This window comes from Juglans regia, chromosome 14 (genome assembly GCF_001411555.2).
Source record: "Juglans regia cultivar Chandler chromosome 14, Walnut 2.0, whole genome shotgun sequence".
In the NCBI taxonomy this organism is placed as follows: domain Eukaryota; kingdom Viridiplantae; phylum Streptophyta; class Magnoliopsida; order Fagales; family Juglandaceae; genus Juglans; species Juglans regia.
The window spans coordinates 27,148,005-27,291,930 of NC_049914.1; the positions used below are offsets into that span (position 1 = coordinate 27,148,005).

At 36.3% G+C, this 143,926-nt stretch overlaps 10 protein-coding genes, 1 long non-coding RNA gene and 1 other non-coding gene across 19 annotated transcripts; 2 read left to right on the plus strand and 10 right to left on the minus strand.

Annotated features, from left to right (window-relative positions):
• Positions 1–21,829: 21,829 nt before the first annotated feature.
• On the minus strand, positions 21,830–24,850 carry LOC108982623 (ankyrin repeat-containing protein NPR4-like). Of its 2 annotated transcripts, XM_035685472.1 has the most exons (3): positions 24,667–24,678; positions 23,999–24,584; positions 21,830–22,310 (listed from the first exon to the last, which is right to left on the minus strand). In XM_035685472.1, exons 2-3 carry the CDS (start codon positions 24,281–24,283, stop codon positions 21,879–21,881), a joined length of 717 nt encoding a protein of 238 aa, XP_035541365.1. In that variant the 5' UTR covers positions 24,284–24,584; positions 24,667–24,678; the 3' UTR covers positions 21,830–21,878. The 2 variants fall into 2 exon arrangements, with proteins under 2 accessions (XP_035541365.1, XP_035541364.1); XM_035685471.1 differs by having other exon boundaries at positions 23,999–24,850.
• Positions 24,851–28,223: 3,373 nt separating this feature from the next.
• On the minus strand, positions 28,224–28,566 carry LOC108983639. The gene is made up of 3 exons (XR_001994904.2): positions 28,524–28,566; positions 28,359–28,427; positions 28,224–28,246 (listed from the first exon to the last, which is right to left on the minus strand). It is a non-coding gene; the product is annotated as an uncharacterized LOC108983639 (long non-coding RNA).
• A 1,981-nt stretch (positions 28,567–30,547) lies between these two features.
• LOC118344585 (ankyrin repeat-containing protein BDA1-like) lies at positions 30,548–32,346 on the minus strand. Its single transcript, XM_035685627.1, has 2 exons — positions 31,747–32,346; positions 30,548–31,366 (listed from the first exon to the last, which is right to left on the minus strand). The coding sequence occupies exons 1-2, from the start codon at positions 32,344–32,346 to the stop codon at positions 30,548–30,550; spliced, it is 1,419 nt and encodes a 472-aa protein (XP_035541520.1).
• Positions 32,347–41,043: 8,697 nt separating this feature from the next.
• LOC109017097 (protein FAR1-RELATED SEQUENCE 2-like) lies at positions 41,044–45,928 on the minus strand. 3 transcript variants are annotated; one of them, XM_018999432.2, is made up of 10 exons: positions 45,808–45,927; positions 43,270–44,574; positions 42,426–43,182; positions 42,275–42,331; positions 42,110–42,178; positions 41,932–41,997; positions 41,778–41,846; positions 41,624–41,689; positions 41,456–41,530; positions 41,044–41,377 (listed from the first exon to the last, which is right to left on the minus strand). In XM_018999432.2, exons 2-10 carry the CDS (start codon positions 44,529–44,531, stop codon positions 41,291–41,293), a joined length of 2,508 nt encoding a protein of 835 aa, XP_018854977.2. In that variant the 5' UTR covers positions 44,532–44,574; positions 45,808–45,927; the 3' UTR covers positions 41,044–41,290. The 3 variants fall into 3 exon arrangements, with proteins under 3 accessions (XP_018854977.2, XP_018854966.2, XP_018854956.2); XM_018999421.2 differs by having other exon boundaries at positions 42,110–42,172; positions 42,426–44,574; positions 45,808–45,928; XM_018999411.2 differs by having other exon boundaries at positions 42,426–44,574.
• A 739-nt stretch (positions 45,929–46,667) lies between these two features.
• Positions 46,668–52,351, minus strand: LOC109017138 (protein FAR-RED IMPAIRED RESPONSE 1-like). Of its 2 annotated transcripts, none has more exons than XM_018999457.2 (8): positions 52,152–52,351; positions 48,438–50,592; positions 48,260–48,316; positions 47,910–47,978; positions 47,742–47,810; positions 47,585–47,653; positions 47,434–47,481; positions 46,668–47,339 (listed from the first exon to the last, which is right to left on the minus strand). In XM_018999457.2, the coding sequence occupies exons 2-8, from the start codon at positions 50,499–50,501 to the stop codon at positions 47,283–47,285; spliced, it is 2,433 nt and encodes an 810-aa protein (XP_018855002.1). In that variant the 5' UTR covers positions 50,502–50,592; positions 52,152–52,351; the 3' UTR covers positions 46,668–47,282. The 2 variants fall into 2 exon arrangements, with proteins under 2 accessions (XP_018855002.1, XP_018854995.1); XM_018999450.2 differs by having other exon boundaries at positions 46,668–47,345; positions 52,152–52,349.
• A 499-nt stretch (positions 52,352–52,850) lies between these two features.
• LOC109017157 (protein FAR-RED ELONGATED HYPOCOTYL 3-like) lies at positions 52,851–61,750 on the minus strand. 4 transcript variants are annotated; one of them, XM_018999474.2, is made up of 10 exons: positions 61,517–61,750; positions 57,349–57,526; positions 54,461–56,675; positions 54,297–54,353; positions 54,007–54,075; positions 53,814–53,882; positions 53,664–53,732; positions 53,523–53,573; positions 53,357–53,436; positions 52,851–53,239 (listed from the first exon to the last, which is right to left on the minus strand). In XM_018999474.2, exons 3-9 carry the CDS (start codon positions 56,630–56,632, stop codon positions 53,380–53,382), a joined length of 2,544 nt encoding a protein of 847 aa, XP_018855019.1. In that variant the 5' UTR covers positions 56,633–56,675; positions 57,349–57,526; positions 61,517–61,750; the 3' UTR covers positions 52,851–53,239; positions 53,357–53,379. The 4 variants fall into 4 exon arrangements, with proteins under 4 accessions (XP_018855019.1, XP_018855026.1, XP_018855032.1 ...); XM_018999481.2 differs by having other exon boundaries at positions 57,368–57,526; positions 61,244–61,750; XM_018999487.2 differs by having other exon boundaries at positions 54,461–56,650; positions 61,244–61,750.
• Positions 61,751–65,054: 3,304 nt separating this feature from the next.
• On the plus strand, positions 65,055–81,032 carry LOC109017182 (probable protein S-acyltransferase 19). The gene is made up of 9 exons (XM_018999498.2): positions 65,055–65,485; positions 66,885–66,998; positions 74,275–74,688; positions 76,982–77,050; positions 77,161–77,232; positions 77,314–77,442; positions 77,542–77,622; positions 77,867–78,067; positions 79,655–81,032. The coding sequence occupies exons 1-9, from the start codon at positions 65,441–65,443 to the stop codon at positions 80,735–80,737; spliced, it is 2,208 nt and encodes a 735-aa protein (XP_018855043.1). The 5' UTR covers positions 65,055–65,440; the 3' UTR covers positions 80,738–81,032.
• LOC118344502 lies at positions 70,063–71,222 on the plus strand. Its single transcript, XM_035685291.1, has 2 exons — positions 70,063–70,918; positions 71,155–71,222. Exons 1-2 carry the CDS (start codon positions 70,063–70,065, stop codon positions 71,190–71,192), a joined length of 894 nt encoding a protein of 297 aa, XP_035541184.1. The 3' UTR covers positions 71,193–71,222.
• Positions 81,033–83,794: 2,762 nt separating the features above from the next.
• On the minus strand, positions 83,795–84,370 carry LOC108996246. Its single transcript, XM_018972011.1, has 2 exons — positions 84,308–84,370; positions 83,795–84,176 (listed from the first exon to the last, which is right to left on the minus strand). Exons 1-2 carry the CDS (start codon positions 84,361–84,363, stop codon positions 83,915–83,917), a joined length of 318 nt encoding a protein of 105 aa, XP_018827556.1. The 5' UTR covers positions 84,364–84,370; the 3' UTR covers positions 83,795–83,914.
• An 8,441-nt stretch (positions 84,371–92,811) lies between these two features.
• LOC108996118 (wall-associated receptor kinase-like 22) lies at positions 92,812–96,148 on the minus strand. Its single transcript, XM_018971888.2, has 3 exons — positions 95,871–96,148; positions 94,806–94,940; positions 92,812–94,088 (listed from the first exon to the last, which is right to left on the minus strand). The coding sequence occupies exons 1-3, from the start codon at positions 96,079–96,081 to the stop codon at positions 92,899–92,901; spliced, it is 1,536 nt and encodes a 511-aa protein (XP_018827433.2). The 5' UTR covers positions 96,082–96,148; the 3' UTR covers positions 92,812–92,898.
• A 34,876-nt stretch (positions 96,149–131,024) lies between these two features.
• LOC118344602 lies at positions 131,025–131,128 on the minus strand. Its single transcript, XR_004798382.1, has one exon. It is a non-coding gene; the product is annotated as a U6 spliceosomal RNA (small nuclear RNA).
• Positions 131,129–136,898: 5,770 nt separating this feature from the next.
• Positions 136,899–140,657, minus strand: LOC108999649 (wall-associated receptor kinase-like 22). The gene is made up of 2 exons (XM_035685628.1): positions 139,808–140,657; positions 136,899–138,089 (listed from the first exon to the last, which is right to left on the minus strand). The coding sequence occupies exons 1-2, from the start codon at positions 140,655–140,657 to the stop codon at positions 136,903–136,905; spliced, it is 2,037 nt and encodes a 678-aa protein (XP_035541521.1). The 3' UTR covers positions 136,899–136,902.
• Positions 140,658–143,926: the final 3,269 nt, after the last annotated feature.

Here is a 143,926-nt window from a genome sequence, read left to right on the forward strand (position 1 = left end):
AAAAATATATATATCACGTACTTCAAGAGTAAGATTTTTCCTTTGGTCCGCTGCAATTCTTTCAGATTCTTCTATAGCTTGGTCCATCATCATAAAATATATAAATAAAAGAACCCTTTCATGTTGAGTATAATCTTCTGATCATGTTTTGAAAAAACAAAGAAAATAAGAACTGATCTTATGATCTATATATGTATCTTTAATTACTATCAAATGTGCATCCATATATTATTATATTATATATTGATTGATATATTGATAATGTGTTTTTATTGATCTATGTTTTTATTATATCATGAATATTGTGTTTATAATATTTTTTTTCTTTGTATTATATATGCAGTCTACTTCCGACACCGTTTGTGTCCCATTTTAAATCCATGTCTCGACGACTTAAGCTCATATTGAGAAAAAACTAATTCCATTATATCAAAAGGCGCCTAGTTATTGTCATCGATCGATTAATCTCCAAAATATTGTACCAAAAGGTGACATACTACAACAGAAACGGCTTTGTGGCCCTTGAAATCGTCGTGAAAATATCAAAAATCTCCGCAAATAAGTAATTCCTTACAAATCTAATTGCCACAAAATGGACGCAACTAAGGCCTCTTTTAGATTGAAAGATGAGATGATTTGAGATGATTTGTAAATAGTATTGAGATTTGTGAGTTGGGATGAGTTGAAATGATTTTTAAAAATTTTGTGTGTTTGGATTGAAAGTGAGATGAGATGGTTTTAAGTTGTTTGAGAGGAGATAGATGTGGGTCTCACAAATGATTGCATAGTATTTATGATAATTTTTTTTTATTTATAATATATTTATAAATAAGTAATAATAATTTTTTAAAAGTATATACCCAACTTTTTTTATAATATAATTCATAATAATATTATAAGATGACAATATTTTTATAAAATCAAATTATATAAAAAAATATTGTTAACTCAAAATTCTTATATCAATTTTTTATAAAATCTTGAGTTCATAATAAAAAAATGTTAATATTTTTATCTAACTTTAATTTGATTTTATATCAAATTTTTATTTAACAAAATCGGCACCGTAATCACGCAAAGAGCCTTTCTCTTCCATCTGGATATGAGTTTTCTCTTTTATCTGTAAAAGCAAAATCAGACTAAAAAGTGTAAAGTATGACACCCCTTTTGTCGTTAGTAAACTCATGTGAAAACATCTCTAAAAATGAAGTAATTGTTGGTTGGATTGAAAATGACTTTACAATACGAGATGATTTAAGATTCTCTCAATCCAAACCAGATTATAATCTCTATAATGAGGAAAGATGAACAAAATAGTGGATGAGAAGGGATGATATGGATAAAGTTTTGAATCCAGCAATTGAAGATAGTGATTAATAAAACCTTGATGTAAATATTGAATTAAGCAAACATACAGTCATATGGACAGGTCTTTAATTTACATTTATGCTCAATGTCAATTAAATTAAGTTGCATTGTAGTAAATTAATACATTTACACTCCACTGAAATTAATTAAAGTGTCTCAAAAGGTTTATGACGCGCGGCAAAACTAGCTAGCCAGGGTCAGTCGCAAATAGCTACCTTATTTGCAGCGCATTCCATCGTCACAAATGTGTCTTGGAAAAAAATTGTAGTGCATTTTTGGTTGCTTGAATTCTGTCACAAATGTTTGTGGTGAACTGGGAAAAATCAGGATTGAGTATTTCTTTGTTATGGTAATTAATGGTAATTTCCAGCAATGTTTCATATCAATTTATATATTTTGAAATTGATGATAACAAAACACATGACTTAGTAACATTCTAATGTTCAATAATTAATGTTGGATCAATTGATCAATAGTTAGGTTCTAACATTCTATATCCATGTGGCCACTTACCAATCACGTGCATATAAATTGGACAAAATGTATGTACATGTACATGAGCAGTGATGTCAAGTTAGTTTAATTATATATTTAGATGCTAAGCACATATATATAACACATATGCGCGCGCGCACACACATACATATATATATATATGCACGGATCCCATATGAAAATACATGCTCAACTTCATTGTATCAATGTACTGCTAACTAGACAACATACCATGTACAAGACTCCATAAAGTCATGTTAAAATATATAAGACATCATGATAAGTGTTCTTCAGTTATGAATATTACAAGACTCCATAAATTTTTCCAGTGAATATTATCATTTGATCTGCTTCGTTTTGAAGCGGATCAAAACGATGTGTATAAAAAAAACACGTCTTCTAAACAATGTATATAAAAAAGGACGGAACTTGGAATTCACTCGACATGATCCCTAGCTCATGAGTGAAATTAGGTCTAACCAAATTATGGGGAAAATTGGGCAACTGGCATTAATACAAAGTTGTTAAATGGGATACTCTAATGCAGCGATAAAGTGGACACAAAGTAAATTGTCTGTCGCAATAGGATGAAATTCTAGAGACGGAGTGGAATCGCGCGCCGCTTAACATATCAAAGTTGGCAATTAGTTTATTTTCAGCAACATGTATATGCCGCAAATAAAGAAAAAAATCTCCTTAATTGAAATTAACAATATTTACAGTACAATATCTAACCAATATTTCCTTCTACATTTGCGACGTTTCTAAGTACTTCTCCGCCAAAAATATATTTTAGCGGCAATTTATATGCGATGTTGGAAAAGAATTGGCCGCAAAGGTCTTTTCTATTAATGTAGTGACAATAGTAAAAAGGCATGACTCGATCTGATCTATCATTTTAAATAAATCTGGGAGACTTTATTTGATCAGGATCAGATTAATATGCATGCATGGATGAAAATGGTGCAGATGTTTGAAGTTTCTTTAGCTAGCAATTAACGGTCTTTTAATTTCTTTTCCAAACAAGCTGTACGTACGCAAATATAAGTAGTACTACTACATGATGAGGATGAGTTAGTGATCATGATCAATATCATGGAGTTGATTTTCAAATATGGTTATAAAGGGAGCCCATGGCAGCAAGAAAAGGCAATCAAATCAAGTTAATGGAACTACTGTTCTATGAAATTTGATTGAATTGATCTTTAATTGGAGTCTTCGTCAACGTCTATTCTCTTCATTATTTATATTAGTACCCTTAATTCCGACTTTCTCGATCATGAATGTTTTAATTATGCTCAAGTACCAAACTTTTAATTTGTGAATTATTAATTTTGTTTGTTACGAGGAATAGTCAATCCATGCATTTCATGATTCATTTTAATGTTTTTTATTATTCCTCATGAATCCTAACAAATGATATAATTATCTGCAGAGATATTACTAATAATTTATTAACATGGATATTCCGCACACGTCAACATTTTTGTCATAATTTTGGTTACTAGTATCAAAATCACACATATGACCCAAATTCAAAAAGCTCTTTTCAGCTCGCATGCCGTGTCACTGAGCTGCATGGTGGTCCACATTTTGTACTCAAAACCGGGCGTTTTTCCCTCCAAAATTAAGTTATTTTTTTCTTTTATTGTAATATCTCACTTTTTGTACTCAAAATGGTCGCTTTTAAAGATGATACTTATTCTGATATGATTCAAATTTTTTGCGAGAATCTCATTTTATTACGTATTTTATTTGTTGGAAATAATTGAGATTTTTCCTTTTCAGAAAAAATTTTCAAAATCTCGATTTTCCTTAGCTACTTGAGTTCGACTGGTGGGTTTCAAAATCAATTTTTGATTTTTATGAATAAACCATATTCTCAAAGTTTTCTCTCTGTGTTACGTCTTTTCTCAATCTCAATCCTTAACTTTTGTTGATTATATAAACTAGCCGTGAGAATAATCCTTATTTTTTTTCTATGATCTTGATCTTCTTTCAAAAATAAATTGGTGATTTCTCTAGAGTTTGTTGTCAATAAAGTTTCTCAAGTATCAAGCTCAAAGTGTGTGTGTCGTGTCTATATACACATATATATATATATATATATATATAAGATCTTCACTTAGAAACGATATTTATGTCTATCTCCACAAGAACAACGATAAGGGGGAGGAAGAGAAGTTTCTCAATCTTCTCAATCCAAATTGAGCAAAGTGATGGGCGCCTCTCCATGTAAGAGCAATCCTGAACTTTCATGCGCCCCACTTCAAAATGAATGTGGACGTACTACTATCGGCAACGACAAAGACAAGTTCATTGAAGTCAAGAAAGATATTGGACTTACGGTTCCATGCATGGTTTCATTACATGAGGATTTTGGGGAGTGTGTAAGGTCCTTTGGCTTTGAACAATAATTGGAGAGTTGCATTTTTTAGATTCCTAGATAACTTAAAAGATGGACTCTATGAACTTCACCACAGATGCCGGCCCTAGTTTTTAGAGAGAGGCTCCTCCTTCTCTCTAGAAACCTTCAAATCAAAAACATCATAGGGGGAGCTCCCTCACATCTCTAATCTCCCTCCATCTTCCCTCCTTCATCTTCTCTCTAGTTTTTCTCCTTTTCTTTTTCTTTTTTTGGGTGTTTTTCAGGGCAAAGTATGGAGGAAGGCTAATATGCTGCTCTTCGGTGTCCAGCGACCACCACGGGCTTGTTAGGGACCTTGGTCAAGTCCCTAAACATTATGATCTCCACGCCTAGGATCTCTTTGAGATGACCGAAAACCCGTTCCTCTCTTGCTTGATTCTTGAACAATGGTGGCCAAGATGACCAATTTGGTATGGTGAGGTTAGGTGTTTAGACTTGAATTGGTGTATGGGATGATGGAAAGGTTGATGAAGTGTATTGACAACAATGGATGAAAGAGGTGCACGGCAATGGAGGACAATTAGGGTTGGCGCCACTTAGGGTTTAGGTTTAGGGTTTGGAAGATGGGTGATTGAGGCTAGGGTTGTGGTATGGTCGGCTAGGGTTGGACGAGTTGGGCTAGTGAGAGATTTTAGGAAAGTTTCCTAAAATCTTGGGAAGTCAAAGGTGATGTGTATGGCCGGCTATGGGGATTTGATTGGGTCAACTAGGGTTCCTAAATTATAGGAACACTAATATGGCAAGTGGAGTGGGCGGCCAGGGCAAATCCAAATAAGGCAAGTGGTAGCCGAATAGGACTTTGCACCAAGTAGGAAAATGTGTTTCGACTAGGGTAAAATGGATGAAGCAAAACAATTATGGAAAGTTGACAAACACTATGATTGGTCGACTTCTAGGGTTTGTTGGATTTGGAAGAGAAAAAATGTGATGAACACCAAGAACACAATGAACAACACTCAAGAACAAAAGCAAAAATACTTAAGAACTTGAATGATCAAATGAACAAAGATTCATAACTCAACACTTGATTTAAGAATTGCACAAGAATTGAATAAACCTCATATATTGATAAACACATCTTGGATTCACGAATTGCACCAAGTTGCAAGAATAAGATAAATGAATTATACTTATTCAATGAATTGCAATGTGTAATCCTTTCTTTGGGATTCACGAATTTCACCCAAAAAATCCAAGTGCAAAGGCACCGTTTATGATCTCTCTAACAATAATCCTCCCTCTAGGGTATTTGCCAAAAGATTCTAAAGCAATGGAAGGATGTCCTATTTATAAGCAATACAAGTTGGAAACCCCCAATAGGTCTCTTGGAAATAATTAACTAATTAAATTAAATAAATAAACATGATAGTGGCATGGACCAAGCTTGGCCATGGCATGCATGGGCCCATGGTGGGCTAAGATGGTGCATGGTGGTCTTCGGGTTGGTCCATGGCTAAGTGGTGCGGCATAGCTTGCTGATGGTGAGCCATGTTAGTGAGCTGCATGGCCCAGGCTGGTGACCTAGGCGCTGAATCTGCATGGCCCAAGCTGGTGGCTTGGGCTTTGAGGCTGCAAGGCTTGGGTTGGAGACATACGCTGGATGGCATGCCTGGTGGGCATGTCACTGGCCTAGCCTGCAAGGCACGGGTTGGAGCCTTGCGCTGGATGGCATGCCTATGAGGCATGCCACTAACCTCGCTGGCGTGCGGCAGGTGGGCTGGCAGTGGTGTGTTGTGCGTGGGTGCGCGCGCGCGCGCACTGAGGCTGTGCGGCGCATGGGCGTGGGCACAAGGATGTGCATGGGCCTGCGCAATGGGGCGGTCATGAGCGCACGGCGCATGCCTACACGCATTGCCACGAGTATGGGCGCAAGGCTCATGACTTCGCCCATGGGCAGGCGCCCACTAACCTCGCTGGCCCGCATGCTGGGCGCTCCGTGTGTGCCATCGCACAAGCCAAGGCATGCATGCATGCTGGGCACCTCGTGCGTGTCACCCCACGAGCCAAGGCATGCTTGTGGGCTAGCCAAGGTGCATGTCTCAACCATAACTAGGGCATGTGCGGCATCTTTAGAGGCAACTCAACGTGGGGGTCTAACAGGACTCCCCAAGGCGTTGATCCTTCAGATGGGCGAAAAATTTCTCTAAACGGAGCGGCACTTGAGACACACGCATGGCCCAAAGAGAGCACGTGTATCCCACACGTCACCACTCAGATCGCCATTCGGCTGCTACGCACGACCTTTCTAGGTCCACGGTCACTGGGGACTTTAGATCTGACTATCCGCCATACTTCCAGGGTGGCGCGCGGCCCTCACGCGCCATCACAGCCGCTATTTTCTGCATTTTTTTCATCCAAAGTTGAAAATGCAAATCTATATCTTTCCAAGATGTAATCCATTATTTTCTCATATATTTTTAATTTCTGTAATGTCTTTTATTTTTTAGAAAAATCAAAAATCAAAAAACACAGTCTCTTGGATTTGTCCGAAGAGTGTTTCCTCAACTTCATCTTAGACAAAGAGTAAGGTTTGGTGCACCCTACTCTGACGGAATAGGGGCTTGGTTAACTCTGTCTTGGACAGAGTTCTGAGCATGTCTCTCAAACTTTAAGTCTAGAGATGTTTACAACTTGGACTAGACCATGTCAATCACAGTGTGGACTGGGGAGTTATTATTGTTTGAAGTTGGCTTATAATGTATGTTTCATATCAAGTTGTAATATCCATTATTAATGAGTGCAGTATATTTTTTATTAAAAAAAAAAAAATGGACTCTATGTGACACTGGCTTTATCTTTGGCGAGATTGCACAGAGGACAGATCAATGCTATAATTCGTAGTGTACGAATTAGTGTATGCATGATGCAGAGGTCTTCTTTTTTGATTAATAATTTTAATTTGTCTCTCTAGGTTTTGTTGTCGGTTTAGCATCAATTCAATTAATGGCAGTACTACTGTTCTAAGAAATTTGGAGAACTCTTCATCAACTTCTATTGATCTCTTCATTAATTATTACCCTTATAAATCCCGAGTACTTCCTCAATCATGAATGTTTTAATTATGCTAAAGTGTCAAATTCACTTTGTGAATTATTACTATTTTTTGTTATGAGTGGGATATTAGCTACAAGAAAATTGAGCATTTATGACAAGGTATTCGCAATGAGAGTGACTAGTTTTTGTGATGTGAATAGACTCATTTTAACAGTAAATAACTGACCACAAATAAACAATTTTCTTGTAATGAGATTAGTCGATAGATATAATGGATTAATGCAGAAGATCACTAGTTCTGATCGAGGATTAATAGTCAATCCATTAAATGATTCATTTGGTTGCTTTATTTTGGCTGAGATAATAAACTGCGGATATATTATTAATATTTGATTAACGATTATTTTTTATGTGCATATATATATATATATATATATTGCCCGTCAAGTGACCTAGCTATAGCTATGCGTTGATTTGGATTTCATAAAGGTATATAATTAGCGAGTAATTCTACATACAATCATGAAGTACGTAAACGTCGCGTAATCACTTTGAAAAATAGTGAGGTCTACTATTAAAAAATTAATTTTTTTATGTGTATCCCGTATTTCATTCACTTTTTTCAAAGCGATTATACGGTGGTTGCACAATTCACGGTTACAAATATATTTTCTCATAATTAGTAAAGGAGAAAGAAAATTTGACTTTAACCAAAGACACGCATATAAAACAGGAAAATTTGATTCGTTTGGGACTAGTGATCAGATCAATATATGAAATAAAAGATATTATACTCCTTTTCTTTGTTTGAGAGTTGAAGTACGTACATGCAGCATGAGATCGAGATCAATGGTTTGGAAGTTTTTACATGACCAAATACAATTAAGTACTAGCTAGGAGGAAATAGCCATTAATCCTTCCATCTTGTTCCAGAATCCGAGCGCTGAGGAGGGGTGGGGGAACCGCCAGCTCCACCACCCAATGGCATGGGATGGCACTGCAGATGATCCTTCTTAATAAGTAAAATTAAAAATTCAATTAATTAATGTCATCATGTGGGTCAAAAGTGGGTGGGTATCACTTCAACTAATCCATCCGTCACTGGCTTATCATGTACGAGGTCACTGATCATGACGAGGAGGATGGCCGGACATACAATTTCATGGTTTCACATTACAATTATAGTCGTCGGCTTCATCATAGGATTTTAATTGGGAGTGTGTGTAATTCCTAGACATAATAGTAGTACCTATTCGCAAAACTTTTGAAGAAAGTTTTCTCACTAGTGACGAAAATTACTTTTTAGGGACCAAAATTTTCATTCTATAAAGTTTTGATTTCGTCCCTAAAAGTGTTTTTGAGACAATTTCATTTCTAACTCGTTTTTCAGGCGAAATTTATCATTTTCATTCAAAAATGTTCGAATGGATTTCTTTTAGATGAAAAAATTCCATCCCTAATAGTGTTCAAATGGATATTTTTTTTTTTTTTGTCCCTAGTAATCGTTCAAACGCCACAATTTACAATTTGAATGGATTTTTGTTTTGAAGAATTAGTTGCAAATTGTCAGTTCTGTCGATTTAAAAAGGTCGCAAATAACCACTTGCAGCCAAACTAAAAGAGTTTATTGTTCGTCGCAAAACCTTTCTGGTTTCAATTATGAGTCGGGCTACTTTGCCGCTCAGAGTAGCCCGCTCAAGTCACGCTCTTCACATTTTAGTTTTTTCTTTTTTCATTTTTCTTTTCATATTTTTTTAATATATTTAAATATTTTAAAAAAATAAAAAAAATATTTCAATACACTTAAAATCACTTCCTTAATCACTAAATAAAAAAAAACTAAAAATAAATTTTGGCAAGCGGTCAAAATGAGTGGTATAATTGAGAGGGCAAAGTAGTTTTTTCCTTCAATTATTGTTCTCAGAAAACTATTTTCCAGCAAAATGATCTCGCAGCAAATAATATTATGTAAAATAATATATATTTATATATATAACCATTTGTTGCCTTCACCTAGCTGCAAATAGTCATAAAATCAGGAAAAATTAACATAAAATCTTCATTACAAATTCTTAATATATCATAACAAATTAATTTACAGCCATGTTTACATAAAAATTATTAAGTGACAAGTCAAGAACATAAATGAGTTTTACAAATAAAATGAATATTTTCATCAAGCATAACACAACCCATTAATTACGTAAGCCTTAAAACATGCGGAAAATACAAAATAATGAAAGGGGCACGTATTTGTTTGAATTGATCTATTCAAACAAATACTTGATTATCTCTGAAAGCTGAATGTGGGGAAAAGACAGGAAGAAAGAGATCAAATTAACTTTTTGTTTAACAAGAGACTCAGTCGTAGCGTACTGAAGAAAGCGTCGTGCATCATGTTAACGTGTTGCAGCGCATTCCATTTATGCTCAATGTCAATTAAATTAAGTTGCATTAATGTAGTAAATTAATACATTTACACTCCACTGAAATTAATTAAAGTGTCTCAAAAGGTTTATGACGCGCGGCAAAACTAGCTTGGGTCAGTCGCAAATAGCTTCCTTATTAGCAGCGCATTCCATCGTCACAAATGTGTCTTGGGAAAAAATTGTAGTGCGTTTTTGGTTGCTTGAATTATGTCACAAATGTTTGTAGTGAACTGGGAAAAATCATTTGAAAAAGGCATGATTCGATCTGATCTATCATTTTAAAGAAATATGGGAGACTTTATTTGATCAGGATCAGATTAATATGCATGCATGGATGAAAATGGTGCAGATGTTTGAAGTTTCTTTAGCTAGCAATTAACGGACTTTTCTTCTCCAAACAAAGTGTACGCAAATATAAGTAGTACTAGTACTACATGATGAGGATGAGTTAGCGATGATCAATATCATGGAGCTGATTTTCAAACATTAATTTATTGTGGTCATGATCAGAATCAAGTTAATGGAAGTACTGTTCTAATAAGAAATTTGATTGAATTGATCTTTAATTAGAGTCTTCGTAAACGTCTATTCCCTTCATTATATTACCCTTAATTCCGACTTCCTCGATCATGAATGTTTTAATTATGCTCAAGTACCAAACTTTGTGAATTATTAATATTGTTTGTTACGAGGAATAGTCAATCCATGCATTTCATGATTCATTTGAATGTTTTTTTATTATTCCTCATGAATCCTGGGAAATGATATAATTATCTGCAAAGATATTACTAATAATTGATTAACGCGGATATTACGCAAGCATCAACATTTTTACCATAACTTTGGTTATGAATATCGAAATCACACATATAATGACCCCAATTCAAAAAGTCCGTTTCAGCTCGCATATTGTGTCACCAAGCTGCGTGGTGATCCACATTTCGAACTCAAAACCGGCCATTTTTCCCTCCGAAATTAAGTTATTTTTTTCTTTTATGGTAATATTTCACTATCACTTTTAGAGAGGATCCTTATTCTGATTTTATTCATATTTTTTGTGAGAATCTTATTTTATTACGTATTTTATTTTTAGGAAATAATTGAGATTTTTCTTTTTCAGAAAAAAAAAATTCAAAATCTCGATTTTCCTTAGCTACTTGAGTCCGATTGGTGGGTTTCAAAATCAATTTTTGCTTTTATGAATAAACCATATATATTCTCAAAGTTTTCTCTTTCTGTTACGTCTTTTCTTAGTCTTAGTCTTAACTTTTGTGGATTATATAAACTAGCCGTCAAAATAATCCTTATTCTTTTTATATGATCTTGATCTTCTTTGAAAAATAAATTGGTGATTTCTCTAGAGTTTGTTGTCAATATATAAAGTTTCTCAAGTATCAAGTTCATAGTGTGTATGTGTGTGTGTCGTGTCTATATATATATATATATATATATATATATACACACATATATCTATATATATATAAGATCTTCACTTAGAAACGATATTTATGTCGATCTCCACAAGAACAACGATAAGGCCATCTTCTCAATCCAAACGTCTGAGCCTTATTCTTCTCTTTCTTTTGGACAAATAAATAAAAATCGTTAATAATGGCCATCTTCTTTTCCTAATACCTTTTCTAATTAACAGCTAGCGATGTGTGAATTTTCATATAATGTAGGTTGTGCAATATTATAGAGCACTTAAAAAAATATTAATGATATGGTTATCATGTAAACTCCGCAATACCATGATTAGAAACTCAGCTCCAAAGCTTTGATGCGCGCCTCTCCATATGGGACCAATCCTGAACTTTGTGGCGCCCCACTTCAAAATGAATGTGGCCGTACTACTATCGGCAACGACAAAGACAAGTACATTGAAGTCAAAAAAGATACAGGACTTACGGTTCAATGCATGGTTTCATTACATGAGGATTTTGGGGAGTGTGTGTGGTCCTTTGGTTTTGAACAATTATTGGAGAGTTGCATATCTTGGATTCGTAGATAACTTAAAAGATGGACTCTATAAACTTCACCAGAGATGCCGGCCCTAGTTTTTAGATAGAGAGGCTCCTCCTTCTCTCTAGAAACCTTCACATCATAAACATCACAGGGGGAGCTCCCTCCCTTCTCTAATCTCCCTCCCTCTTCCCTCCTTCCTCTCCTCTCTAGTTTTTCTCCTTTTCTTTTTCTTTTTTTGGACATTTTTAAGGCAAAGTATGGTGGAAGGCTGATCTATGCTACTCTCCGGCGTCCGGCAACCACCACGCCATCACAGTGTTGTTTTCTATATTTTTTTCATCTAAAGTTGAAAATGTAGATTTATATCTTTTTAAGAAATAATTCGTTATTTTCTCATATATTTTTAATTTCTGTAATGTCTTTTATTTTTTAGAAAAATCAAAAATAAAAAAACACAATCTCTTGGACTTTTGTCCCAAGAGTGTTTCCTCAACTCCGTCTTAGACGGAGAGTGAGGTTTGGTGCACCCTACTCCGACGGAGTAGGGGTTTGGTTAACTCTATCTTGGATAGAATTCTATTGTCTCTCAAACTTTAGGGGTGAGTTTGGATCTCAAACTCATCTCATCTCATAATTACAACTTTCTCAAATTCTCACGCAAAATACAATAAACAATTTAACTTTTTCAAATCTCAAAATAATAATAATATTAAAAAATAATATTCTAACAATATTTTATTCAACTCTCAACTCAACTCAGTTCAACATCCAAACGCAACCAATCTGGAGAGGTTTATAACTTGTACTAGACCATGTCAGTCACAGTGTGGACTGGGGAGCTATTATTGTTTGAAGTTGGCATGTAATATATGTTTTAGGTCAAGTTGTAATGTCCGTTATTAATTAATACAATATGTTTTATATATATATAATAATAAAATAAAATAAAAAAAGAAAAAAGCAGAAGAAGAAGAAGAAAAAGAAGAAGAAGAAGAAAGAAAGAAAGATAGTTTCTATGTGACCCTGACTTTATCTTTGGCGAGATTGCACTGAGGACAAATCAATGCTATAATTCGTAGTGTACGAATTAGTGTATGCATGATGCAGAGGTCTTCTTCTTTAATTAATAATTTTAATTTGGCTCTCTAGGTTTTGTTGTCGATTTAGCATCAATTCAATTAATGGCAGTACTACTGTTCTAAGAAATTTGGAGAACTCTTCATCAACTTCTATTGATCTCTTCATTAATTATTACCGTTATAAATGCCGAGTACTTCCTCAATCATGAATGTTTTAATTATGCTAAGTGTCGAATTCACTTTGTGAATTATTACTATTGTTTGTTATGAGTGGGATATTAGCTATAAGAAAATTGAGCATTTATGACAAGCTATTCGAAATGAGAGTGACTAGTTTTTGTGATGTGAATAGACTCATTTTAACAGCAAATAACTGACCACAAATAAACAGTTTTTTTGTAATAAGATTAGTCAATAGATATAATGGATTAATGCAGAAGATCACCAGTTCCAATCGAGGATTAATAGTCAATCCATTAAATGATTCATTTGGTTGCTTTATTTTTGCTGAGATAATAAACTGCGGATATATTATTAATATTTGATTAACGATTATTTTTTATGTACATATATATATATATATATATATATTGCCGTCAAGTGACCTAGCTATAGCTATGCGTTGATTTGGATTTTATAAAGGTATATAATTAGCGAGTAATTCTACGTACAATCGTGAAGTGCGTAAACGTCGCGTAATCGCTTTAAAAAGAGTGGGGTCTACTATTAAAAAATTAATTTTTTCATGTGGGTCCCATATTTCATTCACTTTTTTCAAAGCGATTACACGGTGGTTGCACAATTCACGGTTACAAATATATTTTCTCATAATTAGTAAAGGAGAAAGAAAATTTTACTTTAACCAAAGACACGCATATAAAACAGGAAAATTTGATTCGTTTGGGACTAGTGATCAGATCAATATATGAAATAAAAGATATTATACTCCTTTTCTTTGTTTGAGAGTTGAAGTACGTACATGCAGCATGAGATCGAGATCAATGGTTTGGAAGTTTTTACATGACCAAATACAATTAAGTACTAGCTAGGAGGAAATAGCCATTAATCCTTCCATCTTGTTCCAGAATCCGAGCGCTGAGGAGGGGTGGGGGAACCGCCAGCTCCACCACCCAATGGCATGGGATGGCACTGCAGATGATCCTTCTTAATAAGTAAAATTAAAAATTCAATTAATTAATGTCATCATGTGGGTCCAAAGTGGGTGGGTATCACTTCAACTAATCCATCCGTCACTGGCTTATCATGTACGAGGTCACTGATCATGACGAGGAGGATGGCCGGACATACAATTTCATGGTTTCACATTACTATTATAGTCGTCGGCTTGGCTTCATCATAGGATTTTAATTGTGAGTGTGTGTAATTCCTAGACATAATAGTAATACCTATTCGCAAAACTTTTGAAGAAAGTTTTCTCACTAGTGACGAAAATTACTTTTTAGGGACCAAAATTTTCATTCTATAAAGTTTGGATTTCGTCCCTAAAAGTGTTTTGAGACAATTTCATTTCTAACTCGTTTCAAAAAGTTTTTTCGGGCAAAATTTATCATTTTCATTCAAAAATGTTCGAATGGATTTCTTTTAGATGAAAAAATTCCATCCCTAATAGCGTTCAAATGGATTTTTTTTTTTTTTTTTTTTTGTCCCTAATAATCATTCAAACACCACAATTTACAATTTGAATGGATTTTTGTTTTGAAGAATTAGTTGCAAATTGCCAGTTCTGCCGATTTTTTTTTATTTTTTTATTTTTTTTTTTTTATTTTTTTTATTTTTTTTTTTTTTAAGAAGAGCCGGTAGCCACACACATAGCAGCCCCGTCCCAATTTTATTAAAAAAACCCTCACTTATGGCGGAGGAATACCGTGGTTACATCAATACACTTGTGGGATTACAAGATAATCACTAGGAACTAACCCAAACCAAGTGTCAAAACCAACCAAGAAAACCAAAAAACAACTTCTAAGAAGCCTAAGGAAAAGAAACACCAAGACCAAGAAGAACCCAGCACCTGCAAAACAGAGACTCAAACAACACAAAATAAACCTCAAAGAAAATAGGAAAAACGTACCAGAAACTACGAGATACGCAAATAAGGAATGCCAATTTTGTCCAAACGGAGAAGACCACGAAGCTGGCTGGGAAGAGCATCATTAAAAGACCAATCACAGTTTAATCCCTCAGCTCCCCGTTTAGCTAAGTAGTCAGCCACCGCATTACCTTCACGAAAGACATGAGTCAAACGGTACTCCAGACAGCCCAAAAGACCCTGCAACTCCTCCCAGAAATCTTCTAAGTACCAGATGTTACAAGTACCCTTAGTAACCCAGCTGACAATCAGTTGAGAATCCACTTCAATATCCACCCTCCGAAAACCTAACTGGTAGCACCTCCTGACCCCTTCCAGCAAGCTTCTCAGCTCAGCAAAATTATTAGACCCCTGACCCAAGAAGACCGAGTAAGCAGCCTGCAGATTACCAAAAGAATCCCGAATAACCCCCCCAGCACCAGCCGGCCCAGGATTCCCTAAGCTACTACCATCAGAGTTTAGCTTCATCCAGCCCTGAGACGGTCTAAACCACCTCACCACACGAACCTGTTTAGGCTTCTGAGGTAAAACCGGGATATCCAATCTCTGCAAAATAGCGACATCATGGGAAGAAATCCTTGACACTCTCATAACTAAGGAAATAATCTGACGAATCCATATCTTGATAACATGCCAAACCGTCTGAACCGAGTCCACTCTATCCTCAAACCGAGCTTTACAACGTCTATCCCAAATTTTCCAAGAGACAATAGAAGGGAGAATACCGAAGATAATCTTAAGTTGAGAAGACTTACCAGCACGGCGGAACCAAAAATTAATTTGTTCCTTCCACGTAAGGAAGACACCCATATGAACACCTAATTGATTTGCCGCCAGACGCCAGATTTGTCTAGCGAAATCCCCATTACAAAGAACGTGGTTTAAATCTTCCATATGACCCCTGGCACAACAATTACATTTAGAAACAAAGGGAATGCCAATATTCTTGATCTTATCATCCACACTCAGACAATTATGTAAGGCCTTCCACATCATAACCGAAATTTTCTTGGGAAGGTTAGGATGCCAAATCCAATGGGCCCAAGGTAACGAAGGAGCTCTGACACGGATACAATCCCAAGCACTCTTAGTAGAGAAATTACCATTTTTATCATTCACCCATATAAGGACATCTTGACCATCCTTCCTCGTGGCTAAAAAATGGTACAACTCCAAGGCTTTTTGTTGACCCACAGCTCTTTCCAGGAGAGGAATATCCCACCCATTGTCAATCCGACAATCTTTGATTTTAAGCGAAGGTCTCTCAATAACTGGATAAAGAGCACTAATAGGACCCCCATCCAACCAATTATCATGCCAGAAAGAAACATTACCCTCTTTCACCAACCACTTAGATTGATTAAGGACCTCCGGAATACAACGCACAATAGCTTTCCAAAAAAGAGTACCCTTGTTAGGACTCAAAAGGGATAAATGAATACCTTTGACATACTTACCTTTAAAAAAATCAGCCCATAAGGACTGACCCCTCAGAAGGTGCCAAGCAAATTTCATATGAAGAGCCCTCTGAACATCCCCAAAATCCCGAATACCCAAGCCACCTTCCTCAGTAGGATAACAGATATTTTTCCAGGCCACCCACTTCCGTTTACCTCTCCCATCAGAGTTTCCCCAGAAAAAGGAACTCATAATCCTATTCAAAACCTTAAACACCCCATTAGGAACAGGTAAAACCGCTAGAAGGTGTGTGGCCATGCTCGACAAAACATGGCGTAAAAGAATCACACGACCACCAGCTGAAAGCAATTTCATCTTCCACCCAGCAATCTTCTTACTAACTTTCCCAATCAATTCACCAAAATCACAGACCTTCAGACGACCCACCACAATAGGAACCCCCAAATATTTAAAAGGGAAAGACCCTTCAGAGAAACCAGTCAAGTGAAGAAGGGAGGACTTTCTGTGAGCAGGGATCTTATTAGAGAAAAAGATAGCACTCTTACTTTTGTTAAGGATCTGACCCGTCCAAAGCTCGTAAAGATGTAAAACCTCCATCAAACCTCTCATGGATTTCTTCCCCCCATTAGAGAAAATAACAATATCATCCGCATACATAAGATGAGAGATAGGGGGGGTACCTCTAGCTTGATTAAACCGACCAATTTTACCAATATCAAAAGCTTTCTTCAACATGCGAGATAAGACCTCTTGCATAATGACAAAGAGATAGGGCGAAAGCGGATCACCTTGCCTCAAACCACGCTCACCTTTAAAAAATCCCATAGAAGTACCATTCATCATAATAGAGTACCAGGGAGAAGAGATGCATAACTTAATCAGGGCGCAGAACTGAGGAGAAAAACCAAAAGCAACCAAAACATGAATGAGAGAATTCCAATTCACTCTATCATAAGCCTTAGACATATCCAACTTGACCAAAACATTACCCCCATTAGTCTTTTTATTAATCGAATGTACCATTTCCTGGGTGATACTAATATTCTCAAATATACTACGACCCGGGATAAAGGCCCCCTGTTCATTAGAAATCATCTTAGAAAGCAACTTCGTCAGACGACCCACAATGATCTTCGCACAAATCTTATAAACCACAGAACACAGACTAATAGGCCTAAACTTATCAAATCCATTAGGCGAATCAACCTTAGGAATTAACACAATAAAAGACGCCGTGTAATAACGGGGAAGCAAATGTTTTTGAAAAAACTCAGAAACAGCTTCCATTAAATCCTCTTTAATAATATCCCAGCAACATCTGAAGAAACCAGAGCTAAAACCGTCCGGACCAGGACTACTATCAATAGGGATGCTAAACAGAGCTTCCTTAATATCATCAAAAGACGGAGTACGACATAACATCAAATTATCCTCCTCACTAATCACCGGGGAAATCAGATCCCCTAAGATGGGACAATCACAATCACTACTCTCACTCAAGAACTGCTGAAAATAAACCACGGCAGCCTTATGAATATCAAGAGGATTATTAAGAAACGTACCGTCCGGAAGATGCATGTCATTGATCCTTTTACTATTCTTGGCATTCAAATAAGCATGGAAGAATTTGGAATTTTGGTCACCATCTTGAAGCCAACTTTTCTTAGCCATATGAGAAAGTCTAGTGTCTTCACGACCCTTCCAAGTTGAGAGCTCTAGATTTGCATCCATAAGATCATGATCATCCGCAGAAGAAAAAGAATTTTGAAGACTATTCTCCAAGCTCTCAATACGAAGTTCTAACTCATGAATAATCACATTAGTCCTCCCAAAGATACGCAGATTCCACTCCCTAAGAGCCACCTTCAGCCGTTTGAGCTTAAAAGAAAGCTTAAGCAGCCCATAGCCAACTCCAGGTTGAATCCATATCCCTTTGACAAAGCTCAAAAAATCAACATGATCAGTCCACATAAATTGAAAACGAAAAGGTCTAGGCCCATACCTGAATGGGTCATCACCAGTTTGAATCACTAAAGGAGAGTGATCCGACGTAGTACGAGGCAAAACCTGAGAGAAAACGTTAGGAAAACAATTAAGAAAAATAGAATCAATAAAACATCTATCTAACCTTGCCCAACTCCGAGCCAAGCCTCTTTGTCCATTGCACCACGTCATCAGCGCACCTTTCGAACACATGTCCAGCAAACCACAAGATTGAATGCAAAGATTAAAATCTTCCATAGCATTAAAAGGCCGAGGATGACCTCCCCTTCTTTCAGAATCATCTTTAATGATATTGAAGTCGCCACAAAGAAGCCACGGAAGATTTCCATTTCTGAGAGCTATAAGGTCTTCCCAAAGTTTTTTACGCTCGACTGGGTTGCATTTAGCATAGACAATAGTAAGAATGAAGGCGAACCCCTTCTCTTCAACTTTCACTGAAACAAATTGATTCGAACCTGCCAGCCATTGGACCGAGATCATGGAATTCCACAACAACCAAATTTTCCCATTTTGGCTTTCATTAGTGACAAAAAATTCACAATGAAAGTTTGCTAGAAAAGTCGGAATTTTATCTTCCATCAAGAAAGGCTCAGCCAAAGCAATAATATTAGGCCTGAACTTTTTTATCAAATTTTTTAACCTCAATTTAGAAGAGCGCACTCCTCTTATATTCCAAAAAAGAATAGGACTAATCATAAATTCAGTTTATTAGGACGGATAATAGCCCTTGTAGAATTTCTTTTCAGGAACTTACCAACAAATTTGGTCGTTCCTTCCGAATCGGTGCAATAATCTTTTCGTGAATCCTCTTTCAGATTATCTCGCTCACCTTCATAATCGGAATGAATTTCATCAGCCTGCACATTTTCCCCCGCAACCTCACAGCCTTGAGATGACACAGCAGCAACATCACCCTCATTTGCCAAAAGGTTCAACTCTTCATCCAAGCTAGCCCCATCCACATCTAAGTCCGTGACCATCACCAAAGAAGGCACCTTAGGCCCCTTGTGACCCGAAGCTTCCAAGCCCAGATGCACAACACACGGCACCATGGCCAATTCACTCTGTCGGTTATTACCCATAGGCCCATTGAAGGAATTCGGTTCACCTTTATCCAAAGCAGATGGATGGTTTTGTGGGATAACCTCCCTCAGCCCCAACGAATTCACAGCAAGGCCCAAACCGAGCTCCTCTTCCGAATGATTCTTCTCTGCAACTGCCTCATTACACTCGACCAATTTCTCAGCCCCTTCCTCATCTAGTAGTTGGACCACATCTTCCTGTTTCTCATTCACGATCTCCTGCTGAACCGAATTTTTTGCATCAGCCATATCAACCCTTTCCTCCGAAGGCTTTGACACTTGCTTAACCCACTTCAATTCACTCTTAGCTATCTTCTTCTTATCATCTCCCTTGCGGCATGTGCGAGAATTGTGTCCCTGGCATTTACACAAAGAGCAGTAAGCAGGCAGCGTCTCATACACTATCTCTTGCCGCCTACTTTTGGGTACCCCTGGTTTGCCTATCCAGAATGAAGAGATCGGAGTCTTAGACGAGTCAACCTCGACACAAACTCTCGCCCCATCTGTGCGAGTCGCGCAAATCGTAGAATTATCACATCTGATGAGACGTCCTATAGGAGCTGTGAGCATTTTTAAGACTGAAGGTTGAAAGAAATTGGGTGGAAGTCCGGGTAAAAATACCCATACAGGTACACACGGTGGTTCATGGTTTTCATCAAATTCAGGCGTCCATGCGAATGGTCTGTAGAAGACACCGTTTACCTCACATGATTCTCTGGATAAGGCCTTGTTGAAGTCCATTTCGTTAGCCATCCGCACGAATACATTACGAGGACGCTGCATAGCAGACACCATGGGCATACTAGACAGCCCCCAACGTGTTCGAATGAAGGATCTAACCGCATCTAAGGAGGGTCGCTGCCTGATGAATTTCATAACAATGGAATAACGGAAAGGCTGAGCCAATTTTGCAATCTCCTCCGTAGAGAACGAAAACACCAGTTCACCATCGATAATCTTTGGCTGACGGAACGAAACCTCCATCTCTGGTAAAGGTTGTGGCGCTGCTGAGATTAAATCTGCAAAGGACCGAGCCGGGGCTGCCATGGGCGGCAAGCCAGAGGCCGCCATGCAGCCAACGTAGAAGGAGACCACGCAAAACCAAAAACGCAAAACCCTAGCAGAGCGTTTTACGTATAAGGAAAGTTTTTATAGTAGCATTGCTCATTTGAATTAAGATTACCTTAATTTATCTCATAGTGAGGAGTTTGTTCATTTTTTTCTCAATGAATTTGTGATGTGCTCAATTAACCAAACACGTAACGGAATAACTTGGGGGTAATTGAGAAATTCTGAATCTTCTTTATTATTAACATAGATGGCCTTACAAACTTACAAAAGAGATTTAGAGAAAGTCAAACACTATGTAACTATTTAAAAGACGCATAATATATATATATATATATATATATATATATATATATTATCAAAGTAGCTAGCCAACACCTTCAGTTTGCATTTGGATTAATTCACTATATATCTCTCATAATTAATTATTATAAGGAGCTTTGCTACTAGATGATTGTGAGAAGATTTCTACCAACAACATTTTTCAAAATATTTTCTCTCGTTGTTTCTGTTAGGGTATCAAAGATCATATATACACCATTAATATATCGTTTACAAGTCTTCACTTCCATGATTAAGAAAAATCATCGGTCGTGGTCAACATTTTGTATGTAGTTTTATCATATAAAATATCCAATATTTCAATCAAATTAAAGATTACAAATTAATAATATCTTCGAGTAGTAATTAAATATCTAGCTAGCTTGTAATTATTAAAGTCTTCAGTGCACTAATCTTATAATTAATATATGGCGTAAATAATAAATCTCAAACAATGAAACAACTTTTGCTTTTAAAAACGTGTCGACAAATTGGGTTTTCAGGGTATTATTTCATCCGATTCCCAGAAGAAATAGACAATACGTACCGAAATCCATACAATAGCATACATCCGACACAATACTCATTAGAGTAGAGCCAACAGAATTTAACAAACAGTAAATGCAACCATTTCTTGCAGCAAACTGCTTCACATATGTATAGAACAAAGATACGCATCTGGCATGCATCTAAAATCATTTCAACTATATACTTATACGACAAATTTTCTTTTAGACGTTGATGGCATCGTTTGCTGGACGCTTGGTAATAATAACCAGCGCTTGAATTTGAAGAACAACTTCCCCATCCAAAGTAATAGGCGGATTATGTGAATCGCACCAGCAACCATAAACACTACAGACCAAATGGGTATATAGCGTGGCCGTTGAAAATAGGTCGTCGGGTTCACCAAATTCACTGCCCTGAAATAGGTCAATGCCATATGAAAAACTTGTTTCTCAGAGGAAATCCACTAATTACCACAAGTAGAACGCTTAGAGCTACAACAAAAGAGGTGGTGTTGAAATACAAGAATAATTCGTAATAATAATCAGTATAACCATCGGAGTTCTGGGCTAGAAATATTGATGTGCCTGCTGCAATATCACCATTTTTTTAATCTTGCTGCCAAACACCACCTGGTGGGTTGATCCCAGATTGGAAAGTCATAGTTGCAATCACAGTGGCCACCAACATCAATGTGCCACGTGTCTCATCGATCCAATTGCTCTGACTCTGCAAATGTTTAACCCATCGACACAAATAAAAGTATCTCCACCATTTCCTAAACCTCGATAGATCAGCCGGCTGTTCTTCAATAATGGGTCGAGCTGATTGTGCTTCCTCATCATTTAATGCTGGAAGTAGAGGAGAGTTTAGATCCTTGGATCTTCTAACACCTGCTGCTTTTGGAATGTCTTGGATTTGAATACATTTGAAATCTCTATGACAAGTCTCTGAGACATCCAAAGCTGTCATGTTGCCAATCCTATTTTTGGCATTGGCCTTTCTTTTTAATTCTGGTATCGAAAGCAAGTATTTTATGGTCTGCACAAGTACAACAAGCAATCACCATCGTTTCATTCAATTAATACAAAAATTCGCGGGCAAAAACGTAAAAAAGAAAATCAATTCAAAGATACAGAATGCTTTTTCGTGGGCTTATTTACTCATGTTTTGCATGATCAGTGTATACAAGAGGCACAACAAACGATGCATCGTCTATTTTTAGGTGGTAAGAAACGGCATGTTTTGTCACTTATAAAGTGCAATATTTTCACTCAACAACTAATGTTGGACTTAACACTCGTGACTATCTTTATGACCTATCCATTTTATGTAAGTGATTCCTATTAATTCCCAATATGGGACTGGCCCGGAGTGCTACAAGTGGAGATACCAACCAACGGTCATTACCTGCATGCATCTCGATCGAGTAGATGCTGCAGCCTGAAAAGTTGGATCTGTCTGGTGCTGTTGAAGCAAAATAAAACCTACAACCAAACCGTATCCGAAAAAGAGTAGGCTCGTGTCTGAAATCAATTGGGAGAATCCGCACCGAAGCTGCCACTAATATCCTTACAATTGCATGGATAGTAGAAAGGAAGACCATCCGTCTATATTGCAGAAAATTAGAGACCAAAACCAAGGGTCGTGATCTCGAGACTGGTTTACACATTGAACTAGACGGAAAAAAAAAACAAAAAAAAAAAATGATAAGAACGAGAGTTAACCGAAAGAGGTTAGCCCAACTAGTTGGCCCAAGCAGTCAAGGCCTTAGTTTTGAGATATCACTTCATTTAAAGTTTAAGGTTCAACATCTCATAAATGTAAATAATTCTTTAGGATCACAGTAACCTTCCGTGAAAAATCAGTGATTTAACTAGTTTTGTGTAAGGAAATTTTTGAGAGTACGGTATATGGAACCATGATTTAATCTGCAGGGATGGATCTGAAAGGCTCTACATTAGAGAGGTTCCCGACTTGAAAAAAAAAAAAAAAAAGAAACGAGAGACATGGATTAAGGATTGGCTAACCCTAGGAATCTGGCTATGCTCCGATATCATGTAGAAAATCAAAGAGCAAGACAAAAGTGGAGGCAAATTTGCACGAGGGGAATTTAATTAAGATGTTCGACTAAGTCAAGCCTTCGTAGTTTAGAACAATTAATCAAGTCTTCGTAGTTTCATCCACCGCCACAGGAAATTTCTGATCTCTTGCTCGTATTTCATGACAAAATGCATCTTTATGGAAAATCACTAGCCATTTGCTAAAATAAACAAAAAGAAAGAGAATTTAAGGGCAACACAATTATTATCATATATTCTAAGACATTTTCTTTCTGTCTTCTTAAGTACATCACTCAAACATAAAATAATTCTCATAATTTTAAATCTTTAATTTTTTTATCTAATCATTTCAACTTTTCCTAACTCTCACATAATAATACTTTTTCAAAATTTAAAACAAAAATTATATTAAAAATTTATATTTAAATAATTTTTAAATTTTATAATATTTTTATTTATCTTTTTATTTATTATTTCTCAAATTTTAATAAAATATCTTACTTCAAATTATTTCAATAAGATATTCTAAGCTTAGATAAGTATCCAAATGGCTAAAAAAATAATAAAATAAAAAAAAAAGTATCCAAACGACTTCAAGTAGAAAGTCGATATGAATCAACGGTCAACAAAAAGATGTAACGGATCTAGAGATTGTTAACGTACTACCTTCGTTTGCCCGAGCATCACAGCTAAATGCAATATGGAATTACCATCATTGTCTTTGGAGTTGACGAAATCTTTATCATTTACGGATTCCACCAATAATTTCAGAGCGTCCAAACAATTATACCGAACACACAAATGTAAAACATTGTCTCCATACAGATTCACCCGAGAGATTGAGCCTGGATGGGCAATAAGCAATTCTTTTATCACCTCTACGTGTCCTCTCATTGCGGCTAAGTGGAGAGGAATTCTCTCCTCTTGATCAGAAACTAAGCACATATCCATATTGGCTAGCAACAATGCTTTCACAACCTGGGTGTGGCCCCCTGCACAGGCCTAGTGAAGGGCAGTTCGGTCTGATGAGTCCACTTTTTCCACAAGTTGTGGTTTTCTTTTGAGAAGAGCATTAGTAAATTGGAGGTGGCCAAGCAAAGCTGCAATGTGTAAGGGGGTTTCGGTGAAGGATGTAAGTGAGATTTTGTGAAGAATGAGCCTATCCCTTTGCAACAAAGTGTCCAAGGTGCTTACAGACCCATCAAGTGAGGCTTCATAGAGAGCTACTGTATAATCTTCATGATTACCATGACTTGTATCCATCATAGAAAGTTTCAGCTGGTATTAAAATGTTAGAATTGAAGAAACTTTCACCAAAGAGATTATGGACTTACCAGAGATCGGTGCTTCCCTTCCCCTTTGTAAACTAGTAGAAAAATATATAACCTTCAGAGCGACCAAATCAGGGCGGTGTATTGGGGAAGAAAATGAATGGAAAGAATCGTGCGCGATGACGATGATGATGCTCTACAGAGCTGGCTAGGTGCTGGTAGTGATTCTTGGATGATAATTGGCCACTCTTGCTCAGCACAAATATACAGACAAAGGTTAGAGAACATTGAATATAATTTGTTGAGTTACAAATTGTAAGGTCTGTGCCAAAACCACCGACATTAATTAAAGTGTGTACCTACAGTATTAAAGTATTTTTTTTATATTTCTTGAAATACCTTTTTTGTATTTTAAAAAAAGTAAAAAATAAATAATAATAGAATTACTATCCTACTATCATCTATTTATTATTTTTTTATATTTAATTTTTTTTAAAATTTTTTATTTTACTTAATGATTAAAATAGTAAGTATTAATAAAGTTATCTATTTTTTTAATTTTTTTTAATGATTAAGAATATTAAAAAAAATTTAAAATAAAATAATAATAAAAATTTAAAATATACTTAAATAGTAAATAAGTAGTAATCGAATAGTACGTATCACTATTTCTTTTATTTAGAGATTGAGAAAATATTATTTACTAATATTATAATTTTTTTTTAAATAATATTTAAAAATATTAAAAAAAAAAAAAAAAGGCCGAACTCCCTGCCTAAAGGGGCATCACAATAATTCTCGATGAGGTGTACTTCGGTGAAGTGTTTCACGTGGGCTGTGTACGAAGTTTACTACTCATCATTTTTATATATTATATATTATATTTTTTATTTTTTCAAAATTTTTCTTTCAAAGAAAGATCAGTTTAATTTTTTTAAAATTAATTAAATTTTTATCTCATCATTTATACATAATATATTTGATAAAAAATAATAATAATAAATAATATAAGATATGCAGTATGCAAAGATAATGAGAAATTCTTCTATGATAACGAGGTATTTTTGTATCTCGGAAGGCCATTTGCCTTGTCTCTGAATCTCTAACATACATTATACAACCTCTGATGGTGCATGTGACGGTGGTTCCCGCACGTCCAAAAAATCCGTGTTATAATTTAAATATTTAATTGAATTGAATTCAGTTGAATTGAAATGATAAAATATTATTATATATTATTATTATTATTTAAAATTTTAAAAAAATTAAATTATTTATTATATTTTATATTAAAATTTAAAAAATTTATAATAATAAATTAAGATGAATTTAATTTTCAAACAATCCTAATAACCCTTAAGATGTGAGATGGGCACGCCCCGCACGTCCAAAAACAAACGGGCACAGCTTTTCGTAAGATGTGAGTCTAATCGGTCTAAATTAATGTGAAATAATATTCAAAATCGTTCACGCGTTGTACAAGTAAATATGTTACCCTGTCGTTTTTAAATATATATATATATATATATATATATATATATGTTACTCTGTCTTATACATAGATAACGTGGAAATCAATGTGGATCCCAATTTATTGTCTCTTTCGGAAAGAGAATGAATGATGATCCTCATGACTTGGTTCTATTCTGTTTTTTTTTTTTTAATATTGATTTTTTTTTTTTTGAGTAATTCTACATACAACCGTGAAATGCGTAATCGCCGGATAATCGCTTTGAAAAAGAGTGGAGTCCACTATTAAAAAATTAATTTTTTTCATATAGGTCCCATGTTTTTTTTTTTTTTTTAAAGCGATTACGCAGCGATTACGTAATTCACGGTTGTAAATATCTTTTCTCTTTTTTTTTTCACTCAAACGTCATTTCTTGCTTTAATGAATAGATAAGTGCAATGAATGAATAGATAAGTGCTCTATCTGTCCCCATATAGTGTTAGTGCATGCCATGCTATCTTTCCAATTGTCGAGAAAGCTGGCTTATCATGTAGATGCTTTGGTGCATTATTGAGAAACTGTACGTGATGAGCCAATAGACTGTTCCTGCATCTAAGGAGTATATTCCTCGTGAATAAAATCCATTTGTAAGTGGAAATCCACAATCCCAATTTAAAAGCATACCATATCTTGTAGATTGTCATGAATGTCAAAACACCCGTGTATGGCTGGTGCTTTGTAACTAGGCTGACCGTGCAACTGCAAAAACCCAATTCAAGAAATACTGCTTATTAGCATTTAATAAATTAAACAAAATTGCTTTAAATGACGAAACTGATTATTAACCACAACCAGTCCTTGCATGCTCTGTTGAGTGCCATATTGACCAAGACGCGCCGCTACCGAATGCAGCTGTCCTTGAGGAAATGAAGACAATTTGTCAAAATTATATGCGTTCTTTCTCCTGAAAATTAGGCTAAGTTATCAACATTGAAGAACAGCATACCATCCCCTGTATACACTGTTGATTGCCATAAAAATCATCACGTAGAGGAGAACTCGAGTTCAACTGTCCCTGTGTAAAGTATGAAATGCACTTGGTATTAACTATCATCAATTAGATGATTCAAAACAACTATCCCGACTAGATGATATTGAAAAGGCAGTGGTTCTATACAATACAACACCTAGAAGGGGTGAATAGGTACAGTTCAAAATTACTGGTCTAATAAAATATATTGACAAGTAAGTAATTAAAAGATGAAACAAATTACACAAATAATCAACACAGAGATTTGGTCACGAAGTAAAAACTCATTTGAAGAACGTCTTTAAATTCTAAAATCATTCCGGGTGTAAGACACCACCTAAAATCTACCATAGAAAATATTTGTTACAACCAATATAAAGACACTCACAAAACTTTTGTAATTCCTAAACATGACTGGCAACATCACGAGTGACCCACTCGATTTGTACACGCATGTAGTGCTGGAACTCTGACCTTTCTATAGCTTCCCACGAGAACCTCTCGATCTCTACATTAACAGCAACTCCGGAAACCTTCCAGCCAATGAACATGTCCACTCCAATGGACTCAACGGTATTTTATATTGAGTGTGATATGGTGGAGGTATAATTTCCAAGAGATATTCAACTTTGAATGTGTTGAGAAAACTCTCTCAAGTGCTCTTGGAAAGAGGTTATGTTTTTGCTCTGATTTCTCCACCCAAAGGAAAGACCAAAAGGTCTCCTTTTATATAAACAAGGAAAGAGGCACTCAAACCTAAGAGAATTAGGTTTTCAGAATATTGACTCGAGCAAAGTGTCGAGCCTAGTCAAGCGAACTCTCTGACTTGAATGTAGCTCGAGCGAAGTGTTAAACCATGTCGAGCGGAACTCTCTGACTTAAAGTTCGCTCTAGCGAAGTGTTGAGCTGAGTCAAGTGAACTTTCTGATTTGAATGTAGTTCGAGCGAAGTGTCAAGCTATGTCGAACGAACTCTTTGACTTGAGTTGGCCCTCCCTTTTTCACTTTGACACACTTCACAGTTGTTACAACATAATTTTACACAGGTTTTCACAAAAATATACCAATCAACTAATTTTTCCCTCAACAGATGTCATACCAGAGCATGTATACTTTTTTGGGCATCGAAATATCCATCAATGTAGGAGCTCTAGAACTCAGTTCCTACAAAAATGCAACAAGTCCACTTGATAAACATCAATATTTATGACAACTCAAATATTTCCTATAACAAAATCATTTTTAAATTACTTAGGCGATACATTATATTTCATACCACCCCTTGCTCCTCCTGTTGAGGTATGTAACAATTATCCAGGTTGTGTGGTCTTGAGTTCATCTGCTCCTACATATGTAAAACCCATAATAAATTGATACCATTATAACCATTATCATGCAACTTAAAATAACATATTCTTCTGAATATGGAAATGGGACAAACCATCTGCTGGCAGCTCTCTTGCATCCCAATCGTTATTCCTTCTGGCTTGGACTGTCCTTACAATAAACATAGGACCTCCTTTAGGGTGCCTCACTACAAATAGCTTACGACAACTTATAACACCTCTATGTTATTCATCAAGCCCAAGCTAACCTTTCTTTTTTTTCTTTTTTTTAGATAACTTGGCCATGCTGCTGTTATGATTCTCTTCATCAACATCAAGAAAACGATGAATTGCCATTGTGTTGGGCTCTGAAACACTCCTAACAGAGTTGTTTGCGCCCACACAATGTTTCAATACTTCTTCTAATGCTTGGAATGCTATATCGTATGTTTCTTCAGATAAAGACCCTTCTTCAACCAATCTAGTGGCACGTTTACACAGATGATTGGAACGTTGTACTCTGTAGTGAAGCCCATTAGATATTTGCCCATGTTCTACTCCCAACCAGTGCGCTTTTTGTATTTTATTTGCAAGCACCTGTGTGCCAAACGCCTTGGGCCGCATGCACCGATCGGGCTGGCTCGCTACTGCACCTTGCGCTGTTGGGCCACATGCCCAGATGCATGGGCTGACTGTGTCCCAGCCCGTTTTCCACAATATTAAAAAGGTATCTTATTGTGTTTCAGCCCATTTTTCACAATAGACCTTAAAAAGGTACGTATATTATTGTATTGTGTTCCCGACCTCTACCCTCTTAGATCAATTCAAGTGTTCTATACCACCAAGCCGAATATCTAATTTGACTTGTAATGCAGACCCAAAATATTATAATCATAAGCAATAGTTTATAAATTGTTTATAAAGTTTGATTAATTTCTTTCTTTCCAAAATGATTCATAACTTCCAAAAATAAATCCGGACGAATTCTTAATAATAAATATAATATATGTTATTATGAAAATATTTCCAACGTATTAAACTTAAGAACGAATGAATAGACAAGTGCTCTATCTGTCCCCATCCGGTGTTAGTGCATGTGCATGCCATCTTTCCAACTACCGAGAAACCTGCTTGTTATGTAGATGCATGCTTTGGTGCATTATTGAGAAACAGTGAGGAGCTATTTGACTGTTCATGTAGATAAGGAGTCTATTCCTCGTGAATAAAATCCATTTGGAAGTGAAAATCCACAATCTCAATTTAAAAGCACACCATATCATCTTGCAGATCATCTTGAATGTTAAATTAAACACCCATGTATGGCTGGTGCTTTGTAACTAAGCTGGCCATGAAACTGTAAAGACCCAATTCAAGAAATACTACTTATTAGCATTCAAGAAATTAAACAAAATTCCTTTAAATGAAGAAACTGATTAATAACCACAACCAGTCCTTGCATGCTCTGTTGGGTGCCATATTGACCAAGATGTGTCACTACTGAATGCAGCTGTCCCTGAGGAAATGAAGACAATTTGTCAAAATTATATGCGTTCTTTCTCCTGAAAATTAGACAAAGTTATCATGTAATGGATTGTTCTTCAATAATGGATTGTTCTTCCGCATCATGTAATGCTGATAGTAGAGGAGAATTTGGATGCTTGGATATTCTAACACCTGTGGCCTTTAGAATATTTTGTATTTCAAGACATTTTAAATCTCTATGACAAGTACTCTATGCAGAGACATCCAAAGCTAGCTGTCATGTTGCCAGTCTTATTTTTGGCATTGGCCTTTCTTTTTAATTCTAGTATCGAGAATAAGTATTATGTTCCCAAAAGCACGCACTAGTACTTTGATGATGTTATTACGTCCCGGCCAACATGTTGAAAAATGATTTTACACACATGTTTATACAATTACCTGCATGGACTTATATTATAATATTATATCGATCAAATATATATTAATTAAAAATATTGTGCTCAGAATTAATAATTAAAAACCATATCTTGCATTAACCAACTAATTCACATGATCATAGACAACAAGGGAATTGCACCATCCGACAAATGAACTCATGATCGATCATTTCAACTTAATTCCATACAATTTCTGATCTTAAAAGTTAACCACAATATCGTTAATTTGTTGGCGGCCTCATTGTCAAACAGAGTATGCACTTGAGTAAATACTTCACCATCAAAACGAACAGGCGATATATGAGAACCAAACCAGCAATCAGAAGCACTACAATCCAAATCCCAAATATTAATAAAAGGGAAGTCCCGCCGATTTTTTCTAAAACAGCACCCGAGGTCACCAAAAGCGTAGCACAAAAATAGGTGAATAGCATGAACGTGACTGCAATAAGCATGGCTAAAGTCAAAAGCCATACAAAAAGTTTGCTTCTCTTAGGAATTCCAATGGTGGCCAAAAGTACGACGCTCAGAGCTGCAACAAGAGAGGTGGTGTTGAAATACAAAAGGGCTTTGTAACCATCTGGGTCGATATCAGATAACACCGCAGAGCCCGTCGTACAATTCCGATTATTATATTTTCCATCATTTTGCCAAACACCACCTGGAGGGTTGATCCCAGTTTGGAAAGTAACGGTTGCAATTACAGTGGCCACCAACATCAATGTGCCACGTGCCTCCACAATCATATCTGATGGGTGACGCTTAAAATGCTTAAACCATCCGCACAAACAAAAGTATGCCCACAATTTCTTAAACCAGCTTGATTGAGCAGCTGGTTCACGCTGTGTTGTTGGTAGTAGATTAGGAGAATTTAGATCCTTGGATCTTCGAACACCAGCTGCCATTAGCATGTCTTGGATTTTGAGAGATTTAAAATCTCTATGGCCTAACTCTAAGACATCCAAAGCGTTGTTACCAATCCTATTTATGGCATTGGCCTCTCCTTTGATTTTTAATACTGAAAGCAAGTATTTTATTGCCTGCACAAAATAAATATATCAGTAGTACCGTTTCTTCCAATTACTGCAAAAAGTCTAATTAACAGCACTGCATAAGCAACTCCCGATTTGTGGTAAAAAGGGGACAACAGTGAGCCAAAACGGGACAAAACCCGGTTTGTGGTAAAGAATGAGTTTAGGAAAAAGTTTGACAGCCTTATCCATGCGATCACTAAAAGCCTGGGGCTATGATAAAATACCTTTCCTGAAGCCAAAGGTTAATAATTCTGGACTTGTACAATTAATAAATTTACTTCCTCAATTTATGCATATACATGATGATGTATAGTTATGGAAAATAACTAGCTAGCCGTTTGCTAAAGCAAATAAAAGAGTAAATCTAGAGATCATTGTTAACCTACCTCCGTTTGCCCGAGCATCACAGCTAAATGCAATATGGAGTTACCATCATTGTCTTTGGAGTTGAGGGAATATCCATTGTCATCAGCAGATTCCACTAGCACTTTTAGAGCATCCAAACAGTTATATTTAACACACAAGTGCAAAACACTAGCTCCATCGAGATCCTCCAAGATCGAGTTCGGTTTGGAATTAAGCAACTTTTCTATTACCTCTATGTGTCCTCTCATCACGGCTAAGTGGAGAGGAATTCTCCCATCTTGATCACGAGCCAGGCAAACATCTGTATCTGCTTGCAGCAATTCTCTCACAATCTCGGCGTGGCCCTCCGCGGAAGCTAAGTGAAGGGCAGTTCGACCCCTCGAGTCCTTCCGGGCGGCGAGATTAGGTTTCTTCCTGAGTACAGCTGCAGTGAATTCTAGGTGACCATGCAGAACTGCTATATGTAAGGGCGTGTCGGTGAAGGACGTCAATGAAATTTTGTTAAGAATGAGAGCGTCCCTTTGCATCAACGAGATCATAGTGCTTTCACACCCTTTATGTGAAGCTTCATAGAGTGCAGCTACGTTATCTTCTTCAATATCATGATTACTTTTGTCCATCGTGAGGCAGGGTATCGAAGAAAACGAAGGGAAAAAATCCTTATGACGATGGTGCTCTTCGATTACAGGCCATGCATGCTTGCTGCTGAGCACAAATAAATAAGAAGAGATAGGTTTAGAATGTGTTAACTATATCGATCATTACTCATTTTCTTAACCTTGAGTTGCTGACTAGTTAGCCAATCTGTTACTATATTATGGATTTTGTTAATCAAAATAAATGTTCCCAAAAGCATGCACTAGTTTGATGTTATTACGTCCCGGCCAACATGTTGAAAATCATTCAAATACACACATGCATGTTTATACAATTACCTGCATGGACTTAATTATAATATTATATCCATCAAATAAATAATTAAAAATATTGTGCTCAGAATTAATAATTAAAAACCCTATCTTGCAACCACCTAATTCACATGATCATAGACAACAAATTATATCCGTCGACAGATGAACACAAGATCGATCATTTCAACTTAATTCCATACAATTTCTCTTAAAAGTTAACTGCAATATCGTTAATTTGTTGGACTCATTGTCATGACTTGAGTAACAACTTCACCATCAAAACGAACAGGCGATACATGAGAACCACACCAGCAATCAGAAGCACTGTGTGTCAGTGTTGATAGTTCGGGATAAAAATAATAATAAATAAACTCTTGATGGTTTAAAGAGTGAAAAACATAATTTTGAACTTCATTTTTCATTCTGGGATAGTACTTGGTACACCATACTGTCAATTCTGGACTACATTCCGTTCTGAACTGTTTTACTGACCATGTTGTAATTTTCTTTAGTTTAGATAAAAATTTTATAAATTTTAAATATAGATGTTATTCATTATATAATTTTAAAATCTAAAAGGGATTTATATAATTTAAACTTTTTTGTAACTTTAAACATATATGTCTCCTCATTTTTTTGTAAATCTTATTATTTTTAATAATTTCTCAGCTTTCTATGTTTTCTTCTTTTTTTTTGGTCCCAACTTAAGTTTGTGATGTTTTTTTTTTTTAATTTTATCTTTTGACACCAATATGTCTACCTTTTTTTTAATAGTTTTAATGTATATTCATTTTAGAAATCTTCAATTCTTCCATATATACACACACAAATACATATATGATACACACTTACATATACATGTATTTCTTTTATTAATTATTAGTTTACATATATTATGTATAGCTAATCCCGAAACAGTATACCGAAATGCACTAATACTAAAAATATTTCATTCCAGTACTTAAATAGAAACGATCACTAAAACGAAATTTAAGACATTTGTGAAAAGTGCATGTATTTATCCTCTTTCTTAAAGATCCTCCCACATTTTTCCAGCTATCCAAGCTACAACATTTACACCATAGGTTCATATATAGTTAATACCCAATTTAGTTGGAAATGGTCTTGGTGTGCCACAATACTGCAGCCGGTTATTTTTGGTTGAAATTCATGAGCACAAAAAGTTGCTTAGAGGTATATATATTTTATGAAGAATTAATTTGTTTGTAATCTCTTTTAGAATCGTTTTCATGGCAAGTAAGATGGGATTCCGATAGAGCTCCTAGCGTTAAGTTTCATGCATTGAATATTCAAAGTCTTTCACGCTTTGTCCCAATGTGTTTTTCATGCTACGATGAGAGTTCATACAAAATTATAACAATAAAAACAGTGTGCGTGCATGTTGTGTGCATATAAAGTACAGACAAGCTGATTTGGCAACAAATGAAATTAAATGAATAAAGGGGCATCACAATAATTCTCGATGAGGTGGCCTTCAGTGAAGTGTTTCACGTGGGCTTTAGTGTGTACGAGGTTTAATTATACATCATTTTAATGAGAAATTCTATTTGCAGTCCCCAAATGGGGACTGCATGTGCAAGCCCTTCATTAAATGAAACAAAGTATTATTTTGAGAAGGATATTATTGTAATTTAAAAATTTTTAAAGACAAAATTGACTATGCTTGCACATACAGTCCCCATTTAATAGCATTGCTCCATTTTAATACATCACGTATCATATTTTTTTATTATTTTTTATTTTTTTAAATCTTTTTTAAAATAAATTTAGTTTTTTTTTTTTAATTTTTTCAATTCATCATCTATATATAACATATTTAATAAGTAAAAAAATAAAAAATAATATATAATATATAGTGTATAAAGATAATGAGTAAAACTTTTCTTTAAGAAAGCAACAGTAAAAAAGTTATCTTTTACCTCGAAAGTCCATTTGCCTTGTCTCTGAATCTCTAACATACATGATACAGCCTAGGGGTGGGCTCCGACTCCGACGGAGTCGGAGTTGTCATTTCCGACCTCCGACTCCGACAAAAGTCAGAGCCAAAGTTCCCCTCCGACTCCGACTCCGAACATAGTCGGAGTCCGATTCCGATCGGAGGTCGGAGCTCCGACCTCCGATCGGAACTCCGACAGGAGTTCGGAGGGAGTTCCGAACGGAGGTCGGAGCTCCGACTCCGAATTAAATTTCCGAACTCAATTTCAGATTTTTTTTTTATTATTATTTAAATTTTGTTGTTCAATTTCGTTTCAGATAGTGGGCAACATATATATTTTTTTAAAAGTGAACCATCTACAAATATTTGGTTTATTCAAGAGTTTTCAATAATTTAAATATTCGTTCTGATTTTGTTACTGAACTTTGATTATATCTTTAATTTGTTTTATGTCCGCCTGAAATTTAGCATTAGAAGTGCTTATGACTTATGAGTTGAAAATTACACAAATTTAAAATTTTATAGAAAAGAATGATGGTACGAATTTGTATAATTCGATTAATTTCAGTTGGATAATAAATTATAAACTTTTGAGAGAGGATGGATAAGTACTAATAGAAATTATAGAATAAAGAGTACTTATCCCACGTCTTTGCTCGGGATATAAGTACATAAATATAACTATATAAATAGTTTAAAAAGTAAATAACATGTATGATGCAGCCATAAGTTATAACAGTCTCATTTATAACGTAATAACAATATGACTCAGTCTTGAAATATAACTACATAAAAATTAAACACGGGTTTCACTCAAACCCCAATGTTCCATTGGTCACGCCTGAAATGAAGATAGAAAGTAGCAATCAATAGATGAAAAAAAAATTGATAATAAAAAATTATATACGGTAAAAGAATAATTTGATTCTTACCAAGAAAGGAGGTTCTCTCAACTCCATCCCAACTCTCAAGTAGCGTCCGTTCCAAACTCTCAATCATCGGTAATTATGTTAGGGTTCACAATTAGATCTATAAAATCATAAAAAGTAGAAGTTAAAAACATTAAAAATAATTAAATCATCATTTAAAAGCATATAAACTTACCCGATTCAAGCCTATAGCTCTCGGCATCAACGCCAACGGTATCTAGTCCAATTGGCGTTTCACTTATCCAATTCTGTGTGCAAACGAGGGCCTCCACGGTTGACGGTGACAATGAACTCCGATAAGCATCCAACACGCGACCTCCAGTGCTAAATGCCGACTCTGAGGCAACCGTAGTGACAGGAATGGCTAGCACATCTCGGGCCACACGGGAAAGGACTGGATACTTGGTGGAATTAACTTTCCACCAAGTTAATAACTGAAATACATCACTAGGTGCCTCGACAGCTTCCATAAAATATCGTTCAACCTCAGATGTACAATGCATAATATTCCTTGTTGACATGAGTTGATGATACTGCCGTATGACACGATTGCCTCTAACCCCTACAGATGGGTCAGTATCACCTGAGAAACTGTCGATCCTGTCGGCCTCGAATGTGAGGAGCTACCAACTGCGGATGAAGGCTGAGCACTAGTACTGTAGTGATGATATAAGTCATCAACATCACTTTTTAGCAATCTAATAAACTCTCCAGCCTTCACTGCCCCGAGGACGGAATTTACCCAAAATTCTAGAACGGCCAACTTAACTCGGGGGTCAAGGATCACAGCCACAAATAGCAATCTATTTATCTTCTCAATATTCCCCCAATATTTATCATATTTGATCTTCATCCTCGTAGCCATATCAGATAACAATCCAGCAGAGTCAGTACAACTATTTTCCAACTGGAAGTGAAGCTCTGAGAGCTCACTGAAAAATGAGTTCGCAGTCGTATATTTGGATCCAGATAGTCGCATGGTTATCTCATAAAAAGTTCTTAAAAATTCAACAAAATAACTCACACTGGTCCAATCATGTGCGTCTGGCGCACCGAGCCCCTGTCCTGCTGGCTCCAACAAAGCATACCTCAGGCCCCCATCCTCGACCTCCATCCGCCCGAATGCTTTTTAGTACTTCTGTGCCACATCCAACATCATGTATGTAGAATTCCATCGAGTCATCAACATCAATTTTTAGCAATCTAATAAACTGTCCAGCCTTCACTGCCCCGAGGACGGAATTTACCCAAAATTCTAGAACGGCCAACTTAACTCGGGGGTCAAGGATCACAGCCACAAATAGCAATCTATTTATCTTCTCAATATTCCCCCAATATTTATCATATTTGATCTTCATCCTCGTAGCCATATCAGATAACAATCCAGCAGAGTCAGTACAACTATTTTCCAACTGGAAGTGAAGCTCCGAGAGCTCACTGAAAAATGAGTTCGCAGTCGTATATTTGGATCCAGATAGTCGCATGGTTATCTCATAAAAAGTTCTTAAAAATTCAACAAAATAACTCACACTGGTCCAATCATGTGCGTCTGGCGCACCGAGCCCCTGTCCTGCTGGCTCCAACAAAGCATACCTCAGGCCCCCATCCTCGACCTCCATCCGCCCGAATGCTTTTTAGTACTTCTGTGCCACATCCAACATCATGTATGTAGAATTCCATCGAGTCGGAACGTCCAAGCACAACATACTAGAACATTCAATCTTCAAATATTCTGCTATTGCCTTAAACTTGGCAAGCCTTTGAGGGGAACCCCTCACATATCGTACAATGTTGCGGACACGGGTTATGGAATCATGAACCTCTTTTAATCCCTCAACAACTATGAGGTTAATGATATGAGCACAGCATCGAACGTGAATAAACTCGTGGGCCCGAATGACATCATCTCTCACCGTCGTGTTCCGCTTAAACCAATCAATTGCTGTTTCATTCGCACTGGCATTGTCAACTGTAATACACAGCACTTTTCGAATTCCCCAGTCCTTTAAACAATCATCCATCTTCGCCCCAATGGATGCACCTTTATGATCCACAATTTCTTTAAAACCAATAATTTTTTTATGCAAAATCCACTCACTGTCAATGTAGTGTGCTGTGATACACATGTAGCAGACGTTCTGTATGGAAGTCCATGTGTCAGTCGTAAAAGACACTCTCTGGCCAGTGGTAATAAACATCTTCCTCATCTCCTCCTTGTCCTTCGCATGCCTCTTCATACAATCTCGCATCACTGTATACCGTGATGGAATGGGAAATCGTGGCTCAACAAAATTTAGAAACTTTCGAAAGCCTCTTTTCTCGACTGTGGTAAATGGCATCTCATCAGTAATTATCATCTCTACAAGCATGTCCCTCAACATCTTCTCACTGTATTGAGGGATGACCAATTTCTTAGTCTGTGTACCATCAGTGGCTGTAGAAGTTTGGTAACTGAGGTTGGTCTGATCAGTGGCTTGCAATCCCTTCGCTATCTTATATCGTTGGCAACCATTTAGATGTGCTATTAACACACTGGTACCTTGCTTTTTCGAATGGCATCCACAAAGTGATCCACAGTAATGACATCTTGCCACTGGGTTCGCAATTTCACCAGGAATTTTGGTGAAATGCTCCCATGTCCACGACCTCTTTTTAGAAGGTCGTGGTGGTTGATCTTGCTCAATGGGCATCTCCTCCTCCTCGTTGAACATATCTTCATCCTCTATATCAACTGGGAGTGGGAGTCGACTACTCGCACAAGATGTAGCTGCTCTAGATGTAGCTGCCCTAGATGTGGCTCTAGGGGTGGAAGTACCCACCGGTGTAGGAGTTGTAGCATTGGCATCCGCCACATCCCCTTGTGGACGATCATCTCCACTATGTCTAGGATCCATATCACAATCAATGAAGCTAAAAAAATTAAATTAGAAGCAAAAAATTAGTTTAAAAATAAACTAGGCTATTATATTATACAATAGGACATGTATTATTGTATCATAATATATTATTGTATCGATGTATTATTACACTGAGGTTCGGTTGATGTGCGCTTGACTCAGACGAACCCATCCAGATGGGTTCGCTCGACGTGCGCTCGAGCAGAAGCCATACAGAGAGGTTCGCTCGACGTGCGCTCGAGCAGAACCCATCCAGAAAGGTTCGCTCGATGTGCGCTCGAAGTGGCGCTCGAGCAGAACTCATACAGAGAGGTTCGCTCGATGTGCGCTCGAGCAGAATCCAGAGAGGTTCGCGCTCGACGTGGAGCTCAGCAGAATCCATCCAGAGAGGTTCGCTCGACGTGGCTGCTCGAGCAGAATCCATACAGAGAGGTTCGCTCGACCTGCGCTCGACGTCGCGCTTGAGCAGAATCCATACAGAGAGTTTCGCTCGACGTGAGCGCTCGAGAGGTTCGCTCGATGAGCGCTTGACGTAGCTTCCAGAGAGGTTCGCTTGACGTCCGCTCGACATATCGCTCGAGCCAATGTTCAATACAACGTGCGCTCGACTTGCGCTCGACACCTCGCTCGAGCGCAAGTCTTCAAAACAATGTAAAATTCATGTTTTTGAGCGCCGTGTTGGGGACTATATTGAATATTCAATACACAAGAATCACAAGAATCACAACTGCTGGCTCCAATTCATAAGAGACGTGCTTGAATTAAATTTAGGGCTCATAAATTTAGGGCTCACCGTAGGTGGAAGCTTTCCAGAGGAGCAACGAGGGATGGCGGCAGGGAGGAGCAACGACGAACGGCGGCACGCTAGCAAGAAAGACACAAGACGTGAGGACGGCTTCACAGTTCACTGGTTCAGTCACTGGGACGGGAGACTCGAGAGAGAAGTGAAGGAGGAAGAAGAAGTGAAGAAAGAAGAAGAAGAAGTGAAGAAGGAACGACCGACGACGTATGAAGAAGCTCCTTCAAGAAGGAACTTCCGAAACGACGCCGTTCCATATTAAGTGGAACGGTGTCGTTCAATAATTTTTTTTTAAACCCAGCTCCAAAACGACGTCGTTTTACAGCTGGGTTTAAAAAAAATTCGGAGTCGGAGTCGGAGCTCCGACTCCGACTCCGAATAATTATTCGGATCTACTCCGAATTCCGACTCCGAATTCCGACAACTCCGACTCCGTCGGAGTCGGCATCGGAGCGGAGGTCGGACGGAGTCGGAATTCTCGAAATTTTGCACACCCCTAATACAGCCTCTGATGGTGCATGTGGCAGTGGCCCCCGCACGTCCAAAGAGCCTCTGTCATATTTATTTTAAGAGTTATGTTACACATAAGTTTTATATTTTATACATTATTTAAAAATATATATAATTTTATTATTTTATCCTCATGTTTTCATATTTCATATTTCATGAAATACGTGAGTAAAAGAATAAATTTATATATTTTTAAGTGGTGTACATGAGTGTGAGGTTTATGTATAGAATTTTTCTTATTTTAATACCCCTTGTCCCAAAAAAAAAAAAAAAGATTTTAAAATTTATTGTAAAATGAAATACATACTCCCTTGTATCTGTCTCTCAGCTCTTGTTTAGATTTAAAACACACTTCAACTCATTTTAATTCATTTTATTATTATAATTTTTTTAAAATTTTTATATAAAATATAATAAATAATTTAATTTTTTTAAATCTCAAAATAATAATAATATTAAAAATAATATTTTAATAATATTTTATTCAACTCATCTTTGAATCCAAACATCACCTTAGACTTCGTTTGTTTTAATATTGAGATTTTGTTTGTTTTAATATTGAGATTAAAGTTAAAAGTTAAAATATTATTTTTATTTTAAAATTTAAAAAAATTAAATTATTTATTTTATTTTGTGTAAAAATTTAAAAAAATTATAATGATTAGATAGGATGAGAGTAAATGAGTTGAGAAGAAAAGATATGCATTGATTCAGTAGTAATGAATTATTGTTTTCCAATTACCTCAAAATGTCACAACTGTATGAATGCAAAAGTAGAGACTATTAATCATATTCTTTGTGAAGGAGACAGACTCGACAAATTTGGAGATGAGTTGAACGAGACCTTAGTATGTCTTCATCCACTCTTTTTCTTTTTCTTATTATTATTACTTAAATCTAACAACTAACTTTTAAGTGATTTCAAGCTTCGTTTGGATCCCAAACTCATCTCAACTCATTATTACAACTTTTTCAAATCCCAATACAAAATATAATAAACAATTCAACTTTTTCAAATCTCAAAATAATAATAATATTAAAAAATAATATTCTAACAATATTTTATCACCTCAACTCAACTCAACTCAACTTACTTCAACATCCAAACACTCAATCTTCAAAATTCAAATTTCTTGTATAGAATGGTAATCAAATTTTCTCAGATTATTACCCAAAAAACAAAAAAAAAAAGTTGGGTATGGTCGAAATACCCGTTTTCTTCCGACATAGCTCTCGGGTCAACTAATCGGTTAATCGGCCGAACGGCCAACAAAATTGTACTGGGTCGGGTCGGGTCGGGTCAGAGTTTCTGGGTCGGATTAACAGTCCAATATATTCTTTTCGGGATAGAAGATTTTATGGAATACAAGACATAAACGTTATATACCTTACACATACATAAAGCTTCTACTCAAAGAAAAATATATATACATTAAGCTTCTAACAACTAAAAAGCATCCAGGGAAGACAGATAAAAACAATTAACTATATATATTAAACTTGAGAACGAATGAATAGACAAGTGCTCTATCTGTCCCCATCTAGTTAGTGCATGGGCATGCTATCTTTCCAACTGCCGAGAAAGCTGCTTATTATGTAGATGCTTTGGTGCATTATTGAGAAACTGTGAGGAGCCAATTGAATGTTCCTGCATATAAGGAGTATATTCCTCGTGAATAAAATCCATTTGTAAGTGGAAATCCACAATCCCAATTTAAAAGCATACCATATCTTGCAGATTGTCCTGAATGTCAAAACACCCATGTATGGCTGGTGCTTTGTAACTAAGCTGACCGTGCAACTGCAAAAACCCAATTCAAGAAATAGTGCTTATTAGCATTTAATAAATTAAACAAAATTGCTTTAAATGACGAAACTGATTATTAACCACAACCAGTCCTTGCATGCTCTGTTGAGTGCCATATTGACCAAGACGTGCCGCTACCGAATGCAGCTGTCCCTGAGGAAATGAAGACAATTTGCCAAAATTATATGCGTTCTTTCTCCTGAAAATTAGGCTAAGTTATCAACATTGAAGAACAGCATACCATCCCCTGTATACACTGTTGATTGCCATAAAAATCATCACGTAGAGGAGAACTCGAGTTCAACTGTCCCTGTGTAAAGTATGAAATGCACTTGGTATTAACTATCATCAATTAGATGATTCAAAACAACTATCCCGACTAGATGATATCATACCAGAGCATGTATACTTTGTTGAGCATCGAAATATCCATCAAGTGTAGGAGCTCTAGAACTCAGTTCCTACAAAAATGTAACAAGCCCACTTGATAAACATCAATATTTATGACAACTCAAATATTTCCTATAACAAAATCATTTTTAAATTACTTAGGTGATACATGATATTTCATACCACCCCTTGCACCTCCTGTTGAGGTATGTAACAATTATCCAGGTTGTGTGGTCTTGAGTTCATCTGCTCCTACATATGTAAAACCCATAATAAATTGATACCAATATGACCATTATCATGCAACTTAAAATAACATATTCTTCTGAATATGAAAATGGGACAAACCATCTGCTGGCAGCTCTCTTGCAACCCAATCGTTATTCCTTCTGGCTTGGACTGTCCCTACAATACACATAGGACCTACTTTAGGGTGCCTCACTACACAGCTTACAACAACTTATGACACCTGCATGTTATTCATCAAGCCCAAACTAACCTTTCTTTTTTTATAGCTTTTCTTTTTTTTAGATAACTTGGCCATGCTGCTGTTATGATTCTCTTCATCAACATCAAGAAAACGATGAATTGCCATTGTGTTGGGCTCTGAAACACTCCTGACAGAGTTGTTTGCGCCCACACAGTGTTTCAGTACTTCTTCTAATGCTTGGAATGCTATATGGTATGTTTCTTCAGATAAAGACCCTTCTTCAACCAATCTAGTGGCACGTTTACACAGATGATTGAAACGTTGAACCCTGTAGTGAAGCCCATTAGATATTTGACTACTAGTTTGCCGGACCTTTGCATCCTTGGTCCAGCGCTTCAAAATATATTTGGATGGGATGTTGGTAACACCAGACCTTTGAAGAACAAGAAGTGCATGTCTACATAGAAAGCCCCTGTATTCAAATGAACGACATAAACAACATATATCCACCTCTGCTTCATTCCAAGCAACAATGAAATTTCTGTGTTCTTCAAAATCATCCACTCGAAATATCATAGTTCCTTCATCTTCACTTTCCTTTTGCAGACGACAAGAAACTACTCCTAAAACCTCAGCCTCAAATTTCTTAAATATAGCGTCAGTATAAACTCTCAACATTTGTTTCTCAAAAGTTGAGAGGGATCTTAAAGTGGGTTGTTTGTCATGTTTTTCAAAATCAGCTTCAATTTCCATTTCGTATCTGTCTTCCAGAAATGTTTTATACTGCTCCACAAACTCCTTGAATGTTGTCTCCTGACATATGTACCTGTCAAAGAACGAGGTTATGCTTTCAGATCTTTCGGTTGTAGAAAGTCCCGCTAAAAATGAATTTTGCAAGTAAGTTGGGACCCACTTATTACGATCTTCATACAACGAGTGGAACCATTCATCCTTCTTCAGTTCAAATTTATCTACCATTTTCCACCATCTTTTTTCAAAATGTTCATCCGTCCAAGACTGGTAAATGCATTTATTGAACTTTTCCATAAACTTTTCATTCTCATTTAGGATAGTGCCCAAATTTTCAGGAATCCTCGTCAATATATGCCATAGACAAAAGGAATGGCGTGAGTCAGGGAATGCATCTGCAACAGCTTCTTTCAAGAACTTGTCATGATCAGTGATTATTACTGTTGGAGCTTGGCTACCTACTGCTTTGAGCCATGTCCGCATTAACCAAACATAAGTTGGTGTATTCATCTCACCAATCAATGCGCATCCCAGCAAAATGTACTGGAAGTGATGGTTAACTCCAATAATAGGAACAAAAGGAACTTTATATTTGTTTCTAACATAAAATGTATCAAAGAAGACTACATCACAGAAACTGCTGTAATCATGCCTACCCTTTGAATCAACCCAGAACACACTTCTCAAACGCTTTTCATGGTCCAAGTCTATTGCATAAAAGAAGTTGGGATTGGCATCCTGCATATGCATGAAAATATCAAGCATCACTTGTACATCTCCCTCATCTAAAGCCAACTGCAAACCCTTTTTTTGACAAGCAACAACATCAGATTGCTTGTTATGCCCCCTGACAGAATTATAAAAGTCATAGTGACAAATCTCATGGTTATGCTCCTTGATAAAACTATGCACAATCCATTTTCCATCAGCCATCCTCTTGATATGCATGCCTGCCTTGCAATCTGTCTTTATACATGGCCGTGCTTGCACAGTGGTACTAGAGGCACGCTTGCTTCCAAACCTTGAACATGCAATTTTTATATCAATAAACTTTCCTGATTTTTTTGAGCGTCGACTGGCTTTTATGGTGATGCCAAATCCCACAGACCTAGCATATTCCCTGTAGAAAGAATATGCAGCCTCCTTTGACTCAAATTCTAATCCACTATGGGGTTCATTATTGGCCCCTTTATTAACAGCAGTCATCCCAACAGAGTTAAAATCATCCTCATTACAAAAACTGATAGCACTTCCACTAGCAATCAGCCCATGGACTTCCTCAACGTGTTCACTCGGTGTACGAGAATTTACATCATGTTCCTCAACTTGCACTCCAACTGCACCATCCACATCATCGATATATGCATTTGATCCAATGCCTAATTTCTCCTGTTTGCACGATGGCAGTTCAAGATCTATCTCCATGACATATTGTTACTCAATCAAAAATGTCATTTTGAAAAAATACCTGAAAGGATAAAAAAACATGTATTAGTTTGCAGTCAAATGATGATTGAAAAACTTCTGTCATCTAATTTTGAGGAATAATCTTGTACCAAATGATATCTAGAATAGTAGCAATGAAAAGAGCAAGATCTGCATTGGTATGACTCCCATATCTTGAATCAAAAGAAAAGATAAGAAAAACTAGAAACGTTTAAGCCTTGCTAGCAGATCTAAACAGAATTTATGACATGCAAAAGATAAAAATTTTTAGGTTTGAGTGCTAGGCCAAAAGTAAAACTTTTCCACCCAAATTCTAAAACAGCATCAGAATATATAAGACGAGTAGCCACAATTGCCTAGGTCAACTAACACCTTGCTTCCACTATAAGAGGTCCAGTGCGAATCAAAAGAGCCAAATCAGTCGGTTGCTACTTAAAAAACAAGTTTTTGAAACCATGTTAAAGCATCCATCAAGAAATCTTCAACCGGTAGGTGAAAAGAAAAAGTGGGGCACTTCACTTCCTTGGCCATAGAATAGTTGATGGCCTACGATCCCACATTTTTGTTCCATTTGTTTTCCTTCCAATGCACTCTCCTTAACTCTCCAGTCTCTACTAAATCAACATCACCATCTAATGTAAAAATCTAGGCCTGGTACATGGAGTCCAAGTACAAATTAAGCTTTAAAACCATATTGAAGCTTTAAAGCCAACAATTGAGCTCATTGGTGGTGAGGCTCAACTAGTACGTATACTCATAACCAAGCCCACACCACAACATGCAGAGCTCTCTAATGCTAGAACAGATAATAGAGTGTCCTCCAATTTTCTTTTTTGAAGTAATTATAAACATCGCACTCTCCTGCCCTTGATTCTTGCTAACATCTATATAGATTTGAAATGATAATTCATGAAACAACATAAATTGAGGACTGTATCAACAATATCACATCCATATATACAAACATAGAACCTGCAATCAAGAGCCCAATTCCTAACAAAGAACATTACGAAAATGTTGAAGAAGATTCATTGTACCCAGAATCTACAAGTAAAATCAATATAGATATATATATATAAGAAGCCAAAAAGCACTTAAAGAGAAATCTGAAAGCAAAAATAAAAGAATCTGTAAAGACTTCGAACTGCACTTCACGCTCTCTTTTCTTTTCCAGCATTTCTAAATATCTAAACACACAGAACAACGAGTCCAAAGACAAGGAAAATAATCAAATTCAAAGAATTCGATACTTCACCTGCTCAAACGTTAGCACGAGATTCTTCGAAATGAGAGAGCGAGGATAGTAATCCCAAGTCTGAATCAAAGATGAGACTCTCTTTTTTTCTTTTCTAGTTTTTGCCTTTTGGGCAAGTTTACGGAGAGTCCTTGTGAAGTGTTTGTTTATTTAGATTACGAAGAGTCGGGTCGGGTTTATTTAGATACTGTTAGCGGGTCAAAACTACTTCACGATTTCTAATATCTTTACAAAACCATTGACCAAACAACCGACAAGTGGTACAATTTTCTTTTTCTTTTTTTTTTTCTCTCAAAGATACTTAAAAAAGAAATGAGAATTTTATAATAACAATAAAATAATTTTTAATTAATAATAAAATAATTTAAATTAAGATTTTATTAAATTTTGAGAAACGAGATTAAAAAAGTTGAATAAAAAATATTATAAAATTAAAATATTATTTAAATAAAAAATTTTAAAATTATTTTTATTTTAAGATTTGAAAAAATTAATTTTTTTTTTTAATTTTGTTTGCAAATTTGAAATAGTTGTAATAATTAAGTAATAATTAGATGAAAATGTTAAATAATTAAAATTAAAAAGTATTTATGTTTGAATAATATTTAGAAATAAAATTATTTGAGATGTGATGAAATGAATTGAATTATGTTTTCCAAACAACCCTTTACTCTTATCTTTAGAAAAGCGAATCGACTGTTGTTGTATGTATTTTCTTTGTAAAATAAAAGGATCACAATCCTTGAAGTTCATATTTAAGAATTCGATTTTGGCATCAATCCCATATGTGTTTAGTAAATCCTGCTGATTATAAATCCCAACAAATGGATCCCCTAAAAGAGCTATTTACAAATGATTTCTTTTGGAGAATCTCAGAAACTCCATTATTATTTTTTTTTTTTCAAAAATCATGTCACCTTCTATATAAAACATACACATCTAGCAGAACATATCTAACCCACAATATGCATCAATTCCCAGCATAATGATACAAAGACCATTTACAGAGGAAGTCTCTTGCAATGATTCCATGAGCAATAATGTACAAGAAAAATTGCATTCTTTATATTGACTCCGACTCCGACTCCGAGGCAGGACATATTTCACACCTCACCAGTCAGATTCAGAAGCATGTTTCTTCTCAAACAGCATCTATCTTCAATTCCTTGTGCTTACAAGCACTTGATACCCTTCAAGAGATGCATACATTATATCCAGACCACTGCTTCCCTCTAATTGTGTTGCCATAACAGCTATAATGATCATACATAAAATGTGAATATTTTGTCCTGAAAAGTAAGGCATTTCGCTTCTTTTGGTTATGAATCTTCTTCCAGAAGGGAAGCTGCCACATTGAGAGATTCTGAAATCACTTCCCCCCCTCACCTTACCAATTACCCAGCAAAACATGGGTATAAATTTAGCAACCTCAGTGAGGCAACTACCATTACAGATGCCATGAACATGTTTCTTCCTCATGCATGCCTTGAAGCACTGTTGTGCAACTGGGAGGATCTCAAATCAGGTTCATCCTGCAACTATGGTTGCAAACACAACTGAGTAAAACCATGCATGAAAAAGTGCAATTCAACATGTCAATGTGACCACGATATGTTGCACACAAACCTGAAGGCTATAACTGAAATTTGTTGGTGGTCGAAAATCCAATTGTCCCTGTGTGAATAAAAGCATAATTGATGAAGTTAAATCATACGAATGAAATTTACATAACTGAAAATCTCTACAAACCAAGTATGTGATCATAAAAATACCATACCAGCCCATGAATGCTTTGTTGAGCGCCAAAAAAACCATCATGGCTGGGTGCTAACGAATTCAATTGTCCCTACAACCAAATAATTTCACAACATAAAGACAAAACAACAGCTACATATAGATAAGTATATCACAATCTTGACTTCAGCATGAATTACCAGGCCCTGCATGCTATGTTGATTAACATAGTATCCATCATGGGGTGGCTCCATCAAGTTCAACTGCACCTGCAATCAGGCACCATTTACAAGTACGATACTTCATGTCGCTATTTTTTATAAAAATTGGCAAAAGCTCAGTCCAATAAAATTGGCCCAAGATAATACCAGTCCTTGAACATTCTGTTGAGCACCATAGTATCCACTAAGGGTCATTCCATCTGAGCTTAGACCATCCTACAAGCACAAGCCCAAGATAAACGATTAGTGAAACATAGTGCAGATATATGCAGAACGTCTAGTTTCACAAGCAACAAAAAAGTTGCCCAATTTTTTTCACAACTGTTCAGTTACAAATATGTATTTAGTATCATTTTTATATAATCCTAGGTGTTCTCAATACAAAGTGGGGTTGCATTTGATGAACATTGTAATGAATTATAAAATTCCTAATATGATCCTACACAGTTTCCTAAGCATTGCAATCAGATCATTACAAGAATGAAGATTAGACAAACCATTGGTTGCAAGCTTTCTTGTGCCTCAACAACTATAGCATCTGGCTCTGAGGGAACCTAATATATAAAGGCATTCCTTAATCAATTGAAACAAAAACAAAACAAAAGAAAAAAATACATGTAGTGACTGAGATAGAAAAAAAGCATAGGCAAATGAAACATCAATTAGAGGACTAACCTTTCTTTTCTTATATGTATTCTTCCTCTTACTTGTTTTAGCCCTCAGACTTCTTTGATTCTCCTCTTCTTCACGAAGACCATGAGCATTGCTACTAGTTTCTGCAGCATTGATAGTAGAGTTGTTCACATTCACACAATTTTTCAGAGCTTCCACTAGTGTCCGAAAAGCAATACTATAACTCTCTTCGGATAATGATCCTTCTTCACTCAATTCAATGGCTTGTTTACATAAATCATTGTAACGCTGTACCCTAGTCTGCATCCTTTCTGTTCCTTCAACCTTTGATTGCCTGCTCTTAGCATCTTTTGTCCACCTCTTCAAAATATAATTAGGCGGGATGCTTGAAAGACCACAGATTTGGAGAACAATCATTGCATGCCTACAAAGGAAACCTCTGTATTCAAACAAGCGACAGAAACAAGAAACCTCTAACTTTATTTCATTCCATGTTACCATAAAATATTCACCCTTTTCACAATCTTGAACTCTAAATGTAGTAGTTGTTCCATCGTCACTTTCTTTTTTAGGATGGCAACCAACTACGCCTAAAACCTCAACTTGAAACTTCTTGAATATTGCATGCGTGTAAACTGTTGACAATTGTTTTTCCCAAGGTGAAGGAGACCTTAATGCAGGCTGTTTATGACATGTATCAAAATCTGCTATTGCTTCCTCTTCATACCTATTTTGTAGAATTATCCCATATTGTTTCACAAACTCTTTCAGAGTTATTTTCTTATGAATGTATTTGTCGAAAAAAGAGTTCATACTTTCAGAGCGCTGAGGTGTAGACATTCCAGCTAAAAATGTATCACCCATATAAGTAGGGACCCACTTTTTTCGATCTTCATACAAGGACCGTATCCATTCATTATCTTGAAGTTCAAACCTAGTGACCATTTTCCACCATCTCATGTCAAACTGTTCATCTGTCCATGACTTGAGAATGCACTTATTAAATTTTGGCAGAAAATTTTCATGCTGTTTGATCACATGAGCCAGGCTTTCAGGGATTTTTTCCAATACATGCCAGAGAGAAAAGCAATGGCGTGTATTCACGAAGACTTCCTCAATGGCTGCCTTCAAGGCATTGTCTTGATCAGTGATTAGCACTTTGGGAGCTTGCCCACCCATTGCTCGGAGCCATGTCTTCATTAACCAAACAAATGTCGTTTTACTCTCATCTGCAACCAATGCACATCCAAGCAACATGGATTGAGAGTGATGATTCACTCCAACAAAAGGAGCAAATGGAAACTTATCATTGCTTTTGATATACGAAGTATCAAAAGAAACAACATCGTTAAAACTGATGTAATCATGCCTACTTTTGGCATCAACCCAAAAAAGATTTCTCAATTGCTGCTCCTCGTTAAGATCCATCGCATAGAAGAAGTTAGGATTTTCCTTTTGGATACGCTTAAAAAACTCAAGCATAACTTGTGCATCTCCCTCATCCAAAGTCAAGTGCTGGCCTTTATCCAACGGATAACTTATGTCACTCTGAAGAAACCCAATATTTTGATATCCGCCAGATTGTCTAGACATCTCAACATACATCTTTCTTGTTCGTTCGCTAACAGCATGTAAAATGTCAATATTATTCTTCTCAGCTAACTTTACATTTCTATGAATCCGAAAATGATATGCTAGAGCAGGTAAAAGTTCATGATTATGCTCCTTTAGAAATTCATGAATGATCCACTTCCCATCTGGTCTTCTCTTCACATGCATGCTGGCTTTGCAGTCTGTTTTTTTCACACTTGGTCGCCGACTACTCCCACTATCTGATTCCGGAGTGACTCCATATCTAGAACACGCAAATTTGGCATCAATAAACTCTTTTGATTTCTTCGATCGCCGACTGTTTTTAATCGAAGTGGTGAATCCCATAGATTTAGCATATTCTTGATAGAATGAGTATGCTGCCTCATGCGATTCAAATTCGATGCCATTCCGTGGCTCAAAATCTGTATCTCCTTCAAATGCTATAACATCGCTTTTAGAAGAACTAACAGCCCCACCATCTCTATTATGGACTTCATCCACAAAACCACTCATGTTTCACTTGCTCTAACACCATGCACATTGTCTTGACAGTCCAAATAGTATGAACTGCATTTTGAATACTGCTTGCCCTTAAGGTTACAACCTAAATATGAAAACAAAATCCTATTTCAGAAAATACAATTAAATCATAGAAATTTAAAACAAAAGGCACATGAACAAAATCATCAAAACATCTTTGGACCTTCTCCTCATCAAATTCTGAAGATCTAAAAACCAAGCCATATGAAATGAAATTTAGGCTACCCACCATGTAAAGATAATCTTTTCAGCAAACATTACTCATATCGATATCTCAACATGAACTTAACTCAATCAAACCTAAATGGGGCTAGCAACTCATAGAGATATATCATATGGGAATCATACAACAATGACTCCCAACAGGTCAAGTATTTTTTTTATATACATGTGATCAAAGATTTGATTAGAAAACACAAAAGGTGTGCCAATGTACATAGAACGTATACAAGACGAGCACTTAACTAGAAATAGAGAAAGAGACAAAACAATCATGAAAACTCATCCTATTAAAATATATAGAAGCTTTCCAAAGTAAGAGAGTGATTAAAGAGAAAGTTTTAAGCTCCTAGGTTTTTATGGAAGTCTTACAAGCCAAGTATTTAAGTAATTAGACGTCAAGGAAATACTTTATGATGGCGTGAATCCTCACCAAGGCAGGGCCTTCTAGGCCAACCCCTAGGAATATTCTAAATGCATCATGAGATAACAATGCATACATTCATTGAAGAAGAAAATGATTCATTTTTTATGAAACCTTTTATCATGTGAGCTTCATTTGATGCCTGAAGCCAAAGTACTGATAGAACATGTCTAGGTGGTTCATAAGACTGCCACAAGTAATTCTTATTAGTGAAACTGTTTCTGCTACAAAGTAATATTGAAATTGTATGAATATCAACCATCCATGTTTCTGGACACTATATGGAAACCAATGTGGTACCCACTACCCACCCGCATGCACCACCCAAATGATGGTCAACAACAAACATTTTCATATTGAAGGAAGTGTGGGAACCAAAGTTGTAGAGGAAATGCTCCATCATTATAGCGTACAACAGGTAAAATCATATCCAAGAAGAAATACATTGTCCGCAACAGTAATAAAAGTCATTGCATGGTAGTTTTTGTATTATTCATGTTATTTAGAGCGTTCAAGTTTCTAACGAAACTGAATAACTCGAGGCAACAACTACCCACTAAATATTTCTAGCTCTTCTACAACCTAGGCTAAGTCGGCTTGTTTCCCAAGAAAGCCAACGAAATGGGAAGAAATTCTAATCCTTAATGCTTCGACGCTCATTCTTGAGAAACACTACGTTAAAATCAGCCAACAAGTACGAATAGGCTAGACCATAACTAAGCTCTCAAAAGCTCACTCGAGGTTCCACTTCCCTCAGGTTCAGAGATAAAAATTCATAAAATTCAATAACCCCATTCTGTCCCACACTTTCTCAAAAATTAAGAAAAGGAAAAACAGGTTAAATATTATTTTTACATACAAAAAGCGGAATATCATGCTGATAATATTAAAAACAACAACATTCAAACAAATTACGGTAAAAAAAAAAAAAAACAATTGAAGAAAAATTTCAATTTAAGAGAGACAGAGTAGGAAGATACCTCGAGAGTGGAAGTTTACGCCGGTGGAAAAGAGCGTTCAGAGAAGGCTTTAGGGCTTGGGGATAATCACACAAATAGGAAGCGAACAGACCTTTAGGGCTCTTTTTTTTCCTCTTCTGGGAAGGGAGAAAAAGGTACTAATTTTTCGCATTTTAATTTCCCGGTGCGTTGGCGATGGCGATGAAGAGGAATTTCGTCTTCCCATCCTCGCACGTGCGTGGGTGTGCCGCGCTTGCATCATGCACGGCGTTCGGCGAGCGTGATTATATTTGGGTTATGAGCTAATTCAATATAAATTAATCTTGTAATAGATCTATTTTCTGTATTCAATATTCATTGTATTTTTATTTTTTTTTAAATGATAACTTATAATTTTTTAGACTCTATTTTATATAAACAATGGTTTCAAAAGATAAAACTTATTTTTAATAAAGAGACATGCTTACATTAATTAATTATCAAATGGATCGTAAAAGGATAAATAATTATCAAATGCTTACATTATATAAATAATGGTTTCAAAGGATAAAACTTTTTTTCTTAATATCTTTTTACTATACATTAATCACTATTCACCTTCACGCTGTGATAACTTTTTTTTTTCTTTCTTCTCCGTAGAGTATAGGATGTGGGAATGAACAGCGGCGAGATTTTGAAATGTCCTGTAAATATATATATATATATATAAACTAATAAAAAGGGTAAACAGAAGTGGTACATTCAACAAAGTGAACTAATTTTCAACATTCTTGCAACTGCCAACACTTGTGGGCTACAAAATACAAAGATGGCATATTAGCCAATGATAATGAACTAGTTAAGTTGTACCGATTTCGACTGCTGCTCCTATCACAGATACAATAATAATACAAGAAACTTTACAAGAGATACAACCCCCCCTACCTCGAATCTGTTCCAACTCTCAGGGAATAATCAAAAGAGACGGTGAACATATAACAGCCTACTCAATCTTATCTTATTTTACAGACAACAAAGGAAGAGGCTACATCGTGATCCTTCCAGTTCCATCCACCAGGCATGATAGATTTTTCAGTTCTTCACAGAGACAATTAGCTTCTAGGTCTCACCTACAAAATAATGCACTCTAGTTTATAACTAAGGAAGTTATGGGATTCCAGTGAATAATTACTTTTCTCTTTCCTTTTGGGGACCAAAATATAATATTCATCTCAAATGTGAACTACCTTTATGATGAGAAACGTGTTTCTCAGGCATGTCTGGATGCATCATCATGCAACTGTGCAGCCCTCACATTGGGATCATCCTGCCATGAGGAATAAAACTCCAATGTAAGTCATTTAGTATTTATAGCATGATTCTGCAGAATTATAGAACACCAAGCAAACTTACTCGAATGCCATAAGTGAAACCAGTTGGAGTTCGGAAAAAATCCATCTGTCCCTGCAAACACAAAACCCCAATTGGTAAAAGAACGCCATTTGAACAAGATCATAGACTGAGAATTCAGGCTAGCATCATAGGTCGCCATACCAGCCCATGCATGCTTTGTGGAGCACTGTAATAACCATCGTGGCTTGGTGCTATTGAGTTCAATTGCCCCTACAAATGGGAAACCTAGATTTCAACATTAACATCTATGGTACACTATCACTAGCAAATTCATTTATGTATTAAATGTACCAGCCCCTGAATGGTCTGTTGATTCCCATAGTAATTATCACGTGTTGGTGCCATTAAGTTCAGTTGTACCTGCATAATAATAACAATAGCAATAATACTAATAAAAATAAATCAAGTATAAAATCAGCAATTCTCTCAATTGAAAAAGAAAAACTTCATAATTGTATGACACATGATGGAACGTGCATCATACCATTCCTTGCATCCCCTGTTGTGTGCTGTAGTAGCTATCAAGGGTTACTGCTCTTGAGCTTACTTTGTCCTACAAAAATCCTTGATTTTAGTTTTCTTTTTTTCAATGGCACTCTATAGCATAATCAACTCGGTAGCATCAAGACAAATTTTTGTTAACCCCACCGTGCACAATTGAACCACATATAAAGGTCATTATTTCAAGTTTGATACAATTTAATGTACCACTTTAATGTATCTAATCTAAAAGTCTTTCTTAACAGGCTAAATTATTTATAAGAAGGGACAAACCATTTGCTGCAAGCTTTCTTGTGCCCCAACAGTCATAACATCAGATTCAGAGTTCACCTACAATATATAAATAGGTTATATTTGACATATAGCACATGGATAAGGACATAAGCAAGCCAGTCTGTCAATGTTGTTTTTTATTTATTTATTTTTGATAAGCAAACCTTTCTTTTCTTCGTTGGATTCTTTTTTTTATTTGTCTTCCCCGTGCTTCTACTTTGGTTGTCTTCTTCAATGCAGAGTAGACCATGTGTGTCTGATGTGCCAGCTTCTGTGAGGCTCTTACTAGAATTATTCATATTCACACAGGTTCCAAAAGCTTCATCTAGTGCACCCATTGCATAACTAAAACTGTCCAGAGAAAGAGATCCCTCTTCACTCAGTTTCATTGCGCGTTGACATAAATCATTGTATCGTTGTACCCTAGATTGTACTAGTCCCAATTCTTCTCCCGACAAATGCTTGCTCTTTGCATCTTTTGTCCACCGTTTCAAAATATATTGGGATGGGATGGCAGAAAGGCCACAAATTTGAAGAACAATCATTGCATGTCTACAAAGATAACCTTTGTACTCATATAACCCACATATACAGGAAATTTCAGATTTCATTTCATTATATATAACAAAAAAGTCTTGACTCCTTTCAAATTCTTGAACTCGGAAAGTAATGACTGTATTATCATCTTGGCTTTCTCTTTTAGGATGACAAGCAACTACTCCTAGAAGCTCAGCCTGAAATTTCTTGAACACTGCATGTGTGTACACCCCTGAAACACTCTTCTCCAAAGGTGAAGGAGATTTTAATGCAGGCTGTTTGTTCCACGTGTCAGAATCTGCTTTGGCTTCCTCTTCATACCGATCTTGTAGAATTGATTCATACTGTTTCACAAATTCTTGAACAGTGGTCTTCTTATGCACATACTTATCAAAATAGGAATTAACACTTTCTGATCGCTGAACTGTACACAACCCAGCCAAACACACATCTTTCATGTATGTTGGCACCCATAATTTACGATCTTCATATAGTGACTGCATCCATTCATCCTCTTTGAGTTCAAATCTATCAAGAAATTTCCACCACCTTTTTTCAAACTCTTCATTTGTCCATGACTTGAAGATGCATTTTTCAAGTTTTGCCATAAAATTTTCATGCTGTTTGATTACATGACCAAAATTTTCAGAAACCTTCCCCAATATATGCCACAAACAAAAGCAATGACGAGCATCAGGAAAGACCTCCAAAACAGCTGATTTAATGGCTTTGTCATGGTCAGCAATTATTACTTTCGGAGCTTGCCCACCCATTGCTTTCAGCCACATCCGCATTAACCAAGAAAATGTTGCCACACTTTCATCTGATATCAAGGCACATCCAAGCAACATAAACTGATAGTGTTGATTCACCCCAACAAATAAAGCGAGAGGCATCTTATATTTGTTTCTAATGTAAGTAGTATCAAATGACACTACATCACTAAAAGTGTTATAGTCATGCCTACTTTTGGCATCAACCCAGAACAAATTTTTCAGCCGCTGATCTTCTCCCAGATCTACTGTGTAAAAGAAGTTAGAATTCATACTTTGCATCTGTGCAAAAAAATCAAGTAAAATCTTAGCATCTCCTGCCTCTAGTGCCGAATTCCGACCTTTATCGAATGGGTTTTTGGGGTCATTCTTGAGACCAACCACATTTTTGTATTCGGCAAATTGTCTAGCCATTGCAGCATACATCTTCCTTGTTTGTTCACTCACAGCCTGAGCTGGTAATAGCTCATGGTTATGCTCCTTGACGAAACTATGTATAACCCATTTTCCATCTGCCCTTCTCTTCACATGCATACTTGCTTTGCAGTCTGTCTTTGCACATGACCGTCGACCAGTCACATTTTCTGAATCTTGCTTGTTCTGTCTGGCACGTGGTCTATTGAAGGATTTGTCATACTCTCGCTTGGTCCCATATCGAGAACAAGCAAATTTGGCATCAATAAATTCTCTTGAAGTCTTAGAACGCCGGCTGTTTTGTATTGCAGTGTTGAATCCCATAGACCGAGCATATTCTTGATAGAATGAATAAGCTTCTCCATGAGATTCAAATTCCATACCAGAAAGAGGCTCAAGATTCGTATCCTCTTTAAACACTACCATATCCACTGTGGGAGAATTCAAATCCCCACCATCTTCAACACGTACGTCCATTCCAACATCAACCATATTTTCACCTTCTACATCTCCATTATGCAGTTTCTCATCACCATTCAAGATGTTATCGATTGCATTTGGTTCATCTTCCTTATCATGGTCGCCAGAAGGGAGTCTAAGATCTATGTCCATGATGAGAATAAATCACGCCTGGCAAATGACCATCCAATGTTACCTGATGAGGGGAGAGACAAACTAAAATCATGCAATTAACATTGATGAGAATTACACCAGTGGTTAATTAAATGAAAGAATCTACTTTTCTTGATACATGCTTGACCTTCAAATAATCATGATAACAACGGGCCCCAAGATAATAATGAAAGTAAAAAAAGAGTCTGTAAACTGCTTTTAAACACAGTTAATCAAAATATACCAAAAATGCCTAGCATGTTCTAACAAAGTGCATGCCACTCTTAACTCGTTATTTGAAAATATTAAAGGCAGCTAACTCCAGTTAAGTGCACTAAGGGCATATGAATTCTCACTGAGATGTGATTAACATTGATCAATATTATCCAACAGTCTTTAGCTGCAATAGTTGTGCACACAAGGTGAGTGCAGATTTGGGACTATGATTCAAGTCTTCAACTACTAGGCTCATAGCACTCAAGATTTTCTTGTAACAGCAGTTCAATCTGATCCAATCACCAGACAAGCAGAGCCAATCAAGGATATAATATGTTTTTATGTACTTAAAATAACTCACTACTGGAGAAAAGGAAATATGCATCCTTTGACTACATTCTTCATATGAAATAACTGTTTTCATCTAGATATATACATAAAGGGCGCACACCCACACACACATATGTTTTAAAACACAGTTACAGAAAATATCTGGAGACCTTCAAACACTCTTAAAACCTTGAATCTGGCAAAGTTTGTCCCTTCTTGGTCCGGCTCACATTCTGCTCATGCTCACATTCTGAAACCTGCTTTGTGCTTCTAAACTGTGTCAATAGCTTTAGGTTCATTTGCTGAAAGGAACTTTGATATCCCAGTCAAAATTTAAAAGTCTTCATTCTGCAGCAAGAAAGTATTAACCAAAATTAGAAGAACAATGATGCATCCGAAATGCAGCAAAATTTAATAACGAAAAATGTTGCCTATAAATAATTTTAATGCTTTCAAATCCATCGTCAAAACCAGAAAGGAACTGCACTCTTCAATTTCCACGTCTGCATTAGCATTCTCAAGGTGGGTTGCATGACCTTCAAACTATTGCCATTGAAATAGGGAAAAAGAAGATTCTGCAGAAAATATTGCTTTCATCTTTGCAAGGCATGAACTTCCAAAATTTTATATATGGTTGCTTTGATATTTGATTTAACTGAAGGAGAGTCACTAGGTTCTGCTAAAATTTTTGTACAGCTTTAGAGAAAGACAACTTTTCCACGTTTATTTATAAAGATTAGAAGTGTATCACCAAGCAAGCAACAATTGCTCTTAATCTGTACAACCAATGTGGAAAAGGAATGTCCAATACTAATATATGATCGTTTTAAATAAGGGTAATGCCCACAAATTCTACAACGACCTATTTACTCAAATTTTTTGCCAAATAAACCAGATAACTGACAAACAGCATCACATATTACATGAGTGATCGCCTCCATGACGCCTATATGTTCATCTCAGTAGGATCTATGTTCATAAGATATTACAAGATTTTTATATGATGGCTTCAGACCACCTAAAAAGACAACACCAACGCATGGCATGTAGTTATGAGAATGCCAATATGTATCAATAACAAATCTGCGTATGTGATACCCCATATCAAGTGATAATTGTAAGTGGTGTATGGGATCCCACATTACTTGGAAATGAGAAGTTCTTGCTCTTTATAATAGTTACAATGAGACTCCAATTGTATAATTGATTAGTCCTTTTGGAGTATAGGCCCAGATGTTGCTTGGGCCTCTCTTGGGGTGTTATAAATGGTATCAAAACCTATCTCAACCAAAAAAGTGAGACTTGAGCTGTACCACCTACGAGGGACAGGCTCGACGAGAACGTCAGGAATTTAAGGAGGGGAGATTGTGATACACCATATTGAGTGATAAGGATAACTGGTGTATGAAATCCCACATTACTTGAGAATGAGAAGTTCTTACTCTTTATAATAGTTTCAATAGAGCTCCAATTGTATCATTGGCTAGTCTTGTTGGAGTATAGGCCCAGATGTGGCTTAGGCCTCCTTTGGGCATTACAGTGTAATATCAATGCTATGAAATATATACAGGTGGTTCAAAAATGTATGATAGATGTTGCCCATGGAAACAAATATGACATAAATCCATGAAATATCATTTCTTTGAAACATATTCACATTTGAAGTACGATCAAAACTACATGTGCTCAATTAAATTTAACATTCAAATCAACAGTTGCAAAATCCGATAAGAAACTGTAAGTAAGGCCTTTTAAGAAAATGCTCCAAACCTTCAAATTAAAGACCAGATTTCAATCAAAGAATTTCAATAGTCGCTCAAAAGAATCTTAACAACAATGGCCTAAACAGATAACCATATAGTGTTACTATCCCCATAATCTTTAAAAGCGTTGTTAGATCCACATCATCAGCAATCACCACTGATTTACTACACAAGTTTGTTGTAGCTTCCCACCTCCTTCCTATTGCCTCTTTTAGTGAAAAGCTCCCTTAGTTGGGACAATCATGAATAGCCCAAATAATAAAATCCCACTCTATCCGGGATACAATTGTTATAAAGGTCTGAGAAGAGGACAGTGCACTAGGAAATTAAAACACGGGAATTTTTTTCTCCACCAAACTACATGGAAATGATCTTTTAAAATCACTTTTAATTTAAAAATGAAGAAAAAAATGCATTCCTTCTATATAAAAATTTAATCGCACACAACAAATTTGGTATAAACAGCTTTAATATTGAGCTATCAACATCAAGCTACTCAGAATAAACTGCAGTTCAAAACATCAGTAAGCATTCAACTCTCTGATCAACACTCAGACTCCGCAAACTATAAGGTCGAGAAAAAAATTTTACATAGAAATTAAAAACTCTGTTACAAATTTACAGTGGAGAAATGATTCGATATCATCTGAAATGCAGGAGACAGAAATATAACATAAAAGCTTAACCATGAGCAAAATGTGCATAGCTTAGAGCATATAATATAATATATAAGTTCAACATGCGACGCTCCAAGAGAAAACCCAAGCCACATCTGGGCCATACTCCAAAAGGACTAGTCAATGGTACAATCAAAGTCCATTGAAATCATTATAAAGAGTAAGAACTTCTCCCTCCCAAGCAATGTGAGATTGTATACACCCTTACACTTATCAGTCAGTACGGGGTATCACAGAACACCTGGTCAACGATGTTGTTCCATCATATTAGTGCCCTGATTTAGAAATTAAGTATCTGACATGACAGTAAACAGGTACATAATTAAATCGAACAGAGCATATACCTCTTCCATTTCACTAACCTATTCTTTTTAACATTAAAAAAACTTGAAGTTGGCAAAATAATCTAATTCAGAACCCTCCATTTTTAATCAAGGAGTTCATCAACTAATTTCTTACTCTGCAGGTAATAGAATAAAGGCTTGTTGGATGCAAGTGTATTGAGTTTATCAACATATATTTACTCGTCACAATGATAAGCATGCATGCATGGATTAATATGGGTAGACATAAGTACCAAATGGTAAAACATCATATAAGGAAACTAACTCGTGAGGAACCAGATTAATAATAATACATACCAGCCAGAACTTACCTTAATCTTGTTGGAACCAATAAGGTACAATAATGTTCATAAAAGTATTGATACCATAATCGAATACTATTCATATGTTTTAATAAGTAAAATGAAATTATATTAAAACAAGTAAATAGATGTGGCTCAAGTACACATGAAACAAACGAGAACACCTATTTATATATATATGTATATATATTTTTAGTAAGAAAGAATTTTATTCATCGAATGAAATAGGTGAAACCCATGCACATAGAAAGTATACAAAAGAAAACACCTAATTACATTCTATAAAGAAGAAAACAAAAACAAAAAATCATGAGCTAAAGCCCCAATAAGCGCTATAACAGAAAAAAATTGAAATAAAGAGAACGCAGAATTTCCAAATTTCCTCCATTGTGCGCTCCTTATTGTTAAAGCATCGCTCGTTCCTTTCCCGCCAAATACACCACATATTTATATTACTAACGTAAATTCAAAATATTGTCATTAGACAATTTCCAATTCAACAAGGATATAACTTTTTTTTTTTTTAAAAGCAAAGTTCACAAGGACATAACTGCCAACTAACACCTTATATGCTTCACAGTTTAGTCGCATACACATTAAGAGCCAAAGTTGCAAACATATTGACATTGGTTGGCCTTTCACCCCGAGTCATAAGGCATCCCCATATTTTGCCACATACGTGGGTTTCTCCAGTCTGACAAAGTTGGAGAAACACCAGATACCTCGCAATTGCTAAACAGGCGAAGGCCCGAACTCAGCACAAGTTTTCACTATTGGTTTCATATAGCAATTCAAAAACTGATCCCGTCCTTTCGCACACATTCTCGGAATGAATACAGACCAGCAGTCAAATTTATGCAAAGCAATATAATACCACAGTGAACATATAAGAAAATGAGCACAATTAAACTAATTACAGTAAGAAATAATTGAATTTGAGATTTATCAAACAAAAATTGAGAGAGAAAGAGAGCTCAACTCGTCAAGTATGAAGTATGGCATCTGAGGAAAAAAAGCTGGGAAGCAGGGGCGCGCGTGTGGGGAAGAGCGTTTTTATTGAAAAGGGGGAAATGTTTTAGGGTTTGGGTCACGCACGCTGAGCGAGTAGCAAGTCAAATTAGGGAATGGGTTTTGTCTGTTGGAACTTGGGTCTAACTGTACGTCACTCACCGCTTTCCCCCCAAAACATACTCCCAACAAAAACACAACTGAGAAATGAAAACAAGATCTTCTCACAGTAATTGAAGAGTACCTCTCTGGGTAATAATAACTCTCCGCACGAAGAAGATGAAGATGAAGATTCAGCAAGACGAAGATGGGTTTGAGTGCAAAAGAGAGTACAGAAAAAAATTTCTCACGCGACGGGGTGGAGCGAGTGGACCAAACCGAAGCAAGCAAGCTCCCCCAAAATCAAAAGGCTCCCTCTTTCTTTCATTCTCTTTTGGGAATATAAGATTCTAGGGTTTCAATCTGAGTCTCACATCCCCCACTCGCTGTTTTCGTGTTTTCGTCTCACACGCATCGCGCGTGCCAGCTCACACTTTCTTACGTCCGTATATGTGACTGAGTACGTGAATTCGGAAGTCCCAATGAACTTTGTTGGTTGATGGAATACAACTCGTCTAGAAGAAAAAAAATATCACTTTAAAATTGTTTTTGAGTTACTTGATTTGTAATTCGGTATATAAATATATCGTTTATATCATTTAAATGATTAAATTTAATTTATAAAATTAAAATTTTAAAATTTAAAATTTATTTTTTAAATTAAATTATATCATATATATAAATATTTTAATTGAGTGTGTTCTACACACCCACTTAAAAATATAATTTTTTTTAAATAAAATGGTGATTTTTTTATTAATTTAGCACAAAGTTTAAAATCGTGATAAATGATACTAATTTAAAGAAAAATATTTATTATTTGATGATTTATTTATTATTTTTTTTACAACAGGGTTAGAACATGAAAATTTGATTGTTAAATATTCTTTGTGAGAAATACATGTCATCGTCCTATAAAACCATTGATCAATGATTGTGTTTCCAAATAAATATATGGATGATTAACATATTGAAAATAACTGATTTTTGTGTTAAAAGGGGGCATTCCCATTTTTTGTGACATGGTGAGGCGAATCATTATGGTGTTAAATTGAGATGCAAGTGCGTGCAATGTCTTGGGCGATATCAAGTTATTACTTGCTTTTCGTTGTTATCCACATGTGACAACCCTAAATTAGTCCTAAGTTTGATGATTGATGAAAATTTTCGCCTTAGAGGTGTTCATCTTTTTATTTTATTTTTTATTTTTTATACTCGAAGTTATATTTGGTAATTAAAAGAAAAAATTGGACTTAACGTTGATTTTCTAAATTTATAACATCTCATTTTTTATTCTTATAAAGTTTTAATACACAGCTTAATTGGTATTTTCAAATCAAGAAGTTTGCTCCTAGGCGACCCTTTTTTTTTTTTCCAATCATGTGCTATTTTCATTATCATCCTCATATGAGAAAATAATAAAATGTTAAAATTAGGATGGTGTAAAAATCCGATTATTTGACATCGATTCCGCATTGTCAGAGTTTTCAGTATCTATCAAGTCGGAGTCAGACTTGATTCCTTATTGACTCGACTTCAATTTTGACTCAAACATCTAATTTGATACTCTGAGTCCGCTCCAAAATTAGCCTTCAACTTATACCTCTGACTTTAAAATCATTATAAATAAGTTATAAAAATATATATTATGTATATGGTGATTATATATACTCATATTAAAAGTATGTAACTTATATAGTTATATTGAATACTCAACTAATATGTGATAATTATTAATACTAATATTTAATAGACTAATAATCTAGTATATGTACACACTATGCATCATAGTATCACTATCATACATATTACATAAGTTAGAGTAGATGAAAGTTGACTAGCTAATAGTGAGTCATGAAAAAAGATGGTGTGTAATTATACATATAGAGCAATTTTTAATAGTATTTCTTAATAGTTATAATTTATAAATTACACATAACACAATACTAATAAATTAGTAATTGTTAATTATCAATAATTCAATACTAACAATTAAACTTAATGTTTAAAACAACTACAAAAATGTGTTTTTTAACTTGGGTTTAAACAAAATGGCCTACTGTATATTTAAATTTCTTTCTTATTTTCAGATTTACATTACATATGAAATATTTTTAGTTATATTTTTTATTTTTGTATATTTAAAATCGATTTTTTTAATATTTGTAGTAAACTTGAAACTTGAAAGACTGCAAAAAAAAAAAAAAAAGATTTATTAATATATAAAGTCTTATTTAAAAATTGACTAAATATGGAGCCCAACGTAATTTAAAAATGTGGGCTAAAAATTTGTGAAAAAAAAAAATAATCAAAATCTGACTCTACATTGACTCTGATCTGTTTTAACGAAATCAGATCTGATTCTAGGTAAGCTGGATTCGGAATTGGAGCTCATATTTAAACTTCGATTAAAGTTGAAGTCGAAGTCAAAGTCAGAGTCGGATTTTCTGGATACTGACTTCGACAAAATTGGTGCTCAACCCTAGTTAAAATCTCTATGGAATTGGGATCAAAGGAAATATAGGTGGTCCTATTACCTTCAATGATTCCATCTCCTTCAGCTTGGTTTCCATGTTGAGAACCCAACAAGGCCACACAAAGGATGTCGAGTTGAGGCAATCATCTCTTGTTTTGGGACTCTACGCAAGTTGGTCGGCCAATCATCAAAAACAATTTCTAGCATAAACTTGTTGGGTATCATCCCTCCACAACACTTTTCGAGTGTCTTTCTTCGCAATCTCTTCTCCATTTTGCTTTCTTGTGTAGATATTGATGTGCATGCATGCATGCATGCATATGCTATCTCTGTTCCATTTGTATTTGCTATTTGCTCGAGAAATGAAGGAAAAAATGACTGCAGACCAAAACCACGAAGCAAAAGAACAAACAGTAAAGAAAATTCCCAACACAAAACCCAAAAAAGGAAATTCCATTGGCCCTTTTCTGCTGTATGGACAACAAATAAAGAGAATAACAGCGATGGTCATAGCTTTAATTGCTTATATATAGCCTAAAGACCAAAAAACAGGACCACAAGAGAAGATAGCAACTTTAATTAATGGCACCTTCTTTTTCACCAAAAAAGCATACATGAATAATGCTCGACAGTCTACACACAACACATGACCATCATCTTGCCACTCATTACTTCATCGCATCTGTTAAAGTAAATTGGATTGAGATGATAAAATAATATTTTTTAATATTATTATTATTTTAAAATTTAAAAAAATTAAATTATTTATTATATTTTATATTAAAATTTAAAAAAATTATAATAATAAATTAAAATAAATTAAGATGAATTTAAAGTCAAATTCACCCAAACTCACCTGTATTTACCCTGGTCTGTCAAAGTTGTCAGCGTATAAACGCTTTTGTGTTCCTCTCTCACTTTTTTAATCTGAATTTTTTTTAAAAAAATATTTTAAAATAAAAATAAATTTATAAATTAACATAATTTAATATAATATATCAAATTATAAAATTTAATATAATTTATAAATTTATTTTTATATAATCGATATTTTTCTTTTTTTTTCAACTCAATATTTGGACTGGTTTAACTCCTCCAACGGTAACTGGGTTTTCATTTTCCGTCGAATTTTGTTTTCTTTACGTTACTATCTTTTACTAAAAAATTATTTTTTTCCCGTCTTTCCGCTTCTATCGTCAGTCACCTGGGCCCTCTCCCTGTCTCTCTCTCTCTGGACTGATTGATCTTCTTCCATGACATTATTCTTCCACAGTCCACTTCAAATTTGTTTTATGAGACCGATGGAGTAATGGCTACCATAATATAAAAATTGATGATCATTTTTGTTGGGTTTTCTTGAAGAAAAAATATGCGTATCAGTCGGAAGCCGCTGCACACTCAACGCTGAGTGAACAAAAAAAAAAAAAAAGAGGTTACCCGTGAGGTGTGCTGCGGCGTTTTGTGCTCATCTTCTCTCTCTATCTTTCAAAACTTTATTCTTTCCTTTTTGTGCTGATGTCTCTAGCTGGGTAGGCGTTTAGTGCTTTGGTTCCTTCGTAGGGTGGGTGTTTTTGGGTCTAAATTGGGGCAGTTATGGTGAGAAAACACGGATGGCAACTACCTGCTCACACCTTTCAGGTATCCGCATTTAGCAACTCTGTTTAAATGACTTAGCGTGCTTATTTCTTCGTATCACTCTTCTTTTCTCGATTAGGGTTTGTTGAACCACTAGTTTATTGATGTGGATTTTTCCCCGAAATGCCAGATAATAGAATATACTCAATTTTTCGGCATGTGGGTTTGACTTTTTTCGCGTGTTTTTTAGTGCTGAAATAATGTGAATGGTGCATTTCTTTGCCAGCATTGTTCTCTGATATTCTGCGGTATGTACTTTGTGGTTTCGTGGCAAGCTTTCTAGATCAATTACAAGCTATTTTATTCCCCAGAGTGAAGGAAGTAAACTATAATCTGGAGAACCTTTCTGTTACTGTTTTTTGTTTCTTTTTGGGTTTATCGTTTAGTCCTGGGTAGACTTGGTCCGTTGTGTGTATTTTTTCAATTGTTTGTTATCCACTGTTCACTATTTCTTGTCAGCCAATTTCTATTTCTGCTCTCCGAGAGGTAATTTACCTTTAGGAAAATGCTTTTAGGATATAAAGTAAGATAACGAAGGATAAGTATATCTTTTCTTTTTTTTTAAAAAAACATTTAATCTTAATCAATTCCCCAAATGTGCCGAAGCCTATAGTATCAGATACAGCTCTAAAATTTCATGTGGTATTGAGAGCACCATTGGGCTAGAAGCTGGGTAGAGGATGTCAATTGGCGGCTTTAGCCATTAGGTCTGCCTATTTCCTAGAACAGGGTCAAGCTAGCACCTTTAGGCATGTGTAACGCCCCAATGATAATGATAAGGGTAGTTGGTGTATTGGACCCCACATTCCGAAGTTCTTATTCTTTATAAGGTTCCAATGGGACTCCAATTGTATCATTGACTAGTCTTTTTGAAGTATAGGCCATGTAGTTTGGACCTTCCATTAAGGTGTTATAGCAGATGACTAACATTTTTGCTCATTATTTTCCCATGACCTTTTTCATTCGACAATTTTATGGACCAATATTTTCTCGTTACATTACTACCTAAGTCTAAACTGTGAATTGTATTATTGAGGAACTTATAAAAAAAAAGAATTGTATTTTTGAGGGGAAAACCATGGAAAAGAAGGTTACGACGGTTTACTAGGAAGTGTTGAGTTGGGACCCTGAATCTTTGTTTTTTCTTTGTTAGTACATGCCTGCAGTTGTAATGATTTTATCAATTGAGCTATTATAAACAAATTGTCAGTTTTTTTTTTCCTTTTTTCTTTTTACGACATGTTGTATCATTGCATTATTTCTTGTATTAATCTGTAGACTTTGGTAATGGTTCCCTGCTGAACAGTTGATGTTTAATTTAAATCCTTTTCTCTTTAACTACCCATATCTTATTATCACATGTACAAAACATGTTTTGATCATTTGGTTCTTACTTGGATAGGTTGTTGCAATTACTGTATTCTGCTTGTTAGTGGTCGCATTCTATGCTTTCTTCGCTCCTTTCCTCGGAGGCCGTACATGGGAGTACATTCTGGTTGCCACTTACTCTCCAGTGGTATGTGATTTCGTTTAATTCTATTGTTAAAGCTTTTTCTTCCCTCCCTTTCTCTGCGCATCCCACCTTCCTCTCCTTCTTATGAAATGTTTCATTATATTATTTTCTAAGATGCATCTTCTAATTGGACGAGTAACATAGCCATGGAAGAAAAGTCAAGTTGCTGCCTTTATAGTGGTTTCAGTTTTGGCAGCTTCAGAGCTTTTTGTATGTGATGCCCAATTCAAGCAAGGTCCATATACTTTCAAAACTAAATGTCTTAGGGTTAAAAGAATTTTATAAATCAAGTCATCGGTTTATCGGTCAATAGCATTTTTACATTATGGATTAGATTTTGAATTTCAGAAAATTCCCACACATGATTTGTGCTTGGCCTAAGGTTATTCTACTTCTAAGCGCGTTGAGGATTTTTTATATTTGATATCTTTTGATTCTTAGTTAAATAGGAGTCCTAGTCTTAGTAGGTGAAGTAATAGTCAACCAGTGTATATAAATATGCTTTATGAATTCAAAGATGAATAATAAGAATTGAGTACTTTGAGTTACAAAATGTAGGCGTGCCCTATTGTGGTCTTTGTCTTCCTCTTTTCTTCTCTTTCTCTTGGGAACTTTTCATACCAAGTTTATTGCAACCACCATCTTCCTTTTTATTTCTACCTTTTCAACCCCAAACCATATCCCTTCTCTCACACCTTTTGAAACCCTAAAAATTATAGATTTCTCTCTACCTTTTCACATCAACTATGCCTTCCAAACCTATAGATTTAAAACTTCTAGTCTGTTGCTACCAGAAATACATATGCAAACGATTTGCCTTAATAAATAGTCCTCTTTACCTTTAATGCTATCCTTTTCAAGCCTAATTCTTTATACAAACCTGAAAGACATCTGTACTATAATGATAATTCCATGAACAGACATCTGTACATATTCTGGCTTTAGCCTGCCACAAAATCCGTGAACAGATATCTCAAAATCTATCCTTCGTTGATAACTAGACCAGACCTTAATGATAGAGACTTTCAGTAATCTTGGTGATGTAGGAAAAATTACTCCCAAAAATTTAAATCGTAGCAGAATTAGGGAAAACTAAAGAGAAGGATTCTACGAAAAGAGGGAAAAAAGAAGCTAAGAAAGAAGAAGTAGAGAAGTAGTAGGGAACATTGTAATAGATTTGTAAGGGCATGAATATTCATGACTTTCTTGTATCTCTAGACAATCATGCATAGGTGTTACTCTTGTATATGGTATCGACGTATCACTTGGGCTATGCCTACTTTTTATCATTCATAAAATTCTTACTTACCAATCAGGAAAAGAACGAAGGGAACAAGAAGAAGCCAAAGAGGGAACAGACAGAAAGAAGAAAGGGGAAGAAGAGAACGAGAAAAGGGGGAGGGAGAGAAAAATATCATTTTTTCAAAATTTTATTTTATTAAAATATGTCTCCATTGTTACTTATCAAATAAATGTTTCCATTGGTCTATAAAAATGCTTAAATAGACTAATTGATGTCCTAATACAATTAGGAATTTTATTTCAAATAACACCTACAGAGAAAATTTCAAATATAACTCCTATACAAATAGAACTCCTAGAATTCTGAGGTTAATAGATTCCTAAATCATGAACCCTAGGTCAACGTCCATTTATTGAAGTATAAAAATTTACCCTTAACTCATGAAAATTAAATAAACGCATATTAGTTTTATTGAAATTCAATAAAAAAAAAAAAACTAAATAAAACGGAGCCAATTGACTCTTGTTGCATTCTGCATTATTTGGAGTTTTTTCTTTCCTTGACTTTTAGGTGGTTTCTCTTGTATATTTCTTGTGAACTTGGGTGTATCCTTTGGTTTCAATGAATTTTGAGTACTTCAAATTTTTTTTAACAGAACACTTTTTCTTTCCTTCTGATTGAAAGTGTTAGAGGACATGGTTGTAATTAGTATAGTTCATGAGTATACAATGGTCATTTGTATGTAGTATGTATAGGATGTTGAATGTAAATGAAAATATGAATTCATTCTCTCTCTCTATGTTCTACTAATGTTCGACTACATGGTATCAGAGAAAAGTGTAGTCAGTTAGTGGTGGTTGTGCGACGGAGCTAGTGGTGCTTGTGGTTGTGCGACGGAGTTAGTGGTGGTTGTGCGACGGCGCAGTGGTATCACCGTCGTTGTCTGTGGTGGTTATCGCCGGCGACGTCGTTGTCGTTGGTGGCCGGTATCTGTTTTAAGGTTTTCCGGTGACCTCAGGTGCCGTCTCCGGTACTGGACACCAGAATCAAGATCGCCGGCGTTTTCTGTGCACACCGGTGTGTCTCCCATCGTCATCGGCTGCCGGAATCCCTCTTTATCGCCGGCGACGTCAACGTCTCGGAGTGGTTGGTGGCAGGTCTCTACTATCCTGTCCTCGACTACGTATGTCCCTAATTCAGAGTAAGGTCTTATTTCTATCCAGTATAACGTATGTTTGGTAACATGTATACGGTAAACTTATTCCTGTTTAGGATAAGTTATCCTCATTCGGGATAAGCTATTCCAGTTTAGGGTTAGTTTTTGAAGCCGGTTCCGGAGATACCCGAAACGCACCCGATACAGGCCGATACAACCCGGTATATACCGGTTTAGACCCGAAACAGAGAGGTTCAGACCCGATACAGGCCGGTTCAGACCCGATACTTGCCGATTCTGAACCGATACTTGCTTGTTTCGGCCGGTACAGGCTTGTTTTGACCAATACAGATCCGAAATTTGGGTTTTTAATCCCAATTTTTCATCCATATGTCATATTTTGTGTATTCTTGACTCCAAGTTGAATTGTTGTGATACTTTTCTCCATGACAACTAAATTTGAGTCAATGTCTCTTGCACCAAACATTAGTATGCCTATGACTTCGGTGAAGTTAAATGGAAAAAACTATATGTTGTGGTCAAAATCTGTTGAAGTGTTTTTGAAAGGCAAGGGTCTTTGTCGTACTCACTTGATTGATCTAATGCCTAACTTAGCTAGTTCTACATTTGCTCAATGAGAGCAAGAAGATGCTCAAATACTGTCCCTAATGTTGACCAGTATTGAGCCTAATATTTGCACCAGCTTAATATATTTTGACACCGCTCAAGAGGTGTGGAAGCATCTCAAACATATGTATTCGGGTGCTGGGAACATAACCTGTATTTATGAGTTGTGTCAGCAATTCTTTGGGTTGGAACAGGGTGCTTTGGGCCTAGAAGAATATTATTCTCAAGTGATAAGCATATGTGAAGAACTCAGAATGTATCAACCTATCACTTCTGATGTTTCAAGTATGCTAAAACAACGGGAAGATTTTAATGTTGTTCGGTTCCTTGTTGGCTTAAAACCTGAGTATGAGTCAGTGCGTTCTCAAATTCTGGCAAGTCCACAACTTCCTCCATTTCCTGATGTGTTCTCCCGACTTCAGCGAGCCACATTATCTGGACAAGGATCTCAGTTTTCTTCAGATCAGAGTAATGAGAGATCCGCTTTAGCTGCCTCCTATGTTGCTCCCGGTGGGCGTGGAGGCCGGAGTGGTAGAGGTGCACGTGGGGGGCGTGATGCCAGAGGTAATCGCACTCGAGGTCGTGAATCTCGTAAGTGCACTCATTGTGGTCGCACTAACCACTCGGTAGACTATTGTTGGGATCTCCATGGTAGACCATCTAGATCCGTTAATCAAGCTATTTGCCAAAATGCTACATCACCGTCAACGAGTTCCGACCCGACTCCAGAGATGATTAGCATATCGAAAGATGAGTATGATCAGTTTTTGGCTCGCACACGAGCGACTTCATCTTCCATAGCTACTCATGCCCATTCAGATACAGCGTCCGCCTGTCTTGTCTCATCTACTCAAGATCCATGGATCATCGATTCAGGAGCTAATGAACATTTGACCGGTTTGTCTTATTCCTTATCTAAGTTAGATACTTTGACATCTCCAAAGAGTGTTACTCTTGCTAATGGTTCTCTTGCTAAAGTTACAGGCATTGGATCCACTAAGCTCACAGATTCTATATCCTTGTCATCTGTTCTATATGCTCCTAGTTTTCCCTTTAATTTGTTGTCCATTAGTCAAATTACTCAAACTCTTCAATGTTCTGTGACATTTTATCCCTCTGTATGTATCTTTCAGGATCTCAAGACGGGGAAGAAGATTGGTACGGGGCATGAAGCTGGTGGTTTGTATTACCTTGATGTCAAACAGTCACCAACTCGAGCCCTCACATCTTCATCATCTGCTTTTGAATGGCATTGTCGCCTTGGACACCCATCTCTTACTCTTTTGAAACGTCAAGTTAGGAATCTTGAAAATGCATCTTCCTTTCCTTGTGAAGCATGTCAGCTTAGCAAACACCATCGTGTGTCTTTTGTACCTCGAGTTGATAATCGAGCATCTAGTTCTTTTGAATTGGTTCACTCTGATATATGGGGACCAATCAACATTGTATCAAACAAGTTTCAGTATTTTGTTACATTTGTTGATGACTATTCTCGTATGACATGGTTGTTTCTAATGAAGGCACGATCTGAACTTCTTTCCATATTCAAAGTCTTTCGGAAAGAAATTAAAATTCAATTTAGACAAAAAGTTCAAGTTTTGCGTTCTGACAATGCTAAAGAATACAAATCTAGTGCATTTGATACTTACTTAAGTAATAAAGGAATGTTCATCAAACTTCATGCTCTTATACACCCCAACAGAATGGGGTGGCTGAACGCAAAAATCGGCATTTGTTAGATGTAACAGAGCACTTTTATTGTACATGCATGTTCCTAAACGTTTTTGGAGTGATGGTGTTCTTACTGCGTGTCACCTTATTAACCGTATGCCTTCGTCAGTCCTCGATGGTTCCTCTCCATTCTCCATCTTGTTCCCTTTGTCTCCACCTTTTTCTCTTCCTCCCAAAATCTTTGGGTGTGTTTGCTATATTCATAACCTTGGCCCAGGCTTTGATAAGCTTGATCCACGTGCTACCAAGTGTTTCTTTGTTGGTTATTCTCGAACTCAAAAAGGATATCGCTGCTATAGTCCTACTCTTAGACGTTACTTTACTAGTGCTGATGTCACCTTTTTTGAGTCCATACCCTATTTCTCGACAACATCTTCAGTTGTTGAGTGTGATCCTCTACCATTACCTACTCTTACCCTTTCTCCTGCACACTCACCCACTTTTACCCAATCCTCCTCTATTCCTTCCCTTGTTCCTTTACAGGTGTACTCGCGTTGTGTGCGGCCCCCGGCTCCCATGCCTCCACCAATCTTGTCTCTATCTTCAGATCCTGAGTTACCTAGTGCTTCAGACTCTCCACCTATTGCTCTCCGAAAAGGTACTCGTTCTTGTGTTACTCAACATCCGATTGCCCATGAATCTCGTAAGTGCACTCATTGTGGTCGCACTAACCACTCGGTAGACTATTGTTGGGATCTCCATGGTAGACCATCTGGATCCGTTAATCAAGCTATTTGCCAAAATGCTACATCACCATAATGGGACATGGGATCTTGTTCCTCTACCACCTGGTAAACACCTTGTTGGTTGTAGATGGGTATATACAATCAAATTTCATTCTGATGGGTCTGTTGAACGTCTGAAAGCTCGCTTGGTTGCTAAGGGTTACACTCAAACTTATGGCATTGATTATGATGAGACTTTTTCCCCAGTTGCCAAAATTTCTTCTATTTGGGTATTGATCTCTCTTGCTGCTAACTTGGATTGGCCCTTATTTCAGTTGGATGTTAAAAATGCATTCCTCCATGGCGACTTAAATGAGGAAGTGTATATGGAGCAACCACCTGGGTTTGTTGCTCAGGGGGAGTATCGAGGTACTGTGTGCAAATTAAAAAAGGTATTATATGGTTTGAAACAATCTCATCGAGCATGGTTTGGGAGGTTCTCTGATGCTGTATTAGCATTTGGTCTTCATAGATGCCAAACAGACCACTCGGTCTTTCACCTACACAGTGATGCAGGTCATATCTTGTTGGTTGTATATGTTGATGACATTGTAATTACTGGGAGTGATTCAGCTGGAATTGCTAGGCTGAAACAATTTTTACATGATCAGTTTCAGACAAAAGACTTGGGCAAACTTAGGTACTTTCTTGGAATTGAAGTCGGTAGATCTAAAAAAGGTATTAACCTATCTCAGAGAAAATATGTACTTGATCTTCTGGAAGAAACTGGCATGTTAAGTGCACGACCTATTGACACTCCTATGGACCTAAATCGTAAACTCTTGAAAGATGAAGGTGAGTTGTTTGGAGACCTGGGTCGGTATCAAAGACTTGTTGGAAAATTGAATTATCTTACTATCACTAGACCTGATATCTCTTATGCAGTGAGTGTAGTGAGCCAATTTCTACAAACGCCCAGGGTCTCACATTGGGATGCTGTAATCCATATTTTTCGTTATCTTAAGCGAGCTCCTGGCTTTGGACTATTGTATAGACCAAATGGACACCTTAGAATTGAAGCCTTTTCAGATGCTGATTGAGTGATTGGGCTGGATCTCCTTCAGATAGAAGATCGACTACTGGATATTGTACCTTTGTAGGAGGTAACTTGGTTACATGGAAGAGTAAGAAGCAAACAGTAGTAGCTCGGTCTAGTGCAGAAGCCGAATACAGAGCAATGGCTCACACTACTAGTGAGCTGACATGGTTGCAACACTTTCTTCAAGAGATTGGGTTTCCAGCTCCTGTCCCTCTTCAGTTATTTTGTGATAACCAAGCTGCAGTGCATATTGCATCTAATCCTGTATTCCATGAGAGGACTAAACACATTGAGATTGATTGTCACTTCATTCGGGATAAGATACTAAGTGGTGACATTTCTACACCCTTTGTGAAGTCTGCTGATCAACTTGCAGATATGTTTACCAAACCATTGTGTTGTAGTCGGTTAAAGTTTATTTGTTCCAAGCTAGGTTTATATGATATATATGCCCCAGCTTGAGGGGGAGTGTTAGAGGACATGGTTGTAATTAGTATAGTTCATGAGTATACAATGGTCATTTGTATGTAGTATGTATAGGATGTTGAATGTAAATAAAAATATGAATTCATTCTCTCTCTATGTTCTACTAATGTTCGACTACAGAAAGTATAGCTTCACTCTGCATATCTCGTGTACTTCATATGTTGCATTATCTCAAACATGATATCTTGGCATGAAAGTTTTCCTAGTTTCATTTTCTCCCAATAATTATCACACTCATGTCTAATTTAATTCCCCTTGTCATGTGATCACAGGCACTCCTTGTTTTCATTCTTTATGTACGTTGTACTGCAATTAACCCAGCAGATCCTGGCATTATGTCTAAATTTGATCCTGCGGTAACAAATGAACTCAATACTAATAACCGGTTATCTGTGAAAGACCTATCTAGAAAGTTTGATGAAATTGCAAGCAGGGAGCATCTTTCATCTCCATCATCAGCTTCCAGAAGTTCTGTTGCTGGGGCTAACTCTAGTAAGAAAGGTTCTATAAATGAAATTCGGGAAGTGAATATACCCCTTGGACCAACAAGCAGAAATTCCTGTTCTAAATTTGAAGGAATCTTCTGTGCATTGTTTGTACATGAAGATTGCCGCAAACAGGAAGGGGCAGCCGAGGAGCAGGGAACCGGTGAAGATGCTTTGTTCTGCACATTGTGCAATGCTGAGGTACAGAATAATGACAAGTATGATATAGATTGCTAAGTTCAATGTTGGTTACTCCTAGCAATTTTAGTTCCTCATATTATCCTGTAATTTCTTGTTTGACAAGAATGCTGCAAAGTCATGTGCCATCTCTATAATTATATGCTCACCAAAAAATATTTACATTCATATGATACAGGGAGTTTTGTTTTTTTTTTTTTTATAAGTAAGAATAAAATTTTAATCTTGGCGTTGTATGTGGTGGTGTTGTGTAAGGAAACGCCAAATCATTGTGATGGACTGGTGTCATATGTGAAAAAAAGTGGGGAGTCCATTGACCACTTACATTGTGAAGTGGCCATGAGCATATGGATTGATATCTTTGCTAGAGTGGGGCTACTTTGGGTGATGCCGAGAAGGGTGGTCGATTTGCTAGCAAGTTGGAGAGACATCCAAGCTAATCCTCAAATTGTAGCTATGTGGAAGATGGTCCTGATTTGTGTTTGGTGGTGCATATGGATGGAGAGAGATGAAAGGAGTTTCAATGATTGTGAATGGACAAGCTTAGAATGTTTTTTCTTAATACTTGATTCCATTGGTCGATTGTAATAGACTTTGATGGTATGAGCATTCATGATTTTCTTGTATTTTTAGACAATCACGCATAGGTGTTGCTCTTGTATATGTCCCATGTACTTGGGCTATGCCTAATCTCATTAATAAAATTTATTTTTAATTGATAAAAGAAAAGAAAATTTTATTGAAAGAACAATAGGCATAGCCCAGGTCTACAGGAAGTATACATGGAAAACACCTAGCAACCACTAGGAACTAGATATTGATATGGGGAGTCTTGAATAATATAGGTGATACCCACTCAACCTGCACATGAACTCCAATTCCACCATCACACTGCATCTAGCTTGCCTACCACTGCGTTTCCATATATCCTTGCTAGTCACCATGTCACAGTCACGATTCTCACATCAGACTCACTGCCAAAGTGTAAACTGCACATTGAACCCACACCCAGCTATCATTTATGAGAGAAAATTTGGTTTGTATTTGGTGCTTGGTGGATGCCCCAAAGGTGGTGAAATTGGTGTTCTTTCGATGTTGAATGCATTGGGTTTATGTCCCATGCAGAGATTGTGGGGGAGAAATTCTGAAACTTTCAATGGCATTGAGATCACTCTTCCTAAGTTGAAACTGTCTTTCTGGTCTGCTCTCCGTGATTTTGGGGTTCTGTAAGTTTAGGTTTTAGTTACAGGCACTGCCTCATCAACAAGGTCTGATAGTTCAAGTTTGCATCTCACTCAATGTTATGAATTTGAAGAACATGGCCAAACCTTCTTATGTAGTCATCTGATAGATTGATATTTGATCATATATGATCAAACTTTTCCTTTTGAGATATGAACAAATAAATTGCAACCTTCTTATGTATTGGCATAAAGTTTCCTCTACTTGGAGGATTTGAAGAATGTGCATAGAGTGTCTTCTGGGTTGACAGTCTATGATGATGTTATGGAAAGTAAATGCTTTGGGAACAGATGGTTGCAGTGGAGTAGGTTACGTTGTCTTCAGTAAAATTTAATATCATTTTGGCCAGGGCGTGTAGAAGATACTACTGCATCTTCATCGGTCCCTTGATAATTTCTTACATCCAGTTATGGGCATTTCGTAGGCTTCAGACATAAACATGTACATGGAGATGGAATCAAATACCTCTCCTCATGAAATAGCGGGTGCTTAGTTCTCCTCAATCCCTATTTTTAAAACTTTGTACTCTCTTCAAAGTTTGTTTTGTTCACTAACTTTGGACGGATTTATGATACGCTCCATTTTTCTGATACTATTATTGCCATTATTTGTGTTGCTCTTTCTCCTCAACGGATGTTGTGATTCAATAGTAATGAAACCCTCCCCGTAAATGTATCAGCGCTCATGATTCAATTTTTCCACGGATTGGTAACCTTTTCAGCAGATTGTAGGTCACCATGTTTCTTGATATAAAAATTCTTCCTTAAACCTGTTAGTTTTCCTAGATTCCGAAGTCTGGTTTGTTTTGTCTCTAATATATGTGCCAATCTTTCTTTTGCTTCTTGTGTGATACCCAAAGGCACTACATCTATGGAAATTCTTTTGAGCTGATAGTGTCTCCTTAATATACATCCAACCTCTTGGTTTCTGGCCAGGGTAAATACATGACATGCACATGGCCATTTCTCCAGAAATTGGCTGTATGCTTGGGGCCTTAGAATAATATTAGTAATCTGGTTTTGTTTATTAATTAGGTATGCTTTTCATGTTGCAGGTTCGCAAGTTTAGCAAACACTGTAGAAGTTGCGATAAATGTGTGGATGGTTTTGATCACCACTGCCGGGTGTAACTTCATATTGCTCCTAGTGCTTCTTACAAGCATGTCTCAAAATTCTAATCTAGGCATTTCTTTTTTTCTTTTGAGACTAACCTCTTTATACTAAATGGCTGCAGTGGCTTAACAATTGTGTGGGGCACAAAAATTATGCAACTTTTATTGCTCTCATGGCCATTAGTCTGCTTTGGGTATGTATTGCATTAATCAACCGTGTGGAGAGAAGACATTTTTTTTTTTTCGGTTGCTCATGACTCCTTTCTGTGGTTCAGCTTGTTATTGAAGCTGGAGTTGGTACTGCTGTTCTAGTGCTTTGCTTTGTTCACAAGAAAAGCATGGAGGCTGAAATCATTGATCGGCTTGGAAATGGTTTCACTCGTCCCCCCTTTGCAACAGTTGTGGTACACTATTGAATTTGCTCTGTACCAAGCCTAATTTTTTGTTTGAATATTTCATTTGCACAAGAATACTCATGCTAACACTGGATCTCATTTATGCAGGCTGTATGTACTGTAGTTTCCATGCTGGCATGTATACCTTTGGGTGAATTGTTCTTCTTTCACATTCTTTTAATTAGAAAGGTTAGTGGCCAAGAACCTTATTGTATTATGTTTTCTTCCATGATTCTCTGGTCTGCCATAGAAAACTTGGTGGTAGAGATGTTAATATTTGGGTTTGACTGTTAGTTGTAAATTATCTTTTACTTTGGCTATTAACCTAGTTTAGAAAAGAGAGCATAGGCGAATTTTGGGTCAGAGGGAATATCTATAGCTACGTAAATGTTCTCATGATTCCTCTTCTTTTTTTTCCCCCCCATTGAATTAGGGTATTACAACCTATGAGTTTGTTGTGGCAATGAGAACCATGAGTGAGCCACAGGGAGGGGTGTCTATTGATGAGGGGCTGGCAAATATAATTTACTCCCCATCGGGGTCTGCTACAACTGGTTTGAGCGGCGGAAGTTCCCTGGGTCCCCAATACAAGGGGGCTTGGTGTACCCCTCCTAGGGTATTTGTGGACTATCAGGTATTTACCATTTACATTATTTTTCTGAGCCCATCTACTCACCATCCCTACACCATACACGACACTTGATTTTATTTTATTTTTTAATTTTTGTTTTATTCTTGCTAAACTAAAGGAATTTTTTTACTCATCATCCATATACCACACATTTGGTAATGGGGGAAAAAAAATCATGTGTGGTGTTGTGGTGTAGGGATGATGAGTAGACTTTTTCTATTTTTTTTATCTGTATATATTTTAAGCTTAAAAGAGGATCAATCAAATTATATTATTTAGGCCCCCAGCATATATACCTTTGATTTGCATCTTTATTTTCAAATATTAGATCCCCGGATTAATCACCAAATGATGAACTACACTGGTCATGGGTGGAGCTGTTTGATTGCCCAGCCCAGCTGGATATCATCTGATGTAACAGGGAAAAGTAAAAAAGAAAAAAAGAAAAGGAAAAGGAAAATAAAATAAATATTTTCCTGATTACATAACTTATATGGAAGTACACTGGCAAAGATACTAGCAAGGCATTATCCCAACTATACTATACATGTTTATCTGCATGGTCCCTCCTTAATAAAGTTCTTATTTTACCATTGGAAAAAACAAGTTTATCTACATGATCCCCGAATATCTTGCTTTCCAGGCACAGGCCAACCAACTAGTTATTTCTCTATGAGAAGTTCTAGTTACCATGAACAAGAGTTGTTAGAGGAAATTTTCATGAATTTTAAATACTTGATTTGATAAATGTCAAACTATACTTTTTTTATCATCCAAGTTGATTGGGTACATTATTCATATTGTTGAAAGAAGTTTAAGTGTAAGCTATGAAATGCTCTCTTATATTATATTTATGGTATAATATAATATACCATAAATAGATATGCTCTGCAGATGAAATTTAGGGGTTGTTTGGATAATGAGTTGATGTCAACTCAACTCATCTCATCTCATCTAATCATTACAACTTTTCTAAACTTCCAAACAAAATATAAAAAACAATTCAAAATTTTCAAATCTCAAAACAAAAATAATATTAAAAACTTATATTCTAACGGTATTTTATTCAACTTTCAACTCATCTCAACTAAACTAAACTCAACTCAACTCACTATCCAAACCTCCCATTAGAGTTATTTCTTTAACACCGTTTCTCTTGGCTGATGAGATAGACTTCAATGGACTAAATGTCGATGACTTCTTGTATCACCTTATAATCCTTTATAAATAAAATTCCCAATTATGTATAAAAAAAATTATGCTGATCCCACTTTGGACAGAAAAAAGAATATTGTGTCCCACTTTGTATTCTTAATGTTCTAGATGCTATATGAAGAAATTCTTCTATTGATCTTTATATTTTTACAGTTCCCTTTAAATATATCGCTTTTTGTTCACAACAATCGTTCTACGTTTCCTTCAACCATATATAGTCTTTGTACTGTGACTTTATGACCATGCATGTGAAAATGGGTTCAAGAACTGAATGTAATGGACTCATTTTATGGTTTAATTTTATTCTGTGCTTCTAACTAGAAACAAGCTTCTGACCTGAATAGTGGATACTTGTTTTAAACATGGCCACAATAGGACGAAGTTGTGCCTCACTTGGAGCCTGGAATGGTTCCATCAACTGTAGATCCGGATGCAACTGGAATTGCAGAAAGAGGACCAAAGTTACCCAAAAGGCCTGTCCGTATCAGTGCCTGGAAACTTGCAAGGTTAGATTCTAATGAAGCCATGAGAGCAGCAGCCAAAGCCAGGGCATCGTCCTCTGTTCTACGGCCAGTTGATAACTGCCATTTACAGGATCCAGATTTAAGCTCCAGTGGCAACATGAGCATCCGAAGTAGTGTGAGCACTGAAATGGGGTCAAATAAAGAGATAAAGAATGATATGAGATTATCTTCCTTGAGGAAATCTTTTGCTCCGAGCCAAGGTGGCCGGGATGAGTATGAAACAGGGACTCAAAGTGTGAGCAGCTTCAGCAGTCCAAGCCATGTTCATGAAGCGGTAACCCTTAGTCCTCTACCTCAAGGTCATGGTTTGGGTCGTTTTAGTGCAGTTAGCTCTTTCCCAAACTTAGCTCACGATCCTCCATTAACATCCAAGGCATCTTTTGCAAATGTCAACACCTCGACGTCCCATCCTTTGGGATCTGATGAAAAGACCATGCAGAAGCGGAGTACTGATTCTTTACTGCTTTCAGCTCCAGCTACTTCTATTCTTAGAGATGTTAAAAGGACATCTGTTGTCTGGGACCAAGAAGCTGGGAGATTCGTGTCAATTCCAGTATCAGCTTTGGAAGCTAGAAACAGATCATCCACACAAATAGGATTGCCAAGTTCTAGTGCAGAAACAAGCATTTATAACAGAAGGCCCGTTTTTCCACCGCAAGAATCTTCATCTTCTGCAGTGAACGCTCCAGTTCCACAAGCAGAGAAGCTGATGTACACAGGAGACTCTATATTCTTTGGTGGTCCGCTTTTGAGCTTACCAGTAAGGGAAAATTTGAAGAACGAACGAATGTTGGGTTCTAGAGAGTGCCAAGAGAGATTGGCCCTTAATTTATCTCGGGAGTCTAGATTCAAAAGGGATTCAGCGTCAAACCAGCTTCCCGTGTTTGTCCCAATAACTTTCGAGCATAAGCCCCCATCTGGCTCCGGTTCATAGTAAGTAGCTTTAAGCCTATGATTGAACTTCAAACAAAATGTACGTGCAATTTTTTTTCCAGATAGGTGGGTTGGCTTGTGAATGGACTGTGAAACTGAGGAAACTTCTGTCAGGAGCTGCTCTGAGACCCCCCTGGCCTCCAACGCATTTTGATTGGAACTGTTTGTGCAAACATGATTGTATCAAGATGTTCCAAGCAAATTCTTGGATACAAACTTCTCAATTCGCATCACTGGCTTATAGTGAAGCTTGTTTCCTTTTATGCATCGGTTTACGTGAAGTTCGTTAATGAGAACGCAAACACTCCAACAATCCCCAAATATTCTGACCAAAGAGCATCTCTGGAGTCCGTTGTGTATGTCAACTTTCGTGGACGAGTTTTGAAAATTGCATCACGATCTTCTATTCCACTGTTTTGGGTGGAATTGCATCAAGATTTTCTAAACCCTAAACCTTAAATCCTAGAACCCTAACCCTAAACAATGAACCCTAAAACCCTAATTTTGGATGGATCATATTGGTATTGTCTGAATTTGCCCTGTTTACAGCCCTAATCTTGCTTCGTGGTAGATCCATGATATTATTGAACGACTTAAGACGGTTGTTTGCTGTTACGTAGAATTAGGAGTTACACCCGCGTTCATAACTAGTTAGTTTAACTGTTTATTCACAGTTCTGACAACTTTAAAAGTATTTTTTTTTTCAAAAATTGGACGCACATTTGCAAAGAAAGCTTTTTATTTTCTATATTTAATTATAACAAAAGGTACGATACCGAATGAATTCTCACTCTCTCATCATACAAAAATGAACGTGTGTAAAAAAGAATTTTACTTTTTCTCGAGTAAAATGAAAAGCCAATGATCAAAAAAGAGCGGTTGATATTTACAGTGAAACAAACAGACTCTTGGTCATATATATTCATTCTCCTGCAATTTGAGCTGGGAAGCTTGCAAGAAGCATAGTGGAAATTCAAAGGCATCCCCGATTTTATTATTAATAGGAACTTCGGTAATGGAAGTGCTCACTCACTTGTTAGCATTCGTTGAGACTCATTGATCAAAAGCCTGGAAGTTTCCTTCTTAAAAAATGCAGAGGATACTTAGAATTCAGTGTCTCGAGTCCAAACAGGCATTAGCGCAATCACAAGTGCATGCAATGCAACGTTTCAGCCACCAGTACAGCTTGACCCCCAAGGATGGAAGTGGTTAGCGAAATCAGCCGCTGCAATGGGTGCTTGAATGGATCTCCAGAGAGGCCAATGTTTCCATAAAGATGCAGATTCTCCTCCATAAATCGCGTGCTGAATTGCTGCTTGATCAGGTGCACTTCCTCGCCAAGCACCATTAAACGCATAAAAGTCAGTACATGATAATTAAGTTTTATGTGCCGAGTTACCAACTGAGACTAGTTTGCCTGCCCCTATGGGTTAATGATCCTTTGAAATGCAAACTTAATTATACCAGTGTACGTAAGGAGAGCCATTTCCAATGTGTTTCTAGCTACACCATTGAACATAATAAATGTCACTTTATCCTCTTGCCTGCCAAGCACCCATTAGATCGATATAAGTCACAGGTTTAACCATTACACCCAAATCTATTGTTGAAGATGAATCACTTTTACAGTGAGGCTTGCAAGAAGGAAACAAACCCACATGATCTTCATAAATATAATATTGATTGCTTAGCCCAAACAGCCAAACTCACAGGTTTAAAGCTTGGTAATGTTGAACGTACGTACTGTATCCGGGTGTCAGTCGAAGATTAATCTCCTAGCTACTGATCTCCCAACAAGTGGTGTACGTACATATGCCAAGGTGGATGGTCGTGGTCTTGAAATGGAGATGGCCGCAGACACAGATAGACATTACTGTGCCTGCATATATACATGACAAAGTTTATCCATGTTGGGGTTCCTATCGCCGTTGGAGTGTGGACAAAGTAGTATAGCCGACAAATAAGGCAGGTTTTGATAGGGCGAGTCTTTCTTAGCGAGATGAATTCATGCATGAGTAATTCTTGCTTTAGAGCATATATCCAAAATTTAATTAAAAGTTAAGTTTTAGCGAAGGCTAAAATTATTGGAGAGGTTAATTCACATTGGACTATCATCTAAAAGTTAAAATAATAATATAATATTAGATATTTTTTTTAATACTTTGTAAATACACTCTATTATATATTAATTAATAATTTAATTTTTACTTCAAATTATTGTTTCCTAACTATTTTTTTTCTCAACCTAATTATCTAATAATTGCTATTGAGAATATTTTTAGAGTGAAATATTGTTTTGGAGATGAATAGTGGCTGACCAAATTTAGAGAAATTGATGAATTTACTATAGCTCAAAAGTAGAGCCTTGGAGTTTTGACTACTCTAATGCAAATCTCTTTTGAGTTGCTAAGCTAAAATTTGGCTAGGCCAATGCTAATACTCTCATAATTCTTGGTCTTCTTACCCATGATAAGACAGTTATCTCATGCTTTCATTGTAGGTCTTCGTATCATAATATGGAGAATCTCTTACTTACATGAACATTAGTAAAATAGTTTGAATTTTATTATAAAGTTAAACAATTATTTGAATATAATTTTTAATATTAATTTTATTTTAAAGTTTATAAAAGTCATTAATTTTTGTGTTTTGTTTTAAAATTTGAAAAAGTTATATTAGTTTTTGTGTTTGAATAATGATTTGGTAATTATTACATGAAAAAGTTTGAAGATTTAAAATTGAAAAATGTTTTGTGTTTGTATGATGTTTTGTAAATGAAATTATTAAAAGTTTTAATAATTTTATGTGATCTCATCTCTGTGTCCAAATTGAGACTCCCATGTGCCCAAAATTGGAAGGTGTCTCGAAATAGATTAATGTCAGCTCTTACAAATTCAGAACAAAAGGAATATTTAATCCAACTTTCTTCTCCTAACTTTGAAATACTATTATCCATCGGAGGGATAAGATCAAGGGCCGCATATATATAATCATGAATTCCTCGCATGCATTAATTCTAATCATTATAATATGATCTTTATTTTTTTTCTTCGACATTATCATTGATTTTTAGCCATTTACTTTGCTGAATTAGAAGTTACAGATATAAAGGTGTTTGAAAAATAACTCTGCTATCGGGCCTCTTCGTCTGAGAACCAATCAAACATAATTCAAACAACTATAGATCCTCGTTATATGAGAACCAATTAACCCCGAAGTCCTTTGTGGCCACCGGAGGAACATCTTCCATCACTTTCTCTTGTCCTTTGGGATAATAAATTCCTGTTCTTTCGTGGGGAACCCACACATAATTACCATCAGTACTTTCTCCGACAGAGCTCTTGTTCTTCACTTCCTCAGCTTCTAATTTCACAGTAGTCTCACGTATCATATCTGGAGAAGCAGAGCTCCTCTTATGGTACGTTTTCCGCACCATTGGCCTGTGTTTTACAAGGAAACATATTATTGTTAGCCAATACATGTAATGCTCGGATCTGCTCAAAATGGAAAACCCTAAAACGAGCTACATAATTATAGATCAAACTCGCTGATTCAAATGAAAGGTTCTTACTTGAAAAACATGGAGTTCATGGTCTGCGTTCCTCTAGCAAATGGCCACCCTCCCATCTCTCTCTCTCTCTCTATCACAGAGATGTAGATACATGTATTACTGCATAACACGTAATGTATATATACAGGATAGGAGGATATAGGGTTATCCGTTTTGCTCTTCCCAATGGAGAATTTGGAATGAGTTATGGGACCGTTTCTTCATACGTCGTTGTCTGTTTGATAGTGGTTTCTAGATTACGAAGATGCTTGCCCGAGCACATGCGTCTGATACGGGCTTTGCTCAGTCATGGGCCTGGTCTTGCTCGGGCTTATCTACTTTGCTTAAATATTGTACCTTGTCTTTGCATAAAGGCAGGGCTGGATCTCACTGGGCCGGTTTTATTCGTCAAAATATGAATTGCGGTTGGTCAGAAGATTCGGAACACTTTGTTTTTTTGGGGTTAAATAATATATCAGTTCTTCTAGGGGCAACTGGGGTGGAAAACCCTCGCGGCATCGGCTGGCCACGTCAGTGGATATTAAAAAAAAAAAATGCATGCAAACATCATTTCTCTATCTCCTAACTTTTTTTGTTTTATATTCTTTACGAGGACAACATGTAGTCCCAAGATTGAGAAATCTTTTCGGAACCTAAAAAGTTGCAAACTAATCAAGACGGAACAAAATCGAACACTAGAAGGCAACTGCATGCGTTAACAAAAGTCAAAAGCTCGAATGAACAAACAACAATGGCGACTATCACTTCGTGTACAAGGAAGTGGAGGGCGCGTCGACTCAGTGGGACGACATTCAACAGAAGCTCGGGAATTTACCGCCGAAACCCCCAGCATTCAAACCCTCATCCTTCACGCCCGGCCAGGAAGAATCCTCTCTTCAAAAAGATAAGTCCTGGATCGATGATAAAATCGAGGAGGAGCTCGAGGAACTCCAAGATGATCCCGATCTCGACGATGATTGATTACTCGAGGACTACAGGTCCCTATGTTTCTTTGAATCAGCTATTTATTTTCTATTGGTATGATTGCCTAGAATTGTGCAAAAAATGAAATAGAATGAAAAATCATGAAACTTCATATTCAATTTTCTTCAAGAAGATGTGTAATTCCTTGACTTTTCCTCATTAATTCTTTTAATAACTAAGAATTAGATTTAATTGGGAACTTTCTTTCCGTGAAACAAACGAACCTAGTTTACTTTGTTTTGGTTGTTGAAACATAATAAATAGTGTCAACTGGGGAGTTTGAAAATGATTTAGTTCAAAGAGGTTGAGCTTTCCTTTTATGTTAATTAAGAAATCCATAACCAAAACTGGCAGGCCTGACCATATGTCGAAGATGAAGATGGATGGAAGAAAGAGAGAGAGTGTCGCTGTGGCTTTCTCGAAGATGAAGATGCCAAGAGTTCGTGGGTGTCGCTGCGGGTTTCTTGAAGACGAAGATGGGAATGTGGGGCGAAATGGGGAGACGAGAGAACCTTCTATCTTTGGGATGTAGTGAATTACGAAACAACGTAGTTTTTAATTCCACGTCAGATGCGATGCCGTAAAGGGGACGCAGTGCGGTTCTATATAGAATTTTTTATAATAGATACCATCGAAAGTCCAGATTTATGACTGTTCATCCCGATTTTGCACCGAGTACTCGGGTATAACTAGCTTAGGTTCGTACTCGGGTATATTCGGCCCAAAACCTGAGTTTCAAATTCCTGTCAGGTTCTGAACCGGATTAGGCCTGGTTATGACCTGGATCGGAACCTTGGTGAAACTGAATTTTTGAAATCCGAAAATTCGGATTACGGGCTGTACCCATTTTTTAAAAATTATTATTATTACGAAAGCCTATGGTTAAATGTTTTTTTTTTTAAAAAAAAAAGTATCATTGAAAATCATATATATTTTTTAATCTAAAAGCCTATATTTCAAGAAATCATGTTGGAAAACATAATAACATTGAACATGATTGTCCATAATAATAAAAATATATAAAAATAGAAAATTAAATTTTATGTAAAAAAATAACTAAAGTTAGAAACTAATTACCTTTTTAACTAAATGCATGTAAAAAAATATATGTACAATATTCATCATATAAAATGCATGCAACACACAATGCAATTCACTATATATTAGATTATTTGATATTTATACATTACATTACAAAATACAAAATTACAATATATGAATTACAAAACACAACTTTGGAAGAAATTATATATAGTTTTTAAATTGTGAGCTTATGGATGGAAAATCTTCTCAACCTCCTTCCTCTTTAATGATGCTGAAAATCTTCTCGAATGCATATGCTTGGAAGACCACACTATTTTGAATCTCCTAAAATCACAAAACCATATTACTTAGCAAGGAAAATAAAAAAATATTTTGCAAGTGCATATTCACAAGAAAAATAATTGCAGTCATCAAGCTGCTATATACAATTTACTGCACTTAGCAAGTGTACTTGCTGAAACTAATTCTTTGTCGACCAATCTTATTAGGAGACCCTTTTATAAAAACAGTCAAACTATTAATACCATTTATTCCAAAATCAGGTCACCTAGGAATGATGGTTATAACATTCTGATTAGTGGGTGAATGATTTTACAAAGAATTCCTAAAGAAACCAAAACTTAATGGCCGAGGCGATTATGTGGTTATGGCTATTTTCATTCTTCTCCGTTCTAGGTCTCACAAATCCATATCTAACCCATAAAAATACTCCTCAAAGATTATTCCATTCAAACATTCTCATCAAAACAAACCCAAAATTAACAAAGAGAAAACAAAGCAAACAGACAGAAGAAAACAATATACCCAAAAGCTAGCGACAGTCTAAGCTAAACAACAAAGAGTCTTTCACCACCAATCACAGCCATCACAATAATAACACCATAGAAGAACTCGAATCGGGAATTTTTAAAAGTATCCATGAGTTAGCGACTAAACACCCTGCTATACTTGGCCCAACACCCTGCGTTAGCAACCAAACAACAATCAACCATACACTGGAAATGACTTAGCATGTACATACTTGGAATAGACTGCATAAGCATACCAAAAGTGTTGCTCCAAGCCCCTTATATAGACCACTAAGCCTTCAGAAGAAGATCTGAAGATAGGGTAGATCATCTGAGTGGGGGAATTTTTAAGCTTATTTTTTTTTATATGTAAATCAGGAACCCGAGTTTTATACCCAGACCCGAACCTATAACGTCCGGGTTTTGCAATGAGGGTTCCTGCCTGAATTTTATCTGGGCCAAAATCGTAACCAGAACTCGAATATTTGGTTATCCAGGTTCTGGACCCGGTCGGAAAAAAATCTGACCCAGATGAACAGTCTTACCGTAGATAAAGGGTCCAATACAAAATGTGTTCTTAATAAAATAAGAGTGAGTTAGGGTGTTGAATGTAGTATTTTCTTTATTTTTTTAAATTATTATCATTACTGATAGAAGGATAATTTGGTTATCATAGAACAAAAAAATGCTAGCTACATGCAGACTGTGTAGCGCATTATTCCCAGTTCCAAAACATGATGAATTGACCTCAAGGGTATTATTTTCATGCTTAGATCTGTTGAGTTATTATTATTATTTTTATTATTTTCACTCCTATAACAATTTTGGATAAATTAGAAAAGAAAGGTCATGCTGCTTGAAATTCGCTTTTAAAGTTTTGAGATTTGTGATGCCTACTAATTAAGAGTATCACGTCTACTTCTAGCACGATGTTCTCATACCCTGCTACCGGTATTGTTCTCATATGTTAAATGTGATTACTACGCATCAGCCATTATTTATTCTCACACCCCACACCTATAGTTTTTTATAGGGTGTGGAGGTGTTTGTCATAGGGTATGAGAGTGTTTTTCATAGGATGTGGGGTGGTAAATAGTGATTGATGAAAAGAATTTTTCTAACATATAGAACTAATCTTGCTAATTTGCCCTTGATTTTGGTACTATAGTGGAAATACACATTCAGGAGCTAATAGCAGAGTTGCTCAGACGCCTAATTTGATTCATACAGGGAATCAAAATGAGTAATATTCTTGCTATCTTACACAATCACAAGACATTTATTAGATAATGTTCAGATATAGGTTCATCAATTATTCTTAGGATACAAAAGGATGATCAAATCATCATGTAGCCTACAAGATGAGTTTAAACAAATGCTACAATTAATGCAAAAGTTTCTCATTCTGCCCGATTAAGAGGATACAAATGGTATGGAGTCTAAACAAGTTGTATTATGAATAGTGAAACAATATCAGCAATGTTGTTTGAAACAACATCCCATTACTCATACATTTCACTGTTGACACATTTAGCTTGTTCATAGTTTTGGTGAAAGTAGGAAGCTTTTCGCAACATTTGAATTGCCTCCAACTCCACTCCAACTTCTTTATCGTACATCGTTTCTTTCCATTTAAATCCAATCAACTTCTTTTGTAATGTTCACGAATGCAATAAATTCTTCTTTCACAGCTTCTTTCAGAATTCGACTATCAAGAATATCAAACAACTTGTTTTCTTCCATTGGACAAATAAAATATGTGGCTAAATTTTTATTTTCTGGTGTCTGTTTTCAGAAATTGCTTTTTCTCCGGTTAAGAGCTCAATAAGGACAACACCAAAACTATAAACATTACCCTTTTCTGTAAATTGACTTGACTAAAAGCACTTAGGGTCCAAGTATCCAAAGGTTCCATGCACAATTGTGGTCAAATGAGTTTGATCAATCTCATTTGACCACAATGGTAATGGATTTTGATCATGTCCAAAAGTTTGCTACTTTTGCTTTGTATTTTCTTAATGTCCCAATGGTATATGGGTAATAAAGGTGCTAAATGTAAATAGAAGAGAGCTCCTGCAACTTCTGTGGCAATTCGTAACCGCATCTCGATCTCAGGTTAGTGGGAACTCTTCATTTGGATCATTGAAATATTGGAAAAGAGTTTCATTTCAAATGAATTCATATACTAGTGAAGAAACTTCTGTCTCCAAACAACAACCAAGTAATTTAACCACATTTCTATGACTAATTTGGAAAAGAATGACAACTGCATTAATGAAATATTATTCAAGTTTCTTTCATTAATCACATTGGACTTTTTCACAGCAATCATTCCATTTTTTAACATGCCTTTGTAAACAGTGCCTTGTTCTCCTTGGCCAAGTATTCTATTTACATTAAATCGGTCAGTAGCCTCCTCCAACTCCTTCGAACTAAACAATTTGGTGGTCTGAACATTGATCACTTCACTTGAAGATAATTGTTGTTGTAATAATGGTCCACCATTTCGTTTGAAGAACTTATTCTAAGGGCACGAGATAATAAAAGACTTTTTGAGATTTTTAAAAGAAAAATTCTATTCCTAAGTTGGTGTGTAGAGAATATTTAATAAAGTGCTAACATGATATAATTTGATTTGAAATATAAATTTTAAAATTTGAATGTTACAAATCAAATATTACAATTTAAGTTATATGGATGAATCAATGATGTGTTTTACATACCAATTTGATAATAAAATAATTATTTTGAAAGTGCTGGATAATTGGGGTTCTTGTACATGTATGTCTTAGTTATCAGACAAAAGAACAGTATCTTTGAAATCTCATGGGGCAATTTTTACTTATTATACCCATAGTAAATGAGACAAATGATTTCCAATTTCTCTTTGCTAGTAAAAAATTTGCTGTTTTGTTTGATTGAATTGGTCCATCATGCAGTTTGTGTTTATAATATGACCAAAGTGGTTGCTAATTTTTTAAAATGAACTTTTAATCCAACAAGACATGACGTGCATGCTATCCACACTAGTTATAATCCTAAAAGTCCTTGAGCTGTTTTGAAACTACCAACTGAAATAAGAAGACATACTTGCAGTTGCAGAAGAAAGGAAGAGGAAGAGAGATAAAAATGAAAAATAGAACACACACATAAATATCTATAAACATTCATCCAAAAACAGTTAATTTCACCATTGAGTTATTTTCATTTTTTTCTCAAGAAAGCGCTTTGGATTATATATATAAAATTATTTTTATTTATTTTTTAAATCTAAATAAAGGGGGAGGGGCCCTTGGGCCAGATCGAGGTGCGACTAACCCACGACCTATACACACATCAATCCTACAGCTCTCTAGAATTGGGCTGGAACTTTGAAGCCTCTGTTTGGATAGTAAGCTGATTTGAGATAATTTTAGATAAACTTTTTAAAAATTGAATAAAATATTATTAGAATATTACTGTTTAATATTATTATTATTTTTAGATTTGAAAAAATTGAATTGTTTATTGTATTTTTTGTGGAAATTTGAGAAAATTATAATGATGAGATGAGATGAGATGAGATGAGTTGAGATAATTTCTCAATCCAAACGGAGCTTATATATAAACAAACATATATATACAATGGTGACTCAACCTGGCTGTGCTGAGCATCTTAATTAAAAGGTAGGAAAATGATATTTGCAATCATGGAGGATCAATTTTTGTTTACTATAAATTTTTTAATGATAGATCTCACTCTTTTTGAAAAAGATTAAGCAACGTCTGCCTAATCTATGACTATATTTAGTATTACTTATAAGGATAATCGTTGCTGCCACAGAAAACTAGCACTAATGTCAAATCATTTATCATCGAGGTATGTATTGGAAGTGAATTTTTTGAAGCACGATAGATGAATCCCCCAATCCAATTTAATACCACTGAAAATGATATATTTGGGTTGAATTTGCTCTCAAACCACCACCGATATATGAAGAATGCATACTTGCATTCTCCGTCAGCGAATATATCCCCAGAATGATCTCTTGGCTCTATTTTTGTAGTGTATGAATGCATATGATACTAGGAGATTAAGGTTTGGCAGTACTAGTCAGTGTCCTTGAAACTAGTTGATCAGCTTTATTGATCTATTTTTGTGATCATAGGGGGATTGGCACACTGCACCAATTGAGATAGCTTTCTCATCTCCCAACAACATTGATGCAGAGTTGTTGCAACCCATGGCAACAAAATAGTTATATTTCACTACTGGAGAAGACAAGAGGACTTCTTGCTAACTTCACCACAATATTTGAGTTTTCTGGAGCATTATTTGTATGTGAAGCTGCAAGCTGGCCTAAGTCCTCGTGTGTTTATATGGAAGTTGCCTAAGAGGCTGAAGAAATTGCCAAAGGAAAGAAATTGATCGACTAAACCATGTCATGTAGTGGCCTCTATTGATTTGTCACAATGAGGTGGGAAAGATTCACAGACGTAATGGCCTTTTGAGAATGCAGCAAGATCATTTGAGTTAAAAAAGAGTAAAATCTATCTACATGATGTTGAATATTCTGAAAAAGGATCAATCCTGCCATAAACAAAGTCAAGCCTCGTAATCCCAAAGATCTTACTAGTAAGGACCTCTGGCGCAACTCTACTGACTCAACTAACCCTCCTAGACTCATGAGCACACTCCTATAAATGAAAAAGAAACACCATTCTGATAAATTGAAGAACCCAATCTATGTATGAAGCTTCTCTATTTGATTGTGCGCTAGCTATCACCTCCACAAAACCGTTTCAGATTCCCTCATTCATTATAAAATAAGCCATTCGATTGCGTTTGCAAATCCCATCATGCTAGCTCTCTTTTTCCTATGGGTAGTACCAGATGAACAAAGAGGATCCATGCATGTCAAAAAGATGAAAGATGACCAAAGCCAAATCACATCCTACCAACATTTACTAGTACTGGAGTTTGTGTTTGGCATCCTAAAATGGGTCTCAAACCATCACTTCTGTTTATTTAATCAAGGATGCATACTTGCATTTATAAATTTGCTACTTGTGTCACAAAATTTGGGATCGTTATCTACCTTCACATTGGAATATCCTTTCTATTAAAAAGACCGCTCGCTTGTCAGTTTGGACAGGGCAAATTGCCTACCTAGGCCCATGAGGGGACAAGCGGTTGGGCCGGATGCGGGAGCCCACCAAACAACCCTAGTTGCATGAGAACATCTGTGCCTTCTAATATTGAAATGTCCAACATCTCCAGGTTTAACCCTTGAAGAAATGTTTTGAAGAGCCTAAAAACCTACTGCAATCTATATTGCAAAGCAATCGTCAATGTGACAATTTCCATCTCCTACTCCGAAAGGGTAAGATCGATATATATTCTAACATTGCACATTATGCTTGATAATTAATTAGCACTGCTAGAGTATAAATAGTGATTTGAAGATAATTACTCATCAATCAACTCTTAAATAGAAGGATAACAAGAAATTGCTATCCATCAACCCTTGAATTTTTTATAACAAAAAACTAAATATGGCTGGACGATCTAGTACTGGTTGATAGGTAATACAAACACACACCATGCACATCAGAGTACTGCAATCGATGGAAGCAGGATTATAGTGCGATACCTAACATGATTTTCCAGAAAATACAATTCACAACTTGTCTTCAATGGATAGCAATTCTCAAACGACAGTACTCACCTACACTAGAAAAAGAAAGCCATGCACCCTACAAGATGAAAATATATACATATATAGAATTACAACACAAGTGTTTTCTGTACCTCGATTAAGAAGAAATTGTGAAAAGATGGCCGTGATCACCACCATCCACACATGATGTTAACGTTGTTGATGTAGAACCAACCCATTGCTCGTACATTTCAGTTCTAACATATTCAACCTCTTCATATTTTTGCTGATCAAGGTTAGAAGTGCCTTTTCTCAATGTTTGAACAGCCACCAACTCCATTGAAACTTCTTTCATCGTAGGTCGTTTTTTCCCGCTCAAGTTCAAGCACCTTTTTGCAAGATTCGCAACCACAATGACCTCTTTTTCACCTTCTTTCAAAACTCGATCATCAAGAATACCAAACAAATTGTTTTCTTCCATGGAATGAATGAAATATGAGGCTAAACCTTTGTCATCTTCTGTTCTTATTGAAGAGATTGCTTTTTCTCCAGTTAATAGCTCAACGAGGACAACCCCAAAACTATAAACATCACTTTTTTCTGTAAACCGACTAGTTTGAAAATACTCAGGATCCAAGTATCCAAAAGTACCTTTTACTTGTGTGGTCAAATGGGTTTGATCAATTGCAATAGATCTTGAAGTTCCAAAGTCTGCTACTTTAACTCTGTACTTTTCATCTAAAAGTATGTTTGTAGACTTGATGTCTCGATGGTAAATGGGTGAAGAAGCTGCTGAGTGCAAGTAGAAGAGAGCTCCGGCGATATCTACGGCAATTTGCAAGCGCATATCCCATGTTGGGGGAAATTCTTCGTTTTGGTTATTGAGATATTGGGATAGAGTTCCATTAGGAATAAATTCATAAACGAGTAGAGGAACTTCTGTCTCCAAACAGCAACCAAGTAATTTAACCACGTTCATGTGGTTAATTCGTGAAAGAATAACAACTTCATTAATGAATTCTTCTAGCTGTCGTTTATCAATTATCTTAGACTTTTTTATTGCAACAATGCTTCCATCTGGTAGCATTCCTTTGTAAACCGTACCTTGTCCTCCCTGGCCAAGCATTCTGTTTACATTAAACCGGTCCGTGGCCTTCTCCAACTCTTTTGAATCAAACAATTTAGTGGTTTGAACATTGATTTCGTTGGAAGATAATTGTTGTTGTAACAATAGTCCACCATTCCGTTTAAAGAACTTCTCTTTCTGCATAATCAACTTTCTTTTATTTACTGCTTTGTAGGACAACCATCCTCCAATAAGTATTACTACTAGCCCAAGACTAATTCCTGCTCAACTCAATGAAATAGTGAAAAAGATTAATACACTCGATGAAAATGGGAGAAAACGTTATATTCTAAAAAAAAAGAGACATTATTTTCTAATTGTTATATGATTCAGACGTCTTTCCTAATCACAGCTTGATCATTATATGATTTTTTTTTTAAATTTTTTTTTAGATTAATTTGAGTAGAATTAGTTGAATTGGAAGATGGAAGCTGTGATCCTGGTTTCTTTGTTGGGTGACACTTCGGATCAGAAGCTAGCTAGTGGTTCGATATTGCTGATTACTGCGCAGTTCATGCTGCAAACAGCCGTGGTATAAAACCAACATGAATCAACCAACTTTAGTTCATAAATAAAATTGATCTGTTTGATGTTAGACCTAATTAATTAGTAGTAATCATGTGATCTACATGATTATATATTTGTATTAATCTCGGATTGAATATGTTACTGATCATGTATGTGTATTTTTGGAATATTTATATATATATAATTTGTGAGTTGCATAATTAAATTTATGCCATCGCGCGTGCACGGTACTGAGCTTAAAAAACTCAGTAAGTTAGGTTTAAGGTTAACTTTTAATTTATCAACAAGGCAGTCACAATTATAACGAGAGAAAGAGAGAGAGAGAGAGAGAGAGAGAGAGAGAGAGAGAGAGAGAGAGAGAGAGAGAGAGAGAGAGAGAGAGAGAGAGAGAGAGAGAGAGAGAGAGATACCTATAATAATGATGGCAAGCTTGGCACTCCTACGAGCTGGGATTGGGATACAGTTATAAGACCCCAAAGTATTTTCACAACGTGTTTCATCACCACAATAGTCATTATTAGTTGAGTTTGCACATTCATCAATATCTGATATTGGAATTATAAACACAATTAGTAGTATGGAATATATATGTGTGTGTTAAAACCAAAAAATATATTTACATGACTACTATCAACAATATCTATATATAGTCAAGAGACTTACTATAGATACAACTAGATTACACATAAATTAATTTATAAATTGACGTGACTTTACGTAATCCGTTAGATCTAATTTATAATAAAAGATATCTTATAATTTGATGTATCACATCAGGTCACGTAAATTTATAAATTTATTTTTATATAAATTTTTTATGACTAGAATATTTTTCTATAATAAAAGTACAAATTGTATTTTCTAAGTAAGAGAGGTAAAAATGCAAATTAGAACACACATAAATATATATCTATATAGATAGATCAATAATTTGAATTTAAAAAAAAAAATCTAAATAAAGAGGGAGGGGCCCTTGGGCCAGGGGTGCGACTGATACGATTTGTATAGACGCATCAATATATATACACGAACCAATACACGCGTCAATACTACAGCTCTTTAGAACTCATGGTAGGCATTATAAATATTTATAAGAAAAATTCAATTAATAACATTTACATCACATATTACTTATAATTTTTATTTTATTTTATTTTTTCTCTTGTTAAATATATATTATGTGGACGATAAGTAAAAAAATTCAATTAGTTAATTTTGAAAGAATAAAAGAAAAATAAATTTAAAAATAAAAATAAATATGATATGTGAAGATATATTAATAATAAGTAGCAAAGCTCTAAATGTAAACAAACATATATTTTAAAACCAATAATTTTTTTAGTTTCATCATGAACAAAAGCCAATAATTTTTGAATTAGATGAAAATATAATTTATATGTTAAATATAATTAACAGTCGATTTAACAAAAGAAATTAAAAATAGTAAATAGGCATTATAGATGGGACAGGTTTACCTTGACATCCATCAAGAACATAGGGATTTCCATGGAAGCCACTATTGCACCTACATCTGGAAATGTAGGTAAAGCCCCAATCAAAAGAAGAATAACCACCGAAGGCACAGCTACTTGGTGGCGAGTCCGGATCTACTGAAAGCAAATTTTTGGTAGTACTATCAATCACCCAATCCAATACCACTGGAAGTGATATATTTGGATTTGGCATTTCGAAATTGTTCTCAAACCACTGTCGTTCTACCAAGAATGCATACCTGCATTCTCCGACTACCTTCTCGGAATCATATGATCTTGGCTCCATTTTTGCAGTGAATGCTTGGATGTCTTTGGGGATTGAGGTTTGGCAGCAGTCAATATTGTCCTGGCAACTTTTTCCATTTGTTGATGATATTGTTTTGTGATCGCAAGCGGACTGGCACACTGCACCAATTGAGACTTTCCCATCGTTGGACCATATTGAGGCAGCGTTGTTGCAACCCATGGCAACGAAAGAGTTGTCATCACTGGAGAAGACAAAAGGTGTTAAGAAATAAGACAAAGGAGAATATTGAATTGCTAAGTGATTTTCATATTAGAATTTGTACAAATAAATAGGCGTACAAAGAGCTATGTAAGGAAATAAATACATAAGGAAAGTGGACTAAGCTAATTACAAGAATCATGCAAGTGCATGTAAGGAAAGAAATAAATCTAATTGCAAGAATCATGCAAGTGCATGTAAGGAAAGAAATAATTCTGTCAATACTCCCCCTCAAGTTGGCGCATGAAGATCCGTAATGCCCAACTTGCGCGAAAAATGATGAAAGAGTTCTTGGCCCAAAGCTTTAGTGAAGATATCCGCAATTTGTTCATGTGAAGAAGTGTGGACAGCTTTGAGGAGGCCCGAGCGAATTTTGTCGCGAATGATATGGCAATCAATCTCAATGTGTTTGGTACGCTCATGAAACACAGGATTGTGTGCAATATACAATGCAGATTGATTGTCACAATGTAGAGTAAAAGGCTCGGGGTGAGAAATGCCAAGATCAGTGAGAAGCTGTTTTAACCAAGTGAGTTCACAGGTTGTGTTAGCCATAGCACGATATTCAGCTTCAGCAGAAGAGCGAGAAACTGTATTCTGTTTCTTGGTGCGCCATGAGATTGGACTGGTGCCTAACTGGATAAAGTAGCCAGTGGTAGAGCGGCGGGTGATGGGGCAGCTGGCCCAATCAGAGTATGTGTAAGCTGAAACATGGGTACTGTTGGATGAGGGAAAGAAGATACCTAGGCCGGGACAGCCTTTGATGTAGCGAAGAACTCTGGTAGCGGCAATCATGTGGGGAACCCGAGGAGCATGCATGAATTGACTGAGTGTGTTGACAGCATAGACGATGTCGGGTCTGGTAATGGTCAAATAGATGAGGCGACCGACAAGACGACGATAAAGGCCAGGGTCAGGAAGGAGGTCACCATCTTGAGTGGTAAGCTTCAAATGTTGCTCCATAGGGAAAGGAGCAGTTCGTGCACCAAGTTGTCCACTGTCAGAGAGAATATCGAGGGCATATTTCCGTTGATTAAGAAAGATGCCTGTGGAAGAACGAGCAACTTCGAGTCCAAGAAAGTACTTGAGGGAACCGAGGTCCTTTGTCTTAAAATGAGTGGAGAGAATTTTCTTGAAAATCTCAATCTGAGAGAGATCATTTCCAGCAACCAGGATGTCATCAACGTAAACAAGAACAAGAACGATGCTGGTGGAAGTGGTGAGGGTGAATAAAGAATGATCGGCCTGAGATGAATGAAAACCTGCATCAAGAAGCACAGAGGTTAGTTTAAAAAACCAGTTCCGGGAGGCTTGTTTGAGGCCATAGAGGGATTTTCTAAGGCGACAGACGCGGGTCTCCCCCTTAGGGCAATATCCGGGCGGTAGGGTCATGTAGACTTCTTCATCAAGGTCGCCATGCAAGAAGGCATTGTTGACGTCGAGCTGATGAATGATCCAATTTTTGGTAGCGGCAACGGCCAATAAGCAGCGGACTGTGGTCATTTTGGCGACAGGGGCAAAGGTCTCATGGTAGTCAAGGCCTTTAACCTGAGTGTAGCCTTTGGCAACAAGTCGAGCTTTGTACCTCTCGATGGATCCGTCGGCCTTGAATTTGGTTTTAAAAACCCATTTGCACCCAATGGGTTTCTTACCAGGAGGAAGAGACTCAAGAGTCCAGGTGGAATTGGCTTCTAAAGCACGAAGTTCAACAGTCATGGCCTCGCGCCAATGAGAATGACGAATAGCATCAGTATAGCAAGAGGGTTCAGTACAAGAGGTAATAGCATTCAAAAAAAATAACATGTGAGGGAGAAAAACGGGAATATGAAAGAAAAGCAGACAAAGGATGAGCAGTACCTGAAGCCGGTGGAGCAGGTGTAGATGCCGTGGGCTCTGCATGTAAGGTGGAACAAATATAGTCGTGAAGGTAGGCAGGTCGAGTAATAGTGCGGCGAGGGCGGGGAGTTGGTGGAGAGGGGTTAGGCAAGGTTATGGGAATTGAAGAATCAGGAGAGTCAGGGGAGTTAGAAGAGTCAGGAGTTTCAGAGGAGACCGGAGGATTGGGGGATGTAATAGGGGTAGGGACGGGGAGAGGAACAATAGAGTTGGGAAGAGATGGAATATCATGGATATCTTGAAAAGGAAAGGTTTGTTCGTGGAAGGTGACATCACGAGAGTAGAAAACGGATTGATTCTGGAGATTGTAGAGCTTGTAGGCTTTATGTGTGCTTGGGTAACCAAGGAAGACACATTTAGTGGCACGGGGAGAAAATTTGTCACGATGGACACTGAGAGTTTGGGCATAACAAAGACAACCGAAGACACGAAGATGGTCATAGTTGGGAGTTTTATTAAACAAAATTTCAAAAGGCGATTTATTTTGGAGTGTGCGACTAGGAGTGCGGTTGATAAGATAGGTGGCAGTGAGAACACAATCACCCCAAAAAGGTAGGGGTAAGTGTGCTTGAAAACGAAGACTGCAGGCAACATTTAGAAGGTGACGGTGTTTACGCTCTGCAACGCCGTTTTGTTGAGGAGTTTCGACACAGGTCCGTTCATGAATGATGCCGTGTGTGTGCAGGTATGTTTGAAATTTATGGGAAAGAAATTCTTGTCCATTATCAGTTCTAATAATTTTGACAGTGGTGTTAAATTGATTTTGGACAAGAGCAAGAAAGTGCGTTAAATGGGTGTAGGCTTCAGATTTAAAACGCATAAGATATACCCATGTGGTGCGAGAAAAATCATCAACAATTGTGAGAAAATAATGTGCGCCACATAAAGATGCTGTGCGATAACCACCCCAAATATCACAAAAAATGCGATTAAAACGAGAATCACTTTTATTGGCATAAGATGGAAAAGGTAATCTTGTGTGTTTGGAACGAGCACAAACATCACATTCAGGAAGAGTACAATGAGAATTAAAAAGACTAGGAATATTAAAACTAGAGGGATGACCTAGACGTTGATGCCATAGAGTCTTATTTGCAGTAGTTTGAGCAGCAAAAATGATGGGATATTCGGGGTGATACACGTAGAGCCCATTGCATAAATTACCCGCTCCAATCGGCTTCATCGATGGAGAGTCCTGAAATAAACAAGAATGAGAGGAGAAAATTATGAGACAAGAATTATAAAGGGCAATTTGGGAAACAGAGAGTAAATTGAAGGATATAAGTGGAACAAAAAAAACATTGTGTAAAGTGAGAGAGGGTGAGAGGCGACAAGAGCCGATTCCTTCGGCTGGGATTTCTTGTCCTGTTGGGAGCCGAATATTGTGAGGAGAAGCAAGGGACTTGAGATCGGCAAAGGCAGCACGTTGGTGGCAGATGTGGTGGCTCGCACCACTGTCTACCACCCAATGGAGGCGCCGATTGAAGGAGAAATCAGAGGGGGAGAAGAGATTACCAGCAAAGGTTGGAGGAGATGGGTCATTCGAGGTCGGCGATGGTGCGAGGAGGTGAAGCAGCTTCTGATACAACTCCGGAGAGAGGGAGACCAGATTTGCATTCGACGAAGAGGTGAGAGTGGTCTGATTTGCAGTTGTCGGTGCTGGCCCTAAGATGGATGTCCGAGATTTGTTGGTGCGAGGCTCTCGGCCTGGAGGATACCCGATGAGGGTCCAGCAACGATCACGAGTGTGCCCGTCTTTGCCGCAAGCGGTGCATTTCAGAGGAGGCCGCGGTCGAGTAGTGGTTTGAACGGCCATGGCCATGGTCTCGGATGCAGGGGTTTGCATATGGAGGAGCCTCTGTTGTTCTTCTTGAAACAGGATGGAGAAAACTTTGCTTATGGAAGGGAGTGGATCCATGGCCAGAATTTGGGTGCGAAGAGGAGCAAAGGAATCGTTGAGCCCAAGGAGAAATTGAAACACACGTTCATCATCAGCCTGTCGTTGCATATTTGTGAGGTCAGTTGCGGTTTGGAGATGACTAAGTTCATCCCACAACTGTTTGATTTGGTTGAAATAATCATGGACGGAATTTGTGGTTTGGTGCAGGGATGAGAGGGCGCGTTTTAAGTGATAAATACGAGCATTGTTTCCATGGCAGAAACGGGATGAGAGGTCGAGCCAAACAGAGCGAGGATCGATGTGATATTCAAGAGAGTTGGCGATGGAGGGGCTGATGGAGTTGAGAATCCAGGTAAGGACCATGTCCTTTGTTTGGTTCCACTGAGTATATTCTGGTTTGGTAGGTTCAGGGGGTGTAAGAGTGCCATTGATGAAGCCAAGTTTATTCTTGGCATTAAGGGCTCTAGTCATGGCTTTTTGCCATTTTGGGTAGTTGTCACCTGTGAGAAGGTTATTGACGAGAGTGGGGCTAGGAGAATCTGAGGGGTGAAGGAGGTAGGAGGAAGGGATGGGTGGAGGATTGGCTTCTGCCATGAGAGAAGAGTTGGATCGTTGGTTAGGCTGATACCATGTTAAGAAATAAGACAAAGGAGAATATTGAATTGCTAAGTGATTTTCATATTAGAATTTGTACAAATAAATAGGCGTACAAAGAGCTATGTAAGGAAATAAATACATAAGGAAAGTGGACTAAGCTAATTACAAGAATCATGCAAGTGCATGTAAGGAAAGAAATAAATCTAATTACAAGAATCATGCAAGTGCATGTAAGGAAAGAAATAATTCTGTCAATAAAAGGACTTCCTGCTAACTCTACTTTGAATGTGATGTTTGGATCATTAGTACAACTCGTAAATAACGGGTAGTTGACCCGAACTTGGCCATTATCTAATAGAATCTCCAGCACCTCCAGGTTGAACTGCCTTATGACAGGTATTCTGGATTTACCGTTGAAAGTGTCAGTTTCATTACATACGATTTCAAACCATTTGGAAATATAGCAACCATCACCTATTCCAAATGGGTACGGAATGCTAACATTATTCCCACTGCATTCTGCTGGACATGATGGACTTCTTGTTATATTTGCTGCCCGTGCAAATGCATAGATTGAACATGATAACAGAAATGTCTGAAACCCCAATCTCAGTAGTATTGCTGCCATCTCTCTCTCTCTCTCTCTCTCTCTCTCTCTCTCTCTCTCTCTGTGTGTGATGGTGATGAGTGACGAAGAAGAATAGGAGTGCGGTGAAGCAGCTAACAAAGCCACCATGCAAGGCCCCCCCGGATTTTATAATGATGAGATCCACATCCTTGAGATATTTCTATGGAATTTGCCTAAAACGAGATAGTTAGTATCCAAGAAATTAGAGCAACCTGCAATTATTGAGCTGTGGAAATTATTATACTTGGATCAAAGTAGCTTTTCTACTTGCCCGGCCACTACTGATCTTTTATTGTGAAATTTTAAATAAACAAGTGCACGAATCTTACCAGAGTATAGCTTTCTTCTTTTTCTTCTCTCTTTCGATTTCGTTCAGTGGCCTTGTGTGTAGTGTGCAGAGAGAGCCCAACGTTAGGTCTACTCATTTGTGACTCGTCTTCTTCTCTCTCTCTGTTTTTTTTTTTTCCTTTTATCTCAGATTCTCACGTTAGCTTTTCCATCGCGTGTCCAATGTTTTAATGTGCAGCACTTATCTTCTATTATGACTTTTCCAAGTCCTTTGCAAGTCCAGCCTTCTGGACTACTCTCTTAAATTTTATATTTCTTTGCTACTTTTATTTCCAATAAATATAGAAAAATTTTAATCATCATCTCCACATCACACACTATATATAATTTTTAATTTTTTAATTTTTTTTCTTACCAAATATATGAATGATGAGTATAAGAACTCAATTAATTTAGAAAGAATAGAACCAAAAAAATTAAAATAAAAAGGAAATGTGATGTGTGGAATGATGAGTAGCAAAACTCATAAACATATATCTTCTGGCACCCCCTAATGTCATATTAGCATTACAATTCTTCTCTATTTTAATTCTTTTAAATTAATAAAAATATAAGTAATTGTGATAATGATTTATTTAAAATAGTAAAATTATGCACAAATTTAGCTATAATTACACTTCCTAACCAACGTATTACCGGTCTAGCTAGAAAAAAAAAAAAAAAAACTAACGATAAAAAACTATATAATTATATTTTTTTTCTTAGCAAAAAACTTAATGAAGGGTCAAAACAATACAAATACAAAAAAAAAATTGGTTGCCTAATTCAATACTCATTGTGAATGAAAGTTTTAGATAATACAAAACACAGTACTCCTTTCAAACAACATATTAGCCTTACAATTATTCAAACAAGTTGCTCCCCTCTCCTCCTCTCTTTGTCGTCTGGTCATATCGATAACATGTTTGTTCCCACTGAAGAAATGATCTATGCCTTTGATCTGAGAGTCCAACCACGATGGGAGGCCGACTACACTGCCCAACAAATAAATGCAAATAATTCGAGACAGGCTGGATATATGGATACCGAATTAATTCCTACACTAGAAAAAATATTGCTTTTAAATTTATAGTACTATTGATGCTTTATCTATAGAATCATGTTATCGATATCGATAATAATTTTTTTTTTATATATATTTTCTAATATTTAAAAAAGTATACATAAATCTATTAATAATAATTTTCTTAATTATAAGCAAAAGAAAATAAAAACATGTAGAGATCCAAATGGACAGTTTATGGATTACCACGCATTTTCCCCTTATATATATAAAATCTTATCTTTTTCTTTGTAGTAGTATAGTCATACTTTATACTTTTCGATCTGAAACCCATCGACAAATTAGATATTAATACGTGGGGTAAACGAAGAAAAAGAAAGACACGTGACTAGTCTTTTTCTGAAACCGATAGACAAATTAGATATTAATACGTGGGGTAAACGAAGAAAAAGATCTCACTATGCTAGAATTAAATGAAGAATGAGAGAAATAAAACATAACTCTGTTAAGGAGAAGATAGCATGAAGACAAAGTATTGTGAGAGTCTTGATACATTCAGATATATTGTAAAAATGAATAATAATTACAGAGGAAGCCGAGAGGGTCTCTTTATACAGGCCAAGAAAGAACAAAAAGTGAACTAACCAAAAAAAATACTGGCGGTAGCTAACAAAACAGGAAAGAAGATTCAAAAACAATAAATAACTTTACAAGTTATCTAATAGCAGCATAGAGTAAATCAAGAAGGATTGAGTGTGGGCACTGGCTTTCCAAATATGGCAGTTATGTTTCCAAGGTCCTTGACTGATTGTGCTGTAACAAAAGATAGAGTAAATCAAGGAGGATTATCTGCTGACTTGTCTTTCAATTTTCTTGAATCTTGAGACATTACAAAAAATTTAATTTTTTGAGACCGAAATTTATTAAAGATGAATTTAATTTTATTCTTATTTATTTAAAAAGAAATTGAAATTTCATCTCAAAACATTGATGAAGATCTCAAGACATTCAAACGGATAAATAGCCGTTCGAACTAGATCATGTGATAAAATATATCGTCTAAAAAATAGAAATACATTCAAACGTGTATATATATGTTTGAACAAAGAGTTATCGTCTATTTGAATGGTTTAGTCTTTGTTCAAATAATAATCTTGGTGGGAAAGAGCATATAATTTTGTCGGGGGAAGTTCAAAACTATTTGAACTGAAATTTTATGTTTGAACGAGCGTTTTTTGGTGGAGAAATCTGGCAGGATGGTTGCAAGACAGTTTGAACACAAAAAAATTGGATTCGAATTAATTCGAACACCGCATTTATTCATTTGAACGACTTGTTTGGTGGGAAATTATAAAAAAATTGGTGGAAATTTTATTCAATACTATTTGAACGGAAGTGTTTGGTTCGAACGGTATGAACTTAGTTTGAATGCTTAAATAAGTGTTCGAATGGATTTGTTTAATTATATTGAAAGGCATCCAAAATACCCTAAAATAAATATTTTTCTAATTTATTAGTTATCATTTTCAAAATATAAAAAATATAGATATATCATATAGTATTATTTATGGTGAATTAAAATATTTCATATCCATAAATTAATTTTATGTAATTAATTTAAAAATATTTTAATGAGCACTTTTATGTTAAATAAGATTTTTGGTTAAATAAATATTACTTTAGTAAAATAAGAAAAAACAATTTTGACAATAAACAAGCTAGCAAACACCAAAAATAAAAATCATACACTAATTACATCTCAAAACTATAATGTTTGATACAACATAAAAAAGTGAAATAAAAACTAAAACTATCTATCTGGTAAGTAACTCAAAATCCTCTTGTAAGGAAGTTATGTGGCCTTCCATCTCCTGAAGCTTTTCCATGATGGACTCAGTGATCCTTGATCAAAAGTCATCGATGCTCCTCGAGCAGAGATTGTACCTCATCCAAAGTAGCCCCAGTAGACTGTCTCTGAACACCGACAAGAGTAGAAGCTGGATTACTCGTCGTGCCACTATCTTATGCTACTGGAATATTAGCTTGAGTCTTCCGCAAGTGGCCATCGCTCATCTTGAATGTCATCTTGTTAATGGGCCCGATCTGTGGCTGCCTCTTTTTAGTCATTTGCACATTAACCCCTAATCAGACTAGGAGGTTAGAGATCATCAAGGCAAATGGTAGACTCCCTCTATTAGAATAGCTTGACTTAGATCGAATGCAGATGAAGAAATATAATTGTAGATCAATTAGCTCTCCTTGAGCTATTCATAACATAAATCTTGCTCGCTCGATGCCAAAATCTATCTTGTGTTTCCTTGGATCGACGTTAGTGGAAACAATTAAATTTAGCATTCTAAAAAATGTTGTACAGTCTACCTGCCTGATGACCTTGTTGCTATCATATGGAGGAGCCGAAGAGTCCAGCACCATCTAACGAACCTCATCATCTATGGGACCATCATCTCCTGGATCCTCATCCTGACTATCACCCTCACCATCTGTCCCTGCATCCGGTGCAGGTGCTACAACCGGTGTAGAGTATGCACTTCACGTGCTGGATACCAAAAACATCAGAAATAACAGAGGGTGAGATAGTAATACTCACTCCCCGAATAGTAAACTAGGTGAAGGTCTGCGCATTAGCCTCCATCTCACCCATGGTATGGTAGAACTCATTGACCATGTCTGGATAGGAACCACCCCTTTACTGACAGATCGATGCCCATTCCGGCCCGATCGGTGATGATAGAGTATATGCTCTGTCCATCCCACACAATATTGCAAAATTCATCTAGAATGATCTCCCACTTGACTAGTATCGGCTTCTGCGGCTGAGCACGAGCTTCTCCAATAGGTTCGCTGGCTTCTTTCCCACGCTTTATTCTCGTAGTTGCCATTAGTTCACAGTTGATAAAAACACCACAACGAATATAAATAAAATATTAATAAAATTATAATTATATTATATTAAAGAAATATGTTTGAATTGAATAGAAAAAGTCCGTTCGAACAGAAAATATTCTGTTCAAACAAACCATAATTACAATCTGAAAGCTAACCACTACGTCCGAACTAAACACACATGTTCAAACGGTATAGAATCTCATTCGAACAGGAAAATTATACGTTCGAACGAAAACCATACGTTCGAACGAAAATATTTTCGCCCAACAGTACTAAATCTTGACTGTATGCCCAAAAGGACATATAACTTCGAACATAAATTATATCCATTCAAACGCTTCTTAATGTAAATCATAAGCATTCGAATGGGTACTATCATATTCGAACACTAAAATTACAGTTTGGCAATTAAGCGTTTGAACAACCTTGAAGCTGTTCTAATGCAAACTTGCCAAACATGCATGGCTGAGTCAACTCAGTGTCAAACGTGAAAACCACATGAATCTTGAGAATCCTTGGTTCAAATCGGAAGAAATGATTAAGGAGTGAATCCCATCATTTCTACCGATTAAGATTCATGTGTGGCGGTCGGAAAATACCAAAATGGGGTCAAACTGATTTGAAATCCAACCCCTTCATAGAACTCAATAATGTTTGTTCAAAAAAATTACTTAGCAGTAGGGGATTAAGGGCATACCTCTTCGAAGATAAGGCTTTCAACAGCAGAGTTGGTGGTGGCGATGGCGAGTGACAGATTGCAGAGTTTGAACTGGGTTTTTGTGAAGAGTTTCTGCCATTCGATATTCGAAATGAGTATTTGTATTGAACAATTTCATTCGAATTGAAAATGGAGCGTTCAAACATATGTCATTTGCATTAACTACGTTCAAACAAACAAGATTGTAGTTCGAACGGGATAATATTTATATTGTACATATAATACAAAGATGAATATTATATAGTATATAATATTATGAAAATGCTTGTGATCCCACTGGGGGATCTCGCTGGAGCTTCCCGCTCCAAATTTTATTTTTTGTTTAGTTTTTTTTTTTTTTACATAGTGATTAAGAATGTGTTGCTTAATAACATTGTGAATTTTCTTTTTTCTTTTTAAATATTTAAAATTGTTAAAAAAATAGTGTGAAAAAAACATAAGTTTTTTGTTTTATAATATTGTGTATATATAATAGTATAGTGTTTTTTTTAAAGTTTTTTTTACATCATTTTTTAACACTTTTAAATATATATATTTTTTAAAAAATTCACAATATTATTAAACAATATTTCCTTAATCACTAAGAAAAAAAAACTAAAAAAAAAAGTGGTGCGGGAAGCTCTAGCGGGATCCCTAGCATTGTCCATAATATTATATAGTATACATATATTACTAATATGAATATTATATATAGTATATGGTGAATATTATATATTATACATATAATAATAATATGAATATTATATAGTATATATATTAGTATTATATTAGTATATATATGTATAGTATATATAGTATATATATAGAAGACTATATTAGTTGTTCCAAGGTGATGACTTGTTTATTGAACTATATTAGTATAGTGTTAGTATATACACTAACTATAGTACTATAGTATTTGTATAGTGTTAGCATATACACTATGTATAGTATAGTATAGTATTAGTATAATATTAGTGTAGTGTTTGTGTTAGTATATACACAGAGTATAGTATAATATAGTATTTATATAGTATATATATAGGACATAATAGTATATATAATAGTATATTATATATATAGTATCTATGTAGTATAAATATATATTATATATAGTATATATATATATATAATATATTAGTATTATATATATTATAGTATAATATATATGTTTGAACGGATAGGGTTCTTGTTCGAAGAACCAGTATGTTGTTTGAACGACTGACAGTTACTGTAATGCATCAGACTTTGTCGAATGAAATTGCCTCATAGAATGTGTTGGGAAACTTGGTGCCAAATCCACATAATATACATCCATTCAAACGGATATGTGGCATACGGAATCGATAGTGAATTCCTTATCTGTCTTCATTAAAGGAATATGCCGAAAAATATTCTTAATTTCTCGTTTGAACTCTTGTGATGTTCGTTCAAACGGTTAAAGACTAAATTAAAACCGGCGGAATTTAGGTGCCATTGTGAAATTTTTGCATTCGAACGGTTAATTACCCATTCGAACGGTACATTACAGACTTGAAAACCTATACTTTTAGTCATATTTCACCCGAATTGCTTCTCATTTCCTTCATTCGGCCATGGAGTATTGCACAGAGAGAGAGAGAGGGCAGCGACCACAGATTGAGAGGATAGGTTCTAGAGAGAGAGGAGTTGCTTTGTAGTTGAGGTAAAGATTGTTTTTTGTTTTTTGTGTTTTTTTTTTTTTTTTTGGTATTTCAAATTTATATGTAGTTGTTTATTGGATTTGATTAATGGTTTAGATAATTCATATTGTTTATTGGATTTCACAAATTTGAGGTAAGCTTTATTAACCATTTTGGGATGAATAATATAGTATTTGGTTATTGATGAATTTGGGTAAAAATTAGTGTAATGTATTTCGGTATTGATGTATTTATACATATTGTTTGAATTGTGAAAATAGTTAGAGTTATGTATTTGATGATTGAAGTTTTCTAGTTTTAGGGACTATTTGTGAAATTTAGGATTAATATAATTTGGGGATGAATAAGAAATTTTGAATTGTTATTAATGTGTGATTTGTTAATTATTTAGTATAATATTGTTAATGTTGTTAGTATGTTATTGTAAGTTGGGGATGAATAATATGGTGATTTGTGATATTGTTTGTGATATTGATCTGTGATAGGGTTAGGTATATTGTTTGTTTGTGAAATAAATTAGTTAATTTGTGATATTGATAGTTGTGAAATTAATAATTAATACCCAAATTTCCATAATATGAATTATTATCATAAAATACACAAATTAAAATAATATGAATAATTTGCATAAAATGTCCAAATTCAAATAATATGATTTTTTTTCCATAAAATACCAAATTAAAATATAAACCATTAACTTGTCCTAATTAAAATAATATAAACTAACAAACCAATTACCTATAAAAATGCACAATTATTTTCATAAAATGCTCTAATTAAATACATTGAAGTGCCTATTAATCTTGAACTCAAATAGTATGAATAATTTGCATAAAATGTCCAAATTCAAATAATATGAATTATTTCCGTAAAATACCAAATTAAAATATAAACCATTAACTTGTCCCAATTAAAATAATATAAACTAACAAACCAATTACCTATATAGAATGCACAATTATTTGCATAAAATGCCCTAATTAAATACATAGAAGTACCTATTAATTTTTAACTCAAATAATATGAATAATTTGCATAAAATGTCCAAATTCAAATAATATGAATTTTTTCCATAAAATACCAAATTAAAATATAAACCATTAACTTGTCCCAATTAAAATAATATAAACTAACAAACCAATTACCTTTAAAGAATGCACAATTAGTTGCATAAAATGCCCTAATTAAGTACATTGAAGTACCGATTACTTTTTAACTCAAATAGTACTATGAATAATTTGCATAAAATGTCCAAATTCAAATAATATGAATTATTTCCATAAATACCAAATTAAAATATAAACCACTAAATTGTCCTAATTAAAATAATATAAACTAACAAACCAATTACCTATGAAGAATGCACAATTATTTGCATAAAATGCCATACTTAAATACATTGAAGTACCTGTTAATTTTGAACTCAAATAGTGTGAATAATTTGCATAAAATGTCCAAATTCAAATAATATGAATTATTTTCATAAAATATCAAATTAAAATAAGATTTGGGTATTTATAAAATACCCAAATTAAGATAAGATTTCTCTAAGTTTACGTTTTATATAAACTAGTGGCTTAGCATGGTTTACTAGTTAGGACTAGAATGTTAGTATTATTTTCATATGCGAGTGAACCTTAGACCCGTTCGAGAGTTGAGGCCAAACATTCTCGTCAATAATGTTTGGGTACAACTCTTGAATTGTCCAAAGCGGATAGTTTGAGATTCTATCATCTATATGACAGATATATTCAATCTAAACTTTTATGTTAGTTTTGGAAATTTTGGTATAGTATTTTCTTACATTTTTCGGGTGTGTGGTTCGTAAGTTACTTGGCCCTAGATAGGGTTGATGAGTTTTCACAAATAGGATACTTGGAGAATTGTAGGGAAATGCTGCTGAAATTTTGACTAACATGAAAGTTTTGGATTGAGAATATATGTGATATAGATGATAATCTCTCGATTGGGAGAGTACCAGCTATTTTATCAAAATAGAAGCAGTGAATATGAAAAGACCCTTGATAGCGTTTATCCATGAATTAGATATTTTTGAGAGACAATCAACTTCGAATGAAAATACAATGGATAAGAGTTGGATGCTGTTGGAAGATAGAGTTGGTCGAGACTATAAGAAGTATGCACAAGGGTTGAAGTTTTTTTTTATAGAATTTGCTCACGGGAGTGTTGACAGTGAATGATTTATAAGATGTCCATGCAAGAAGTGCAAAAACCTTAGTTCTTATAACTTGGTGGTAATGGAGGAGCATTTATATGTAAATGAAATCGATCCTAAATACTCACCTTGAGTTTTACATGGTGAACCATTTCCTAAAGGAGTTAGATTTGATAGGCAGTCCAATCAAATGAAGGAATGTAACAACATCGAAATAGATAACATAAATGTGGATGTTAATGTTGATAGTAATGATAATGGATAAGATATGACAGAGATGTTAGGCGATCTTGGTGCAGGAATGTTTGGGGCGAGGGATGGAGAATGAACATTTACACAATCATTTGAGGGAAATGGAAACTTTGGAAGACTGTGTGAGGATGCACAACGAGAACCATAAAGGTTATCGACATGTTGTCTTTCACAGTGAGATTGCTTTATATTAAGTCTATATATCGTATTTTTGCAAAGGTAATCGACATGTTGCTCAAATTATTTAAAGAGGCTATCTCAAAGGATAACGTGGTTCCTCGTAATTTTTATGAAGCGGAGTAATTGAAGCGAGGGCTAGAATTTGATTATAATATCATTCATGCATGCAAGGATAACATGGACGAGTTTTGAAAATTGCATCACGATCTTCTATTCCACTGTTTTGGGTGGAATTGCATCAAGATCTTCTAAATCCTAAACCTTAAATCCTATAACCCTAACCCTAAACAATGAACCCTAAAACCGTAGAGTCCTAAACCCTAAAACCCTCATTTTGGGTGGATCATATTGGTATTGTCGGAATTTGCCCTATTTACAGCTCTAATCTTGCTTTGTGGTAGATCCATGATATTATTGAATGACTTCGGACGGTTGTTTGCTGTTACCTAGAATTAGGAGTTACACTCACATTCATAACTAGTTAGTTTAACTGTTTATTCACAGTTCTGCCAACTTTAAAACTATTTTTTTTTAACAACTTCATTAATGAATTCTTCAAGCTTTCTTCCATCAATTATCTTAGACTTTTTTATGGCGACAATGCTTCCATCTAGTAGCATTCCTTTGTAAACTGTACCTTGTCCTCCCTGGCCAAGCATTCTGTTTACATTAAATCGGTTAGTGGCCTTCTCCAACTCCTTTTAATCAAACAATTTAATGGTCTGAACGTTGATTTCATTCGAAGATAATTGTTGTTGTAACCATAGTTCACCATTTAGTTTAAAGAACTTCTCACTACAACAACAAAGATTTTTTGGGACGATTTTCTTTTAGAATGAAATGAAAATTGTCCCAAAAAGTGAGACTTAGGGACGGATTTCATATTTTGTCCCAAAAAAATGACGGAAGAACAAAACTGTTTAAACGCGTTCGAACGGGATAATTAGGGACGAAATATTTTGTTCCTAATAATGAAACCGTTCGAATGTAATGTTTTAACATTCGGACGGTTAAATTTAACCTTCCGAACGTACATTTTGGCGCGTTAAGTAATATTATTATAGCAGAAAATTGTTCTACCGTTCGAATGTACAATTTTCACTGTTCGAATGATTAATCAGCATTGTTCGAACGTACATTTTGGCGCGTTAGTATAATTATTATAGCGGAAAATTGATCTACCGTTCGAACATACAATATTTTGCGTATGAACATTATTTGCATGGTTCAAACGGTGATCATATGTTTTTTTAAGAGAATTATATTTATATTAACTAGTAATTATAAAATATTTATCAATTAAATAAAAGGAATAATATCAATCAATAATTAGTTTAGAAAATATAAACTAATACTAATTCATAATTAAATAATGAATTTACAAAACACTAAATATTGTCCATTCTAAAAACAAAAAATAAAAATAAATAAAAGATAGAAAGTACTAAGACCCAAACTCTTTGCACACTTCCTCGACTGCAGCTAAGCGTTCCTCTATCTGTATCAATCGAGTACTGATGGTGACCTGAGTCGCAGACATGACATCGAGCTTTGTACGTAACTCAGAGATAGTACCAGTAATCTGTGTATGAAACTCAGACATTGTAGAACGGACCTCCATACTCACTGCATCGATCAACGCTGATGCTCGTCTACTGATCGCTACACGCACGACCTTGGCCATGTCCTCACAACTAGCGATGTGTACTGATGCCTTGGTCTGTCTGGATGTCCCAGCGACCAATACTTGATGATCTCCCGGCTGTGCATCTATCTGAGGATCAACCGAGTCTGGAACATGTCCACGAAGACGCAGTCTTGAGTGTCCCGTGCTGCATTAGAGAGTGGTGCTGTTGATCGGTCCCATCGGCTACCGTTTACGCTTGGCAACATCAGGCACGACACCGGCAAATAGCATAAATCGGGTGATTAGGATTCCGAATGGCAGTATATCCGTCGAAATGTACCAGGACTCTGATCGAATCCTATCGAATATACCCCACCAGACCGATAGGAATACCACGAGCGACCTGTATCATAAATTTCATCCAGTCAATGCCAACCTCTGTCTTGTGCTGCCGAGGGTCAATATTGTTGGCAATTATCAAATTCAAGAACTTGAAGAAAGAAGATAAATCTGCCTGCTTGATACTCTTTGTCCCATCATACGGGAGAGAATCTGGACCAACAACCAAATCCCTCACCTCATGATCAGCAAGGGTATCGACCTCATCTATATAAACTGATGCCTCCGCATTAGCTGAAGGATCAGACTCTTTAGGCACCACGTTCGGATATGCATCTGGTAGCCTAGGAATATCGAGATGCTCAGCGAGTCTATCTCATGAAAATACAACTGAAACTCATCAGACAGAGATCCTGTATGTCCCTCCGTCATCTGGGCTGGCACCACCGAGTTCTCTATAGAACTCAGAAACAATGTCAATATAGGAGACGGTCCCCCATGATTCCTCCCGCTCATCTAAGATAGGTCCCCAACCACGATCGCTGAAAACTGATGGCAGGGAATGACCCTCCCAAACAAGACTCTGGAAGTCAGAAAGCTTCACTTGTCGCTCTAGTGAAACAGTCCTCTCCCTGCCTGGACTGATACTAGTCTCAGCTGGATTGCATCGCTTACGTCCCCGCCTTAGAAGAAAACATTTTAATCAACCTGAAATTTACAATTAAAGAGTTTATCAATAAAAATATAATAAATAACTAATCACTAAATTACATACGAATAGTAATTTAATAAAGTGAGATATTGTGAACAACATAATTTTATAAAAATAATATCACATTATTTAATATTAATTAGATTAATATTAATAGAAATTAAATATTAACAAAAAATGTGATAAATTTTGGCATTAATTTAATTATAATATAATATCTATTCTCGTTAAGATTTAATAGAACTACAATATGGAATAAAAATATTGACTCACTAATATTACTAAAATTAGTTAGTCCGTTTGAACACTTAAAATAGTGTTCGAACGGTATGCAAACATGTTTGGCTTGTATACCGTTCGAACGTATAAAACAACGTTCGAATGGTATATTACATGTTTGGTTCGTACCGTTCAAACTCCCTAACTAGCGTTCGAATGATATGCAAATTTATCTCAGCGACTACGCTGAGTTGACTTAGCCATTGAAATCCATGGAATCCTTTGATTCCATTAATTTTTCAACAAACAAATACAAAGTGACTTAAATAAACTTTCCTGCAATGGATTTAAGCAAATCTATGGTGAGTATTTGTAACACCCCATATTTTAGTATATTTTTACTGAAGGAATTATTTTTATGGATTCAAAAATTTATTCTTGTATTTTAAAATTGGTTGGATGTTTAGTGAGTTTACTTTTATGATTTTAATTTGGTGAAAATTAATTTTTATGTGCTTTCTTATTATTTATTTATTGCTGTACATTTAAATTGCTTTTCATATTAAATTAATTACTGCGAGATTAAATTATTTCAATTTGACTTTACCATTACGTTTAAATTATTTTATTTAACTTGAGGTTTTGAAATCGTTTCCGTTGGATCATTTTTGTGACCCAAGTTATGAGGATTAGACCTCATTTCTTTCTCTACATTTTTCTTTTCCTCTTTTCTTTTCCTTTTCTTTTTCTTTTCTTTTCCTTTTCTTTTTCTTTTTCTTTCTTCTTCTTCCTTCCCCTCCCACGCGACCCAGCCCCCCCTCTCTCCTGTGCGTCATTCTTCGTCCGCTCAGCCTGCCGCCGTGTGCCAGCGGTGGTCGACACCGCCCGGCTCCCTAGCTTCCCCAGCCACCGGCGACGCTACCCCTCCAATCTCAGCTCCATTCGCGCCACCGTTAGCCACCACGAGCCCACTGAAGCCGTGGCATTCTTTCCGCCGCTGCGCCGCCGTCGCACCACCATTGGCCACCATCTTCACGCCACTTCATCCTCGACCTCTTGGTAATCCATTGGACCCAACCCCATCTCCGATCCGTCACCGGTGAAGCACATTCATCAACATTTCCGTTTTGAGTATTTTTGGCCTTAAACCACCCCTTGTGCCGCCACCCACGGCCAACCTTCACCACCACTAGCTTCACCGACCTCCCTAGGCCCTACCCTATCATTTTTGGGTCTTCGTTTGTCTCCGTTGAAAAGTGGGTATCTGTGACCCACGACCACAGTGTATTTTACACTGTCCTGTAGCTGTTTTTCCACTTCTGGCAGCTTCGTGATCCTTCGGAAATTGTTATATAGCACTGTAAGTATTTTTCAAAGAATTCTTGTGAATTTAATCTATTTTTGCACTAACACATTTCACTGTATTTGAACTGTTGATTGGTTTTGCCGGACTGAGTCCGAGGAGTACGGGGGTCGGATGGATTGGTGATTGGAATTGTTTGGTTGGATTTGATTGGGTTGGTTGTTGATGGTTGTGGATTAGAGTTGGTACATGTACATTTCATAATTTCATGCATGATCATGTTTGTAAAGGAAACTGGGTTTTCGTGTATTGCATTCATGTTCATGTGTTTATTGAAAACTGGATTTTCATGTGAAATGATTTATTGGGTGCGTGTGTATCACGAACCCCAAGCCGAGATGGGGTATTATCTCGGTGGAGCTCCTCTGGTCACTCGGGAGCGTAATATACTGAGTGACGTCCCTTGGATTGTCGCTGGGCGACAATGGGATCGGACGAGAGATTCGTGCCAATTCCGTGATCCTTCTGCTAGCGGGGACTAGAGGATGCTTGGCTACGTACGCGCTGAGCGCGGAACTGGGCATCGCTCGTTGTGTAGTTGATGTTTTCCCATGTACGTGTTGGGTGCGGAAGTGGGCATCGCTACGAAGCCAGGGTGTGCGGATGACCCATAGGGGAGATCATGGTGCATACATTAAAAATGGACTATTTTCTGGAAAAATAGTGTGTGTTGGATTTTGTGTAAACCATTTTATGGGAAAATGTTTTACGGATTATTTTTAGGCCAATTGAGATTTTGGCGTATGTTGGAAAATAATCATTTTCGGAAAAAATGATGTTTTGAGAAAAAATGCATATTTCTTCATATGCATACATGTTGGTTGCATTAATGCATTTTTATTCCTGAGGATTATTTGAGTTATACTTACCTGCGGTACCATTCTGTGGTAACGCAGATTTTGATGCAGATGAGGAGGAGGAGGGCGAGCCTGAGGAGACGGCTCCACCCGAGGAGTGATTTGGGATCACTGGCTTTGTTATTTTATTTTACTCATTTGTATTTTGGGACATGTGTTAAACTTTATTTTGGATGACTGTATAACTACTTTTTAAACTTTACTGATGTTTACTTGTATTTAAATTCTGGTACTTAGTAGACTTATTTATCCGCTGCGTTGTTATTGTACACTATCGCATGTCCACACACTTGGCACTTTCGTTGGGATGTGTGACCGTGTTGTCATCATCCCGGCGTCTCGATTTCCGTGTTTTCCTTATATGGGGGTCGGGGGCGCCACAGTATTGATGGATAAATTGTTTTATCCTAATTTAAACAAATAATCTATCAAAAACCTAAATTTAAATGGTAAAATAGTTAGAAAAATAGCATACCAGTGCTTAGAGGAAGAGGCTTCGACTGGGTACTGTTCGTGGTGGCGACGACAGCTTTAAACGGTGGAGATGGACGGTTCACTTGGAAAAAACAAAGTTTTATTAATAGTTCGAACATCCGTGAAAATGACCGTCCGTGAGAACTTATTTATGCAATACCGTTCGAACGGTTAAAATACGTTCGAACGGTTTACTTCAATACATTTAAATATTATACTAATATATTAATATATTATATTTTAGTTATAGTCTAATTAGATGACACTATATATGATACTATATATATGTTATCTATAGTCTAACATATTAAGATATTAATTACGTATTTATGGTCTAATTAGATGACACCATATATGCTAGTATTATAGATGACATTATATATGATACAATATATATGTTATATATATAGTCTAATATATTAACATAATATATTTTAGTTATAATCTAATTAGATGACACTATATATGACACTATATATATGTTATCTATATAGACTAATATATTAACATATTATATTTTACTTATGGTTTAATTAGATGACACTATCTATGCTAGTACTATCGATGACACTATATATGACACTATATATATGTTATATATATAGTCTAATGTATTAACATAATATATTTTAGTCATAGTCTAATTAGATGATTATTTGCGGCGATATGTAGTCACCGCAAATAGTCTTCTGTGACAAAAAATTATTTCCGGCGAACAATACTCGCCAGAAGTGATTTCAGGTAATTAAAAAAAATGCACAAAATAGAATGAATAAAAAATATATTGCACATCCAAATTATATTCAATATGAAATTTCTGGATGGCCACACAAAGCTCAAGCTATATAAATTGCAATTTAGTATTTATATCAAACAATAATGAATCAACTATATATACAACCACACCACCTTATATAACCAAGAAAATCTCTAAATTCAATTCCCACATATTTTCTTTTTTCGCATTACCTAGCTCCACTCAATACATGTGCAAACAACTATGAATCAAGATAAGGCCCATGAGTCACTTGGAAGTCTCAATAATAAGTTCATTTCAAGAGAAGTTCATGGTGTCAAAGCATGAGAATTGTGGTCTAATGCTTGTCCATCACATTTCCTACATTAAAATTAAAGTAGAACCATGAATGAAGGCTATTCAGATGAAGAAAAATAGGGAAAATCTAAAGCAACACAGGTAAAACCAAAACTAAGTTTACCTAATATTTACACTTCAGACAGTTATACACAAATGGCTAGATGAAAACTGATTTTGAAAATAATTTTATTATGTATGTCTCAATTTTTCAGTACTCTAGCATGTCACAAAATGATAGATGTAACTAAATTGAATTTACATAGGAAAGAGAAAGAACAAGGGCTGATTAGAGGCTAGAAATTGGAATGCTAAGTGTGATACCCCGTATTTTAGTGTATTTTTACTGAAGGAATTATTTTTATGGATTCAAAAATTTATTCTCTTGTTTTAAATTTGGTTGGATTTTTAGTGGGTTTATTTTTATGATTTAAATTTGTGAAAATTATTTTGAAGTATTTTTTTTTATAATTAATTATTGTTATGCATTTAAATTTCTTTTCATATTTAATTAACTTATTGTTGGGTTTAATTATTTATTTTCATTTTAATCACTACGTTCGAATTATTTTATTTTACTTGCTATTTTAAAATCGTTTCCGTTGGATCATTTTTGTGACCCAAGATGTGAGGATTGGACCTCATTTCTTTCCCTCCATTTTCTCTTTCATCTCTTTTTTCTTTTCTTCTTTCTTTTTCTTTCTTTTTCTTCTTTTTCCTCTGCTTTCCCGCACAACACCTTCTCCCTCCCTCTCTCTCCGTACGTTTTTCTCCTCCACCCAGCCCGCCGCCGTGAGCCGTCTGTGACCGTCACCACCTACTGCCACAAGTTCCCCTCCCGTCGGCCATCATCCCCCACCAATCTCAGCCCCTAACTCGCCGGCTTTCTCCTCCACGCATGGCTTGAAGTCGCGGCGTTCCTTGTGCTCGCGCGTCGCCATCGCGCCACCACCGGCCACCATTTCTTCACCACTTCATCCTCGACCTCCTAGCAACCCAATGGACCCAACCCCAGCTCCGATCCGTCACCGGTAAAGCACTTCCAACCCCGTTTCCGATTTGGATATTTTTGGTCTTCAACCACCCATTACGCCGCCACTCACGGCCAATCACCACCACCACTAGCTTCACCGACATCCCTAAGCCCTATCCTATCAATCTTTGGTCTTCGTTTGTTCCCATTTAAAAGTGGATTTTTGAGACCCATGGCCATAGTGCATTTGACACTGTTCTGTTGCTGTGTTGCCGCTTATTGCAACTTCGTGATCCCTCGGAAATTACTATATAGCATTGTAAGTATTTTCCCAAATAACTTTTGAGATTTAAATGTATTTTTGCACTAACTCATTATACTGTGTTTGGTTGAACATGCCGGACTGAGTTCGAGGAGTACGAGGGTTAGATGGATTGGAGAATGAAGTTGTTTGTGTGATTGGATTGTGTTGACATTTGTTGGTTGTTGGATATTGTTGTCGGGTCGTGTTCATTGCATTTGCATGCATTTGCATGCATGTTCATGTGTTTATTTGAAAACGGGATTTTCATGTGAGAAATGATTTGAGTATGCTTGAAATGTTTGGATTGACTGGTTTGAGAAAAAGGAAAAGAGACTGTAGGGATGGTGGTATAGTCCTGCCTGTGATTCCCGCCTACAGTGCTCTGATATGTATTCATTGTATGGAAAGGAACTGTAGGGATGGTGGTAAGCAGGGATGGTGGTAGAGTCTCGCCTGTGATTCCCGCCTCCGGTGCACGCGGTAGGGATGGTGGTTGTGTCCCACCTACGGTGCATGCAGTAGGGATGGTGGTAAGAAGGGATGGTGGTATAGTCCCGCCTGTGATTCCAGCCTACAGTGTCCGATAAATGGTTGGGTTTTGTGTAAATCATTTTCTGGGAAAAATGTCGGATTTCATGATTTACGGATATGTTTTGGCTAAAATGGAATTTTTAGCGTGTGTTGGAAAATAATCATTTTCGAGAAAAATGAGATTTTGGGATCTGTTAGTTGGTTGCTTTAATGCGTTTTTATCTCTAGGGTTGTTTGGATTATTACTTACCTGCAGTACCATTTTATGGTATCGCAGATTTGATACAGATGAGGATGATGAGACTTAGGCTTTTGCTCCGTTGGAAGAGTGATTTGGGATTGCTCTCGTGTATCGAGATTTATTATCCTACTCTTTTATGTATTTATCTTTTGTAATATATTTGGGAAGACTGTATAACTTTTTAAAGGTAAATTATTTTGGATACTTGTATTTAAATTTCTGGTACTTAATTGACTTATTATATTATCCACTGCGACTTTTGTTGTGCACTTTTGCATGTTGCTTACACTTGGGCACATTTCGTTGGAATGTGTGACCCATGTTGTCATCATCCCGACGTCACGATTCTCGCGTCCCTATACGTGGGAGTTGGGGCGTCACACTAAACTTGAAAGAAAACTTTTTCTTCACAAGTTGGACAACTAACAACTTGTGCATTTTCATGTTTTCAAATCTTCCCAGTTAAGATGTCACAAATAAATGTAGTACTAGTGAGTAGCTCTCTATAGCTAACATCCAAATTATTGGCTTTGATCCCCTCTCTAAAATAATTAACATTAAAAATTCATTGAACATGTCCCATCTAATATAGTAAAATCCCCTCGCCACCAAAATAAGCTAGTTATAACACAGAAATGTCAGCTAAAGTGCTAGCCATTGCTAAATGAAAAATATGAATCGTTCAAGGGTCATTGACTTCTAAATATAACCAGCCTTAACCAATGAAAATCAGAAATAGCTTCTTTTTGGAAAGTTAGAAAATAACTACAAAAGAAATAGCTGTGTGGGAAGTACCTTTACTCAATTAAGGGGACTTAGATATGGTAACCATCAAATGATATTGAAAACTAGGTAACATAAGTATCCTTTGCATAAGAACATAAACATATACAACTTATTACACAAAAGAAAGATATGAAAATCAATTCTACTAAGATGAGAAGCTCAAATAACAAATGCTCTACATTGGGTTGAAAAATACTTGCCCGGGATTCTTGAATTTGAAGCCTACTGCTACATCAACTTAAAAGATCGCCACTGATGTAAAAGACAGCCTAGCTTTGGTATCTAGTTTGTCCATTTCCTTGGTTGAGACATTTTAGCAGAAACGTTGACCCATATAGCAACTTAAAAGCTCATAAATAAAATAGAGAACCACGCGTACAACACAACACAAATATCAAACCCATCAAGTGCTCCAAACTTCTCTAACAACTTCGTCATCACCCCACCACCTTTCCTTGACAACTCCCGGCCTGGCCTGGCCTGCTGCATTCTACTTATAAAAAAAGAATGTATTTTGAATTCTCTTACTGTTTGCTTATGGTCTCCTCATAGTTTCTTCATTTCTTACCATTGAATCCCCTCATATGCTCATGATTAAAGTTGGTCAGTAGCTAGATAATTGAGCCCAAACAGAAGCAAAGCAGAAAATAAATTCATTCTGCAGTAGAGGTAATAATTCAGCAATAAATCAGTAGATTTAATTCTCTGTTCTCTTAACATTTCAACCTTTTATTTTTCATTTTCTCTTCCTTTATTCCATCCCTCCATCTCAACCTCAAGAGGTGACATGAGAAGTAGCAAGTGAACTCAAATTTCAACCAAAACCAGCAATAAGCAACCAAAACCAACTCTAACCAAATGTACTTGTTTTGAATCAAGTATATAGGAGACCACATACAAGTAGCAGCTTAAGATTGAAGTTGGTGTAAGTTGGATGCAGCTATAATTGAAAAGAAAATACAAAAATTAAGCAAACAGAACACTATTTGCCACAAATAGTTGAACATAGTGGGAAACCAATGTATTCTTTGGTTGAACTTTCCATTCCATGTAAATATTACCAATTACAGATTTCAATTCACAGGATTTGGGCCATTTTAAGTTTCACAAGCTTACTGGGAAACATTTTTGTGTAATTTACAATTGTTATCCTTGAATTAATAAGAGATAAATTGAAGTGATTTTATAATTGTTGATACTAACCACAATGAATCTGTTGAATCCAAATCAAGCTGCTGAGATAAGCAATGGCAACTGCTGTGCAAAGCTTCATATATTCCCACCCTCACACTATTAACTTTCAGTATTAACAATCTGATGCAACTGGTTTAAGGAACTAAGTTATGTTATATAGTACTTCAACAAAATGGATATAAAAATGCCAAACACTTATCAATGTAATTCACACTCCAAACATTAAATCAACTAGGAAGTTCTAAAGGAAATGGCCTTATTCGAAACAAAGAAAGAACTAAAGATTTTTGAAACAAAGATATGAACTAACTTATGTAGTGGGTATTAATATTATTCGGCCCTGAATGTGGTAGCTTCTCATGGCATGGGAGTTTTAAGTGATCTACATAATCAATATTTAATATATACTTGTGAATTACACTGCATTTCATACCCCTTACAGCAACCTCAAAAACAAAATATAACATTCAATTAAAACTAAAGAATAATAACAAGAATTCAAGAATTCAAGATTAAATAATCCTGCATCACATTAATATAAGCTCATGCTTATGAACACTCTTAGAAATTCAATTTGAATTTGGAGGATGTGCAATCAAACAAACTACACCACATCAACCTATATTTACTTGCCTTAGAAGAATTCAAGGTAGCGGGAAGTAGAAGTTTTGCAATATTGGGCTTGCTTTAAAGAATGAAAGCACATTAATTAGTTAATATATGCTAATTAATGTACTTCATTCTTTACAACAAGCTGCCTAGCAATAATTATATATATATATATATATATATTTATATATATATCATGCATATATATGGGCAAAAATGATCTGATTTCCCATAACTTTTGGGGGATAATTTTTTTTTTTTGATAAGTACTTTTGGGGATAATTAATGCAAGCTGCTGTTAAATTAAAACATATAAATCCTATTGATTTAATACCCAACGCCAAAATCTAATTAAAACATATAAATCCCTATTCCACGACAATATGCAAATTTTCCAAACCCAATACGCTAAACTAAAGAAAAAACTGATGAATAGGACAATTGCAAAGTAAAATAATCTCAAACCCAAAAAAAAATCCAAAAGCAAACAAAACCCTAGAGCTGCCAGTATAACACCAACATCATTCACACAAAAATTGAAACAAAATCTTAACTTCATGTTCATAACCTAAATCCATTAAAGAATTACCTCCATCATAAAGCACCTCACAACTCTAAGCCACCAATACAGACATCGAAGACACAATAATCTTGTTTATTACGCACTCTTGCAGCACAAAATAGAGAGATAAGGGAAGAGAGAGAGAGAGACGGTGGAGGAGATGACCTACCGACGAGGACGAAGACCATGGTGGTTGTGGTGGTGGAGCAGGACAGAGGAGGCGTAGAGGTCGCAGAGCAGAACAACTCCAGCCCGTCGGCGTTGTGTACTCATACGGAGACTTTAGAGAGAGAATCAGAGAGAGGGAAAGATGCGGACATCGTGATAGAGAGAGAGAGAGAGAGAGAGAGAGAGAGAGAGAGAGAGAGAGAGAGAGAGAGAGAGAGAGAGCCGTCAGGGGGGGTTGCGAAACAGAGGGAAATGAGAGAGGGAGATATCTGAAGGAGGCCGCGGGCTCTAGTTCTTTTTAATTTTGAATATTACCTTTTACGGCGATTTAATGTCCCCGTAAAACACCTTTCACTTTTTTCCAGCGACTTTTAAAGCTAACAAATCGCTGCAAAATGTAACTTTCTCAATTCCGTCGAACAATAAACTGCCGGAAAAAGTTTTAAACTTTTTATGGCGAATACTTCCGTTGCAAAAAGTAAAAATTGCTGGAAAAGACCAATTTCATATTTGCGGCAAATATGTTCGTCGTAAAAAGTTAAAAAATCGCCGCAAAAGACCAATTTCAAAATTTTATGTAAAAAGATCGCGACGATGTAAAAATCGCCGCAATTAAAAGCTTTATGCGGCGATTTTATTTACAACAGACATAAAATTGCCACAAAAAGCCTTTTTTCTTGTAGTGACTATAGATGACATTATATAGAATACTGCATATATGTTATATATATAGTCTAATATATTAACATAATATATTTGTGTTATAGTCTAATTAGATGACACTATCGATTATATATTATAATATGATATTACTATGTTACTAAACTATAGTATCATCTAATATATATATTAATGTTGTTCTTTTATTTGAAAGTCAGCGGCCTTCTCCAACTCCTTTGAATCAAACAATTTAGTGGTCTGAACGTTGATTTCATTCGAAGATAATTGTTGTTGTAACAATAGTCCACCATTCCGTTTAAAGAACTTGATCTCCTTTTGCTTGATCATCTTTCTTTTATTTACTGCTTTGTAGGACCACCATCCACCAACAAGCATCACTACTAGCCCAAGGCTTGTACTAATTCCTGCTCAACTCAATGAAATAGTGAAAAAGATTACACTGAATTAAATGGGAGAAAGATTACGCACAAAAAATGTATCAGGGCTCAAGAAGTCGTGTATGCATTAATGCATGCATGGTAATATTGTCGAAGCTCAGAATTAATTTTCTTTCAAATATTTTTCTAAGTAAATTGATCTTCTGTACGTATTATTTTTTATTTATGCAAATGAGAATTATAAATATAAGGGGTCTTTCACTACTGCATGCTGCGTGGGACAGAGTCAAGTGTGCGCGCGAAGGAACTGGAAAGCTCCCAGCTCTAATTGGTGGAAGGATAGGAACGTACGGCCTTTAAGCCAGATCATGATATCCTATATATAGATAATAGATCAGTTGGCTGAAACTTGAAAAGGATTTCAATGCTAAATTAAATTAATTCTCCAACTATTTTGAAACTCCCATATTAAATAAGATCGAAGACATACTTATATATATTATATAACAAGAAAGAGAGATTATAGAGAGAAAGAAGACATACCTATAATGATGGCAAGCCTGGATCTCCTACGAGCTGGGATACATGATTTATAAGACCCCAAATTAAGTGTTTTCATAACGTGTTTCACCACAATATATAATTATAATCTGAGTTTGCACATTCATCAATATCTGATCGATATTGAAGTTACAAACACATGAATGAGCAGTATAAAACATATATCATGTGCACACAATTAATATATATGAGTTGCAGAGAATACTGTTCATAATTCTAAAATATTTTTAATTATTTTCTCTCTTCTTTAGGGCCCGCTAGTGCAACTAGTGGCATCCTTACTAGTGCATACAATCCACTTTTGATAACATTCCATAATTTTGAAGTGCCCCCAACATTCCATAATAGTAGTTGGGCATTTAAATTTGGATTAATCTAAAATATGACATAATTGTATAACATTGTATATACATGAAGATAGATTGCAAATATCAAAGGATATAAAGATATTGTAAATTTATTGGTAGTTAGAAGAAATATTTGAAATGAATAAAAATATTAAAAAAAGAATATTTAAATGATATAAATAAAAAATAGATAAATTGACGTACGACCTATTATAAAAATCAGTATATAGAATGGAAAAAGTAAGTTTTGATGATGTATTTTGAAGGATATATAGAATAAAAAAACCATTGCATGGTAATGCTCTAATGTCCTAAACTTTAGAACAATAAAAGCTAGCTAGCTAGCTGTTGCTTTTATAAAATCATGTAATATTGTAATTAAATTCGTTTCAATTTTTAGCATAGGTCTTTAAAAATTGAACGAAGTTACATTACATACAATTTTCAAGCATATCACTATATATATATATATATATATCATATTATATAATATTAACTACATACGGAATTAGTTATCCCGCCCTCTTGTATTTGCTATTTACAACTAAGGTGACTGAAACAATGTTGTACATTAGCAGTAAGAGTCTAAGACAATGCTGTACATAGAAATAAATTGCTGACGACTCTGCCCTTGCAGCAAAAATAGTTGCTCTGCTAGGGTTCTCTTGCTCTCCACGTGTCATGGTTGCCGCCGGGGCCCCCTAAGGGCAACCCGGCACCGAAGACGAGATCATGGTTGTTTGCGGACATGGTCTCGCAGTCTCCTCTGCCTTTACCCGAGGTGGACATACCTTTAAGGCCTCCGAAAATGATAGATGGGGAGTTGTGTGTGATGTTCTCTCCGGAGGAAATCCACAAATCGGCTAAACCTTTTGTCTTCTCTCTGGTGATGTAGTTCTTGCATCAATGGCCTAGCTTGGATGTGATCAGGTCCTTCGTGCGTAGCCGATGGGGGCTAGAATCTCAACCCGTGGTTTCCAGTATGAGGAAAACCAAGAAACGCGTTCCTCAGATTTTCGAAGGAAGACGATTTCCTCAAGGCTTTCTCTCGAGAAGCATGCGATGTGGAAAGAGTGCCCTATAGATTTTTCCATTGGACGACAGATTTCTCTGAAGATGCAGAACCTGCCCGTGTTCCAGTTTGGGTTGTTCTTCCGGGTTTGCCCCCAAACTTCTACCATGAGTCTTTCCTTCAAAATTTGCTTTTGCCGATTGGAAGATACATCCGACGTGACAATAGGACTCGGTGTGCGACACGCACAGATGGTGCCAGGGTCTGCGTAGAGATGGACGCGGCAGCGGAACCTCAACATGGGTTTTGGATTGGTGCTCCCCGGCAGCCAAACAGCAGATTCCAGGTAATCGAATACGAAACCTTGCCTGCCTATTGTGTTCATTGTAGTATCCAGGGGCACAATAAAAACACCTGTAAAAAAGAATTCCCAAAAGAGAAAATTGATGGGGGAAGGGCTGAACGTGGAAAGGAGGGCCTAAAGTGGGTAAAAAAATCAGGGGGTGAGAAGAGGGACGCTGTTGAACTTGAAGAAGGGGAAATAGAAATTGAAAAACAAAGTGGGAAGAAATTGTGTAAAGTTTCAAATTGTGTGGAAGCTATAGTCCTTGATAGAATCGTTGTTATGGCAGGGGATAGTAATGCTTTTAAGGAGATGGGTTTCTCTATCCAGGTAGTGGAGGAAGATGAAGGTGTGGTAGTCGAGGATGTTGGGAAAACTCTGGAAGGTACGGCCCTTGCTCTCAGTGGGACTGATTTATTTAGGCAGGAAGGTAACTCAATGGGTGAAGGGGATAGACTTGCTCACGCAGAGGATGTGGACTGTAGGAATTCTGGGACAGTGTTACAAGTTCGCGAATGTGATTTTAGTGAGAATAGGGGCTTGTCCCGCTCACCCTCCGCAGGGGAAGGGAATATGGAAGGATCTCATATACAAATGGAGAAGGATTTTATGTCTGACAATGAAGAGAGAAGCCAGAGTGCTGGGGAAAAACAAGAACCAAAACTAGGGAGTTCTATTCGGGCTAAAAGCAGGCCAGCAAAGCTGAACCTATGATAAATCCAGTCTTGTTTTCGAATATTAAAGGGCTTGGCACCTCTAGGAAAAGGTTGATTAAAATGATTAAAGAAAAGAAACTGAGCATTATAGCTTTAGCAGAAACTTTTGGTGATCTTCATCAATTGAAAAGGTTACAAAGTGACATATCCTTTGAAGGAAGTGTCTCTAATATGGATAAAGGAGGAAAGCTGTGGGTGTTGTGGGAGAAAGGTGTTCAGATTTCTATGATGGAGCATTGTAATCAGAGCATCACTCTAGATATAAAAAATAATGGTAGCCGGATTTCCTTTGTATATGCCAAATGTAGGTATGGTGAGAGAAGACCTTTATGGGAGGAGCTTCAAAGGCTAAACCCAAGGAGCTGTCCTTGGATGGTCCTTGGTGATTTTAATATCATCAGGTTTGATTATGAGCGGATAGGAGGTAGGCCTAGGCCCCACACTGCTAGAGAGGAATTTAATTCCTTTATAGATAGTGCGGGGTTAGCAAATTTACAATTCAATAGCAACCATTTCTCATGGTGTAATGGACACCTTGGTAGATCTAGGAGCTATGCAAGGTTGGATCGAGCTCTTGTAAAGTCAGGCTGGATGTTGGAGTTATCGAGGAGCAGTGGTGATTATATGTCCGGGTTGAGTTCTGACCATGCGCCTATGATGGTTTGTATGGAACCTGTGGCCTGCAAATATGGACATGGCCCTTTTAAATGTAAGCAAATGTGGACAAGTCATGATCAATTCAGGGCATGTGTACTTAGCGCAGGGAAGACGGGTCAAACCTTAGTGGGAATGGTGAGACTTGTTAGAAAGCTTAAACATTTGAGGGGAGTGCTTAGAAAATGGAATCGGGGAGTCTTTGGGTGGACGACTAACCATATCCATACACTTGAGGATAAGGTTTACCTGCTTGAAGAGCAGCTGCAGAAGGGCTTCTCGAAGGCAGTGGAGATGGATTTGTTGGCTTCAAAAGTAGAGCTAGATACTTGGGTTAGTAGGGAGGAAACCCAAGTGGCTCAACTAGCGAAACATGATTGGATTAATAAGGGGGAGGTTGATGCAAAGTTCTTTAAGATTATGGCTTAAAAAAACTCGAAAACAGTAAAAGAGATGCGGATGAATGATCAGATTTTGTTGAAGACTCCTAAGGAGGCACATCTAGGTGCGGTTGAATATTTTAGGAATTTTTTAGCCTCTAACCATCACTCTTCACCCTCGGATTTGGCTAATCTGTTAGAGAAGGTGGTGCAAGCAGAGGATAACCAAGCCCTTTTATAGCTCCCTTCAATCCAAGAAATAAAAATGCTTCGTTTTCTATCCCTATCGATAGCAGCCCAGGACCTGATGGATTCGGATCTAAGTTCTATAAGGCCTACTGGGATATAGTGGAGGAGGCTGTGGTGCTAGTTGTCCATGATTTTTTTAGGGGTGGCATTATCCCCTGAGAGTTCACCTCCTCGTTTCTGGTGCTTATCCCTAAGGTTGATCACCCCAAAGGCTTTGATAAGTTTAGGCCTATTAGCTTGTGCTCGGTCTTTTATAAGATTTGCACTAAGATCCTGGCGAGTCGCCTTTCTCCCTTGCTCCCTCGGATTATTTTGGAAGATCAAGGTGCTTTCATTCGAGGAAGGAGTATTCTTGAGAATGTGAGCCTAACTCAGGAAATGATTCAGAGTATCAACAAGCCAGTTCGATGAGGGAATGTGGTGTTGAAAATTGATATGACCAAAGCATATGAGTGGAATTTTCTGATTCAGGTGTTGGCGGCTTTTGGCTTTTCTGAAGATTTTTGCAAACTGGTCCCGCATATGATCACCTCCCCTTGGTATTCAGTTGTCATGAATGGGGTAGCCAAGGGTTTCTTCCAAGGGGCACGAGGTTTGCGACAAGGGGACCCTATCTCCCCTTGTTTATTATTGTGGAGGAAATATTGTCAAGAATTTTAAAAGGAAGATTCCAAGATGGGCGGATTGTCCCTTTTTCTCTCCCGAGGGGTGCTCTGACTATTACTCACCTTCTTTATGCGGATGATATAGTGATTTTCTCAAATGGGAGTAAAGCTTCCATTAAGGCCATATCAGAGTCTCTTGCAAGCTATGAGACATGGGCTGGTCAGAAAGTTAGTAAGGAAAAATCCTCTATCATCTTTTCTAATTGTATCTCAACAGCTAGAAGAAGACAAATATTGCGATTTACTAGCTTTTCAGAAGGTTCTACCTTTTAAATACTTGGGAATTCCAAGATATTTGGAAGAATGAAATCGATTCACTTTGATGAACTTATTGGGAAGATTAGTGCGAGAATTGGAGGCTGGATGTCTCGCTTACTATCTAGTGGAGCGAGATTACTATTGGTAAAACATGTGCTTAGCAGTATTCCAATACATATGTTGTCCATCTTTCAGGTCTCGAAAACAGTTTTAAGGTCTCTTAATCGCTCTCTGAGTAATTTCCTCTGGGGATACAAGGATGATAAACCAAAGAGACACTGGAAAGCATGGGATAAACTATGCATTCCATCTAGTGAGGGAGGCCTTGGTATTCGAAATTTTCAGGATGCTCAAAGATCTCTACACATGAAATTTGCTTGGAAACTATTGACTACTGACTCCCTATGGTCTCGGTTTTTCAAAGCCAAATATGTGAAGGAGGGTCATATCTCTCTTGTGAATCCTAATAAAGGGTCTCGACTCTGGAAGCTCATACTGAGTTGTATCCTAGAGATCATGGAACACTCAAAATGGAAGCCAAAGGAAGGAAAGATCTCTTTTTGGTTTGATAAATGGGTGGGGGAGGAGACTCTTGCTACAATTTCGCATGTTACGATGCCTAGCTTAATTTTAAAAGAGATCTTGCTAGAGGATGGCTGGGATTTGGACCTATTGCATTGGTTGGTAGGCTCTCAAAAAGCTCAAGAGATTGTTAACACTTTCAGTGAAAAACAAAAAGGGGAGGATATTCTAATTTAGCTGGCTAAAGAGGATGGAAAATTCACCTCTAAGAGTGCCTGGGAGTGCATTCGAGTTAGAGCCCCAAAACTCAGATGGTCAAATTGGATTTGGCATCCGAGCATCCCAAAGAAGATGGTCATTACGATGTGGAAAGGTTTTAACAATGCACTTAGTTTGGATGATAACATTCATAGGTTGGGCATCCCCCTTGCCTCAAAGTACAACTGCTGTGCTAAAGGAGACTATGAAGATTTGAATCATGTCCTAGCTAACGGGGAAGTGGCTTAGAGTATTTGGCAGAAGTGTGCTATCTAAGTTGGTATGCTGAGATCAAACTTCAGCACATGGAAAGAGACCGTGATTGCATGGTTCAATAGAGCTTCGAAGGCAACGACTTGAGGGATGCTTATTGGCATTATTCCAGTCATAGTAACCTGGGTCCTTTGGATTCGTCGATGCAAGGTAAGAATGGAAGGAAAATCTGAATCTCTGGAGGAGACTTGGCGATGTATTAAATTCTGGATAGTTAAACTAAGTTTGAAGATTCATGCAACTAAGCCATTGTCCACACAAGATGAGAAGATCCTAGAAGATCTGCACATTCACCCGATTATAAGAGGGAAGAGGATGCAGGTTATTCATTGGTTTTGACCCCAGCATAGTTGGTGTAAACTGAATGTGGATGGAAGCAGTAGAGGTAACCCGGGGAAGGCAGGTGCAGGGGGAGTCTTGCGGGATGCTGCAGGTAACATGGTGTTTGCTTTCTCTTCTCCACTTGATCATGGCACAAATAATTTTGCAGACTTCATGGCACTCCTCCTTGGAGTGAGAATAATCTGTCAAAAAGGTTTGGACAAGATAGAAATAGAGATGGATTCACTAATTGTGGTAAACTGGTTCCGAAATGCAAAATGTCTTATTTGGTATCTTGTAGATTTTTGGGAGGAATTGATGGACTTACTTAGTGGCAAGGTGTTCTCAATTAGACATGTTTTCAAACAAGGAAATGCTCCAGCTGACTATTTGGATAGGTTGGCTTCAGATGACTGTGTAGGATCTTGGATTGAGATGGTGTAACGTTCCAATGGAAGGTCCAAACCACATAGTCTATATTCCAAAAGGACTAGTCAATGATACAATTGGAGTCTCATTGGAATCTTATAAAAAGTAAGAACTTTTCATTCCCAAGCAATGTGGGATCCCATTCAACTCCTATCCTTATCATTATCATATGAGGTATCACAATCTACCCCCTTAAATTCCCGACGTTCTCGTCGGGCCTGTCCATTGGAGGTGACACGGCTCAAGTTCCACATTTCTAGTTGGGATAAGCTCTTATACCATTTCTCGATTTGTGCGTGTCATCCTTGCGCAGGGGCCATACTAATCTTCTCTGTATCGTTCCAATTTTATCGGATGTCCCCGAAGATGGCCTCTACCCCGCCCCTATTGAGGGGTTTGATTCGGACAGACAAAATTGGAATTTCTTATGTGAGAAATGCTTTGTAGTTTGGTTTTAATTTTCTAGTTAATTGGTTGTTGCCTGCTGTCAAAGTTGGGATTTATTTTGCTCACTCTATTACCACGGTTTCTCAACCATAAGTGAGCTTTAATAAAATCCTGGAGGTGTTTTCCTCCTAATTTATATAGAAATAAATTGCAGCTACAATCACGTAGAGGAAAATATGGATCAAAACATGATGTAATGATTCACGACAGTAAAAATTTGTCTCTTCATTCCCCCTAGAGCTCAAGGCGGGATAGTTCCAGCACAAAGCTTGTTTCAAAGCGGTGTGGATTTTGGACTGCATAGAGGCTTTGTAAATTCTTCTGCAATCTGGTCTTGACTAGATATGTGTTCAAGAAGAACAATCCAATGAGCTACTTGTTCCCTAATAAAATGAATATAAATTTCAATGTGCTTCGTCTTGTGATGGAAAACTGGAATTTTAGCGTTATTTATGGCACTTATATTATCGCAATGCAACATAGGGATCAGTTGGTAAGTCATAACCCAGGTTGTGAAGAAGGTTTCTAAACCACATAAGTTTCACTGTTGTGATTGCAAGTATTTTGTATTCCACTTCCACTGTAGAGCGGGAAATTGTGGTTTGCTTTTTGGCTCCACGTGATAACATATTGGTGCCCATAAAAATAGCAAACCCGATGTTGGAGTGACGATCATCCCTCGATCCCGCCCAGTCGGCATGGCAAAAACCAGATAGTGCTAAAAGTGGAGTTTTGCTAAAATGGAGACCAAGATTAATGGTTCCCTTCAAATACCGAAAAATGCTTTTGACTATTGAAGATGAGCGTCTGTAGGGCTGTGCATGAACTAGCAAACGAAGTGGACAACTTATGCAATGTCTAGACGGATCATCGTTAGATATTGGAGTGAGCCCACCATTTTCCTGGGTCAGATAGGAGAGAACCATCTTTTGCAGATAACTAAGCACTGAATACCAAAGGTGTTGATACAGGTTTAGCACCATCAAACCCAAAACACTGAAGAAGGGATACAATGTAGCGTGTTTGTTTGAGTGTGAGATTGGCATCATCATGGGTAACTTGTAAGGTAAGGCCAGAAAATAGTGGAGATCACCGAGTGTTGTCTTGGGTCGACCTTGTAATCATTGGATGAGTGCGAGTTACTGCTGAAGGAATATTGGACAGAGGTGCAGGTTGTGTGATGGGCTGTTAACCAGAGGATGGTTCCAAGTTTAGCAGGGGTGCATTTTGAGCCACGAGCAATGACTCTGAAACAGAATTCCGGTTGCTTGAAGGAACCTTTGGCTGAGAGCATGAGGTGTTTGAGACAACAGCATGCTTGATTGAATGAGGAACTGAGCGAGTTTGAGACTATATAAGACTCTTTCTGATGTTCCTATTGACGAGCAAAAGGAAATGTAATTTCATAAAAAAGAACATATCTAAACATATAAGCTCGGCATGTGGGAACATGTAGACATTGATAACCCTTATGTTGAGTAGAGTAGCTGAGAAAAGCATAGTGAGTAGATTTGTAGTCCAATTTTGTTCGACCAAAAGGTTGCAAATATGGGTAGCAAGAACACCCAAAAACCCGCAAATTTAGATAGTCAGGTGGTACTCCAAATAAAATTTCATTAGGAGATTTGTTCTGTAGTATTGGAGTTGACAACCGATTGATAAGGAAGATAGCTGTATGAAAAGCAGCAGTCCAAAACTTCAATGGAACTGATGAATGTGCCATTAATGTCAGAGCTGTCTCAAGAATTTGTCGATGACAATGCTCAGACAATCCATTTTGTTTAGGTTATTCGTGGAGATGCTCCATGCTCGGCCAAGGCATCTGCACGCTTTGTGATTTGGCCGAGTGTGGAGCATCTCCACGTCCATGATGCTCGGCCAATGCATCGGCGAAAACAGGTTATTTGTGGGTTAAGAGCGACCACTGGAGGATTTTGGTGGGGTACGAGCACCATGGTTGCTTTTTTATTTCTGTTGGTGATACTGGGAGGGTGCAGAACCATGTCCACGAGAATTACGAGATCCCCTAGTATGGTTGTTAGAGTTTCCATGGTTTATATAGAGGGTAATAGCAGAAGATGCTTCATGGGCAGATATAATACGCATTTCAAAAGTCTTTTAGTTTGCCAATCACACCTTCAAGTGGTGGGAAAACGTCATCAGCATTGATGGCAGCAACAATAGGATCAAATTCAGATCCAATACCTCTGAGGATGCAAGTGATGAAGTCATCTTCATCCACTAGTTTGCCAGTACCCTAAAGAGAAAGAGCCAACGACTTGGCTTTGTGGAAATAGTCCTCCAACGAGGACATGCCTTTGGTGAGTGTTTGAAACTATTTGTTGGATCCAATCCCTTGTATGACTTACATACAAAGTTCTCAACACTTCCCAAGCATCGTGGGAGGATTCACTGCTAGATCACCTGAGACCAATGTTTTGAATACCGTACCGGATGGCGTACCGGTCAAGGCACTGGAACGAAATATTTCGGTACCAGTATCGTTTCGTGTACCGTTTCGGGATAGTCGATATATGAATAAATTATATATATAAATATATATAACAATTATATTCTAAAATAATAGTTTATATATGAATAAATTATATATAAATACATACATATGTATAAATTATAAATAGTCTAGTCTAAATTGGGGGTCAAAAAATGAACTTGTAGTTTGAAAAAATGGAAAAAAAAAAATGAAGGCCGAAATATCGGCCAGTACAGGCCAAAATTTAGGTCGAAATAGCCGGTACCGGCCGGTACGGCCGGTATTTAAGCAGGTACGAAATACAAGTAGTATCTGTACTGGCCCAGTGGCCGGTACGGCAAATATCGGCCGTACCGGCCGGTATGAAACAATTTTTAAAACTTTGCCTGAGATAAGGGTGCATCCGAGAGTTAGCTATTCAACCAACCAAGTATAAGTTGATCAATATGAAGCCAGCGTAGAGCAGCAGGGTTGGATCGTGACATTCCATCTACACACATAATGGTTGGTGTTGGACAACGAATCTCATTTTTTACATAGCCTAACAGGCCATGCCCACGTAACACAGGGACTACTTGTGCTTTCTAAATCAAGTAATTTGAGGAGGCTAACTTAATGGAAACATCAGGCAAGTTGGTTTTAGTAGGGGGAATGTGGCGCCCCCGACCCCCATTATAAGAACACGAGAATCGAGATACCAGGATGGTGACAACATGGTCACGCATCCCAACGATAGTGCCAAGTGTGTGTACATGCAACAATGTACAAAAACAACGCAACGGATAATTAAAGTCAACTAATTATCAGAATTGTTAACACAATTTAAACATCAGTAAAAGTAGTTTAAAAAGTTATACAATCATCCCAAATAAAATATAATACAAAGCCCAAAATAAAATGAGTGATCCCAAATCACTCCTCGGGCAGAGCCGAATCCTCAGGCTCACTTTCAACTTCATCTGCATCAAAATCTGCGTTACCAAAAACGATACCACAAGTAAGTATAAACCAAACAACCATGAGATTATAAATGCATTAATGCAACCAACATGCATGCATATGATGAAATATTCATTATGCCCCAAAACGTCATTTTCCCTGAAAATGAATAATTTTCCATCGCATGCCAAAAGGCCCAAACATATCCGTAAAATATTTTTCCAGAAAATGATTCACACAAAATCCATATCCAACACGCTATTTTTTCAGAAAATAGTCCACTAATCTATTATTACCATATGCACCATAATTTCCCTTAGGGACCATCTGCACGTCCTGGCTTCGTAACGATGCCCAGTTCCGCGCCCAACGCGTTCATGGCCAAGCATCCTCTACGCAACGAGCGATGCCCAGTTCCGCGCCTAGTGCGTTCTGGCCAAGCATCCTCTAGCCGCTCCCGAGTGACCAGAGAAGCTCCACCGAGATAATGCCCCATCTCGGCTTAGGGTCGTGATACACACGCACCCAAAAACATTTCTTATATGAAAACTCAGTTTTCATTAAACACATGAACATGAATACAATTGCACAAAAACTCAATTTTCATTTACAAACATGATCATGCGTGCAAATATATAATGTACATGAACAACACAATTCCCAACCAACAATTCAACACAGCCCAAATACACAATCAAACTTCCTCCACTAAACCATCTGACGCCCGTACTCCTCGGACTCTGTCCAGCAAAACCAACCAGATCACAGTGGAATGAGTTAGTGAAAAAATATATTTAAATCACGAAAGTTCTTTGAAAAATACTTACAGTGCTATCTTATAATTCTCGAAAGATCACGGAGTTGCAAGAAGTGGCAACACAACAACAAAACAGTGCCAAATGCACTGTGGTCGTGGGTCTAAAAAAAACCACTTTTTGAACGACGACAAAGCAAGATCCGAGATTGATAGAGTAGGGATTAGGGATTTCAGTGAAGCTAGTGGTGGTGGTAGTTGGCCGTGTGTGGCGGTGTAGAGGGCGTTTTACAGCCAAAATGCTCAAAACGGAAATATTGATGAATGTGCTTCACCGGTGGCAGATCGGAGGTGAGGATGGGTTCATTGGGTTGCTAGGAGGTCGAGAATGAAGTGGTGAAGAAATGGTGGCCGGAGGTGGCGCGACGACGGCATTGGAGCGAAGAGAACACCCCGGTTTCAAGTCGTGCCTGGAGGAGAACGACGGCGAGTTAGGGGTTGAGATTGAAGGGAGATGGTCGCCGGCCAATGAGGAAGCTAATGGGAGGGACGGTGTCGGACATGGTGGGGCGTGGCGGTGACTGGGTGGAGAATAAGAAAACGCACTGGGAAAGTGGGGGGTGCAGCGCGCGGGAGAGGAGAGAGAGAGGGGGGGGGGGCGAAAGAAATGGAGGGAAAAAGTAAAAGAGGAAGAAAAGAAAGAAGAAAAAGAAAAATGAAGGGAAAGAAATGAGGTTCAATCCTCACATCTTGGGTCACAAAAATGATCAAACGGAAACGATTTCAAAACAATAAGTTAAATAAAATAATTCAAACGTAGTAATTAAATGAAAATAAAATAATTAAAACCAACAATAACTTAATTTAATATGAAAATTAATTTAAATGCATAACAATAATTAATATTAAGAAATCACATCAATTTAATTTTAACAAAATTAAAAATCATAAAGATAAACCAACTAAAAAAAATCCGACAACTTTAAAACAAGAGAATACATTTTTGAATAAATAAAAATAATCATTCAGTAAAAATACACTAAAATACGGGGTGTTATAGGGAAAATCCATGGATTCAAATTCATCCATAGGTAGGACCGACATAGAAGAGGATGAAGACATTTCTGGAATCTCGTTGGCGCTCTGATACCATATAAATGAATAGCCCTTGCATCATGCAGGGTCTCTGTATTGATTTATATAGAACTTTACATATTACAATACTAGCTATTTACAGCTAAGGTGATAGTGAGACAATGTTGTACATGATAGTAAGACAATGCTATACATAGAAATAAACTGCTACAATCACGTAGTAGAAAATATGGAGCAAAACATGTTGCAGTGATTCACGACAGTAATAGAGTAAACTTGTCTCTTCAAATCCATGTTCACAGATAGATTCATGATCAAATTATCATTAAGATACAATGTAAAAGAAAACCATGCACCCTACCAGATGAAAATGTATACATATATATCATTACAGCACAAGTGTTTTCTATACCCTATTAAGAAGAAATTGGCAAAAGATGTTGATCGCTACTATCCACACATGATGTTAACGTTGTTGATGTAGAACCAGCCCATTGCCCGTACATTTCAGTTCTAACATAATCACCCTCTTCATATTTTTCCTGATCAAGGTTAGAAGCGCCTTTTCTCGACGTTTGAACGGCCACCAACTCCATTGAAACTTCTTTCATCGTAGGTCGTTTTTTTCCACTCAAGTTCAAGCACCGTTTTGCAAGATTCGCAACCACAAAGACCTCGTTTTCACCTTCTTTCAAAACTCGATCATCAAGGACATCAAACAAATTGTTTTCTTCCATTGAACGAATGAAATACGAGGCTAAACCTTTGGTACTTTCTGTTCTTAATGAAGAGATTGCTTTTTGTCCAGTTAATAGCTCAACAAGGACAACTCCAAAACTATAAACGTCACTTTTTTCTGTAAACTGGCTAGTTTGAAAATACTCAGGATCCAAGTATCCAAAAGTACCTTGTACTTGTGTGGTCAGATGAGTTTGATCAATTGCAACAGATCTTGAAGTTCCAAAGTCTGCTACTTTAGCTCTGTACTTTTCATCTAAAAGTATGTTTGTAGACTTGATGTCTCGATGGTAAATGGGTGAAGAAGCTGCTGAGTGCAAGTAGAAGAGAGCTCCGGCGACATCTGCGGCAATTTGTAAGCGCATATCCCATGTTGGGGGAAACTCTTTGTTTTGGTTATTGAGATATTGGGAAAGAGTTCCATTAGGAATAAACTCATAAACAAGTAGAGGAACTTCTGTCTCCAAACAACAACCAAGTAGTTTAACCACGTTCCTGTGGTTAATTTGTGAAAGAATAACAACTTCATTAATGAATTGTTCTAGTTGTCGTTCATCAATTATCTTGGACTTTTTTATTGCGACAATGCTTCCATCTGATAGCATTCCTTTGTAAACCGTACCTTGTCCTCCCTGACCAAGCATTCTGTTTACATTAAACCGGTTTGTGGCCTTCTCCAACTCCTTTGAATCAAACAATTTAGTGGTTTGAACATTGATTTCATTGGAAGATAATTGTTGCTGTAACAATAGTCCACCGTTCCGTTTAAAGAACTTCTCTTTCTGCTTAATCAACTTTCTTTTATTTACTGCTTTGTAGGACAACCATCCACCAATAAGTATTACTACTAGCCCAAGATTAATTCCTGCTCAACTCAATGAAATAGTGAAAAAGATTAATACACTCGATGAAAATGGGAGAAAACGTTATATTCTAAAAAAAAAAAGAGACATTATTTTCTAATTGTTATATGATTCAGACGTCTTTCCTAATCACAGCTTGATCATTATATGATTTTTTTTTTTCATTTTTTTTTAGATTAATTTGAGTAGAATTAGTTGAATTGGAAGATGGAAGTGATCCTGGTTTCTTTGTTGGGTGACACTTCAGATCAGAAGCTAGCTAGTGGGTCGATGCTGATTACTGCAGTTCATGCTGCAATTAGCCGTGGTATGAAGCCAACAAATTAACCAACTTTGGGGGGATTATATATAAAATCTGTTTGATGTTAGACCTAATTAATAAGTAGTAGTCATGTCTACATGATTATATATTTGTATTAATCTCGGATTGAATATGTGTATTTCTGGAATAGTTATATATAATTTTATGCCATCGTGCACGGTACTGAACTTAAAAAACTCATGAGTAAGACGTTAGGTTTAAGGTTAAGTTTTAATTTATCAACAAGGCAGGTGCTATATATCCATATTAATTAAATAAGAAGACATCGATCATTAGAGAGAGTGAGAAGACATACCTATAATAATGATGGCAAGCCTGGCACTCCTACGAGTTGGGATTGAGATTGGGATACAGTTATAAGACCCCCAAGTATTTTCACAACGTGTTTGATGACCACAATAGTTATTAGTTGAGTTTTCACATTCGTCAATATCTGATATTGGAGTTATAAACACACTTAGTAGTATAGAATATATATATATACACACACACATGTATATGTGTGTGCGCGTGCAAAAGCAGAAAATATATTTACACTATCAACAATATCTATATATAGTAAAGAGACCTGCTACCGACATAATTAAATTACACAAAAGTTAATTCATAAATTAATGTGATTTTATGAGATCTATTAGATTTAATTTATAATAAAATAAAGTACTTTATAATATGACGTATCATATGATTAAATCACGTCAATTTATGAATTTATTTTTATGTAACTTTTTTATAACTAAAATATTTTCTTATTGTGTAAGTACAAATCGTATTTTCGAAGTAAGAGAGATAAATATGCAAACTAGAATACATACATAAATATAGAAATATATGGATATTCATACAAAAGCAGTCCACCAGTGGGATTTGTTTCACCATTGAGTTATTTTATTTTATTTTTAAGGAAACACTTTTAATTAATTATATATATAGATATAATAATTATAACTAAATAAAGAGGGAGGGGTCCTTGGGCCGGTGCGACTAACCCACCTATACACGCATCAATACTACAGCTCTTTAGAACTCACGATAGGCATTATAAATTAATATAAAAAAAATTCTATTTATCATATTTACATCACATATTACTTATAATTTTTTATTTTTTTCTCTTGTTAAATATGCAATGTATACACGATGAATATAAGAACTCAATTAATTTTAAAAAAATAAAAAATAAATTTAAAAAATAAAAATAAATATAATGTATAGAGATATTGATGAATAGTAAAGCTCTAAATATAAACAAACAAAAATAATGGTTCGACATATATTAAAACCAATACTTTTTTTAGATGAAAATATAATTTATATGTTAAATATAATTAATTAACAGTCGATTTAACAAAAGAAATTAAAAATAGTAAATAGGCATTATAGATGGTAGAGGTTTACCTTGACATCCTTCAAGAACATAGGGATTTCCATGGAAGCCGCGATCGCATCTACATCTGGAAATGTAAGTAAAGCTCCAATCAAAAGAAGAATAACCGCCGGAGGCACAGCTACTTGGTGGCGAGTGATTCGGATCTACTGGAAGCAAACTTTTGGTAGTACTATCAATCACCCAATCCAATACCACTGGAAAGGATATATTTGGATTTGGCATTTCGAAATTGTTCTCAAACCACTGCCGTTGTACCAAGAATGCATACCTGCATTCTCCGACTACCTTCTCGGAATCATATGATCTTGGCTCTATTTTTGCAGTGAATGATTGGATATCTTTGGGGATTGAGGTTTGGCAGCAGTCAATGTCCTGGCAACTTTTTCCATTTCTTGATGATATTGTTTTGTGATCGCAAGCGGACTGGCACACTGCACCAATTGAGACTTTCCCATCGTTGGACCACATTGAGGCAGAGTTGTTGCAACCCATGGCAACGAAGGAATTGCCACTGCTGGAGAAGACAAAAGGACTTCCTGCTAACTCTTCTTTGAATGTGATGTTTGGATCATTAGTACAACTCGTAAATAACGGGTAGTTGACCCGAACTTGGCCATTATCTAATAGAATCTCCAGCACCTCCAGGTTGAACCGCCTTATGACAGGTATTCTGGACTTACCATTGAAAGTGTCAGTTTCATTACATACGATTTCAAACCAGTTGGAAATATAGCAACCATCACCTATTCCAAATGGGTACGGAATGCTAACATTATTCCCACTGCATTCTGCTGGACATGATGGACTTCTTGTTATATTTGCTGCCAGTGCGAATGCACAGATTGAACATGATAACATGATTATCTGAAACCCTAATCTCAGTAGTACTCCTGCCATCTCTCTCTCTCTCTTTCTCTCTGTGATGATGAAGAATGGGAGTGTGGTGAAGCTGCTAGCAAAAACACCAAGGCCCCGGTTTTTATAATGTGATTCACGCGTCCTTGAGATGTTTCTATGGAATTTGCCTATAAAAGAATATAGTTTCCAAGAAAAAGCGACCTGCAATTTTGAGCTGTGGAAATTATTATACTTCGATCAAGTAGTTTTTCAACTTGCCCGGCCATTACTCTTTTGTTGTGAGATTTTAAAGAAAAAGCCTAAATATGCAAATGAGCTTTTTTGTTTTTATTTTCTTTTTTTAAGCATTTTTTAAATATCCTTAATCATTAAAAAAAATAAAATAAAAATATAAATTTAGTAATAGTCATTTCGTTAATCATTATAAAAATAAAATAAAAAATAAAGATATATGAATAAACATATATTTGATAGACATATTCGAACTCGTCATCCCATAACACATATTTTACATATTTTAATAATATTTTTTATTTTTTATTTTTATTAAACTAATTAAATTGTACTTATGATCTATACCTCATATATTTATTATTTAAAAAAATTTAATATATATATAGTATATGAGAATGATAAATATAATTATTGTCTTTCTTTTTCTTGTCTCTTTTGATTTCGTCCAGTGCCGGCCTTGTGTGTAGTGTGCAGAGAGAGCCCAACGTTAGGTCTATATAGACCTTGGAAGCGTCAAAACTCCTTTTCCGTTTGTGACCTCTCTCTCTCTCCATTTTTTTTTTTCGATCCGATTCTCACGTTAGCTTTTCCTTAGCGTGTCCAATGTTTCAATGTGCATTATCTTCTATTATCACCTTTCCAAGTCTTTGCAAGTCCAGCTTCTACACTACTCTCTTAAATTTTATACTTCTTTTCTACTTTTATTTTCAATAAATATAGAAAAACGCTTGTTGCATGTATCTGGTACAAACAGCGTGCAAACTTGACTGACGTAGAGACACTTGATGAGAGAGAGACCAAGCTAATGAGAGAGATGAGAGAGAGCTGAAGATAGGGAGAGATCGAGCTGTTGAAGCTGGTGAGAGAGAAAGACCAAGTTGATGAGAGAGAGAACTGATGAGAGAGAGAAGAAAAATTCATTTTAAATCTGATGTGATATGGACGACTGTACGCCTGTTGTATCTATCGACTGTATATAGAAGAACTGATAAATATATATCTTCTGGCACACCCTAATGTGCCTTATAATTCTTATCTATTTTAAGGGTGCATTTAGTTTCCAAACTCAGTTGAGCTGAACTCAGTTTAATTTTAAATTAAGTTTAAAATACAAACACTTAAATCTCAAATTATTAAACTCATCCTAACTTAAAAGTTTCTTACACGTGAGACCCATAATATTTTTTAACTTAAAACATCTTATACGTGGGACCAACAACCTTTTCAATTTTCTATAAAAAATATTAAACTCATATTAACATCCAAACACACTTTAAACTCAATTTAGATAAGCCCCACGTATATAATTCCCTTCACTACTTAAGTCACTACTATTTATAAAGAACTCAATTCAGCTGAGCTCAGCTCAAGATCCAAACGCAGTCTAAATTCTTTCGTTAAGATAACATTTAAAGTTAAGTGAGAAAAATAATTATTTCAAAATTAATAAAAATATAAGTAATTGTGATAATGATGTATTTAAAATAGTAAAATTATGCACAAATTTAGTTATAATTACACTTCCTAACCAACGTATTACTGGTCTCTAACAATTGAAACGACTAGAAAAAACTAACGATAAAAAACTACATAATATTTTTTCTTAGCAAAAATCTTAATGAAGAGTCAAAATAATACAAATACTAAAAAAAAAAAAAAAATTTGGATGCCTAATTCAATATTCACTATAAATGAAGTTTTAGCCGGCCAATACAAAATACAGTACTCCTTGCAAACAATATATTAGCCTTACAATTATATTCAAACAAGTTACTCCCCTTTTCTCCTCTCTTTGTCGTCTGGTCATAGAATTCAACATATATACGCAAGTGGCATGGGCATTTTTCTTCGTTCCACACTCGCCCACACAAGCTCGTAGAGTCCCTTCAAATATGTTTTTTTTTCCTCTCTCTGAAGAAATTATCTATGCCTTTGATCTGAAAGCCTAACCATGATGAGTGGCCGACTACACCGCCCAACAAATAAATTGCAAATAATTCAAGACTATACGTAAGAGTTATACTTTTTCTAGTCGAGGAAGGGAGCTTCGGCGGAAACACAGAGAAGGAGGGAATCGGGAATTGAGGAGACAAAAATGTGAGCTGAACGATAAAGAGAGAAGAAATGGTTTTCAATTTTGAACGAAATGAATCGTTTTGTTTTTTTTTACGTCAGTCTTATTTGCATGCCGTTTGCATCAAACGCTTGCAACAAGTGTTTTTCAGTTCGATATATGGATACCAAATTAATTCCTAGAACTAGAAAAGAGATTACCTTTAAGTGGTGGTTTAAACAGTGAGATGAGATGATATAGTTTTAGATAAAAGTTAAAAATTAAATAAAATATTATTATAATATTATTTTTTAATTTGTATTATTATTATTTAAAGATTTAAAAAAATTAAATTATTTATTATATTTTATATAAAGATTTATAAAAATTATTATGATGAGATGAGATTATATGTGTTGATAATTTTAGTATTGAAACTAAGTATTGATGCTTTATCTATAGAATCCTGTTATCGATGTCGCCAATAAGTACTGATAATTTCAATCGTAATTTAGTTTTCTTTATATATAAATATATATTTTTAATATTTTAAAAAATATACATAAATCTATTAATAATAATTTTCTTAATTATAAGCAAACGAAAATAAAATCATTTATAGATCCAAATGGACAGTTTATCGATTACCATGCATTTTCATATATAAATATATATTTAATTTTATCTTTTTCTTTGTACTAGTCTGACTAGTCTAGTCATGCTTTATGCTTTTCTCTGAAACCCAACGACAAAGATATTAATTAACACGGGGAGTAAACGAAGAAAAAGAAAGAAACGATGATGGAAAAACGTACGACAGCAACGACGAAACTTCGTGGGATAGAACGACGACAAAGACCTAAACGTTTGATTATAAAATAAGATGAAAAATAAATTAAAATTTAAATAAAATATTATTAAAATAATATTTTTATTTTAAAATTAAAAATTAAATTATTTATTATATTTTACGTGAAAGTTT

Coding starts and splice junctions, on each gene's coding strand:
- LOC108982623 (XM_035685471.1), bottom strand. CDS start 24,283: ATGGATATGTGCTTAGTTTCTGATCAAGAGGAGAGAATTCCTCTCCAC. Junction 22,311..23,998: donor TGATGCTCGGGCAAACGAAG/GTAGTACGTTAA, acceptor GTACTTGTGCAG/ACCATAAAATACTTGCTTTC.
- LOC118344585 (XM_035685627.1), bottom strand. CDS start 32,346: ATGGACAAAAGTAATCATGATATTGAAGAAGATAACGTAGCTGCACTC. Junction 31,367..31,746: donor TGATGCTCGGGCAAACGGAG/GTAGGTTAACAA, acceptor TATTTTGTGCAG/GCAATAAAATACTTGCTTTC.
- LOC109017097 (XM_018999411.2), bottom strand. CDS start 44,531: ATGGAGATAGATCTTGAACTGCCATCGTGCAAACAGGAGAAATTAGGC. Junction 41,847..41,931: donor AACAAAGTATACATGCTCTG/GTATGATATCAT, acceptor TACTTTACACAG/GGACAGTTGAACTCGAGTTC. Junction 41,531..41,623: donor AACAGAGCATGCAAGGACTG/GTTGTGGTTAAT, acceptor GGGTTTTTGCAG/TTGCACGGTCAGCTTAGTTA.
- LOC109017138 (XM_018999450.2), bottom strand. CDS start 50,501: ATGAGTGGTTTTGTGGATGAAGTCCATAATAGAGATGGTGGGGCTGTT. Junction 48,317..48,437: donor ATACATATAAGAAAAGAAAG/GTTAGTCCTCTA, acceptor TTTATATATTAG/GTTCCCTCAGAGCCAGATGC. Junction 47,346..47,433: donor ATTTCAGTTATAGCCTTCAG/GTTTGTGTGCAA, acceptor TTGCAACCATAG/TTGCAGGATGAACCTGATTT.
- LOC109017157 (XM_018999474.2), bottom strand. CDS start 56,632: ATGGACATAGATCTTAGACTCCCTTCTGGCGACCATGATAAGGAAGAT. Junction 54,076..54,296: donor AAGAAAGCTTGCAGCAAATG/GTTTGTCCCTTC, acceptor GGATTTTTGTAG/GACAAAGTAAGCTCAAGAGC. Junction 53,437..53,522: donor GTTTCACTTATGGCATTCGA/GTAAGTTTGCTT, acceptor TCCTCATGGCAG/GATGATCCCAATGTGAGGGC.
- LOC109017182 (XM_018999498.2), top strand. CDS start 65,441: ATGGTGAGAAAACACGGATGGCAACTACCTGCTCACACCTTTCAG. Junction 66,999..74,274: donor TTGCCACTTACTCTCCAGTG/GTATGTGATTTC, acceptor ATGTGATCACAG/GCACTCCTTGTTTTCATTCT. Junction 78,068..79,654: donor GGGTATTTGTGGACTATCAG/GTATTTACCATT, acceptor TGGCCACAATAG/GACGAAGTTGTGCCTCACTT.
- LOC118344502 (XM_035685291.1), top strand. CDS start 70,063: ATGTTGACCAGTATTGAGCCTAATATTTGCACCAGCTTAATATATTTT. Junction 70,919..71,154: donor AGCTAATGAACATTTGACCG/GTTTGTCTTATT, acceptor TGTATCTTTCAG/GATCTCAAGACGGGGAAGAA.
- LOC108996246 (XM_018972011.1), bottom strand. CDS start 84,363: ATGGGAGGGTGGCCATTTGCTAGAGGAACGCAGACCATGAACTCCATG. Junction 84,177..84,307: donor ATGAACTCCATGTTTTTCAA/GTAAGAACCTTT, acceptor TGTAAAACACAG/GCCAATGGTGCGGAAAACGT.
- LOC108996118 (XM_018971888.2), bottom strand. CDS start 96,081: ATGCCAAATCCAAATATATCACTTCCAGTGGTATTGGATTGGGTGATT. Junction 94,941..95,870: donor TGTTCTTGATGGATGTCAAG/GTAAACCTGTCC, acceptor TTCCAATATCAG/ATATTGATGAATGTGCAAAC. Junction 94,089..94,805: donor GCTTGCCATCATTATTATAG/GTATCTCTCTCT, acceptor TGAGTTGAGCAG/GAATTAGTCTTGGGCTAGTA.
- LOC108999649 (XM_035685628.1), bottom strand. CDS start 140,657: ATGTTATCATGTTCAATCTGTGCATTCGCACTGGCAGCAAATATAACA. Junction 138,090..139,807: donor TGTTCTTGAAGGATGTCAAG/GTAAACCTCTAC, acceptor TGAGTTGAGCAG/GAATTAATCTTGGGCTAGTA.